Consider the following 144179-nt stretch of genomic DNA (forward strand, 5'->3'; position numbering starts at 1 on the left):
ATTTACCCGGTAAGTCTGCTGCCCTCTATCGTCCCAGAAAGTCTCCCATTGGTTGTGACTGGTCAATACGCCATGGGGCGGAGCTAACTAAGTCTATTGTCAAAGACATGGGCCTACAGAATTTCATAGAATATCTTTAAGCACAAAAAGTTGCTTAGCTTAGCAACTTTTTATGCTTAAATACACTGGAAACCTTTGGTAATTGTAAGTCTTCTCACTTGGTGTATCTCAACATTTTTATGTACAAAATAACAAACCTGTGAAAATTTTAACTGAATTGGTCCTCGAAGTTGCAAGATAAAAATGGAAGAAAAATCACCCTTGTCACAAGAAGTTGTGTACTTTGAGATGCTTGATTTCAAGACCTCAAAATCAAATTTTGAGGTCTCAAAATCAAATTCAAATATTTTAGTGGAAAATTACTTCTTTCTCGGAAACTAGGTTACTTCAGAGGGAGCCAATTCTCGCAATGTTTTATACCATCAACAGCTCTCTATTGATCGTTAACAAGTAAGTTTTTATGCTAACAGTGATAACCAATAGTGTCCTGTGCCTTTAAAGGGAAGGTACACATTTGGTAATTACTCAAAACAAATATTAACTTAAAAAATCAATTGGTAACGAGCCTTGTTGATGGTATAAAATATTGTGAGAAACGGCTCCCTCTAAAGTAGCATAGATTTTGAAATAGAGGTAATTTCTCACTAAAATTAATAATAGACTTCTAGCTAGAAGTTTTTTATTCCTATCTGAAAGCACACAAATTCGTTTGAAAGCACACAATGTCCAACAATGGTGTTTTTTCTTTCATCATTTTCTCCCAACTCCGATGACCAATTGAGTTCAAATTTTCACAGGTTTGTTATTGTATGCATATGTTGAGATACACCAAGTGAGAAGACTGGTCTTTGACAATTACCAATAGTGTGCTTCCCTTTAAGCAGCTCTATTAAATTCGGCCCAGACTGTAAATGGGTTTAATAAAAACCACTCAATCTATAGGATAAAAATATCAACTACTGCTTTTACCTAGAACTTGTGATGAATAGGTTTAAACTTTATTTCTTGCAGGACCGTTACAATATTGTAATTATTCTGAAAAGAAGAGGTTTTATTCAATCACATTTGTACTTGTTTTCATTTGTCACACACCATCAATTGTACAAACTCAGTAATTATCAATATGGTAATTAGTATACACATAATGAATGTTTATGAGTGCAATGGTGCGAATATGTTCATGAGTTGAAAGATGGAATGTTCTATTCAACGAGGCGGAGCCGAGTTGAATGGAACATTCCAGCTTTCAACGAATGAACATATTCGCACCATTGCACGAATGAAAAACATTCATTACTTGTTTTATATAACATCCAAGTAGAACTTTGTCATTTTGATTGAAAGAAACAACTTTCAAAACAAACAATTTCAACTGTAGAAGCCGAATGCTAGTAATTTTACTATGCCTTCTTGCAGTAACACCTGCTGCGTTACCAAAGACACGCGCACGCAGTGATGTTTTTACTCGGCTTTTTCGTTCCATCCGAAAAGTACCATTGCACGCTGGCAGCGTGCCAGCGTGCAATGGTACTTTTCGGATGGAACGAAAAAGCACGGCGAGTGACTCAGCGTGCAATGGTACTTTTATTTGCTATCACGTGACGGACAATCCTCCAATCAAATGGCAAGGATCTGCTTGGGTGTTATATAATAGCTATTAGTAATTATTGTATGGCTTCTGATTGGCACCCCCAAACAAAGATATTGAAGAAATAGAGACGCCGCCAATATAGGGCTAGATAGCTCAGTTGGTAGAGCGTTGGCACGTTAATCCAGAGGTCGTTGGTTCGAATCCCACTCTAGTCAATTCTTTGTTCAGCCCCAAAAATCAACTCAGTAGTTAATTACATGAATTAATTTACATAAATTAAATACTATTCGATTACTATTATAGAAAAATAATGTTGACAGCTCTGCATAATTATTAAATTAATAAAGTTTGCCATGATTTCACCTTTTAAAAAGTAGACAGGACTCTCAACATTTTGCAGTTTTTTACATTTTGAAATCTTACACAAATTATTGAGTGATGAAATTATGTAAAAACGTAAGCAATCAAAACTGTAAGTATCTTTTGAAGATTTAATCTCCACCTTTTAGATGGGTAGAAGACACAACTCTGAAATATATTTTTGCAGTAAAGTGAATAATTGTCTTCAGTATTGAAAGTGAACAAGTTAATTCCACGCAAGAGCACTTTGTAAATCGTTTACATGGTACTGTATAAAAGGAGAAGCTCTCCTAAGTCGTTTGATTCCTATACCAACCCTCCCCAGGTCATCAGAGAGGTGCTGTAGATAGGTGTGCATGAGTGCTCTGCCTCTTTGGTACGGTTTGTTTTGTTAACTGTTCGTTTCCATTGTCCGGCACGTTGAGCATGGCTTGGTGGAGTCGTTTGATTCCTCTACCAACCATCCCCAGGTCATCAGAGAGTTGCTGTAGATAGGTGTGCATGAGTGCTCTGCCTCTTTGGTATAGTTTGTTTTGTTAACTGTTCGTTTCCATTGTCCGGCACGTTGAGCATGGCTTGGTGGAGTCGTTTGATTCCTATACCAACCATCCCCAGGTCATCAGAGAGTTGCTGTAGATAGGTGTGCATGAGTGCTCTGCCTCTTTGGTATAGTTTGTTTTGTTAACTGTTCGTTTCCATTGTCCGGCACGTTGAGCATGGCTTGGTGGAGTCGTTTGATTCCTATACCAACCATCCCCAGGTCATCAGAGAGTTGCTGTAGATAGGTGTGCATGAGTGCTCTGCCTCTTTGGTACGGTTTGTTTTGTTAACTGTTCGTTTCCATTGTCCGGCACGTTGAGCATGGCTTGGTGGAGTCGTTTGATTCCTATACCAACCATCCCCAGGTCATCAGAGAGTTGCTGTAGATAGGTGTGCATGAGTGCTCTGCCTCTTTGGTACGGTTTGTTTTGTTAACTGTTCGTTTCCATTGTCCGGCACGTTGAGCATGGCTTGGTGGAGTCGTTTATTCCTACACCAACCATCCCCAGGTCATCAGAGAGGTGCTGCTGGTAGGTGTGCATGAGTGCTCTGCCTCTTTGGTACGGTTTGTTTTGTTAACTGTTCGTTTCCATTGTCCGGCACGTTGAGCATGGCTTGGTGGAGTCGTTTGATTCCTATACCAACCATCCCCAGGTCATCAGAGAGTTGCTGTAGATAGGTGTGCATGAGTGCTCTGCCTCTTTGGTACGGTTTGTTTTGTTAACTGTTCGTTTCCATTGTCCGGCACGTTGAGCATGGCTTGGTGGAGTCGTTTATTCCTACACCAACCATCCCCAGGTCATCAGAGAGGTGCTGCTGGTAGGTGTGCATGAGTGCTCTGCCTCTTTGGTACGGTTTGTTTTGTTAACTGTTCGTTTCCATTGTCCGGCACGTTGAGCATGGCTTGGTGGAGTCGTTTGATTCCTATACCAACCATCCCCAGGTCATCAGAGAGTTGCTGTAGATAGGTGTGCATGAGTGCTCTGCCTCTTTGGTACGGTTTGTTTTGTTAACTGTTCGTTTCCATTGTCCGGCACGTTGAGCATGGCTTGGTGGAGTCGTTTATTCCTACACCAACCATCCCCAGGTCATCAGAGAGTTGCTGCTGGTAGGTGTGCATGAGTGCTCCTACAAAATGTACATGTACCTCTGCGATACGGTTATGTAGGTTAGGTCTCCTAGACCTGCAGCCGACTTCACGAAACGTTGGATTAATTCTATCTTGAGTTGGGACGAGTAACTCAATACGTCCTGACGTCTATGGTTACAGAACTTAATTGGTCGCAGGTGCTGAGATTTATCCTAAGTTAGGAAGAGTTTGGTGGTGAAGTCGACGACACGAGTGTTGAGAGAGGAGTGGCATGCCTAGAGAGCAAGTTCGAGTGTGCACAATTGTTAACTAAAGGTTGACCATTTGCACTCCAACCCAGGCTGGTCGACCATTGGTTGACTACTGCGGTCGACCATTCGGAACCAGCCTCGAGCCCATGGTTTCCTTCATTGGTCCCAACAGCATGTTCCATTTTAACATGTGTAAAGCACAGAGGGGAACCAGTGACATTATAGCAAAAAGGGCGGAAGGTTGACTGGGCTTCCAAAGTGAGTCGTTCCGGTGAGTGAGTCAGTATGTGGTTGACTAAATGTGCCCACTTGAAAACTTGTTCTTAGTTGCGTGTCCGATCAGTTGTAATCGTTGCTGCGTAGTGTTATTGATGCTGGTGTGACATTGCTTTGTTGATAAAGTTCAGTATTGGTGATGCGTTCCGGGGTATCTGATATTGAGTGCGAAATAGACTAGTTGGTGTCTTTTACAGCTCAGATAGAACAGTATTTTTGACTCCAATGTTGTCTCTCGGCAAGTCCACAAAGATAACATACATCCTAGAAAAAGAAAAAAACAAAAAAAGACAAAGCAATTTATAAAGTGGGTATATTAGGTTGTCATGGTCGAGTGGTTTAGAGCATCAAATTCAAGTTCTGCTGGTTAAGTCATTGGAATGTGGGTAGGGGTTCCCCGTCGTGATACTTGTCCTTGTGCGAAATACTTTGCTACAATTGCTTCCCTTCACCCAGGGTGTCTGCGAGGGTAGAGGTTGATATTGTGTATGAAAAAGCCTTTGGAGTGCTCTGGCAGCCCGGGGCTGTATAGGCCTATACTCTCCAGGGAGCTGAGAAAGATTAAAGGAATGTTATTCATATTTTGTTTTACCCACATACACCGATGTGTGTAAGCACTGTATAAACTCAGTACTTTCCCCAAGTCATGTGAACAAAATTCACAGGGATGTTTCTCGGGTGGGATTTGAACCCACAACTTTTTCAATTGTAGAGCAGTGTCATACTGGTAGCGAGATTTCCGGGTAGCTTAGAAGCAGTTTAAATCCTACATTTTAGCAGCGGGTACTGCAAACGATTTACATTAATAGATGGTAAATTTGCATCAGGGATAAAGAATAATCATTTTTTTTTAACCAATATACACCGATGTATGTAAGCACTGTAACCTTAGCACTTTCCTAAGTTCTGTGAAAACAAATCACAGGCATATTACTCCGGTGAAATTCGTACCCACGACCTTTTTAATTCTCCACTATAAACATCATGATCGTTAAGCCTGGTTCATACTTCATGCGAATGCGAAGCGAATTTGACATGAATTTGACGTCACAACTCTTCTTTCGCAGCGATATTCGCAAGTGAGTTGAGCGGAGTTCAACTGCTGCGAATTTTTCTTTGCGAATTCGTGACATCGACATTCGTTTAACATTCGCAGGAAGTATGAACCGGGCTTTCCTTTCAGGATAAGGGTAAAGAATGGCTATAAATTACCCATATAGATACTAAATTAACAAACCTGTTTTGTGGAACGTTAATTTTCGCCATCAGTTCAGTGAGTGCTTTAGTGTATTTCATATTTTCTTCTTTGCTGATTTTACCGGCGCTGAGGACGTCGATCATCGCGCAGGGTTCTGTGGTTCCCCCAAAGGACATCAGTTGGTCTAGCTGAAGCTGAACTAGAACTTTCTAGAAATAAGAATTACAAAGCAACTATATAATGTATATGTACAAGGACATTAGACCCTTCCCATGAAGTCTGAAATTGCACATAGCGCACTAACAATTTGAATGGCAAAGTTAAGGCTCGGTCCCACTGCAGCGATAACGAGAACGATAACGATAACGACGCAAAGCGAACGCATTCCATTGGTTGAATGAGCGTGTTTGATACCGCGTGGAGCAATTCAACCAATCAATGCGTTCTCTTTGCATCGTGATTGTTATCGTTCTCGTTATCGCTGCAGTGTGACTCGGCCTTTAAGGCAACATCGTGCATTTTTGTATCGGGCTAATGGCTGCGAGACGCAGATGCGATTTGCTGTTGGTTACATGGGTTATTTTGAGGTGTATGTTGTGTGAATTGATCAATCAGTGCCCTGAACTCACACTTAAGCCCGGTTCATACTTCATGCGACGTGAAGTTGACGTCGCAACCCTCCTTTTCGCAGCGATATTCGCAAGTGAGTTGCCCGGAGTTCAACTGCTGCTAACTTTACGTTGCGAATTTGTGACGTCAACATTCGTATCGCATTCACATTCGCAGGAAGTATGAACCGGGCTTTATAGTGGTCTTTGTTCCCAAACCATGGTGTTTGTGCGCACACACACACAACCAACATTCAGATCTACATATATCACCACGGCAAACTGCACACGCTTGTAGTGAATAACCACAGAGGGCGCTTTGCATTTTTGTTTTTCTGGATCCAGATGGCGGTGGGGGAAACATAAAACTTGTCCTATGTTTATTCATTACAACATGTACATGTACATAGATCTAAACGTTGGTTGTGTGTGTGTGCTCACAAACACCATGTTCCTGGACCTGAAACCAAGACTACACCTGCAGGGGGGGATGGATTCAACTGAAAATTTGATTCAGTTTGGTGGATTTGGAAATTATAGATCAAATATCAGGCCTCCTAATGACCAAGGGCACCCACAGCAGTTGCTGTGGTGCCCTTTGCAGGATTCAAATACAAAATTTCCCCATAGCAGTGCCCCTTTCAAAAGAAAACTGCTGTGCCCTTTCTAGAGAGAAGTTCAAGTAGGCCTGATACTTCACAGAGGCAACGAAGGCGGTTGCATCCATGCCCCCTGATAATTGCCTTGGTGCCCTTCAAATGCTATAGTAAAAATTTACAATTTCCTAATAATACGGTGGGCTTTCACGGAGAAAATGGCTCGGTGCCCTTGCCCTTTAAAAAAATGTAGCATACATGCCTGTACAACACAACACTGATAAAACTTACAGACATTGGTTTGTCGATTGTTTCCTGAAACGCAACACCGGCTTGTTTCAGAAAGGCCTCCTGGTCTATAGAATCACCTTTGACATTTGTTGCAATCTTGATGAGCGGCATTTTGATGGTGAGTGCAAGTCTTTAGTTCAACTGTGAAACAAAAGAACATTTTTAAGTTAAACTTTCGCAGTCAGTGCTCATCTTCTAAAGCCAGATTCATAGTTCCTGCGAATGCGGAGCGAATTTTGGCATCTCAACTCTGCTTTTTGCTGCGAGAATAATTTGCAAGAGTTGAGCAAAGAGGATTATGGTTGCGACATCAGTATTCCCTACTCCTTCACAGGATTCCAAGCTTTAACTTACAAAAACCTAAAGTCAAGATGAAATTTGACGAAGAAGTGAAAATTCTTGAAAAATTGCTTAATGTCCTGGGGTGGATTTCACAAAGGTAGTCCTAGGCAATGCTAAGAGATAGGACCAGTCCCAAGTTAGGATGAGTTACTGGTTCTAACTTAGGACCAGTCCTATCTCTTAGCATTGCCTAGGACTAGTCCTAAGTTACTTCTAGAAACTATATGGCTGAGCCTTATAGTTTCTAGAAGTAGTCCTAAGTTAGGACTACCTTTGTGAAATCACGGGAGACGATAGCCGGACGAAACCGAAATAGTTCTAGAAGTATGTGAAATCCACTCCTGTTTCAATTTCCTTAGACCCAGACCCTCCCAGAGAGGTTAGAACTTGGAAGGTTTACATAATTACAGGGTCTGTACAGCACACCAGAAATACAAGAAGACAGGTTCGAACATCACTAAGCCTTGCTAGCCCTACTTCTTCCTATAGGTTCATATAGTTCAATCCGCTAAACCAAATGAACTTCTTTATCATCTTAGTCTTAGTTCCAGCATGGAGGTAGAATTCTCCATGGTTCCAGCAGTATTCTAGCCTCAAAAATGAAATTATAGATCTATAGGCTTCCTTGTACTTTCTTAATAGAATGGTTTGTTACAAAAATTGCCAAAATAAAAGCATGCAGCCACAACCAACAACAATATATGCTACTTGCAACAATTTACCAAAAAGGTAAGTAAAAAAAAAGCAATAAAAAAAAAACCCAGAAGTTTTGTACGATTTTTAAAGGAGTTTGAATGCCTGTAACTGTTTAAAAAAAGTACTCGGATAAGCTGATAAATGTTGACTTGCTGGTCGTTTCGGCAAAGCACTTTGAGTTTTTCAATTCCAGCAAAACCAAAACACAAACAAAACTTGTATTGTTTTGTTATTAAATATAAGAAATTGTATAATATTTGTAATCTGATTCATTCAATTTTAAGATCTGATGATTGATAGCAAAAATTTGTTGGAAAGGTAGTGTGGGGAAAAAGATCATGATCAACATCCTCAGTTTAAAATAAAGCGATACAAACTTTCATTTATTCACATAATTGTGCGAGAAATAAATCACACTTTACCAGTAGAAATCAGAGACACGGAGGAGTTGTCATCAGGGGGGGTCGGTCATTTCACTCAGAGGCCTCTTAGAGCACCAGTAGAGGGCGCACTCCATATCTTTGATAAAAACCAATACATTTTTTTTTCAACCTTGGTCTCAGTTTATTAAATTCACTGAAAGCCCGTGTACAACTTAATGTGTTTGAGCTCCAAAGCTCTGTGTACGAGTTCGACCGGTAAACGCTTTAGCAGTAGGCACGATTTTCTCTCTAAAAAAGTAAGTTTTATTTCTTCGTTTGTTTGCTAAATGTTGATTTATTTGAGAGATAACATGATCGACATTTTGTATTGACTGTTTTTGTACAAAAGAGATGATAATTTAATGTTTGAATTAATCCCAATGAGTCGAAGTTGAAACTTGAACAGACTTCTTCGCAAACATGGTGTGGTTCAGTATTTTAATTTTAGGATTGATTTTTATCCTTTTGCTTTCGGTCAACTGAGAGGTCAACTCGACCTGCTCTCACAGGTTCAGCTTATTCAAAGTTCAACACAGTTCTCGACTCTACAGTTGGTCTAGGTTTAGTCCAAGCTAACTATATTATTATCATCATAGCTAATTTCTTCCAATTTCCCAAACCAAGTCGACTCGCTCGGTTGCGGTCGTTGTAACCCAACTTGTGTTGTGTGGCCAAGCCCATACAACCCAAGGTCCAAGGATAGCTGAATCCTTAGGATTCAGCTATCCTTGGCCACATAATTGGGGCTAGCTGAATCCCAGCTATCCTTGGCCACACAAGTGGGGCAACGGTCGTTGCGTTGGTTCCTTGACCTTGCACAGTTTACGTTAACAGACAGTTATTACCCTCCTCCCGCTATTCTCGCCGTCGGTCGGTCGGAGGGTTACGTTAAGTCATCGTAACTTGGTTTTCATTGTGACTGTGAGAAATGACTCCCTTTGCATTGCTGGACCACATCGACTTTGTACCTTTTCAAGGTACGATGTGACTTTGGACACTTCGTACCTTGGAGTTGGACACTTTGTACCTTCTTACAAGACACTTCGTACTAATTCGGGATTTCTGCATCGTTTATGATAATTTTGTGATTTGTGATCGGATGATTTATGAAATAAAATAAAAGCGAATCAAACCAACTGTTACTATTTTGTTAGGACCAAGAGCCATTTTGACGATTGAAATTGTGTGACTTTAAAATATTTGTAAAAAATATTGGCGGAAGATGTTGTCCTTGGCGGTAATTAATTTATACAAAATATGAATTTCACATTAAATGTGGCATTCACATGTTCAAACAAAAATTATAATTCATTATGTATTATTAATTTTTATCTCAACAATCATCAAACTATTGAGGAATACACATCTTAAAGGGTCTATTTAACTTTTGTAGGACAAAAAACACAATGTCCACAGATTTGCACTAAACTTACACAGTTTGAAGATAATGATAGTAGAAAGCTTCCCTGAAAATATTACGTGCTGAGGTGCTGTAGTTTTTGGGAAATGCGTAAAACAATGTCATGAAAATAATTTTCGTCTCATGAGACGAAAATTATTTTAATCATTTAAAAACGTATTTTCATGACATTGTTTTACTCATTTCTCAAAAACTACAGCACCTCAGTAAGTAAAATTTGAAGGTAAGCTTTCCACTATCATTATCTTCAAACCCTGTAAGTTTAATGTAAATCTATGGACATTTTGAAAAGGTACCCAAATCCTTGAATGAAGGAGCGAAGTGGCGCGGCTGAGGATACAAAGTGACTCAGCTGATGGTTACTTCATACCCCGCCCACGGTACGAAATGACCAATTTGGTTATGGTACGGAGTTTTCCGAAGGTACGAAGTGTCCAGGGTACGAATTGGCAAACATGGCAAAGGTAAAATGTGTCCGACATCTGACTAAACACATGTTAAAAGTCAAAAGCCTAGTTAGTGTGTGTAAATTGTTATTTTTTTAAATTTAAATAAACGATCTTTTGTCTGTCTGCTGGCCCGGACACGATCTGGAGAAAAACTTTTGATTCAATTAACTTATTAATATCTTAAAGTCACCAAGAAGTGGTATATTGTCAAAATAGAGCTTTTGTCACTTAAATATGTGTTTGATGAGTGGAATAGGAATAAACAATTAACTAAGGTTTTAAATAATTAGTTTCCATGTTTTTTACAAATTTGAAAATAAGCCGGACCCGAGAGGGCGCTGTTCGTGACGTCAATCGAGGCGCGATGAATTGCATGCTGTGCCAACACAAGATAGTGACGCTTGGCGCAACCTAAAAACATGCCCTCAAAGTTGAAACAATACCTGATTTTTTTCACGTTTATAGGCAAATGCTCCTTTAGGTTCGCCGCGTCTTTCACGGGTACCTTCTTTGATTTCCCACTAGCTGGAAAACTGTTGGGATGGCGTCATGTTTTAGAAAAGAACTTTTCTCTTCATGTCAAAATGTGTAGTGTATTCCGGATTCTCAAAGCACGACGGATCGAAGTGTTTGCTACAAAGAAAAGACGTCGGGCCGGACAACTTTGCAAACTGACCCCATCTATACAGTGTAGTTGTTTTGCTGCATACACCTGGTCGACATTGCCGGAAAATTGCAAGAAAAAAAACTTTTTCGAAACAAAAAACTCACGACTAGGACTTGAATGTACTTGCACGTACGTGTGTTCGATGTTCGATCGAGGCAAAGTCTTCCTCGATTGACGTCACAAAAGGGGTAGGCGGAGTCACCCCCACACAACCTCAAGTTTATTTTTTTTTAACATATAAAATCGTTAAAAACAATTACTCAAAAAATTATTTTATTGTTCAGAAACATATACTCTACTGTTTGAAATAAAACAAATCTATCTCCAGGTGACTTTAAATTAAAGGCAGATCAAATTACAATCGCTCTGACCGTACGACTAAGCAGAGAATATGTGCTTGCAGGAGCAGGGTATTCTGCGGAAACGTCTCAAACTTCTTGTTTCTGTGTCTAACATGAACGTCTTATATTTTATTGCCTCCAGCAGATTAAACCATGTTGCAGCAAATTTTGAGGCTCGGCCCCCAGGCCCAAAACACCTTAGGCTTGGTACTAAGGAGGAACATTGCAGCATCATCTGTTGCCATGGCATCCACACAGTCGATGACACCAGTACAAAAGCTGTACTTGGACAAGATCAAGGATTATGCAAAGAAGAGCAAGTAAGATTCTGTCGCAGTGAAATTAAATTTACTGTATGTAGATTTTTGATAACATAACAAAAAATAGTTGATGTAAAACCTCTCATATCTCATTTGAGAACTGTACACAATTTTATAATGCAATTACATATAATGCGTTCAAATCACGCCGGGGCACTATGTGGATTGTGCTTTCAGTCCCAACTTGACTGCGTGGGTTTCCCTGGAATAATTCTCAAGAGTTATTTTTCCCACATCTATAACTAACTCTCGTCTTCCCTCGGGTTGTTGGCTTGTGACTAAATAGCTTATCTGGGAGTCCTTGCCTTCACAACCAAAATAAGTGAAATTGGGTGAACTGTACAGTATTAGGAGCCGTGCTCAACCTGGGAGTTTTCCCTAATCATGAGGTGAACAGGAGGAACACTTCGGTATTTACCTAAATAGAATGAGACTATGGAAAGGTTTGCGGTAACACCATGTAATGACTATCTCTTTAATGAGCTGGTGTGGCTCTGAAAAGAACCGTTGGTTTCAACTCGTTGTTCGATCAGTATGCTCTGATCGTCTTCTGGGGAAAGCTGTCTCTAGAAGACGATCAGCTTTCTCCAGAAGACAATCAGAGCATACTGATCGAAACATTGAGTTTTCAGAACCACCCCAACTCATTAGTCACGCATGGATGGTGTTATCGCAAACCTTTCCATATCGTATTGCCACCATGCAAAGTTTCAAATCCTACTTAGACTGAGACTGCAATATCCAATATTCATGTCGTACTTCTTGTCCTTTTTAGGGCCCAAGGTGGTAAGCTCGTTGATGCAGATCCCGTCATCGAGAAGGAGATTGCTGCTGAATCTTCAAGATTGAATAAACTCTACGGGGGCGGAGATCTTGCCCAGTTCCCTACATTTGATTTTAAAGGTAAGAGTCCCAGAAACCACTTTAGAGAGAATTTGGTTCGACGACGGATGGTTCCGCGACGGTTAGTAGTTTTTCAGCCAAACGTGGTCGTTTTCAGCACAACACAGATACATCCCAAGTACTGTCATAGAAATTGAGGGACGACCGTCCTCAAAGCCGATGCATGTGCAGATGATGCCAAAGGTCATCATTACTGTCGCAAAACCATCCGTTGTTGAAAACAAAAACTCCCTTTTATAGGCATGTGGTGTTTCTGATCAGCAGGGGTGTGAGTTCGGGTCCTGGTCGGCACACTTGTGTCCATAAGCAAGACACAAAGCATGACTTCTATGTCTTATATATGGGATGTAAAACCGTTGGTCCCTGTTTGAATATAAAAAAAAATACAACGCATAATTGCTCAAATTAATAAGCTGGAAATCCACACAACCGAAGAATTTGTAGCTATAATTCAGGGCCAGTCACACTGCAGAGATAACAAAACGATAACGATCACGGTTAACAATGCATGCCCTCGATTGGTGGAATAAGCATGCCCATATTCTGCGCGGAGCAATTCAACCAATAAAACGCGTTCTCTTTGCAACGTGATCGTTTTTGTTATCGGTGCAGTGTGACGGGCCCTTTACAATGGGAAAAAAGAAAAAGACATACGTACACAGTTTAAACACTTTAATACTTTTAATTTGAGCAAGCACTGAGACATGTTATTCACAATATACAATTGTTGCACGCTGTGACGGGGTCCATGGCGTTTTGTACACCCGAGGGGGAAAATGGAACCCGAGGCGAAGCCGAGGGTGCCATTTACCCCCGAGGGTGTACAAAACCCATGGACCCCAGTCACAACGTGCAACAATTGTTTTGTTATACCTTTGTATAATTGTTAATCCTCTTCTCAAAGTTCTGTTGTCATCTTCAAACATTATTACGGTGGAGGTGATGTACACCCGGTGTACATCACTTTTCATGTTACCCGGCGCGTCGCGAGCCATGTAACATGCGTTTTTGTTGCGCGTCACATGATTGGTTCTCGACCAATCAAACTTCACAATTTGCACAGAGGTATAACAATCTCATTTGTAATAGGCCTACATGTATGTGCAAAATCTCTTCAATACTTATTTAAAGACACTGGACAACTTTGGTAGTTGTCAAAGACCAGTCTTCTCACTTGGTGTATCTCAACATATGCATAAAATAACAAACCTGTGAAAATTTGAGCTCAATTGGTCATCGAAGTTGCGAGATAATAATGAAAGAAAAAACACCCTTGTCACACAAAAGTGTGTGCTTTCCGATGCTTGACTTCAAGACCTTATATTCTAAATCTGAGGTCTTGAAATCAAATTCGTGGAAAATTACTTCTTTCTCAAAAACTACGTTACCTCAGAGGGAGCCGTTTCTCACAATGTTTACACTATCAACCTCTGCCCATTACTCGTAACCAAGTAAGGTTTTATGCTAATAATTATTTTGAGTAATTACCAATTTAGTGTCCACTGCCTTTAAAGAGATATTTATCTTACTAGCCCAGGGCGAAAATCACTGAAGTAAGGTTTTATGCTAATACATTTTGTGAGTAATATCAACAGTGTCCACTGCCTTTAAAGAGACATTTATCAGACTTATTGTCAACATTTTAACAAAAACACAAGACGTCTGGCACTTTTCAGTCATGAGTTTAGTAGCCCAGGGCGAAAATCACTGGCCTCAGGCCAGCTATCAAGTGTGAATTTGCTGCCCTGAATATTATGCTCTCTTTTTCTTCACTGACAAATTAAGATTATGATTTGTAAAATTTTAATGTGTTCTGTCTAATTCTTTCCTCTTTTCAGAAATTGATTTTGATGCAGTTGAGAAGAAGTAGGATTTGACTAGCCCGGTTTTTCACCATCCGATTGACTCTTGCATATGCTGTGTTCTGACGTCGGGATGGGGAGACAGAGATTTAAATATTTATTAGGAATGAATGAATGATTTCTTTGTGTTGATTTTCATGACACAAAACCAGTTTCTCTCAAAATGAAGACAAATGCAAAGCTATAATATTCAATTATTGACAATGGGAGACTTTCCAACGCTAAGTGGCAGCAGACTTACCGGGTAAATTTCCACTGTTTACGTAATCCTAAACATGTGCGTATTTCTGAGAACAATGGCTTTACCCGGAAGTCTGCTGCCACCTATCGTCCCCAGAAAGTCTCCTATTGACATGAAGTCACAGTTCAGATTCACCCTCAGCAAAATTGTGTTTGACTTCTAAAAAAAAAGTTGAAGAAACACTGCTTTCTGTTGTAATTATGATTCACTATACATTCTAGTCACCAATTTTTTGTTGTCTCTTCAGACTCGGGTTCATGAGTCGGGAACCAGCCACAACATTGCAAACTTAATGTAATTTGGGCTGGTAACTTGTTTTTGATAAAAAGCTATACTATTCTGTGCTTAGCGAGTCTTTGTGCTGACAGGCTTTATGAAATTGGGCCCTGCTTAGTGTTTTGATCATGATGACAAGGCCCTTTGAAGGCAAAGGGATCAAAATATCTTTGTTTCCAAACACACAAAGGGGCTCCCATGTTCTCAAAATTATCATCTTTGTTCAAAACTTTTATATGTTAAAATGTAATTGCACCCCAGAACAAAGATAATCGACAACATAGGGAGATAGCTCTGTTGGTAGAGCACCAGCACATTAATCCGGAGGTCGTTGTTTGAGTCCTAGGTATGTCAATTTTTCTTTGTTCCAACCTCGAATCATAAATTAATTGCACTACAATTCTTTGTTTGTTGACTATACAAAAATGGTTTAGCATCTGACAAACCATTCAAACTGTGCTCATTTTGCATTCATAACAAAAACCATATTAGGTATTATAATTGAAGTGTGTTTCCCATAGTTTTTATCAATAAATAGTCATGTTTTGATGACGTTATGTGAAATTGAACATCTGCGTAGTGTTTTTGTTGGTGTAGAAATGTCATGGTACGATTTATTGTCAGACCTTGAACTTCTCTCTTGAAGGGACACAGCAATTTCCTCAAGTAAGGGGCACTTCTTTAACGAAAATGTACTAAGTTTGTATTGGTACCCTGCAGAGGGCGGCACCACAGCAATTGTTTTGGGTGCTGTGGGTTATTTCGAGGCCTGCATTATTGGTTTTTGGAACTAGTGAAACAACCCAATGGTGAAAAGTTGATCAAATTAATTGATGCAAATAATGTCAACAAAAAGAACGGGAAATGGGCAGCATATTTTGTAGAAATGGAGACAAAGAACAATTAAAAAGCTTTATTGAAGAAAACAATTAAATAGAAAAAAAGTACAAGTAGTAAACCACAGAATAAGTTGAAAGGAATATAACTCATATATTTTATTATTTATCTTTTCCTTGTATTTTAATAATACCGAATGACAATACAATATTAATGAAGGAAGGGGAAAAAAAGGGGGAAAAATAATTGAGGAGGATTCGAACCGCGAACTATTGGATAATCTCACATGAGGATTAACCAGCTGAGCTACTGGTGTTGCGACTGGTTTATGCTGCGTTAAAATTGAATAATATTGTACGAAGAACTTGGGAAGGTAGAAAAATATCCATCCGCCTTCTAAAAAGAAAACAACCTTTAACAAAGATTTTTACTGTCTAATTTAGTTTTAAACAAGTAAATGCAAATTACAAGCCGTAATTCTTCCTTTTTTAATAGAATTTGTTTCACGTTTTGTTTTTTTACAACAAAATAATAGAGGAACTACATTGTGCTAGGCGTATTATTTTTAGTTTATGAAAATTAAAATGGTCGCGGTTTTCGTCCACGCACGTGAGAAGTTTTCCAAGCATGAAGACGAAGGAAAACTTTCCTGTAACTACTTCGTTTAATCCTCCTGGGTATGTGGTCGTAATCCGAAAGATTTTGAGAACATTTGTAGGTGAGTTTGTAGTGAATTTATGTGATAACAAATGATGAAATAGTGTATTTTTCTGTTTGGGTCGCGCGAGTGAATTCCACGAGTCAACTCGCCGTCTTTACAAACTCGTACCCAACCATCTCGTACTTTCAACACCCCCCCCCCCCCCCCCTGCGAGTGTTTTTATTTTTCAATTAAAGTGGCATTCCCTTCGGTTGTTATACAAACAAATATCTTGTTTAATTAAAAAAGAAACTTACCACTTTACAATCGGTGTTTTTTACATTTGAAAGGTGACACTTCAGTTCGATGTCGGTCACTTCGTAACAAGTCACTTCGTACCCCAATTGTCTGACTCTGACAGCAGAAGTAGCCGGCCTTCATTATTTTCTTCATCAATACTGATTATTCACAGTAATTGAAAACGACTTGCAGGAAGATCGGAATAATGTTCCTTACTAACCTTTGTAAAAAAAGGTCTCCAATAATTATTGCTGAGTTAATGTCGTTCACTTTGGCGCAATTTTCTCATGGAGTCATGGGCTCCGTTTTTGCCTTGTCCGACGGAGAATGGCATGCATAGACCTTATGCACATGACGTCATTTCAGTACGGCGCCCCCGCATTGAGGTCAAAAGGAGGTTGTTCATTGGCCAATCTATGTGGGTTTCAATTGTTTCGTCACCGTTTGACCTCAAAGATGGCGGCTGGATGACGTCAATGCATAAGGTCTATTGAAGGCATATTTTACACAGGCTTTTCTCCGTAAATTACTAAGTTTGCCGTTTTAAAAACTTTCCTAAAAAGTGAATGTTTAATTTACTGGTATTGATAACCAGTGCTGATAACAAAAACGGATCCCCAACTTCCGAAGGTCTGTTCAAATTGTTTCCTTCGTCTCAACAACCGTACCCAACTCATTTACGTATGACATGACTTGGGTACGAAGTGACTTGGTTACGAAGTGACTTGGTTACGAAGTGACTTGGGTACGAAGTGACTTGGGTACGAAGTGACGACATTCCTTCAGTTCACAGTTGGGCGTGTATAGGGCCTTACGTTTTTATTAAGATTTAGCTGATTTAGTCTGTCTGTGTGTGGACAAATTTCTGTATTTTCCATAACATGTTCACTCGCGATCGATGTCCTAACAAAAAACAATCAATGTCTCGTATTTTGATTTTAAAAATTGTTTTTTAAATTCATAATTAAAATAAACTTTTCGTAGGGTCCTCAAAAACAGGTTACATAAGTTCAACCTTTGTAAATTAATTTCTTTTACATTCGATGGTAAGTATTGCATTGCTATGGCTATCCATTCCTACGGGTCAATTATTTTGTCCAATGAAACTTCAAATTAAATCATATGTACGTATGTTTATCCAGACTAACTACATCAGTTTGGCGTACATGAGGTGTTTTGATGATTTGTTTTTGTTTTAATGTTGCACAAAGACAACGCAAGTCTGCAGATAGTTAATCCACTTTTTCCCTTCATAGCAGATGAACCCATCATAAGACATAATGGCATCAAGTTCTCATGATGTTCACTCACCATGTGCTACCTACGCTCCTGCAACTGAGTCACCGTCTGTTTCTGAGCAGAACATCAGGATCAACGAGGAACCCATGACACAAGTAAGGTATGGTGTAAGAGATTGCCATCTGCCTTTAAAATATACAGAGTATTACACCTGTTTCTGTAACTAAGTACATGAAAAGTTTAACTTCTGAAACAGTAAGGAGTGACTGGACGCAATGGAAGTCTTAAATTGACTTGCAGTCAATCGGAACGACTCATGAGTGCCTTGATTTCAGGCGTTGATCTTGTCATGAGCCTATACAAGCCAATGTATAGTTTATGTTAAGTTCGCCTGTCTGAAACCAAAATTGATTTGGGTCAACCTGTCGATCCTAGTGTATTTTGATGGGCGCGACTCTAGACATGTGCTTAATGTCTTTTACCCTTTTTCCTTCACAGCAGATGAACCCATCATAATGACATCAAGATCCCAAGATGTTCACTCTCTATGCGCAACCTACGCTCTTGAAACCGAGTCTACCCCCTCTGTTGTCAACACTTCCGAGCAGAACATTAGGAACAACAAGGAACCCATGATCGAGCAAGGTATGTTGAAAGACATTAGGCCTGGGAAGTCGCGACTTTTGAATGGTTAGTCGAGCCGCAACTACCTTGTTTCAACAACTCATTTAATCGTGCCACCAACACTACTACAAAAATAGTCGCGACTATCTGTTTGGTGAACCAACTATTCACGACAAAATAATTTAATAGATGTTAAATTTGCATCGGGGATAAAGAACATAGTTTACTTACAAAAATCGTTAACATTTTGTAGTAGTCGCGACTATTTTTGTAGTAGTTGTGGCAGCCTGATTAAACCGAGCACAGTAGTTGAAAAATGGTAGTCGCGACTCGACTAAGCAATCAATAGTTTTAACTCTTGCACTAGTCGCCCAGGCTTACTGGTCAGCTCGTATGCCATGATATCCTAAGTTGGACCATACCACACGCCCTAGAGGGGTTGTCAATCATGAAGGGTCAGTGTTTTGTTTAGAAGTGGGACTCTGACATCATCTGTCGTTGTGTACAAAATCAGTTTATAAAGCGCGTCAAATATCACCAATGTGGCCATGCAACCATCTTAATCTTTTGTATCATTTTGTTTATTTAATAATAGGTTCAGTCATGGTCTACAGCAGCAGTACCCCTTGATCAGCCTGCTCTCGATGTATGTGTAAAACTCAGCCTGGGGAGATTCATCATTCTTGGATGTCACCATCAGATGAAAGCATCCTCATCAGTTGACGGCGAGGAAAATAACCGAGGTATGTGTTTGTAGTGTTTATCAATTTTCATAGTGTGGTTATAACCTCGTCATTTTAATTACGACCTCTTATAGTAAAAAAAATATGCAAACAAGCGTGCTGAAGGAACTTGGAAAATATAATTTCAACTAATAATTGCTGGAACTTTCATTGGGTCCTAAAAAAAAGAGTCAGCGGCATGGTATTTTGTTCAAAGTACGTTTGATTGAAAGACCTTTGAGTTGACTGCTTTAGAACATAATTTTAGGGTTCAATAAAGAAAAGTGTTGAGTGCAGGATTTGAACCTTCTACCTCCAGATGAATGCCTGTGCTCTACCAACTGAGCTATCTATCTGCCTGGGATTTGCAGTCTCCATTATAATAATAAGGGAATAAAAGGGTAGCGACTCGTTCTTTCACGGTCGTTTAGAACCGGCAGGGTTTTAAACAGTCGTGAAAGAACGAGTCACTATTCTTTTATTCCCATCCATAAATGCCTTTTTGGTTAAAGGGCGTAATAAAGTAAGAAACTCTGAAAAACTTATCCCTTTCCAACGTGCTTGAGCTCTGTATGTACATGTTCATGTCTGACGTCCGTGTGTTGCATTGTTTTGACTGAAACGCCTATTTCTGACAGTTTCCGGCTCCGTTCTTGCGCATGTGCGTATAGTCTTGGTGCAACACGTTCTCGTTTTCCTATCACACAGTGCGGTCAACTAACCGACACGCCCGCATCGCCGTAACAAGAAACGTCTTGCACCAAGACTAGCACGGAGTATCCGCTCACAACCTGTTATAAACACTGGTATATATCAAAGGTTTAAACACCCCCACGTGACGCGCTTTCTACCAACAGGGAAACTGTCTGAGGTATTTATGAATAACAGTTTTGACTCTCCAGATTTGCTACATTAACTCATAACTAACACAATGCGAAACACTAAATGCAAGGATTTAAACATTTTCTATCATTTGTTGTTTTTCAATAATAGGTCAAGTTGTCTAAAGGAGCAGTACCCATCGATCAGCATGTACAGTCAGCACACACTGTCTGTTTAAAACTCAGTCTGGGAAGGATAGGATCTGACACTTCTTGGGTGTCACAGCACCATCAGATCAAGTCATCTTTATCAAACGACAGCAAGAAAGAAAACCAAGGTATGTGAAAAATACTATAAGTTATTATGTGAGATTTTGGCACAAAATTCGAAAAAAATCACTAGGGGTAAGTCTAGCATTTTTGTCAGATTTTGGTAACAAAAACTGAAAAAATCACAAGGGGGTAAGTCCAGCATTTTTGGTAAGTTGTAAGTTAAAAATCATGAGGGGAAAGCAGGCCTGGGGGTAAGTCCAGCTTTTTCGTAAGATTTTGGTCAAGAAATGAAAAGACTTTTGTCAAGAAATGAAAAAGATTTTGTCAACAACTGAAAAATCATATGGGGAAGTCCAGCATTTTGGTAAAACTATTTTAAAAACTGAAAAGATCACAAGGGGTAAGTCCAGCATTTTGGTCAGATTTTGGTTACAAATGTAAACAAATAACAAGGGGTAAGTCCAGCATTTCGGTCATAATTTTGTCAAAAATCGAAAAAAACAATCACAAGTCGAGTCCAAAGTTATGAGTTAAAATTGGAAAAAAATCATAAGGGGTGAATCCACCATTTTGGTAAGATTTTGGTCAAAAACTGGGGAAAACATTACAAGGTGTAAGTCCAGCATTTTTGTAAGATTTTGGTACTTAACTGAAAAAATCACAAGGGGTAAGTTCAGTATTTTCGTAATATTTTTGTCAAGAAATGAAAAGATTATGGTCAAAAGCTAAAATAATTTTGGTAAGATTTTGATCAAAAACTGGGAAAAAATTACAGTGGGTAGTTCCACCATTTGGGTCAGATTTTGGTTAAAAATTGAAAAATTCACAAGGGGTAAGTCCAGTATTTTTGTAAGGTTTTGGTCAAAAACTGATACGAAATTGCAAGGGGTATTCCAGCATTTTGGTTTGTTTCAGGTAAAAAAAACTGAAAAAAACACAAGGGGTAAAAGTTCAGCATTTTGGTCTGTTTTGGGTCAAACCGGAGCATTTTCGTAAGATTTTTTCAAAAACTGGAAAAAAAACACAAGGGGCAAGCAAGTCCAGCATTTTGGTCAGATTTTTGCAACAGTTTGAAAAGTCCAGCAGACCTTGAGGGCTGAATGTTAATGTTCTCTTGATCTTATATTGAGTGACAAGGCATCAAATTCACAAAGCAATATTTAGATGCATGTTTGAGTTGTCAACATCGCAAGAGTTTTTTATGTTGTCACAGTTTGCTTAGCATAAGATTGATACCCATCTTTTAAAACAATCTGGGCTCTTTGGCACATTTATCGACCCCCATCAGATTGGGAAGTAAAGAATGATAGTGTAAGCTTCAAAGTGTAACTTACATACCAAGCTTAGCATTTTTTATCTTTGAGTACGCAAGGCCAAATTCAGTTGTAAAAATCTGTGGGAATTTGTAGGAATTAATTGAAGGTAGACCAAGGCCATGGCTGGCCTCCCTGCAATACCTGACAGTTGACTAGCATTATTTTAACAGTCTTTGCAGCATATAGCTAAATATTTTGTCAATTTCTTTGTTCAATTTGCTACAGATGACTACATACAAACCAGACAGAGAGTGTCGGACCTACTTTAGAGTGACAGCCCAATCCAGACGGAGGGTGTCGACGGACCTTCCTTTAGAGTGACTTCTACACCAACAGGAAACCTTTTTTATCATACTGTACTTTTCTGTAACTTTGTAAATTTTGATGGGATGGATCTCTATGTGTTAGGTCAGAATTTAACTGTTGTACATTTTACATACCTCCCTTGTGGTGATCTACCCATACTTCCCTTGTGGTGATGTACCCATACTTCCCTTGTGGTGATCTACCCATACTTCCCTTGTGGTGATCTACCCATACTTCCCTTGTGGTGATGTACCCATACTTCCCTTGTGGTGATCTACCCATACTTCCCTTGTGGTGATGTACCCATACTTCCCTTGTGGTGATCTACCCATACTTCCCTTGTGGTGATCTACCCATACTTCCCTTGTGGTGATCTACCCATACTTCCCTTGTGGTGATCTACCCATACTTCCCTTGTGGTGATCTACCCATACTTCCCTTGTGGTGATCTACCCATACTTCCCTTGTGGTGATCTACCCATACTTCCCTTGTGGTGATCTACCCATACTTCCCTTGTGGTGATCTACCCATACTTCCCTTGTGGTGATCTACCCATACTTCCCTTGTGGTGATCTACCCATACTTCCCTTGTGGTGATCTACCCATACTTCCCTTGTGTGGTGGATCATCCAAATTGAAACTTTAAAGGCTTAGTTAATGTAATCATTTTTTTCTTTATTAGTGCACAACTCAATCCATTGCTAAAGTATGGAGTTTAAAAACTTGGTTGCCATTTAGTGGAGCCGGATGGGACTTTCCCCAAAGGGGTTTTCGGCCATCTCATACACAGCAAATTGTGGGCATGCGTTTTATGGTTTTGGCGCTTCTCAGCCTCTGAAAATTTAAAACTACAGTACAAAATCTTGCTGTGCCTGTTTTTGTCTTCTTTGTTTTGCAAAAAAATGCAGAGTTGCACGCCAGAAATAGCGAAATTTTTGTGTTTTTAAAAGTGCATATTAATTTTTATTTAGGTTTTAAAAATAAATTATTATTGTTTAGGTTAGAAAACGTTTCAGAAATATGCCAAATATATTGTGTGGTCCATACCTCTTCCTGTGTGGTGATCTACCCATATTTTCACCTGTGGTGAAATCTCCTAACTTTGCTTGTGGTGAAGTGTAAACTTTCACTTGTGGTGATCTACCTATACTTCCCTTGTGGTGATCTACCCATACTTCCCTTGTGGTGATCTACCCATACTTCCCTTGTGGTGATCTACCCATACTTCCCTTGTGGTGATCTACCCATACTTCCCTTGTGGTGATCTACCCATACTTCCCTTGTGGTGATCTACCCATACTTCCCTTGTGGTGATCTCCCTATACTTTCCTTGTGGTGATCTACCCATACTTCCCTTGTGGTGATGTACCCATACTTCCCTTGTGGTGATCTACCCATACTTCCCTTGTGGTGATCTACCCATACTTCCCTTGTGGTGATCTCCCTATACTTCCCTTGTGGTGATCTACCCATACTTCCCTTGTGGTGATCTACCCATACTTCCCTTGTGGTGATCTACCCATACTTCCCTTGTGGTGATCTACCCATACTTCCCTTGTGGTGATCTACCCATACTTCCCTTGTGGTGATGTACCCATACTTCCCTTGTGGTGATCTACCCATACTTCCCTTGTGGTGATCTACCCATACTTCCCTTGTGGTGATCTACCCATACTTCACTTGTGGTGATGTACCCATACTTCCCTTGTGGTGATCTACCCATACTTCCCTTGTGGTGATCTACCCATACTTCCCTTGTGGTGATCTACCCATACTTCCCTTGTGGTGATCTACCCATACTTCCCTTGTGGTGATGTACCCATACTTCCCTTGTGGTGATTTACCCATACTTCCCTTGTGGTGATCTACCCATACTTCCCTTGTGGTGATCTACCCATACTTCCCTTGTGGTGATCTACCCATACTTCCCTTGTGGTGATCTACCCATACTTCCCTTGTGGTGATCTACCCATACTTCCCTTGTGGTGATCTACCCATACTTCCCTTGTGTGGTGGATCATCCAAATTGAAACTTTAAAGGCTTAGTTAATGTAATCATTTTTTTCTTTATTAGTGCACAACTCAATCCATTGCTAAAGTATGGAGTTTAAAAACTTGGTTGCCATTTAGTGGAGCCGGATGGGACTTTCCCCAAAGGGGTTTTCGGCCATCTCATACACAGCAAATTGTGGGCATGCGTTTTATGGTTTTGGCGCTTCTCAGCCTCTGAAAATTTAAAACTACAGTACAAAATCTTGCTGTGCCTGTTTTTGTCTTCTTTGTTTTGCAAAAAAATGCAGAGTTGCACGCCAGAAATAGCGAAATTTTTGTGTTTTTAAAAGTGCATATTAATTTTTATTTAGGTTTTAAAAATAAATTATTATTGTTTAGGTTAGAAAACGTTTCAGAAATATGCCAAATATATTGTGTGGTCCATACCTCTTCCTGTGTGGTGATCTACCCATATTTTCACCTGTGGTGAAATCTCCTTACTTTGCTTGTGGTGAAGTGTAAACTTTCACTTGTGGTGATCTACCTATACTTCCCTTCTGGTGATCTACCCATACTTCCCTTGTGGTGATCTACCCATACTTCCCTTGTGGTGATCTACCCATACTTCCCTTGTGGTGATCTACCCATACTTCCCTTGTGGTGATCTACCCATACTTCCCTTGTGGTGATCTACCCATACTTCCCTTGTGGTGATCTACCCATACTTCCCTTGTGGTGATCTACCCATACTTCCCTTGTGGTGATGTACCCATACTTCCCTTGTGGTGATCTACCCATACTTCCCTTGTGGTGATCTACCCATACTTCCCTTGTGGTGATCTACCCATACTTCCCTTGTGGTGATCTTCCTATACTTCCCTTGTGGTGATCTACCCATACTTCCCTTGTGGTGATCTACCCATACTTCCCTTGTGGTGATCTACCCATACTTCCCTTGTGGTGATCTACCCATACTTCCCTTGTGGTGATCTCCCTATACTTTCCTTGTGGTGATCTACCCATACTTCCCTTGTGTGGTGGATCATCCAAATTGAAACTTTAAAGGCTTAGTTATAGTATTCATTTTTCTTTATGTTTGCACAACTCAATCCATTGCTAAAGTATGGAGTTTACAAACTTGGTTGCCATTTAGTGGAGCCGGATGGGACTTTCCCCAAAGGGGTTTTCGGCCATCTCATACACAGCAAATCGCAGGGCATGCATTTTATAGTTTTGGCTTTTCTCAGCCTCTGAAAACTAAAAAATACAGTACAAAATATTGCTGTGCCTGTTTATGTCATCTTCGTTTTGCAAAAAATCGCAGTTGCATGCCAGAATGAGTGACACTTTTGTGTTTTTAAAAGTGCATATTTATTTAGGTTTTAAAAAGTAATAATTTTTTTTAGGCTAGAAAACGTTTCAGGCAACAGCCAAATATATTGTGTGGTCCATACTTCTTCCTGTGTGGTGAAATGTTCATACTTTCACTTGTGGTTGAATGTCCATACTTTCACTTATGGTGAAACGTTCATACTTTCACTGTGGTGAAATATCCATACTTCCCCCCTGTGTGGTGAACTTTCCACTAGGTAGTTAGTTAGTTAGTTAGTTAGTTCGTTAGTTCGTTAAGAAGATCCATCCCGTAGTTTATATTATTGCTTGGCCCAAAGCTATGATTCAGAATTAAGTGAAGTCTGAACTTGCAAACATTATTTCTTTCTAAAAGACTTGTTTTCTCCCATCTCAATTGATGAAAACAAAATATTCTTGCTACATTCTAGTAAGTTTCAACAACATCTCAAAACAACTTGTCTAAAAAAAAAAATGTCATCTTTGAGCTAAAAAAAAACATTTGTTTGTCAAGAAAATTAACAACATTTTTTGGGGTACATTTATTTATACACAAAATAACCCCTGGCACCCGCAGCAATTGCCATGGTGCTCTGTGCTTTTGCTGTGGTGACTCTTGCAAATTTCAAAATTGCAAATACATAAAATTTCTCCTAGAAGTTCCCCTTACTAGAGGGAAATTAATGTGCACCTTCAAGTACAAAATTCAAGGCCTGAACTTGCCAATATTATCACACAAAAATATTTAAATTTCTAGGAGAAAATTTCCTTGCGGAGCATCAGGTCATTCTGATGGTCCTCTTGGAATCAAAGTTTTATTGTTTTCGTGTTGAATTCAGACCACAATCTAATTCTGATTCATAGTTTGTAAATTATTTTATTTAGTTAATTTAGACACGAGTTGCTCCTACAAAAACAATGAAGCCATTTACAAATTATGAGTTCTTCAAAACGATGACTTTGCTTGCAAGTGAAGCTGTCATTTTTGTTTCAGAAATCGAAAAGGCTTTTGAAGGAAACTAACAACACAAGTAATTTGTTTCACATAAATGTTTGAAATTCGTTTACAGCACTGTTGAAAAAAATGATGACTTTGCTTGCAAGTGAAGCTGTTATTTTCTTAAGAAATCAAAAAGGCTTTTATAGATAATCTATAGAAAAGAACCACTTCTTTGTTCAAATCAATGTTTAAAATTCTCTCACAGAACTACTTAAAAACAAAATCGAGTATCTTTCGGCAATTGTTTTTTCTTTTAAGAATTATTTTTGTTTCCTTTTTCGGCTCTGCATGATGTCATGAATATCTTTCAGAGCTTCTTAGGGCAAAACCACCTGATTTTTTCATCAGTATTTTAAATCCCTTTTTTTTTTTTTCAAAACATTTCATTTTGGCTTTATTGTGTAGGAGCAACTCATTTTGATAATGTTAGGGCCTCATCCAAACCCATTGAAAAACTGGCAGAGTTGTGCAAACACCTGTGCCTGTCGGTGGACCCCCTCGGCTGCCTGGAACAAGTGGTGATCCTGCTGGCCCAGGTGCAATGGGAGGTATGTTCTCTGTTCAGTAAAATTCACCTAGATGCACCACTAGTGTTCTGCTTCACTGGTGTAATGCCTTACAAGATTTGACGAGCTAGAACAAGCATTTTTTGGAACCACTCACATTGTCTGAGCTGGGAGCGAGTCGTTGGTCCCTAAAACGTGTTGATCGATCTCCCAAGACGTCGGGATGAGGGCCCCTTATAATTTAGCCTTTTGTTGGTCACGTCATTCTTTTGTTTTTGAGTAAACAGGTTTGTACTGGGGATCTTTTGAGATCATCAAAGGTGCCTTTAGATGTCTTCGTTTGAGCCAATGGAATCTGGACTCGGTGGATGATGAGGACTTCTACCCAGTTGATGATTTGAGGGCTGGAGAAACATGTTCTGCTTGGTCATGCAATTCACTTCTACAATTTTTCTGTAAGAACAAACCTCATTTTTATTGCCTCTTAATACCAAAGATGACATTGGACTGCTATAATTCACATTTGTTTAGAATTGGTTAGTTTTAGTAGAGGTCAAAGGTTAGGTCAAAGTCAAGGTATTAGGGTCAAGTCATGGTCAAGGGCTTTTTAAGTATCCCGACTAAAACAACACAAAGCAAGATATGTGTTCCAGTTTTCTAGGTTGTAGCTTTACACCTTGTCATTTCAAATGATATCTGAGGATATGATTTTGAAAAGAAAAATTGTAAGACCAAATTTCAGCAGCATTTACAGACTAGAACTGTTTCTTTATTTTGTATTGAAAATAATTCATATGAAAACAAGACTTCAAAAGCCTTGTTTTCTTCCAACAAATGTTTTCCTCAATTGATGAAAACAAAACATTCTTGCAACACCCTAGTTCTTAAACTCAATTGCAAAACACCCATTTCGCTTTGCAAAGTTCAAATAAAACTTTCATGGTGCCCTATGCTTTTGCTGTGGTGCTCTTGGCAAAGTTCAAATAAAACTTTCATGGTGCCCTATGCTTCTGCTGTTGTGCCCTTTGCAAAGTTCAAATAAAACTTTCATGGTGCCCTATGCTTCTGCTGTGGTGCCCTTTGAAAAGTTATAAAAAAACCATTCATGGTGCCCGTTGCAAAGTTCAAATAAAACTTTCATGGTGCCCTATGCTTCTGCTGGGGTGCCCTTTGCAAAGTTCAAACAAAACTTTCATGGTGCCCTATGCTTTTGCTGTGGTACTCTTTGCAAAGTTCAAATAAAACTTTCATGGTGCCCTATGCCTTTGCTGTGGTGCTCTTTGCAAAGTTCAAATAAAACTTTCATGGTGCCCTATGCTTTTGCTGTGGTGCCCTTTCACAAAGTTCAAATAAAACTTTCATGGTGCCCTATGCTTTTGCTGTGGTGCCCTTTGAAAAGTAAAAAAAAAACACATTCATGGTGCCCTTTGCAAAGTTCAAATAAAACTGTCGTGGTGCCCTATGCTTTTGCTGTTGTGCCCTTTGCAAAGTTCAAATAAAACTTTCATGGTGCCCTATGCTTTTGCTGTTGTGCTCTTTGCAAAGTTCAAATAAAACTTTCATTGTGCCCTATGCTTCTGCTGTGGTGCCCTTCGTAAAGTTCAAATAAAACTTTCATGGTGCCCTATGCTTTTGCTGTTGTGCCCTTTGCAAAGTTCAAATAAAACTTTCATTGTGCCCTATGCTTCTGCTGTGGTGCCCTTCGTAAAGTTCAAAAAAACCTTTCATGGTGCCCTATGCTTTTGCTGTGGTGCCCTTGGCAAAGTTCAAATAAAACTTTCATAGTGCCCTATGCTTCTGCTGTGGTGCCCTTCGTAAAGTTCAAATAAAACTTTCATGGTGCCCTATGCTTTTGCTGTGGTGCCCTTTGCAAAGTTCAAATAAAACTTTCATGGTGTCCTTTGCTTTTGCTGTGGTGCCCTTGGCAAAGTTCAAATAAAACTTTCATAGTGCCCTATGCTTCTGCTGTGGTGCCCTTCGTAAAGTTCAAATAAAACTTTCATGGTGCCCTATGCTTTTGCTGTGGTGCCCTTTGCAAAGTTCAAATAAAACTTTCATGGTGTCCTTTGCTTTTGCTGTGGTGCCCTTGGCAAAGTTCAAATAAAACTTTCATAGTGCCCTATGCTTCTGCTGTGGTGCCCTTCGTAAAGTTCAAATAAAACTTTCATGGTGCCCTATGCTTTTGCTGTGGTGCCCTTTGCAAAGTTCAAATAAAACTTTCATGGTGCCCTATGCTTTTGCTGTGGTGCCCTTGGCAAAGTTTTAGATTTTCTTTATTACCACAGTACATTTACTGTGCCCCTCCAAGGCCTGAAAGACCATAAACTCAAAATACATGGACAAGTTTTCCACAATGTTTTTATTTATACTACTCTCTAAACATTACCTTGAGGAATTATTCAACACTTATATTCTCAGTATCAATTGTTCCCGTACCCTGTGGCATCTTAAATTGTTTGCTAAAAACACTTGCATGTAGGCCCCGCCCAACTGGCATAAAATCTCAAAGTGCCCCCAAAACTTTACATTTGTTTCTACTTTCATTCAACAAAAGCCAAAGTGTAAGTGGACCCCAAAATCTCCTCTTGTTGGTCAAAGGTCAAATATCAAAATTCCCCAAAAAGTTCAGAGGTCATTCAAAGGTATCTCAAAGAAGTAGGTAGCTTCATTGTACATATGTATTATGGCAGTAATTATTCGTGAAAGTTCCTTACTTATTAAGTTACTATTTTAACCCAAAACAGGGGTGATACGTTCTAAGGGTTTTGATACAAGACTTTCTTCAAGTTGGTCTTTGAAAAAAATTGAACCATGAGTCTCTCATTGTGATTTTTCAAATTTTTGACCAAAATCAGACCAAAATACTGGACTTGCCCCTTGTGATTTTTTTTAATTTTCAACCAAAATCGGCAACAAAATGCTGGACTTGCCCTTTGTGATTTTTTCCGTTTTTTATCCAAAACGAGACCTAAGTACTTTACTTACCCCTTGTGATTTCTTTCACTTTGTAACCAAAATCGGCACCAAAATAACCTGCTTACCCCTTGTGATTTTTTCACTTTTTAACCAAAGTCAGCACCAAAATACTGGACCCCCTTGTGTTTTTGGGGGTTTTTTTTTCTTCAATTTTCGTCAAAATAAGTACCAAAATGCTGATATAGTCTGTTTTTTTTTCTTCAAAATGCTGGACTTACATCTTGTAGCCAAAATGCTGGACTTACCTCTTGTGATTTTATTTAGCCAAAATACTGGACTTACCCCTTGTGATTTTGTTTAGCCAAAATGCTGGTCTTACCCCTTGTGATTTTTGTTACTTTTTGACAAAAAGCTGGACTTACCCCCCTTGTTACTTTTTTCAGTTTGTAACCAAATTTTCTGGACTTGCTCCTTGTGATTTTGTCCACCTTCATTAGACCAAAATGCTGAACTTACTTACCCCTTGTTGCTTTTTCAGTTTCTGACCAAAATCCTACAAAATTTGCTGGATTACTTAGTACCCCTTGTGATTTTTTCAACCAAAACTCTGAACTTTTTTACCAAAAAACTGGACTTACCCCCTTGTTACTTTTTTCAGTTTTTAACCAAATTTGCTGGACTTACTTAGTACCCCTTGTGATTTTTTCAACCAAAATTCTGAACTTTTTTACCAAAAAACTGGACTTACCCCCTTGTTACTTTTTTCAGTTTTTAACCAAATTTTCTGGACTTACTCCTTGTGGTTTTGACCACCTTCATTAGACCAAAATGCTGAACTTACTTACCCCTTGTTACTTTTTCAGTTTTTGACCAAAATCATACCAAATTTACTGGACTTGCCCCTTGTCATTTTGCTAGTATCTTTAGGGTCAGTCAAGGAAACTGTTTTTCCACTTGTTAGCTCCACACATTTAAGAATCCCACAATTGTTTTTCCTTCCAAAACTTAAGTTAAGTTCGCTCTTTTCGTCTTGATTAATCTTATGTCAAAGTTGAAATGTCTGGTCATATTATGTTCCAATATAGTTCTAGCTTTTTATATCATTAGATCTTATATCAATTCAATGTCATCTTTGGTATTAATTGGCAATTATTAAGTGCAAAAATTGTCACTACCTTTCTAACTAAAACACATTCATTATTGACGTTTTTTGGTGAAACGTCAGGCATTTTCTTCAATATTTTTGATAGCTTGTTTTACACACTTTAAAGTGAACTTTGCTTTGAATCAAAGTCCGCTGAAACAAGTTCTCTTGTAGTCGTTCTGTTTATTGACTACATTTGGACATCCAAATTGCAGCCCCATGAAAAGCAAGGGGGAAATTATGACCATTGTAGAACATGTTTCTCCGACCAGCACGTCATTATCTGGATAGAAGTCGTCATCATCTGTTGAGTTAGGATCCCATTGGAACAAGCGTCGACAACTCTTAGCACCACCAGTGCAGCTTGGTTGCGAAACAACAATCGGTGAAATCTTAGGCCCTTGGGGGCATCACTCATTTAAGCAAGCAACAACTCCCTTCTGCTCAAGACTACTGCGTCAAAAACAGCGCAAAATTGCGTCTAGCTCGTTGGGTCTTGTAAGACAGTACATCGTTGTAGTAGACCACTATGGTTTATCTAAATGAATTCCACTGAACAGAGAACATATCAAGCATTGCACTTGTGGCTAGTAAGTCATCACAAGTTCCAGGTGGCCGAGGGGGTCCACCGACAGGCACAGGTGTTTGCACAACTCTGCCTTTTTTTTTGGCCAAATTTTTTAATAAAAAATTGGACATGACTCTCCTTGTATCTTGTGTTTTATTTGCCTCAACCCTACCCCCCCCCCTTATTTAAATATTGAGGGCCCATCTTATCCTGGTGGAACCCTCCCCCACCCTGTAGGGACCAATGGTAAGTCCCCACAGGGTGGGGGAGGGTTCCACCAGGATAAGATGGACCCTCAGGCTGCCATTTTTACCCACAATACAATTGGGTGTGTATATAAGTCGCTTTTAGCAAGTCATTTTGCGCAAGGAAACTCCCATTAAAAATAATACACACCAAATTTGTTGCATTGTGGGAAAAAATGGCGGCCAAGTAGACGAGTCAAATAATGAGATGTATAGTTCTGAGTTAAAGCAAATCAACTAATGGTTGACTCGCCCGTAAATAGCATCAGCCTTTATTCTTGTACAAATAACACAATCTGATAAATACACAAGGCAAAATTTGATAAGTACGCAGAAGCAAACTTTGATAAGTATGCAAGGCTAAAGCCTTGTAGCATTTTCAAGCAAAATTTGATAGGTACGCAAGGTTAAAGCCTTGTTGCATTTTCAAGCAAAATTTGATAAGTACGCAAAAGCAAAATTTGATACGTATGCAAGGCTAAAGCCTTGTAGCATTTTCAAGCAAAATTTGATAAAAGTACGCAAGGCTATAGTCTTGTAGCTTTTTCATGCAAAAATCTGATAAGTACGCAGAAGCAAAATTTGATAAGTATGCAAGGCTAAAGCCTTGTAGCATTTTCAAGCAAAATTTGATAAGTACGCAAGGCTTGTAGCATTTTCAAGCAAAATTTGATAAGTACGCAGAAGCAAAATTTGATAAGTATGCAAGGCTAAAGCCTTGTAGCATTTTCAAGCAAAATTTGATAAGTACGCAAGGCTATAGTCTTGTAGCATTTTCAAGCAAAATTTGATAAGTATGCAAGGCTAAAGCCTTGTAGCATTTTCAAGCAAAATTTGATAAGTATGCAAGGCTAAAGCCTTGTAGCATTTTCAAGCAAAATTTGATAAGTATGCAAGGCTATAGTCTTGTAGCATTTTCAAGCAAAATTTGATAAGTATGCAAGGCTATAGTCTTGTAGCTTTTTCATGCAAAAATCTGATAAGTACGCAGAAGCAAAATTTGATAAGTATGTCTTGTTGCAAAATTTGATAAGTAAAGCCTTGTAGCATTTTGAAGCAAAATTTGATAAGTATGCAAGGCTAAAGCCTTGTTGCATTTTCAAGCAAAATATGATAAGTATGCAGAAGCCAAATTTGCAAGGCATACTTCAAGCAAAAAAGTACGCAAGGCCTTGTTCATTTTCAAGAAAAGTTTGATAAGTATGCAGAAGCAAAATCTGATGAGCATGCCTTGTAGCATTTTCAAGTAAAAATTGCTAAGTACGCAAGGTTATAGCCTTTTTCAAGCAATGTTTGATAAGTACACAGAAGGACAATTTGAAGTATGCATTTCCAAGCATCACAACTACGGAAGGTTACACAGTTCAGAGTATGAGGAAACTGCATCAGGATTTGTCTGCACTCAGCAAAAGTTTGTCGGAACCTGTAATGATAAGAGACACAACAAAAACTTTAAAGTTAAACTTTGGTAAACAAAATTAAAAATCTAGGGTAAGTCTAGCAATTTTATCAAATTTTGGTTAAAAAATCACAAGGGGGTAATCCAGTATTTAGGTCGGATTTTGATCAAAACCTGACAAAATCACAAGGGGTAAGTCAAGCATTTTGGTCTGATTTTGGTCAAAAATTGAAAAAATCACAAGGGGTAAGTCCTGCATTTTGGTCTGATTTTGTTCAATAATTGAACAAAATCACAAGGGGTAGGTCCAGCATTGGTCAACATTGTTAAAAATCACAAGGGGTAAGTCCAGAATTTTGGTTTGATTTTGGTCAAAAACTGAACAAATCACAAGGGGTAAGTCCAGCATTTTGGTCTGATTTTGTTCAATAATTGAACAAAATCACAAGGGGTAGGTCCAGCATTGGTCAACAATGTTAAAAATCACAAGGGGTAAGTCCAGAATTTTGGTTTGATTTTTGTCAAAAATTGAACAAATCACAAGGGGTAAGTCGAGCATTTTGGTTTGATTTTGATCAAAAACTGGAGAAATCACAAGGGGTAGGCTATGTTCAGCATTTTGGCCATATTTTTGGTCAAAAAATGAAAAAAATTACAAGGGGTAAGTCCAGCAATTAGGTTGGATTTTGATCAAAAACTGATAAAATCACAAGCATTTTGGTCTGATTTTGGTCAAAAATATAAAAAATCACAAGGGGTAAGTCCAGAATTTTTGTCTGATTTCTATCTGATTTTGGTCGAAAATTAAAAAAATCACAAGGGTAAGTCCAGCATTTTGGTCTGATTTTGGTCAAAAACTGGAGAAATCACAAGGGGTTATATTCAGCATTTTGGCCATATTTTTGGTCAAAAAATTAAAAAAATTACAAGGGGTAAGTCCAGCAATTAGGTTGGATTTCAATCAAAAACTGATAAAATCACAAGGGGTAAGTCAAGCAATTTGGTCTGATTTTGTTAAAAAAATAAAAAAATCACAAGGGGTAAGTAGAGAATTTTTGGTCTGATTTTTATCTGATTTTGGTCAAAAATAATAAAATCACAAGGGTAAGTACAGCATTTTGGTCTGATTTTGGACAAAAACTGGAGAAATCACAAGGGGTATGTTCAGCATTTTGGCTATATTTTTGGTCAAAAAATGAAAATAATTACAAGGGGTAAGTCCAGCAATTAGGTAGGATTTTGATCAAAAACTGATAAAAAATCACAAGGGGTAAAGCCAGCTTTGTGGTCTGATTTTGGTCAAAAAATTGAAAAAATCACAAGGGGCAAGTCCAGCATTTTGGCCAAAACTGAAAAAATCACAAGGGGTAAGTCCAGCATTTTAGTCTGATTTTGGTTTAAAACTTTATAAAAAAAAAATAAAAAAATAAAAAAAACAAGCTTGGGTATGTCCAGCATTTCAGTCAGATTAGTGACAAAAATAGAAAAAAATCAACTGGTCACACTGTAGGAGGGTTAGAGAGATGATTAGTCTTCTTTACCAGCAGGCATTTCAGCAAAACGTCCATAGATTTCTCTTAAAGCTTCGGTCCATCTGGATGTAGAGTCAGCCGTCATGGAGACACAAGGGGGGCAAGTCCAACATTTTGATCTGACTTTCGTAAAAAAAAAAATCACTAAGGTTAACATTTTGGTCAAATTTTTGTGAACAATTGAAACAAGCGTTTCGGTAAAAGATCACATTCCAATGGGTAGGTCCAGCATTTTGGTCAGACATAAAAAATCACAAGAGGTAAGTCCAGCATTTTGGTCTGATTTTTGCTAAAAACTGAAAAAAATCACAAAGAGTAAGTCCAGCATTTAGGTCAGATTTTGGTTAAAAATTAACAAAAATCAAAAGGGGGGTATAGTCCAGCATTTTGTTCAAAAAAATGAAAATAATCATGAAGGGTAAGTCCAACATTTTGGTCAGATTAGTGTCCAAAATTGAAAAAAAATCAACTGGTGACACTGTAGGAGGGTTAGAGAGATGATTAGTCTTCCTTACCAGCAGGCATTTCAGCCAAACGTCAGATTTCTCTTAAAGCTTCGGTCCATCTGGATGTAGAGTCAGCCATCATGGAGTCCATTATTTTGATCTGACTTTGGTAACAACAAAAACACAAAGGTCAACATTTCGGTCAAATTTTTATCAAGCATTGAAACGAGCATTCCGGTCAAAATTTGGTCAAAAATTGAAAAGATCACATTCCAATGGGTATGTCTATCATTTTGGTAAATCTGTTAAAAAGTCACAAGGGGTGAGTCCAGCATTTGGTCTGATTTTGGCTAAAAACTTAAACAAACAAGGGGTAGGTCCAGCATTTTGGTCAAATTTCTGTCAACAATATTATTAAAAATCACAAGGGGCAAGTCCAACATTTTGAAAAAACAAAAAAATAAATCACAAAATATGATGGGTATATTGAAAAAAAATCACAAGGGCTAAGTCCAGCATTTATGTCAGATTTTTGTCAAACACTAAAAAAATTACAAGGGGTAGGCCTAAGTCCAGCTTTTTGTCAGATGTTGGTCTAAAATTGAAAATCACAAGGGGTATTAAAAAAAAGTCCAGCATTTTAGTCAGATTCGTTAAAAAAGCTGTTAAAAAAATTTGGTCAGATTTTTTATCTTCAGAAATATCAGTCCCTGCGCCTCCCCCCACATCAACAAACATTTTATTTAATAACAAATAATCTTTAAAAACAAATCTTTGTAAATTTTCAAAAATAAGTAAGTCAATTCAAGTAAATACATCCAACCAACACCCATGACACAGCTACTACGTTACTCTCGTGTCTCAAAATTGTAAAGAAAGAACTGTATACATTTCAGTCTATTCACAATCAACACAATGGAGTCTAGACGGCTTTTCATATGCGTGTCAAACAAGGCATACCATGTACCCATTAGCACACGTGCTTTTTAAACCGGCCGCCACACCGGACAGTGAAGCCTAAGTTTGCTTATTTTTTACTCTTTCAAAAACTCAAATATACCGCAAGAAGTCTTCTTCGGATGCTATAACTATCATTCAACTCACCTCGATCACTGTACAGTTGTTTTGTCGATCAAGTCGGGCTTCAAATCTGGGAAAACTGAAGGGAAAAACTGGAGCCTTCAACCGGCAGCCATTTTAACTTTCTTGGGGGCGTTCCCACAGGTCACGCACAGGTCACGTGGGTAATTTGCATATCGAAAGCTGAACCATAATAATGGTAGGGAAAGCTTTCTCACGAAGGGTGTTGCAAAATAAAGAAATAAACACAAATGTGATGACATAAACATTGGCCTTTCGATCAAAGAAGTATTTTGAATAAGAGTTTTGATAGCACTGAAGGCTTTTGGAATGATAAAGACTTAGCACGCATTTGGAGATGTATCAACCCGAAATGAACACCCCTTATTAAATAATGGAACCAACAACTATCTTCTTATCAGACACAACTATGTATGAATCTCTGTATCAGATGTTAGTAAACAATTTGTAAAAACTCCATAATTAAATCGCCTGTGTTTGTTTAGGTCAAAGAATCGAAAGGGGGATGATATTATGTATATTGCTCTTTGGTTTTGTTTTAGGCCTTTTTATGAGAAGGATAACAAATCAAACAGTCTGATTTTAATCACCTAAAATCTGTTTTAATAAATCTAAATCTATCCCTGCAAAAATCTTTTCAAGTAAAAATTATATTACACAGGGAAAAGATGAGCTAAGTGTTTTAATACTAATTTGCAATGTTTTTGTGGCATCTTATACTCATTCAAATGTTTAGGGGAGGGGAGGGGGGTATTTATAAATCAAAGGAAAAAGAAAGAAATATAAGAAATTTCACTCATTCTATGGTTTTGTTTTGATCAACAACCCATAGCAGGATGTGCATTGATTTATTTTAAGCTTCCACACATAAATGGACAGAGTTCTTAATAGAAGACAATAAAACTTTACAATATCTTGATCCTAGCATTGGCTGCGGCCCGAGTGTCTTGGCCACAGTTGCAATATTTATCTCTTCTTCAATCAAAAATACTTAAACACCATGGCTTTAGTTTGAGGAAGTTTAAGTAGGCCTAGTGCTGCATTAGAAAGGGTTGAAGTTATGCAAACAGAGTTCAACGGGAAAGTTATGTGTAAATCTCTCTTGAGTGGTTCTTTTTTTCTTGAAGACAGTCAAAGCATCTGATTGAAATGTTTAGTAATCATAACCACCAGTTGTTTTCGGGACCAACACTTCTAAAAGATACATTTGCACATTGTGCTACTGCACAACTCATCTTATTATACATTATACTTCCACATGCAAAGTTTCAAATCCTACTTTTGTGTGCGGAGTAATCTGAACTTTACTTCATGAGGGTTGCGAAAACTTGCTAATAAATGCCATTTTCGGTCCAAAACATGCATGTGCAAACCTTAGGGTGCCAGAGTAGAATGGACATCGGGTTGGGCTACCTTTGGACCGAAAATGGCTTCTGAGCAGCCATGTGCTCCCCCCTAATTTCAAAGAGCTGCACAATTTTTTGCTAAGCAGAAATGAGCAGATTACCAGTCACAAACTGTTCATATAACATGGTAGTTTAGATGTTAACCTTTTTCTGGTAAGCATAATTTTGTTATGCTTAGCTCCTTTTTGTGCTTAAGCAGCTCTATGAAAATGGGCCCATGACGCAACTCTCCTAGTACACAGCTCAAAGAGTCATTTTCGTAGCTAGCTGTAGCCCCAATTCGGATACAGCCTAAATGCCCGGTCCCACTGCAGCGATAACGAGAATGATAACGAAAAACGACGCCAAGAGAATGCATTCTGCTGGTTGAATGAGCGTGTGAGTGTTCTGCGTGGAGCCATTCAACCACTAGAACGTGTTCTCTTTGCGTCGTGATCATTATCGTTCTCGTTATCGCTGCAGTGGGACCGGGCCTTAAGTCTGCCACTTACCCTTTACCCAAGTACTCATAAAAAACATGTCATATTCCCTGTGTTCTAGTACTACAACAGAATAGCAATGATACAGAGGAACCAGACTATTTTACTTCCAGCCTAAATCTGAGCTTGTGATTTTGCATTGAGATTAATGGAGGGTGTTCTACATGTATTCACCACACTGCAGCCAAAACTTCAACTACCTTTTTGTATCAACAAAATTACTAAAGATTAACAACAAAATTGTAAACTTAACTAAAGTACTCCTCTTTGAACAACTTTCTTGATTTAACTTAGTGCCTTTTTTAAAGCCTATTAACATAGAATTTGATCATAATATAATAAACTTTATTTACAATAATCAAACCTATATTTGATTACAAAAATCAAGAAAAGATAGTTTTGCTGTCATGTTGGTGTATGATGAAGCAAATCACATTGCTACCTAACACCAACACTTTCTGAGAGCAGAGAAATTTAGCTTAGCTTCCACTTATGTACAATAGATATTGCTTTAGATGGTGTAATCTACAGATTTCTTCTTGGAAGTGCAACTTTCTAAGCAGGGTGCTAAGCAGGGTTAACTTATGGCTCTGCTTACCACAGCATTCTGTCACACTTTCGTTTGAAGAGGTTAGCGCCAACTTTATGTGTTAGCTGTGTAAGCAAATATTGTTCAGTATGGTGAAGTATGAATGCACAATAAAGCGATGGACACCTTTGGTAATTGTCAAAGACCAGTCTTCTCACTTGGTGTATCTCAACATATGCATAAAATAACAAACCTGTGAAAATTTGAGCTCAATCTGTCGCCGAACTTGCAGGTAGTAATGGAAGAAAAAACACCCTTGTCACACGAAGTTGTTTGCTTTCAGATGCCTGATTTCGAGACCTCAAAATCTGATTCTGAGGTCTCGCAATCAAATTAGTGGAAAATTACTTCTTTCTTAAAGAACTACGTTACTTTAAAGGGAGCTGTTCATCACAATGTTTTATACCACCAACAGCTCTCCATTGCCTGTTACCAAGTAAGTGTTTATGTTAACAATTATTTTGAGTAATTACCAATAGTGTCCACTGCCTTTATTAGTAAACAACATTTGCTAACCCTTGGTGTGCTTTTATGCAAAGCATAATTGAGTGTCCTTTAAGCATAATTGTTCCCATTGCTTTTATGTTGTCATGTATTTCTGGTAATCAAACCAAGGATGCCTTATAAGTGTATTGAAGCTTGCAAGCCTTAGGAAACCTGTAACAAGCGTGCTTGCTATGTGAACCAGAAACCCCTACTCTTCAACAATGTCTTGTGTGAATGCGTTTAAGGCAGTGGACACTATTGGTAATTACTCAAAATAATTATTAGCATACAACCTTATTTGGTAACAAGATAATGGGGTGAGGTTGATGGTATAAAAGATTGTGAGAAACGGCTCCCTCTGAAGTAACATAGTTTTCGAGAAAGAGGTATTTTTCCAAGAATTTGATTTCGAGACCTCAAGTTTAGAACTTGAGGTCTCGAAATCAAGCATCTGAAAGCACACAACTTCGTGAGACAAGTTTTTTTCTTTTCTTTCATAGTTATCTAGCAACTCCGACTACCAATCGAGCTCAAATTTTCACAGGTTTGTCATTTTATGCATATGTTGGGATACACCAAGTGAGAAGACTGGTCTTTGACAATTACCGATAGTAACAATGATAATGCTAAGCGTGTTCTGGGCTCTTCTGTGAGCACTACCGTTTCTCGTAATTGAAAAATAGAACGTTTACCTGACTATGATTTTTGAATATTAATATTACTTTTTTTATAGCAAATATAAACAACAATCTTTATATGATCCGTGGTTTGTGTTTCTTAACAACAAGCCATATCAGCTTTAAAGACACTGGACACTATTGGTAATTTCTCAAAATAATTGTTAGTATAAACACTTACTTGGTAACAAGCAATGGAGAGCTGTTGATAGTATAAAACATTGAGTGAAGCGACTCCCTCCGAATAAAGTAGTTTTTGAGAAAGAGGCAATTTCTCACTCAAATATTAAAATACTTCAGACCTGAAGTATGTTTTCAGACATCTGATTGCACACAAAATTGTGTCTAGAGCAACAAGGGTGGTTTCTCTAGCAACTTCGAAGACCAATTGAGTCCAAATTTTAACAGGTCTGTTATGTTGTGCCCATGTTGGGATTCAACACGACCTGAGAATCCTGGGGTGGATTTCACAAAGAGTTAAGACTAGCCTTATCTCAAGTTGGGACGAGTCACTCGTCCTAACTTACACTAGCCATATGTTTTTTATATCTCCTAGCACTAGTCCTAAGTTAGGAATAGTCTTAACTCTTTTTTGGGTGCTTTCCAGTTGCCTAAAAAAAAAACCTTCAGGCCTGAGGTATTTTACTACCTGAGTGAGATGTTACTTCTTTCTCAAAAACTCCGTTACTTCGAGGGAGCCGCTTCTCACATTGTTTTATACTACCAACAGCTCTTCATTGCTTGTTACCAAGTTAATAATTATGCTTACACATATTCTGAGTAATAAGCAATAGTGTCCAGTGCCTGTAAGTTTTGAAAAAAATCAAACAAATTTGTATTTTTTTTTTGTACAAAACTGTCTCCTACTAGATATTATGATTAGTAGATATTGTTTGCAGTACCCGCTGCTAAAACAAAGGATTTGTTATCAGGCAATCGGGCAATTTCGGTAGTCTAGCTGGTAAGACGCTGCCTAGTATTGCAAAGCTTGTGGGTTCGAATCCCTACCGAGAAACTTGTCTTCCATTTTTTTTCACAGAACTCAGGAAAGTACTGAATATTCAGTGCTATTAAACACACATCAGTGTATCTGGGTAAAACCAAAAAGAATAGGATTAATATAGTTTATGAATACTAACTGAGAAAAATCACATTTTTAACATAATCAATAAATTTTTATATAGATATTAAACTATTTTTCCTCTATTGGAAGTAGTTACAATAATAAATTTTTGCGGCAAGCAAAGCAGGAAGTCAAAAAATATAATGGAGAATTTGTTTTACAGTCAGTGTTTAAAAATCACTGTTTAATGAAATATAATTTGAGTGTTTAGGAACAATATCCAAAAGATCTGATTTTGGTAGTTGTCAAAGATGGTGTATTCCATCATATGCATAAAACAACAATTCTATATTGCGGTAACAAGAAAAAAATGAAAGAAAAAACACTCTTGTTGCACAGATTTGTGTGCTTTCAAATGTATAATAAAAGGCTTCGAGCCTGAAGTCTTTTAATGATTGAGTGAGAAAATGACCTCTTCCTCAAATACTACGTTTCTCACAATGTTTTATACTACCAATAGCTCTTCGCTGCTCATTACCAAGTGAGGTAAGAAAGCTAACAAAGATTTCTGAGTAATTATTTATAGAGTCCAGTGCCTGTAAGCCTTTTATAGGTCCTTAGATAACTTATTAACCTGATTTTAACCTGCTGTAGTTATTTCAAGTTCAATCCATTTGCAAAAGCATTCCGCACCAATGCCTAAAATAGAAACTAAGTACCCAGGGCCCAATTTCATACAGCTGCTAAGCATAAACATTTGCATAGCATGACATTTTTGCCTTGATAAAAACATGATTACCAACCAAATATCCACGTGATTTTCAGGGTAGGCAAACAGCAGCTGAATACCAGTAACAAGCAATATGCAACAAATGGACATTTGATTGGCAATCCAATTTTTATCAATGAAGAAATTTCATGCTATGCAAATTTTCGTGCTTACCAGCTCTATGAAATTGGGCCCAGACCTCAGACAAAAGTGTCAAATTTCACTTACATGTGCGTACGCCCAAATTGTAAGTTTACTCGCGACTAACTACACATGTTAGTGCAATTTAGTGGATCGAGGACGCAGTGATCGCGTAGGTGGTGTGGCTACAATCCTGGCCAAAGTACTTGGGCCACCCATTCGCAACGTTACAATAAACATTCCCTGTCCACTTCACCCGGACAAAACAAAAAAAGTTCTCCTTGTCCCACTGCTCAATATTGACTCGAACTCAGAAGACGGCGCAATGAGAGCCAACACTGAAAGGAAGTACAGGGGGCCCAACAAATTAAGGCCGGGATAGACCCTTTGCTTAACTTGAAACGCTACACTGACGCGCATGTTTTTGAGCGTGTGACGTCACATGCATGGGGGTCTATTGTAGTTTGTCCGACAGCCGATATTTTAGGCAAAGTGACGTCATTAGTGCGGGATGCTTCATTACCTTATAATCACACAATACACTGATCTTCTAAACAGCTGGACGTCTTTGGAAAGGGGCAGGGTTGTTTTCACGCTTTAAGACGGTGCGCATTGAACGCGCTCATTCGGCGTTCGATTATCACCTTCTTCATAATCACTGGTGTCAGAGTCTGAGGACGACGAATCGCTGTCGACGTCGCCCGACTCTCTGGCCTGAAGAAGAAAAAAACAGAAAATTAAAAATAAATAAAACAAAGCAACATCACAGAATTGGTAAGAAAAAAACTTGTTTAAGATCACAGATTTACATAAAACTTGTATTGTCTAATGATGATGATAGTGGAAAACATCCCTTGAACTATTTTTGCCTGAAATCTCAATAAGACTAATTTCCCGTTTCATCAGTGAGCGTTTTATTAATTTTTTGTATGAATCGATGTCAAGCAAAACTTCTACAGGTTTGTCAGTTTATGTAAATGGTGGATTACATTAAGTGCTTACACTGCCAGCAACTGTTCTGTTAGCAAAAACCAATTCTGTAATATTCCTTTAAAGACACTGGTAATTGTCAAAGACCAGTATTCTCACTTGGTGTATCCCTATGCAAAAAATAACATACCTGTGAAAATGTGGGCTCTTACGGTCATTGAATTTGCACTACTTTGTGTGCTTTCAGATGCCTAATAAAGGGCTTTGCAGCTGAAGTATTTAATTTTTTGAGCAAGAAACTACCCCTTTCTCAAAAACTAACTTACTTCAGAGGGAGCTGTTTCTCACAATGTTTTATACTATCAACTGCTTTACATTGCTCAATACCAAGTAAGTTTTTATGCAAACAATCATTTTGAGTAATTACCAAAAGTGTCCAGTGCTTTTAAGTCTTTGACCAATACAGTTCATGTTCTCAATTATTTCCTGTTCCTGCTACTTTTGAAGGTGAACCCAGGGTTACAGTAATATAGGACTCCTATATTGATTATATTGATAATTATAGTACGCTTCTTTCCAAAATGATCATCGCAAAAATTATTTTTGGTTCCTGCTACTTTTGATGGTGAACCCAGGGTAACAGTTATATAGGAGTCCTATATTTATTATTATAGTACACTTCATCCTCACCTGTCTACGAGCTCTGCGTCTCAAGTGATGCATCAAGAACATGAGCATGTGACCATCAATGACGTCTGGTTCCCTACCTCTCTCCTCCTCACGCTCCCTGCGATTGCTGTACATAGTCTGAAAGTTGTAAATACAAGTATTTTATTTACCAAACTCTAACGGAAGAAAACAAGGGTAACAAGTTTCTAGCGTTGGTGTTGGGAGGCGTATGCTTCAAGGCACTGGACACTATTGGTAATTGTCAAAGATCAGTCTTCTCACTTGGTGTATTTCAATAAATTTATCAAATAACAAACCGGTGAAAATTTGAGCTCAATTGGTTGTCGAAGTTGAGAGATAACTATGAAAGAAAAATAACCCTTGTCACACGAAGTTGTGTGCTTTCAGAGCTTGTTTTCGAGACCTCAAAATCTAATTCTGAGGTTTTTAAATCAAATTTGTGGAAAATTGCTTCTGCCTAGAAAACTACGTTACTTCAGAGGGAGCCGTTTCTCACAATGTTTTATACTATCAACAGCTCTCCACTGCTTGTTACCAAGATAGTTTGTTTGCTAATAATTATTTTGAGTAATTACCAAAAGTGTCCAGTGCCTTTAAGATCCAATGGCAAGACCATACAACTAAACATCAGTTCACAACCAAAAAAGCTTAGTTCCCAATCATACTAAAGAAGAAGCAGGAGTATTTTGGGCATATAACAATGAGAGATGGGCAAAATCTTTTTGGTCCCAATTGTTTTTTTTAAATGCAACAATTACAATTTTTCAATGATTTCTTTCATCACAACACCCCTCTAGCTAAACACCGGTGAAAACTCCTTATAAGGAAATTGAGGTGCGACCAATAGGAATGAATAAACTGTCTTATAAGCACAGGTGCAAGCTAGCATGTCATGCCCATGTTTCAACACTTTTTACTGGTTTTATATCATCCGTTTTATCACCCCCACGTGATGCCCTCTCGACCAATAAGAATAGATAAACTGTCTTAGGTATTTATGAATGTTCCTTTAAACATAACCTTCTTACCGTCTTCAATCCTTCAAGCTGAGATGGTTCCTGTGCCGTCGGCATCCATATCTTGACGTCATGATCCAAGCCGCTGGTCGCCAACACAGCACTCGTTGGATGCGACTCCAAACAATTGACCACACCCCCAGTGTCGCCCTTCATGTACTGAATGATCTTCTCGCTGCTCTTCTCCCAGAGGAAGACGTTCCCGCAGTCACTACCGCTGACGATGAATTCGCTTCGAGGACCGTAAAAGTTGACTCCTTTCACTAAACAAACAAAAAATTTAACTCCTTTTACTGAACAAAAGATCATCAAGAACCTGTGGTGGATTTCAAAGAGTTATTAAAGACTATATAAATTTGGTTTGCGGTTACACCATGTGTGCATCAACTTGCCACATAGAGCTTGTTAATGGGATTTGAGGCATTGCATGGTGAGCCATCAATTTATATTAGTTTGCGGTAACACCATGTGTGTATCTACTTACCAGGTAGAGTTTGTTCTTTATAGAACTGTCTTGCTATATATTAACTGTCTTGCTATATATGTAACTCGAGTAAGGACGAGTTACTCGCCCCAACTAAGGATGGGTTCAATGCTTCCTAACGTCTACGGTAACAGAAACTTAACTCGTCTTAAGTCCTAAGATTAATCCTCTGTAAGCACCATGGAGCATTGTTTTTTATGGATTAAGGGATATATAAATTGTTACTATTATTATTATTATCCTAGGTTAAGAAGAGTTTGGTGAAATCAATGTCTGAACTGTAATGATCAAGGACTTAGGCTGTGTCCGAAACGGTGACTTCAGCTACAGCTACGGCTAGATCGGGCGTCTGCCAGTGTTGAAGAATAAGCAGACGAACTGATCTAGCTGAAGCTGTAGACGAAGTCACCATTTCAGACACGGCCTTCATGGAGACTACCATCCAATTCCTGCAATGGCTAGAGCAAGCTATGAAATGTTGAGACCAATAATATTAAGAACGCACTACGCGGTGGTGAAGTTTAGAATGAGAAGTCCCCTCGATCCACTAAAACTAAAGTAGTGGTCCAAGCCCTCTCAGATTAAGGGAGACACCGATGAGCAACAGGTAGACGCAAGGTATCGTCACTTCCAAACCTACTTGAAGACGCACCAGCTATGCTTGAAGCTCAGGAGGAGGTAGAACAAGTGTTCATTGATCTTGATATAGAGGATAGTCCCTTCAGCCAGGAAGAGTAGTCTCAAGAGTGGAAAGGCCTGTGGGGAGGATGGTGTTGTCCCAGAAGTCCTAAAGCATGTCCCCATCAACGACATTATGCTTGATTTCATCAACTGTGCATGATGGGAGAGGCACCAGATCAGTGGAGCACAATCAATATCATCCCGGTTCCAACGTCTGGTGACCTCACTTGCATGGACAACTACCGAGGGATAAGACTCACCTCTTTAGTCTCAAAAACCTTTAACCACATGATACTTAACTGGATACGGCCAGTGCTAGACCCGCTCTTAAGGGCAGAGCAGAATGGGTTCCGGCAAGAGAGGTCAACGGTGGGGCACATCATCGCGCTGAGGACAATCGTTGAAGGAGTCAGGCACAAACATCTTCCTGCAATCATCACCTTTATATCACTTCCGTAAGGCATTTGACACGATCCAACTGGACAAGATGATGAACATCCTCATTGCCTACGGGATCCGAAACAGGCTAGTTGAAGTGATCGGGTCAACATATGCAAACACCAGGGCAAAGGTCACTTCACCAGATGGATGGGGTCACCGATTACTTCAACATACGAGCTGGAGTACTTCAGGGTGACACCTTAGCCCCCTTCCTCTTCATCCTTGTCCTTGACCATGCCTTGAGAAAGGCAATTGGCGGTAGAGAAGAAGAGCTGCGTTTCCCCTTAGTTCCCCGCAAGAGCCAACGTGTGCCTTCTGTGACAATCACTGACCTGGATTTTGTGGATGATATCGCATTGGTGTCAAACACGATTGAGCAAGCCCAGGACCTGTTACTGTCAGCTGAACACAAGACCAAGGTGATCGCTTACAACATCAGTGACCCTCCTGTTTACACGAGGAACGGCACACACCTCGGATCCTGGATCAACTCCAGCGAAAAAGACCTAAAGACTGGAAAAGGACAGGCGTGGTCGGTGCTCCACAGCATGAAAAAGGTATGGTAATCAACGCTGAGGGCCCGGCTGAAAAGGTCACTATGGCCGTGTCCGAAACGGCGACTTCGGCTACAGCTACGGCTAGATCGCGCGCGTCTGCCTATTCTTCAACACTGGTAGACGCGCTGATCTAGACGTAGCTGTAGCCGAAGTCGTTGTTTCGGACACAGCCTATCAGTGGCAACAGTGGAGTAAGTGCTGCTATACGGAGCTCAGATCTGAACCCTCACCACCAGAATGGAGAAGTCTCTGGATGGTTGCTACATATGGCTCTAAACGTCCCCTGGCGGGACCATATGAGAAACTTCAACCTGTATGCTGCCTGGCCAAAGGCTACAGAAAAGATCTGCCTAGCTTGCTGGGCACTGCGTCCGGCCACTCGGAGCTTGCCGCTTGCCCAACCATCCTCTGGGAGCCCACACAAGGCAAGGCTTCTCGTGGGAGAAGATGACTCTCCTACCTAGACACACTGAAACGAGACACCAGCTTGGCCAGCACTGAGGAACTACGCTCCTGCATGCTGGATCAGAACATCTGGAGAAAAATCACTGGGCAGGCTCGAGCTTCTAGATGGCGCTCGACTTGATGAGTAGTACTGTCCTGTGACATGACCCATCCATAATACTTCCTAAAAATACGAATGCCATACGAACTTGTCATCACAAATTTGCAACGAATAATGCACATCAGTTGACTTGTGCTCAACTCCTGCAAAAAATTCGCTGCGGAAACAACCATGTGACGTCAACATTTGTATCGCATTCACATTTGCAGAAAGTATGAACCAGGCTTTAGAGGTGAGTAGACTTGTCACAGTCTTTTGATCATTACCTGTTGCATTATTGCGATGTCCTTTGTAGCTGTGGATGAAATCAGCACCATCGCTGTGAGAGCTGTCAAACAGATAGATGTCTTCATCATTGTAGCTTGCAACAATTTCTGCAAAACAAAATAACAATTTCATTATTAATTGGTTTTGGTTTTACCATAGCCTATTAGTCAAGGCGCACGCGGCACACCCAGATGTCAAGCGTGCACGCCCCATGACCCACACACACACATAATGGTGGTGCTGAGGGCAACACACAGAAGGTGCATATATGAATAACTAATTAGATAAACGAGTTGCTGAAGGCACTTCGGGGTTTCGCCGCTTGCGCCGCCGCGTGCGCCTTGATTAAAGGCTAGTTTTACCCTTACCCCGATGTGTGTTAGCACTTTAAAGGCAGTGAACACTATTGGTAATTACTCAAAATAATTTTTATCATAAAACCTCACTTGGTAACGATAATGGGGAGAGGTTGATAGTATAAAACATTGTGAGAAACGGCTCCCTCTGAAGTGACGTAGTTTTCGAGAAAGAAGTAATTCTCCACGAATTTGATTTCGAGACCTCAGATTTAGAATTTGAGGTCTTGAAGTCAAGCATCTGAAAGCACATAACTTCGTGTGACAAGGGTGTTTTTTTTCTTTCATAGTTATCTCGCAACATCGACGACCAATTGAGCTCAAACTTTCACAGGTTTGTTGTTTTGTGCATATGTTGAGATCCACCAAGTGAGAAGACTGGTCTTTGGCAATTACCAATAGTGTCCAGTGTATTTAAACTCAGTACTGTCCCGAGTTCTTACATCGCTGTAAGGGTAACCTATTCTGTAACCCCAATTCTGTGTGGTCCACCCACACAGAGAAAACATAGCGCTCCACAAAGAGAAAAAGCACCCACTCATACATGCGTTGTTTGATTGTTAAATGACTTTCGACCTTTGAACCTTACGTCATTTGTTCTCATGTGGACCATGTACTATTTTTAGACTGTTGTCATCTTGAGATCGCGCTCCATCTACGGCTGTTTGCTGCGTTATAACTCAAAGTACACCATGTCAAACTGCGCGGGCGCGTGCGGGCGGTATGAGTGGTAATAAGCAGGGCGCCTCCGGGCGATATGCGGGCTAAAGGGTTAACATACCAGCAATGTGAATTAATGCTGTGTAGAAAAGAGGTGGGTTTCCAGGGCACTTTTGTAGGTTTTAAAAGACAATGAAAGAGGTATTTGAATGAATGTGATGTGGGAGATTGTTCCAGAGAGTAAGAGCAGTGAAACTATAAATGACTGGTTTCCGTAGTATTGTGTCTTGATTCTTGGAACTTGAAGGAGATGTTGGTGTTGTGAACACAGGGAGCGGGTTGGAGTGTAGTTATGAAGGAGATCTGAGACGTACATGTTAATTCATACCTCAGAGAGTTTCGAGAGTGTGTTCTTTGAAAACTGAAATTCAGTTCCATGCTTCTCCTCAATGAACCAAAGTCGCGACACTCCTGGGGTAACAAGGTCGTTTTCTTGAGGAATTCTCTACCATTTAATCTTAGATCTTGTCGTGTTGTGAACAAAGGGAGCAGATTGGAGTGTAGTCATCAAGGAAATCTGAGATTTGATTCATAATTACCTCAGACAGTTTCGCCATTCCTATTGGTGGAGGAGCGCGTCATGTTGGGGTGTTGAAACGGTTGATAATGACCAGCTGGAGCTGTTTATAACCCTCTTGTTTTTCGGATACGTTTAGCCGACAAACTCGTTCTCAGTGGTGATCGATCTCGCCGTGCCGTTTTGGCCCATGAATATGAGGATGCATACTACTACTACTACGCGCACAAATGCATCAGAAAACTGTCTTAGTCATAAAAATGCAACACACGTACAGAGCTCAAGGACGTCAGAAAATGGATAAGTTTGACACAGTTTCTTACTCTATTACGCCTTTTCACCAAAAAGTAATTTATGAATTGGGATTAAAAGAGTAGTGACACGTTCTTAAACTGTCGTTTAAAACCTTGCAGGGTCGTGGCCAGGTGATAAATCGCGGGGCCACCACAGTATTTTAAACTTGTCGCTACCCTTTTATTCTCTTTACTTTTAGTCAGAAAGGATTAATAAATGATAACATGAGATCTCACCTCTCCCATTGTATGAGTAGACGCAACAAGTAACATTGGCTCGCGTCTCGCTGTTTAGCATATGCTGAGGGCAGAACTTCTTCAACAGACCCTCGCGGTCGTCCGATACCTTTCTTCTGTCATACACCCTGACGAAGTGGTCACGCCCTCCAACACAGAACTCATTCGTGTCTGATGGATTGAGGAAGATCGTGTAAAGAGCAACTTTGCGCTCGTTCTCTTTGACGGTCACCAACCTTGATTTAAAAACAAGAGAGTAAAACAGGTAAAAAATCCATATTCATTTGGTTTGCGGTAACAACATTTTCTACTTGCGAGGTAGAGTTTGTCATTTAGAAAACTGTCTTGCAGTATAAAAATACTACTACAGAGAAGTAGACTTTTCAGGTTTGTCCAGGTTAAATCCAGTTGAATGCTTCTCCTGAATGAACCCAAGTCGCGACACTCCTGGGGTTGCACGTCTTTTTCTTCAGGAACTCTCTACCACTTAATCTAAGATCTTGTCTTTGTCCCACAACATTTAGATCTTTCCCAAAGTTTATTGCAACATACGTCATAGGTTTTCAAGGACTAATTTTGTTGTGTCTGTTTTCTTTCGTTTGGTTTTTGGTTTACTGCCCCTTGAAAATCCAGCAGGGTGGATATGTGGACATTAGAGGACTTTATTATTATTATTTTATTATTTAAAGGGAAGGTATACGTTTGGTAATCACTCTTCAAATTAGTGGCAACAACAACCTTTGGTCAGAAGCCTACAGAAGCTTTCGGTAGGATAAAGTAATTTGAGAAACATTTCACTTCAAATAAATGTGGTTAAGTAAAAAGAATGTTACCAATCACAGAATGTACATGAGACATGCTATCTTGGCTGGTAACCTTCTTCTGGTAAGCATATTTTTATTGTGCTTAGCTACCTATTTTTAAGCAACTCTCTGAAATTGGGCCCAGGGGCCGATTTCACAAAGAGCTAAGATTGATCTTAACTGCAAATCAATCGAAGTTGCTAAGTAAAGTGTGATGTCACAATACAAATCACTATGGTGATACTGTGATTTGTCTTGCAATGATTTGTATTGCTTTGTGAAATAGGCCCCTGGCCTGCTACTTCACTCAATTGCCCCAACCTTTTGCCTTGGTGCCCATTGAAATGTTCCAATGGAAAGTAACAATTAACTAAGAAGAAACCGAGTCTGATCAAACTGATACCTTGAGTAAACAATCAGGCCTCAAAATAACAATACTAATAATAACCGTATTTATAACGTGCCTTTTACCAAAGGATACAAAGCCCCAGGTATTATTACTGCAAGGAGTGGGACAAAGTTTGAGATATAAGACCTAATCCTTAGCACCATGTAATGGTTTACAAGGTGCTGTGGCGCAATATGCTGCCAATCCAGCCAGGAACACCTGGGCAAACCCCCAAGTGCACTGGGTTCTTTTACAAGCGCTTACACAACACAGCTTTACATGCACGTCCCATCCGAAGGACGAAGCAATGGTCAAGTGTCACAGCTGGGGGATTCGAACCCACACTCTGCTGATCAGAAACACCAAAGTTTGAATTCGGTGCTCTTATATAGCAACAAATGCTGTGTTGTCCTGTGCTTTTGCTATGGTGCCCTTTGTAAAGTTGGTCCCCTTACCAGAGCAAAGTTCTAGCCCTGTAACACCCATTTCAGACAGTCGCTCCAGAGTTGCGCCAAACTAAATTCTGAATCAAACACATCTGCAACGCTTAATGTCTGAAACAGTGAGGAGTGACTGGACACGCTAGAAGTCGAAAGATCGACTGTTGCAGTTGTTCGGGACAACTGTGGAGTGCCTTGGTTTTAGATGCCGATCTTGTCATGAGCCAAGCCAATGTAAATGTTATTTTAAGTTTATCTGTTTGAAACAAAAGTTTGTTTCGGTACACCTAGAGTCGCTCATGATCTATTTAGTTTGGCGCGACTCTGAAACAACCGAGTAAAATAGTGTTATATGACTTACTTTGTTGCTTTAGACGTTCTTAGATCAATGGAGTAGACAACTGCGTCCTCTCCACATGACATAAACACAACGGGGGAGTCAGCCCCAACACCAAGCTATAAAATAATACACATATATCAAGTAATAAATCACAAAGGAACTGCCTGGGTAATATAGATGTTGATGTGCATGGTGTACATCTGCCACACATGGCCTACAAGGGTTAGGCACATCCAGCAGATGGAATAGGCAGAGATGAGAATGATCAGGTGGATGTGTGGGGTATCTCTGGCTGACAGGCTGTCAAATGAGGAGCTGAGGAGGAGAGTCAGAGGTGAGGGGATCGACACCGTTTTAAGGAGGCACAGGCTGAGGAGAGTTTAGGATATTTTCCACATAGAGGTGCCCCTTAGCAGAGGGAAATTGCTGCGCCCCTTTAAGAGCGTAGTTTAAGGACCAGGATTGGTCCGACAGTTTACGAAGGTCAGTCGAATGTTCCGCTGGGGGGGGGGGGGAAGAGGGGGATCACACCTTACGTGCCGCGCCTTTATGTTGAACCAGTTTCTTTGTGCAAAGTTCCAGAACAGGATTGGTTTGAGAGTTTATCTTTTTTATAGTGAGTGGAACGTTCAGTTTGAGAGGGGGGGGGGGGAGGGGAGGGGAAGGGGAAGCACACCTTATGAGCCGTGCCTTTATGTTGAACCCGTTTCATCTTTGTGCAAATTGTGAGAACAGGATTGGTCTGCAAGTTTATCTGGGTTGGTGGAATGTTCAGCTTGGGGGGGGGGGGGAAGGGGAACCACACCTTATGTGCCGCTCCTTTATGTTGAACAAGTTTCTTGGTGCCTTTGCAGATTCCAGTGCTGGAGAGTTCGCCGACGCGGACTTGACCGTCCCGAGCGCAGCTCACCAACGTTGTATCTCCGCTGAAAGGCATAAACTTTGCCTGTCAAAATAAAACACAGGAACATATTAAAGGCAGTGGACACTATTGGTAATTACTCAAAATAATTATTCCTTACTTGGTGACAAGTAATGGGGAGAGGTTGACAGTATAAAACATTGTTAGCAACGGCTCCCTCTGAAGTGACATAGTTTTTGAGAAAGAAGTAATTTTCTGCGAATTTGATTTCAAGACCTCAAGTTTAGAATTTGAGGTCTCGAAATCAACCATCTGAACGCACACAACTTCGTGAGACAAGGGTGTTTTTTCTTCCATTATTATCTTGCAAGTTCGATGACCGATTGAGCTCAAATTTTCCCAGGTTTGTTATTTTATGTATATGTTGAGATACACCAACTGTGAAGGCTAGTCTTTGACAATTACCAACAGTGTCCACTGCCTTTAATAATTTATTGAATGGGGGGATTGCGCTCTCTCCAGGACCAGCCTGTTTGAGTGTGCACAACAGTAAAAATGCCACTCCTTTGACACGTAAGGCTCCACTGGTTAGTTGCACTTATGCAAAAAGTTACAAAAATATGTCACTATGTTGCGGCCATACATACAAAAATGTGCACACCAAAAAAGTTTCACCAAACACTTTTTCAATTCACAAAGCAAGTGTAATTAATGGTTCATCAAAACAGCAACCAGGACCTGATCACAAATTGTTTCATGATCTTTTTTTTTATGGCCTTGATGCCCTTTTTTAAAATTTTAAAGTTGGCCTTAGTGCCCTCCCTTGTGGCCTTGGTGCCCTCGAAAATTTTACCAATTCAAGGCCAAAGTGGCTTTGCCCTAAAAATGTCCTGAGGCCTGCATTTTTGTACAGGGATGTTTTCGTATGAATGGTTTATCCTGAAATAAAGTTACAGGCCAGTAACTCTTAGGAATGAAAGACGAAACATCACCAGCACAGTGATAAGACAAATTTGAATGGTGGGCTCTAAATCCAGTTTAGTCCACCAAGGGCAAGCGGTTCAACATTTGTGACCCACTCTGTGAAAATGAGTCACATGTGGCCCAATGCAATATTAAGTTATGGACAGTTTAAGGTGGAAAATGTATTAAAACAAAATTTTCTTTTTAAGATCTTTAGTTGCATGGTTAACCTTTAGAACACTTATTTTTAGGCAATAAAGCTATGAATACAACAATTTTGTGATCATACTTATATGTCTAATTTGTATCCTTTTGCACACAATGGTAGTTTAAAATATCATTTTACTTGTAACTCGTTTTTCACAAACAATGGTGTAGTGGCTAATTTCAAACGGGAGTAACTCAGCAACGCGATACACCCCCAAAGCTTAGACACATTACCAAATTACTGCTGCTGATGTGTTCTTTCCAGCCATGCATATAACTCAATTCCTGAAATTGCCTACATCGGACTCATTTTCACAGAGCGGGTCACAAATTCACATTGAGCTACTTGGCCATCATTGCTGAAGTGCAATCTGGCGGAAATCTGTGCTGGGTAGCACAGTGTATTTTGCTCAGAGTGCAGAGCGAGATTCTGGGCAGGCCCACCCAGCACCTCCCACCGCGGCTACAAATTTAAACCCTTACCTGAAACACATTGCTTCTGTGACCGCTGTTATAGACAAGTGTCGTCTTCTTTTGAGCCCAATCCCACAATGCAATGTGAAGGTCATCGCTTCCCGACGCCAACAGCTTTCCAGACTGGTTGAAATGTAACGTGTTTACGCAACCATCGTGGTGTTTTAGTTCGCAATACTTCTCAAACCGCGACGTCATGTGGACGCTACCGACAGCCTCGTTGCGGAAGCTTGATAGCTCCCGTCGCATACCGAGCTCTCGGGCCCGCAGCATTGGGATCGCCTGCCAGGTGGGTTTAGGTAAGATCTTAGCGAGGAGATCGTCTTCAAGATCGCTAGAGAGTTCAGCAGCTTTGCTCTGCGCTTCCCCGGCCCCCTCATTGCCCTCACGCTCCATGTCGGACTCGGTCTCACTGGTAGAGCTGTGCGACTGTCGCGTGCTGGAGTTCGAGTCGCGACTGTCGTCATCGCTTTCAGAGTCGTCGTCGCTGTCCAAGTCACCCGTCTCAAGATCTCGCAGACGGTACGATCTCTTAGAGCAGTTAGATTTACGCACAGCTCCAATCATGGCTTCATTAACATGTCCGCTTACTTTAAAACGCTTACTTAGTTTCTTTGTTGTTGCATTGTCTGTGGCCATTCCTTCATCTGAATCACCTCCCTCTTCTGATGCTGTTCCATCTTTTGCACTTCCTCCCTCGTCTTGATCCTCAACTCCACTTGCATCTTCAGTTGTCATTCCACCTTTAGCTCCACCTCCCTCTGTTCTACTCGTACCTGCACTCCTAACCATACCTGTTGCCAATCCACCTGAAGAGCTATCTCCCTCTGATAACTTAACGGTGTGGTAGCTATTTCCTGTACAATTTTCTTCCATGTCAGCAAGTCCAATGTCTTTATCGTCACCTTTCTCATGTTGATGTGCTTTATCGTTTGCATAATAATTGTTTGCATCGCAGTGATTGTCACCTTTGTCATCGGTGTCCATGCTATTCAGGACAGCTCTGTCACCTTCTGTTGTCATATCTGTATCTTCATCTGCCATAGTGATTCCTCGTACGCATCATCTGGTAACGACCAACACAACGACTTGGGCCGCAGCCAGCTTATGTTGTCCTGTGATTAAAGGGTTGTATAAGAAAACATACAATTAGTATTAAAGGAAGTATCTTCAATCATGAAGGCTGTACAAGTAAGGAAGAAGAAGAAGGAGGTTGTTGTGGATTTAGAGCTTGAACAACAGAGGGCCCATTGCTGCAGATGGCTGGTTAGTCTTTGCTCAAGACGTCGTCTTTGCTCAGATATATGATTTTCAACGAGTGCAGTACACTCAATCTCCACTATCTATAACCAACGTCTTGGGCCAAGACTAGTTATGGAAGGAGGGATGGTGCACTCACAGAAAGTGAATGTCCAGGGTTCGAAATTAGCGGTCGCCCGGTCGCCAAATGCGAGTGAAAATAGCAGCGGGCGAGTGAAAACCCTTCCCCACTAGCCCGCCGGGCGAGCCAAATATTTATTCCTTTTCACATATAAATGAGGGTTCAGTGGCAAAATCCCACAGAAAACTTTTACTGAAGCTTTTAAACTAGTAAGTTTGACAATTCTAGATACTTGCTAGATTTAATTTTGTCGTGATCGGGACCCGGAATTGCTGTCGTTCGTTTCAGAAAACACGTTCATTCAATTGAAAACACGATGCACAAACCACATGGTGCCGAGTATCCTTACAGTACATGTAAACGGTCGCCCACTGGTACGTCCATGTCCATGCAGTATGCACAGCACATACTGTACACAACACACACACAGTCGTCCAAAGTCCATTCTGACCAACACTCTGCACGCTGTGATTGGCCGTTGATGGCTGTTGATAATTCCATATTCATGATGTTCTTGACTAGACTTCAATGCAGTACACGTTCGCGAATGGAGTAAATAATTGCCGCATGTTGTGCATAATGCCTGCAGACTGTGCACAATGTACAGCCTTGGAGGAATTCCAATAACATGGACAACTTTTGCCAACAGAGGGTGTTGCGAGGCAAAGTTCATTGATTTATTTTTCAATGTGCGTTGTTGACTGATCGTTGATTCATGAAGATTTTGTTGCAAATGGAGTTCAAAACATGTTCAAATCAACCGACCCCCTAACCATGCTGTCATTAGTTGTTGTTGATGGAAAAGGGATAGTTTAAGGTAAAAATTCAGATATAAAATCCTCCAAAAACAGCAATTTTAAGGGCCTCATTTTTGTTTTTATTTTATATTTAATTTTTTTGAATATTTTGTGTATAAATACATGCGGGCTAGTGAAAAACCCTGCGGGCGATCGAGAATTGTGGTCGACTCGCCCGGCGGGCGATTGAAAAAAAAAGTTAAGGGAAACCCCTGATGTCATGATTGACCTGCACAGTGCTCCATACAAACATGGTACAGTCCAAGCAGCTCTCATTTTCTTAAAATGAAACGCAACCTCAGACTTAGTTAGACTTACGGAAAATCTTCTTTTTATAGGACACTTTATTTACAGTTCACTGTGCGTGCCTATTCGTCGATTTCAAATGCGTAGTATTTAGAGGTGTTGCCGTTTTTAATGTTCATTTTGATGGGCAGTCAGGTTAGCTCAGTGATATCCGTCCCTGCCTTTTCACGTCTGGGGAGCCCAGTTTGTTACCCCAGACCAGAACCTTGGCTTAGCATGTGTGTTAGGTTTTTTAGTGACATATGACTTTGTGGCACGACATCATAATAGGCAACCCACTTCTTCTAGTATGTTTACATCTAGTCTGCTTTAATCTGAACCCTTGAGGGCGCTATAATAATAACAGTACATGCAGTGCATGCAGAGGCATAATCCTACACAACCTGACTGGACTGTCAGTGTGTGGGTTTTCCCTAATAAAAAATAATGAGGCCATGGCTATGGTTTTCCTCCCACCCACACAGTACACAAATACCTTTAACTTCTTCATTGTCTTCTCGACAAAAAGTTGTTACCATAAATTCTAAGGATGCTTTGGTTGGTGTGTTCTGTGTTGACGGAAAATAGTAGGACCCATGTAATTGTAAGTGCAGTGCCTGGATGCAGCATTCTTAAAAACTAACAATCCAATTCCAACATTAAACTTTTTGGAGTAGTTTTCTGCCCTCACATTGTCCGGGACGAGCCCCCTAAAGTGCCCAAACATAACTGTGAACATCTGCAAAGAAACTATACGCATCAATAACTTTCAAATCTAACGAAACAAAGTAAAAATACGGCAGATTACTTACGGAAAATTGGACGAAAAGGTCAGGTTGCTACTGCGAGATGACATTCTGTGTTGTTTTGGGGTTTTTCCTTGATTGGTGAGGGCGCCCTCTATTGACTTCAACATTATATTGATGTCAACAGAGGGCGTCATCACAAAAGCCCGTACAAGCGACACTGTCATGTCAAAGTCGTTCAAAGTTTACCAAAGTTTTAGATTTTGTTTTATGAAGGGTGATTTTATGGCCATTGTTTGTCGATATTTATTTCTTACATTCGGTGAAGTGCCGCAACCAAAATACCTATGTTATGTGCTCAAAGAAAACCACCCGACTGTTTGTAGGTTGTGTTGTTTCACTAAGTAAAAAAGTAGAAAGCACTAAAAAAAAGTTCAATATAATAATTTAATAATCATTATACAATACCTACGTTTGTTTTCTGTTGTTTAAACCAACATTCTGTTTATTCTTATTAGCCAGAGAATTCACCTTAAATTTACTTTAAAAGCTGCGATGTCCAACACATTATTTCCATCAAAATTATTGTCATTTTTAAAAATCCAAAGAAAAAAAAAAAACAGTAACAATGATATAAGTATTCATTTCAAACCAACTTACAGATTTATATAAATAATCATCATACAGAATTAAAGATGCTATGTCAAATTTTTGGCCGAAAATTTTGATTTAAAATTCAGTAGGTATTTTGATGGGGTCGAGAAAGTTACAAGCTTTCATTTGAGCCATTGCTCGAAAAAGTCCGCCAATTATTAGTAGCAGTGAAATAAAGTGCTCACAATTAGTTTTTGTCGGGATCCCGACAATAATATCATGTGACCAATTCCTTTGTGTTTTATAAGAAACGTTTTAAATTTTTGTCGTGGTTCCTGACCATTAAGTTAAACTTGTTTTCGTTTGAGCGGGTGATCTCTTTGAAATACCATTCACTCAAAAAAAATCTATTCTTTAATGTTTGGGGCAAAAAAATCTGACGTAGCATCTTGAATACAACGCTAATGTCAATTCAATGAAAGAAAAACGATACTTTCCTTTTTTTGTTATATAGAAAACAAATTCAGCTGCAATGTCTAGAAAACATTGAAATCTGGGCACATTCGTCCAGCGTTATTCTCTGCTTATAAAATAGCAGCTTTATGAAATTTGGCTCAGGGTGTCCGATAGCACTAAGGAAAACAAGTTGGTGTTACCTCAACCCGCATGCGCAAACCTCGCATTTTCAAGATTAAACTCCCACCACGCAAAGTTTCAAATCCTACTTATCTTGCTTGGTTTTATGTCAACAAAGTAGGCCTAGTGCACGATTAATAAAAAATAACGCCTCTTGTTAGACTGCCGTTTATTTCATGATAAGTGTTTGGTAGAAAGTCTGCTGAATTTAATTACGGTAAAAATTACTGGATTTTGTTTTTACAATAAACACAAAACATAACTATTAGCACATGCAGCGTCCAAATTAGACAATTTGTTTGGTAAAACAATGTAACTTCGCTTAAATATTAATAACAACAAAACCATTTGTTCTTTTCAAACGATCTTTTTCTGGCTGATATGTCAACAACTCACAAATATTCTGTAACAGTTTTAGTTGAATAGAGAAATACATTAAAAAATGGCAGACGATGAATCTTTGAAGCACTTTTTCTAATGCTCATTTTTTCGAGTTGCATTGTTTTGCCATGTGACGGCCGCGTTCCACACAATGTAAACAGCTCTCGGCCATTGCTCGTTACCAAGTAAGATTTTGGCAATTGAGTGAATTACCAAAGTGTCCAATGCCTTTAAATTTCAAGTATGCCTAAAATTGAATCCCCGATGATACTGTTGCTCGATAGAAGACTTATAGGTCTGGTGCCTGTGCCATGTCGTCACTATACGGTGGTGGGTTTGCAGTGAAGTTTTTCATAGGTTGCGTCAGGGCTGCAGTCGGCACTTCCTCATAAGCCCGTCGTGGTGTCGTTAGTAATACCCAACGCTGTTCGGAAAACAAATAAATCGAAATAATTATTACTTGGATGTCATCTTTTGTTAAAGGCAGTGGACACTATTGGTAATTTCAAAGATCGGTCTTCTCACTTGGTGTATCTCAACATATGCATAAAATAACAAACCTGTGAAAATTTAAGCTCAATTGGTCGTGGGAGTTGCGAGATTACTATGAAAGAAAAAAACACCCTTGTCATACTAAGTTGTGTGCTTTTAAATGCTTGATTTCGAGACATCAGATTCTAAACTTGAGGTCTCGAAATCAAAATTCGTGGAAAATTACTTCTTTCTCGAAAACTACGTCACTTCAGAGGGAGCCGTTTCTCACAATGTTTTATACTATCAACCTTTCCCCATTACTCGTTACCAGGTGAGGTTTTATGACAATACTTATTTTGAGTAATTACCATAGTGTCCACTGCCTTTAAATCAGCCTAAATATCTAAAATCGTAAGGCCTAACTAGAAGTACTTACTTCTCGTAACGTCCCTTTCGCTGTTGCCATCTGATACACAACAAAGATTGGAATCTGTATCATTGATGAAGCGGCCACACACCAGCCTAGTACCTGACCCCACACAGGGTATTCGTAATCGTTGTACTTCAATGGTTTATAAGTTACCAGACTAAAAATAAACACGCCCTGGAACAAAGAGAAGGAAACAATAAAGAAACTTATGACAGTAATTGAATAATAGAAAAGTAGAGTAGGAAAATATTCCATCATGATAGACCAAAATGTGGCTCTTTACTTCTAATTGGTAAGATTTTCCACTACAAGTTTGCATTGCTCACTTTTTTGGGTAAATAGTAACTTTTCTGGCAATCGTTTTCAAACTGCTGTTTTTTTTAACTAACAATTTTCTGAGAGAACAGTCGGGTACACAAACCCCGTCGAAAAGAGGGGATACCACCCTTGTTGCTAAAAATTTTTTTTTTTTAAACTATAAGTAAATCTAAACCACTTCAAAATCAAAGACATCTTAAAAAAATGAAGTCCAATCATAACTCGATGTCTTACCATAGTGAATACAGGTGTCAGAAATTTCCAGCAGATTTTCAGGTAAGGTCTTGGACGCCACTTCAACATTTCCTCAAAGTTTTGATAGAAACGGTCAGCGCCTGGTTAAAAAAGTCAGCAGAAAACTTTAAAAATTAAATATAATGATTAACAGTTTTAGTACTGAACTTTTTACCCAGATTTATAGCTGAGAGTCAGAATGGGGGACCTTTTGTGGCGCTAGGTGGCAGCAGACTTACAAATGTGTGCAACTTATAATAGTGTAAAAAGGTGTTTTCTTCCATTGTTTTCTTGCAACTTTCGATTACTAATTGGGTCCAATTTAATGTTCACAGATTTTTTATTTTATGCATGTTGGGGAAAAACCAAGTTAGAATAATAATTATTGGTCTTTGACAATGGGAGACTTTGAAACGCTAGGTGGCAGCAGACTTACCAGGTAAATTTATATTGTTTACGTAGTTCAGAGCGTGCACACATTACCGAGAACAATGGATTTTACCTGATAAGTCTGTTGCAACCAGTCTCCCATTACCAAAGGTGTCCAATGCCTTTAACATCTTATTTATTTTAGTTGTTATTTGTTCCTTTGTCTTTCCGTGCACCCGTCTTATGACCTGAAGCAGAATCTAAAGCCGAAGCCATGTTTTCGAAAAGGGCCCCAGTACCCTACTTGTAAACAGTTATAACTTACGTGCGAGTCTGCTGCCACCTAGCGTTCCAAAGTTTCCATTTTTAAAAGAGTTTAGCCTTTACATCTTATATTTGTGTGTAATTAATAAATTGTCCTTTGTCTTACCGTACACCCATCCAATAACTACAGCCTCGAAAAAGGTGACCCACAGGACCGCAAACCAACTTATAGCGTATGTGTCGAACATTTGAAAGACATACATTCCTCCCTGAATGGAAAAAGAATTGAACGACACAAATTCTTAGAAACGTCCACAGAGTTGTTACATTAAAATTTACACGGCTTAAAGATAATGATTGTAGAAAGCTTCCCTTACAATATTACTTGCTGAGGTGCTGTAGTTTCTGAGAAATGAGTGAAGCAATAGTTTAACTTTCGTCTATATCTGAAAAGCGTTATCTAAAACTGGGCGATTTCAAGTGGGAGTTTTCTTTCTGCGTGGAAATTATTCGCTCCGAATTTTCAGCGATATCTCAAAAAACGCTTAACGACCTAGCTTTTGTAATGAAATTTCAAAGGTTGGTTTTATTGTCATAATTATATCTAAATTTGTATAGGCTTAACATAAACGAACGGTACAAAAAGCAAAAGTTGACCTTGCCTTCAAACACTTACACTGCGCGTCATAGGCAGACCAGCTAAGCATGAGAGTATACATAATGCTAAGACAAACAATGAACGACGATTTCCTTTTCGAAAGCGAGGCAAGAAGTCTACAAGCGCTGTTACCATGCCCTCGATGCCCACAAACTGAAATAATAAAAAATACAGTGAGAAGATAAGTTCGCTTATTAACAATATTTACAATTCAACAATTCAAGTCAAAATTTATGCCTCACTCATCTTCTGAAGATGTAACGAACAAAATACTAGTACATAGATACTAAGCAAAATAATAGTTGATGTTTATGTAGCCTGAACAGCTGACGTCACACTTTGGGGCTCGTGAATTACGCCAGTGGCCTCAAGCCTAGGACAGTCCCAGTCCATCTTCACCAAACGAACGCAAGTGCAGCTGCATGCCAAACGTCACATCTGACCAATCAAAACACGGAAAGTTAATACGTCACTGCACGTTTATCCAATGAAATCATTGGGTCTGTAAAACCAATACCTGTCTGTCGGATAAAGACAGGGAACCAGACCATGTCCATTTACCTGACTGTCGATTCCCAGAAGTAACAGCATAATGAAGAATAGAATGGCCCATAGTGGCGATAGGGGCATCTGTGCAACGGCTTCCGGGTATGCCACAAAGGCAAGGCCTGGGCCTAAAGTCAAAAACATCGGACAAATATTTTCAATTATGAGCTACTTTAATCATTGTATTACATGAATCTCAAGCAAACCGGAGTTTGCCTATGTTAAAATGTTGACGTGTTTTTGAGATAGCGCCGAAAATCCCGCGTCCCAGGAAAATCCCAGGAGATTCTGTCCTCGATTTATTGTGAGAATAATCATGTGCTAGAGGAGAAGGATTCAAAAGAGGGCGCTCTCCGAAGAAGTTTGTACACAACTTGCCTTGTGGGGGACATAATCGCATGCCACACCGGAGCGATCATATCAACGAAGGCAGAATTAACCCTATATAAACTCACCCAAAAGAAGTTTACATATGTTTCTACCCGCAATTTTGCTATTATAGTTATTTCTTATTTTATAAAACATCACTTAACTAAGTTTAATACTAGTTATAGTTAACCTAACTTCCTATTATAAACGTTTACCTGATTTGACTACATCCGCCACAGGAATACTTTGTTTTCCAGCCATAAAGCCCAGCACAGCGAATATCACTACGCCAGAGTAAAGACTAGTACCACTATTCACCACTGCAAACATTATACCATCCCTGTAAAATAGATCGTCACAATATAGATCGCTAATTAAGTGCCTTTTTTAAATAGTAGGGGACTTCGGAAGGGTAGGTGGCAGCAGACTTGCCAGGTAAATTTCCATTGTTTGCAAAGGGCCTAATTAGTTTGCAAAAGGCATACTGCATCGCCCATTCATCGGCTCTTTTAAGCAGAAAATACTGCTAATCAAATTGCTTTGCTGAGCAAAAAATGAGTGTAGCACTCGTCATATTAATATACACATATTATTGACTGGCAACGAGGTAACTAGTACTATTACGTCTATTCCAACGAGGGACTTTGAGTGACCAGAAGAGCGACCTATTTCCCGAGGCCGAAGTCCGAGGGAAATAGGCCCCTCTTCTGGTCACTCACAGGCCCGAGGGGAATAGACGTACACTAAATAACGAACTATGCCAGTCAATGTGTTTTATAACACAGCTCGGTCTTAAAATGTCAAATAAGAACAGAAAAGGGAATTTTGTAGTTTGTTCACGGTTCATGTCAAGAGAGAGGGGCGCTGTTACCGCGGGCACTATTTGCAAAGACTAGTGCCCGCTCTGGTACTATTCCCGCAAAACACGCGCGCGCGATCACTAGCCTATTATTAGTTCATCCCACGTGACCGTGTTTAGCCGACCAGAATACAGAAAAAGCAAGTGGTGTGTTATAATGTAAACTAGTATGGATTCTTTGCTGGATAATCTTCTTTTTTGTTGTTGCTAAGTATACTTTTCCTGAGCTTAGCAAGTTGTTGTGCTTACAGGCTTTATAAAATTGGACACAGGTGTGTCCTTTCAGCTGATGTAAGGCGCGTTTTACCTGAAGAAGTTGTGGTTGAGGGTGTTGTAGCTTCCTAAGGCAGCCATGTTGCCAATCCCGAGGGAGTAACTGAACATAATCTGTGATGCTGCATCAAGCCATGTCTGTCGAAGAAATCAAAATCGGTTTAAAATGGATAATAATACAGTTGTTTTGGTCACTACAACAACAAAATACATGAAGGTTGCACAGCTTGTCCAATACATTTGCACTGGAAAAGGTAAACGTAAATATAACTTTTATGGCCAGTTATATTACAAGATAAATCTACACAAAAAGTTAACATCGAACTTACTAAAGAAAAATGAGCGAATAAAATTATGTGGTTTGAACGTAGTAAGGAGGCTTTACAGTTTGACAGCGGGGGGGGGGGGGGGGGTTGTAATGTCACTTTAACTTGACATGACAGTGCGGATGTTTTCACTTCATCCCTAATTAGAGTTTCCTCTTTTCTGCCTTCCACTGCCTAGAGTGATTTCCGTTTTACATAACAGATTCATCATCAAGACATGTTCTAACTGTATCCTGTATAAGTCGTAGTGCCTAGAGAACTTAACGGTACTGGACACTATTGGTATAGTTACCCCAAATAATTGTTAGCGTATATAAAGTAACAATTATTTTAGTTGTTACTTTGTAACGAGCAATTGAGACCTGTTGTCAGTAGTATAAAACTTCGTGAGAAACGGCTCCATCTGAACACACACTCAAAATTAAAAACTTCATACCCGAAGCCTTTTATTGAACATCTTAACTCACACAAAGTTGTGAAACAAGGGTGCTTTTTCTAATTCATCATTTTCTTGCAACTTCGATGTCCAAATTGAGTTCAAATCTTCACAGAGTTGTTATTTGATGCACAATATTCGGATACGCAGCAAGTGAGAATGACGTTTTTTGACGATTACAAAATTAAAAATTATAAAAAATTAACGAGTTCGCCGCTCTGTTGTCTCCTTGTTTTAATTGGGGTGTGTGCATGCACAACAAAATACCATAAGGTTTGTTTTACCTGACCGTCTTGGAGCCTGGTCATGTTGGGTTTAAGATAGTACACCAATCCCTCCGAAGCGTTCTCAAGAGTGACAGCTCTTACTAGCAGAATGGTGATCAACACGTAAGGAAACGTCGCAGTAAAATAAACAACCTGAGGTTTCAGAGGAAAAATATGGGTAGACACACCACTGGTGTTTATTTATAACAAAGGTTTGTTTTTATATAAACGTTATAAATATTGAAACAACACTTACTGGGCTGATGTGCAGACCTTTGTGGAGTCTTTGGTAAAACAATGACAACATAACATTAACATAAATAGGTATATTAGTGTAACAGTAGCTGTCAAGTTTAAATTGATGCAAAAGTAATTATTCGGTTTGTGGTAACAACTTTCTAGCCCAACTACCGGTTAATCTCCAAGGCAGTACTTAAACAGCAAGGAGTCGATTCACGAGCGGTATTTAATTTAAGACAAGCTCTTATCATGTCACAGTGGCCAATTCTTCTTTGAGATAACAAATAAAAAGTAACTGGGGAAAATCACAAGTCTACTTGCCTTCAACTACGTTTAATTTGTTTTCATCTCAAATAATTTCTTCAATAATGTAGCACCTTTCAAAGATTGACTTTAAGCCTTCTTGAGCCAAATAGCACTAAAAATATCCCCCCCCCAAAAAAAAAAATAATAATAATAATAATAATATAAAAAAAAAATATATATATATATATATAATGAATAGGGTAGATGGCCTTAGCTTTCGATCCAATCCGAACCTTCTTCAGAGGCATAAAACAAGTACAAACAAATACATATCCATGTAGGATTTGAGGCATTGCATGGTGAGGTATCAATGTATATTTGGTTTGCGGTAACACCATGTGTGTATCTACTTGCCAGGTAGAGTTGTTCTTAGGGAACTGTCTTGCTTTATTCTACTGCCGTGGAGTAGATAATCGGAGGTTTGGGAGACTTCTCAGTTCTGAAAAGAACTGTCCTGCTTATTAACTATTACCAGGGCGGATGGTATAGAAATTAGACTGGACTACTACTTTTAATAGCTTATAGGATCGTAATTAACTGTACTGCCGCGGAGTCAGTTCTGAAATTGGTCTCTTAGCTCTGATGAGCGCCTCTTGTACAGGGTATCTGTGGAACAGATGCGCCTGATACGTAAGGCCTGACTGTAAGCAATTGCCTTCTTACAGTGACTAGGGTCACAGCTATTGGAGAGAAGGTACTGGTGGGTGTCGGTGGGTTTACTGTAAACATCTGTGACAAGGCCATTAGGAGACTTGGTTATTGTCACATCTAGAAAGTTCACACTGGTGAGAGATTGTTCGGTAGTGAACTTTATGGTGGGGTGAAATGAGTTGATATGGTCAATAAACTCATCCAAGCTGTCTTGGTCACCACACCAGATGGAGAAAATATCATCAATAAATCTCCACCAAACTAGTGGTCGGTTGGGGGCGGAGGACAGGAGTCTGTCCTCCAACTGAGACGTGAATAGGTTAGCACATGAGGGTGCCATTTTGGTACCCATGGCAGTACCCTGTACCTGTAGAAAATGCCTGTCAGAAAATGTGAAATTATTCTTCATTAGAATGTGGCTCATGAGTTCCTTAATATGACTCACTGAGGGGCGGGACTGATTACTAGCATTGAGGGCAGAGACACATGCACTCATGCCTTCATGATAAGGTATTTATATATATATATGGCCTTAGCTTTATATATATATATTAAAAAAAAATAAAAATATATATATATATAAACAAATAAAAACCGACCAAATCCAGCATGAAACTTACCTTTCCAGAGCTTTTGACTCCTTTAAACACACACATATAGACGACAACCCAGGCTAGGATCAGACACAATGACAACTGCCAGTTGAACGAACCCATATCATGCAATCCGTCTGACAAATGTATCTGTAAAATCTTACGTCTGTAAGGAAAAATATACAGCAGTACAAATTAAATTGCTAGTTTTGTTTATTCGCTTTGTCTTTATATTGTGTCGTATTGTTGTCCTTATGTCTTTTTTAATAAAGGGTATCCCCTTTTGATGCTGGTGTTTTTGTTTTGTTATGTATTGTTGTTGTTGTTGTTGTTGTTGTTAATATTGTTGTTGTTGTTGTTGTTTTTGTTGTTGCAGTTGTTTAACTATACTTTGTTTTTCTGTTCTACCTCAGCATTCAAAATATCTTCCAAACAAATATTTTGTTTAAAAGCCGAAATATAATAAGCCGGAAGTACGTAATCTCTCACTTAAGCCGCCCTAAGCCTATTTTGGGCGCCATCTTTAGTGCTACATCTAGTTGGTGTTCTTACTTTTCATGTAATTTTTCAACCAAACAACTTTTAATTAATAGATCAAAACTTACTCCCAAAATTCAACAGCAGAGCTCGTCCTGTTGACATCCTTTAAAACCGAACAATCAAACTGCGTTTCTGTCTCACCATGGGTCAAATTTGTCAGAAGAAAACTTCCAGACGAGTTGGAAACATTCTGCTTGATTTGATCACATCTCCACAAGTCTGTTCCTACCACACCGTACCCAGTAGGGTCTCGACAAAGCTCCGTATTGAAAGGGTTGTTACAGTGAGACCAGGGTAGCACGGCAGTGAAAGACATCACCAAGTAGTAGAGAGCCCAGGCTATGATGACGTTGTAGTAGATGTTAACCATAATCACTAACATCAAACTTGTGATGCCGATGCCTTTAAGAAGAAAAGGAATACGTTTGGAAGTCATTCGTAAAATTGATGTCAATAAAAACATCACTTGGGTACACTCTAAAAACTCCCGGGTCAGAAATGACCCGGATTTGGGTCCCAGGGGGCCACTCCCAATTTCAGGGTCTGTTTGACCCGGAATCCGTGTCAATGTGACCCGGGATCCGTGTCAATGTGACCAGAAATTTGTTTAAAAGCGGGGATTTTTACTCGGATTCCAGGACACATTGACACGGACTCCCGGGTCAACGGACCCAGAAATGGGTCTGGCCAACTGTGACCCAAATCCGGGTCAACTCTGACCCGGGAGTTTTTAGAAGTAGAGGCAGGTCTACGGCAGCTTCCGATTGCCAGTTTGCTTAAAGTATGCGTGGCTTACACTTCCGAGAAGAAGGATGTAATAATGACGTCATAAACATTCTATAATACGTATCTCATTATGTAAATTTCCTTACCCCTGAAAAGTGGAGATATCTTCCAGACGCCGATGCCACCCTGGGCCATAAACTGACCCAACCCCAACTCCAGGAGTAGTAGAGGTACGCCCCCAACGACCAGACATATAAAGTATGGAATGAGGAAGGCACCTGTAAATTACCAAAGGAAACATAAAACATAAACCAAATAATTAACGGAACGCGTTGCCTTGGTCCGGTCGAGTTGGTCTTTGAAAAGCGTTTGTAACCGTTTGTTATAAAATTCATATGGGCAGAAATATGTTGTAAAAGTATAATACAATGATCCACACAAACATGCCTCTAAATTGCACGGTTTGTTTTTTACCTCGTCGACTAACACGGTCGGCCATTTATGGGAGTCAACAAATGGCCGACCGTGGTTCGCACAGTAAAAGGAACACCACGCAATTTCGAGGCAAATTTGTGTGGATCATTGTATTCTACTTTTAAAACATCTTTCCAACCATATGCATTTAATAAAAAACGGTTACAAACGCTTCACTGTAAAAAATATATTAGTCAAAACAACACTAATTAGTCGTATGAGACATGATTTTGACTAACTTACATCAAAATCATGTCTCATATGACTAATTAGCGTTGTTTTGACTAATATGTTTTTACAGTGTTGTTATAGACCAACTCGGGCCGATCCAAGGCAACGTATTTCTTTAAGAGATTATAGGCCTTTTCACATGACCTCCATTTCGAACCGCGTTGAAACCTACCTACTCCGGTTCAGCCTCGCTTCTTTTCGACACGGATCAGAGATAAGCAAAATTCACACTGGTCTCTTTTACGTGAACCGGCTATGAGTGAACAGATAACGGTTTACACTGAAAATGCCATTTGGATCCGGATTGAGATTTCCAACCCAAAAGTCCCTGCCAGGGTTGATTTCAATCCGGCTAGAGCAAGCTACCCATATCGGAGGCTAATTGAAATGTTTACAGTGTGAAACAGGTTGAACAAAAATTCCGGTTCGGAACCGGTTCCGAACATGAGATTTTGGACAGTGTAAAAAGGCCTTATCATTACATGGTGTTACAGCAAACCTTTACAATGGGTGCGTTCGTTTCGCTACCCTAGGTCGACCCCGGTCTGCCCGTTACGTTCAAATAGCTTTGACGGGGCTCACCCGGGTCAGCCCCAAGTGACCTGCTTGTGGAGTGGGTCACTTGGGGGTGACCTGGGGTGCATGACATCACCACGAGAGGGCGAGTGTGGTCGTTCGATAGCTCTTGTCAGGGGCTCACCCGAGTGAGCACTGCGGGGTCGACCCAGGGAAGCTTATCGAACGCACCCTATATTAACCACTACGTTTTCTTTTTCACAAAATGTCAACTGCATAAGCGCTAATTAGGTCAACGCTGATCTAGGTAGCTAGACCAGCATGCACCTCATTCCACGCCAAACTTGCGCGTGCCAGCCGCCGATTTTACCGAAATTTCCCTAACTGATTAATCTTAGGACTAAAGGCCGAGTCAAACTGCAGCGATAACGAAAACGATCACGACGCAACAAGAACGGATTCTATTGGTGGAACTGCTCCACGCAGAATAGCACACTCGAGATGGAATTAATCATAATAGCGTTTTGGACCCAATCTAAAGAACTGCTCTAAAGGCAGTGGACACTATTGGTAATTACTCAAAATAATTATTAGCATAAAACCTTTCTTGGTGTGACGAGTAGTCGGGAGAGGCTGATGGTATAAAACATTGTGAGATCAAACAGCTCCCTCTGAAGTGCCATTGTTTTCGTGAAAGAAGTAAGTTTCCACGAATTTGATTTCGAGACCTCAGATTTAGAACTTGAGGTCTCGAAATCAACCATCTAAACGCACACAACTTCGTGTGACAAGGGTGTTTTCTTCTTTCAATATTATCTCGCAACTTTGATGACCGATTGAGCTCAAACTTTCACAGGTTTTTTATTTTATGCATAAATTGAGATACACCAACTGTGAAGGCTAGTCTTTGACAATTACCAAAAGTGTCCACTGCCTTTAAAGGCACAGGCTGGGCACGTTTTGCAATTACCAAAGAGCATTATTCTTACTTGGTGTATCAAAAATATGTACTAAAATATTTGAATCTGAAAAAGACTTCAGGCCTGAAGCCTTTCCCATAGGCATCTGAAAGCACGCAACCGTAGTGCAGTAATCGTGTTTTTTCCCCTTCATTCATTAAGCTTCTATGACCATTATTGAGTCCAAATTGTCACCGAGTTGTTATTGTATGCATTATTGGGACACACCGAGTGAGAATACTGGTCGTTGACAATGTTACCAAGAGAGACCAGTGTGTACAAATTGGGTTCATTATACTCGGATCACTGCCGCCTCGCCCTGGCACAACCAAGGGGGTACGACCTTGCCTAATACTAGGCATCCCACGGTCTTCTGTTTGCAATGCACTGTGTGTCACCTAAAGCACTGGAAAATAAAGAGTTTAGCTTTGCGAAATTCTAAATAGACAAATAAATCAAACAGTTTCATTGGAAAGCACTTTTCTTTGGATAATTGATTCACAATATTATGGTATTCTTGTGTTAAAAAGTGCAGTCGTCCTTGTAATTATAAATAATCTAGTTATTTAATATTAGTCTAAACCCACGCAATTTTGAGATGAATGGTGTGAAAGGGCATTGCAGCCGATTTCACAAAATCCTATCTCGAGTAAGGACGGGTAACTCAGCTTAACTTAGGATGGGTTCAATTCGTATTACGTAATCGGATACGGAACTGAACTCCAACTTAAGTCCTAAGATTAATCCTAAGCTAGGATGAGTTTTTATAGTGAAATCGACGGCTGGGCACCTTCGGTAAGTCAAGGAAGACCAGTATCTCACTTGTTGTGTCCCAACATGAAACAACAATTCTGTGAAAATTTGGACTCAATTGGACATCGAAATGGCAAGAGAATAATGAAAGAAATGGAACACCCTTAATTTGAGTGCTTTCAGATGCCCATGAAATACCTACTTCTTAAAAACAAAGTTACTTCAGAGGGAGCAGTTTCTCATCACAAAACATCTATCCATTGCTCGTTAATACAAAGTAAGTTTCTATGCTAGCAATTATTTTGAGTATTTACCAAACAAAACCGTAAATCTACTCCGGGGTAGTAGAATGTATAACAAGAAGGTACTAACTTTACCTGGCAATGTAGATACATACATACACGGAGTAACCGAAAACCATAACTATTACATTGATACCTCACCATGCAATGACTCAAATCCCACATTATTAAACAAATACATAAAAACTTTGAAACTTTGCACTTGCCTCCGCCATTCTTAAAACATAGATAAGGAAACCTCCATACATTTCCAAGACCAACCGAGAATCCAATCAGAGCGAGTAAGAAGTCCAACTTGTTACTCCAAGTTTCCCGTTCCCCCCTCGACTCTTTCTTCGCCTCACCAACCACCCCTTCATTAAGGCCCTGCGCTGGTTCGTTACCTCTACACGTGTCAACTTGAGCCATGATCTTGGCAGCCGTCTCGTCAGCTTTAACGCCCGTTTAATTAAAACTTTACCGACCTTCGTTGAACTTAAAATCTAATTAAGTGCGCGCTTTAACGCGTGTGTTGTGGCAGGGGATTCTGCTCCCCCGGCAGATTCTGTGCCCATCCCCCTCCCATAAACGGCGAGTGTGCACAAATGTTTGATAACGCCCTCTATTGAATCAATCTCGTCCAGCCCATGTTAATTTCTCATTGGGTGCGTTCGATTAGCTTCCCTGGGTCGACCCCGGTCTGCCCCTGTTGTAGCTTTGACGCAATTCCAGGGGCTCACCGGGGTCAGCCCCCAGTGTCCTGCTTGTGGATGGGGTAATTTCGGAGTGACCCGAGGTGCATGACGTCACCACGAGAGGGCGAGTGTGATCGTTCAATTAGCTCATGGCAGGGGCTCACCCGAGTGAGTGCAGTCACTTTGAACTTGAAAACTGACATAGTTAAGTGACGACCGTTTCCTGTTTTTCCTTTCTTAAGATGGGCAACACACTATTCGAAATGCCTGTACAAACTTCTATTTAACTTTAGTGAAGTACGAAGTACGTAACTCATAAGTAATTTTGAAATATCGTCGTGGACACACTCATAAAATATGACACTTTTTGGGGTGTTTGGGTAAAATTGCAACCACCACCACCAAAACAGTGCATTCATAAAGTGTCCGTAATACCTGAAAAGGCTTATAATTGTGATCTCAATGCTGTCATTTTACACTTAAAAATTTATTTATTTAAGTGGACGATCGTTTCCTGCCGTGTGAAGAGCCTAATGGAAACTGCACTGCACAAAAAATCTGTTATGAGCTTAAATGCAGTGGACACTATTGGTAATTACTCAAAAAAATTATTAGAATAAAACCTTTCTTGGTAACGAGTAATAGGGAGAGTTTGATGGTAAAAAACATTGTGAGAAAAGGCTCCCTCTGAAGTAAAATAGTTTTTGAGAAAGAGGTAATTTTCCACGAATTTGTTTTCGAGACCTCAGATTTAGAATTTGAGGTCTCGAAATCAAACATCTAAAGGCACACAACTTCGTGTGGCAAGGGTGTTTTTTCTTTCGTTATTATTTCGCAACTTCGACGACCAATTGAGCGCAAATTTCAAAGGTTTGTTATTTTATGCATAATTATGTTGAGATACATTAAGTGAGAAGGTGGTCTTTGACAATTACCAATAGTGTCCAGTGTCTTTAAATGCACTGGACACCTTTGGTAACTGTCAAAGACCTGTATTCTCACTATTGGTGTATCCCAACATATGCATAAAATAACAAATCTGTGTAATTTTGGACTCAATTGGTCATTGCTGTTGCAAGGGAAAAATGGAAGAGAGAAAAACCCATATTTGTTCCACAAACTTGTGTGCTTTTCTGCCTAATAAAATTAGTCAGCCGAGGTCTTAGAATAATTATAACCTCTTTCACAAAAACTACAATACTTCACAGAGAGCCGTTTACAGCTCTCCATTGCTCGTAAGTATGTTGTATGCAAAACAAATAATTAATAACAAACCTGTGAAAATGTGAGCTCAATAGGTCGTCGAAGTTGCGAGATAATAATGAAAGAAAAAACTTCCTTGTCACATGAAGTTGTGTGCTTTTAGATGGTTGATTTCGAGACCTCAAATTAATTCTAAACTTGAGGTCTCGAAATCAAAATCGTGGAAAAATACTTCTTTCTCGAAAACTATGTCACTTCAGAGGGAGCCGTTTCCCACAATGTTTTATACCATCAACCTCTCCCCATTACTCATTACCAAGTAAAGTTTTATGCTAATAATTATTTTGAGTAATAACCAATAGTGTCCACTGCCTTATCATGCAGCAGGTGCATCAATTAATTAAAAATACAACTCATTAACTTTGCGCGGGAGACTGTACAATCCGCCGACAGAGGGCGCGATTCCTTTTTACTTACCTAGTCAGATACCCTAAACCAAATTCAACGCTGAACGTACGGATGAAGTCAAGTTTGATAAATCACGTGCTTCCCTTTCAGAAACGCACGCTGCTTTGAAACAGAATTTCTCAAAAAAATGGACGGAGAGGGTCATTTGCTTCTTCGAGAGAATTTTGCCCGCAATGTGGCTCCATTTTACCTTTTTCTGAAAGTGGAACGGTAGTTATGAAAAGCAAGACATGTCGTTACAAAGTAAATGCAAAAAGTAAGTTTGGAATATATTTTGTGTGGAAACCGTGGCTTGTAAAGTTGTGTGTGATGGCTCCCTTACTTGTGCGTTATTTATAAAAAGGGGGTAGGCGGGGTCGGGACGTGGCCAAGAGGCGGTGGGGGAGGTGGCTGATGATTGCAATAATTATACATGGACTTTGAATATTATACATTCATGCAAATTCAGCTCAATGACTTCGACTCTGATGATGTAAATGACCTGTGACTGATAATTCGTAGTTGACAAAAAAAGTTGAATATTTCTTTAATAAAAAAATAAATAGAAAATAGTAGACTAAGTTTCAAATATTAATTTTTGTAATTTACATTATTATATCGGTCTACTACTACTAGTATTACTCTAGGCCTGTCTGTAGGATTAATGATTGCCTTTTATATCATCCTTTGTAATGAATACATTTTTGGTGGCTCATCCGCTGTTGTTTGCCATGTTTGGTCATGTTATCTGGTTATTATATAATCATGGAGGTAGAAACCTCCACGATATAATTTATAAAAACAAATATATATAGTTAATAAAATCAAAATCTTTTTTAGTTGTGGTAAAAAGAATTAAAAGAAATACCCATAATGCCACCATTGCGCAACCACTTTTTAATTCGATATGAAATATTGGGTGCGTTTGACTAACTTCCCTGGTGTGCTCATCCAAGTGGCGTATTTTATTTTTTCCAAGGATGAACGTGGGCAGATAATTACCCCACGTTCATCCTGGAAAAGTCGCCTATTTCGTTTTCCAGGACGAACGTGTGCAGATGTTTACCCACGCTCCACCTGATAAAAAACCAGACGCATCATCACGTGAGCCTTCCCGTGGTGAACTCAGTGCACCTCGGGCCAGCCCTAAGAGCCCCGCTTGTGGATAGGGTCACTTGGGGCTGAACCAAGGTGCACTGACGTCACGACGAGAAGGCTCACTTGATGATGCATCTGGGGTTTTTCCAGGTGGAGCGTGGGTAAACATCTGCACATGTTCGGACTGAAAAAAAAAAAAATATGCCACTTGGATGAGCACAGGGAAGCTAATCGAACGCACCCATTATAGTATCTAATTTACCTCGATGGATATCCCTTTGTAAAAATGCGTGAAAAAGTGGTGGCGCCATACGGAAAGTTATCCCCATTGACTGTCCGACTTGTCTTTTTTGGAAATGAATGTTTCAGATTTTCAAATCTTTATGAGGCATGGTCTGTGCTTTGCAACCTGCTGTGCTGGTGCCGGGCACTCATGATTTCAAAAACAACCGACACATTTTTTCATTTTTTTTTTAAGTTAAAATTACATTCCTTTCTGGAGGTGGAGCGTGGGTAAACATCTGCACATGTTCGGACTGAAAAAAAAAAAAATATGCCACTTGGATGAGCACAGGGAAGCTAATCGAACGCACCCATTATAGTATCTAATTTACCTCGATGGATATCCCTTTGTAAAAATGCGTGAAAAAGTGGTGGCGCCATACGGAAAGTTATCCCCATTGACTGTCCGACTTGTCTTTTTTGGAAATGAATGTTTCAGATTTTCAAATCTTTATGAGGCATGGTCTGTGCTTTGCAACCTGCTGTGCTGGTGCCGGGCACTCATGATTTCAAAAACAACCGACACATTTTTTCATTTTTTTTTTAAGTTAAAATTACATTCCTTTCTGCCTTTCACAGATTTTCAACAAAATGTAACACTTGTGTAAAGTTTATTAATATTAGTAAAATAAGAAACATGTTTTTTTTTAGTTTTTTTTTAAAAGGGTTATTTTAAACGACCTCAGCTCAAACAATCTGAATGTCTTGTCTGAATGTCTTGATCAAAATGTTTCATTTATGTATTGCGTGTTTGAGCAGTAGAAAAAACAATTGATATTTGACATTTTAAAAAGAATGGCGGCCATCTTGAGAAACCCGGACGCTAAACATGTTTCTTTTTTTACTCGGCCTTATCAGTGAATTTAATTTCTTTGTATCCGCGGTGACCGCATAATTTATATCACTATCATTAGCACAGACCGCATATTTTTGAATGAATGAAAAGTCACTTTTTGTCTTTCTTCTCATTACAGCTGCATTACATTGTGTGGTCTATCAATAATCATTCATACCTGCGACTCGACTCTCGCAAAAATGTTGAAGGTCGTCACAAGGTCATCAGCCAGAAAGGCCTAGGATCACTGGTGAGTGAAACACTGGAGTTTTATCTTAGGAAATGTCCAAATTGTTTAGGTTTATATCTTGATAATTACAGGGATGAGATTCTTCCGACCTTTGTCGGAATTCCGACTTATGAAAAACGGCACCTTAACAATAAATTGCCGTCCAGCAGCAGCTGGCCCTATTTACGGCTTGTGGTCTTCCTGGCATCGCGTATACGTGCAGCAGCAGCTACAGATGTTAAAACTTGTCTCATTCCTCGCTTCGTTTATAGTGGTACGGTTCAATAATGTTTGTGTGTAATGCACTTGCTGCTGCAGCAAAACCCAGAGCTCCCAGGGCCCTTAAGCGGGCCCTTGACCCCCGCCGTAAACGAACTTCGCGCTGGGCGCTCAAGCACACGAAAGATGAAATATTGACATTTCCAATCATTTTCAAAGTGTTTACATACAGAATTGTTCGTACTTTATTGATTGTTTTATTGTCTATACTAGTATAACCACCAAAACATTGTGATTTTTCATTTTTAGTTTTAGAGGTTTCACCATTTATAATTAACTCTGAATGAATAAAAAAAGATGTACAATTAAAATCTGTGAAAAGGGTTCACCACCCACAGGGAAACCTCTGGCCATTTTTAAAATTGGTTTATGAAAAAAAAAAAAAAAAAAAAAGCACAAAAGATGAAATTTATTAGATGATTTATGTCATATGGTTTCTTTTGAAGAATATAACCCCCAAAATATTTAGGTTCACCGTTTTATGTTATTTCAGGAAAGAAACAAAAACAAATCAGTGTAAAGGGTTTGCCACCTGTAGGGGAACCTTTGGTCAATTATGAAATTGTTTGAAAGAAAATTGCACAACTTTGTTTTGAATAAAATGTGGTTTTTATCATTTGGTAAATTTTGAAGAAAAAAAACCCCAAATTCTTTGTTTGTACATTTTAATTTTTTTTCAGAGGTTTTATTCCTATGACATCAGTGATAAAGGTTTGCCAACCGTAGGGAAACCTCTGGCCAATGTTTTAACTGTTTAATTGAAAAATTTACAACTCTATTTTAAAAGGTGATTTTTTATAATTTCGTAATTTTTGAAAAATTACCTCCCGCCCCCCCAAATTATTTGGTTAGAAATAGTTTGTTTTATTTCAGAGGTTTTATATTTAACTCTTAAGACGAGCAAAATTCAGTGATATGGGTTCGCAACCTGTAAGGAAACCCCTGGTCAATTTTTTAACTGTGTTTGATTGAAAATTATAAGTCGACATTTGGTAAACTTTGAAAGATATTGTAAACCCCAAAATATTTTGATATACAAATAGGTTTGTTTTATCTTGGATGTTTTATATTTTACCTTTGAAAACAGAGGAGCAAAAGTAAGGAAATCTCTGGCCGCGTTTTTTTTAATGTTTGAGAAAAATGCAAACGTAATTTGTTGATCAATCGATATCTTTACCTCGGATGGATTCACTGTACTGTGACAGGGTTTTGCTTCTTTCTGTTTTCTCAGCAAGTAGAACCAGTAGACCTATTTTGCTGAAACTTTCACGGTTTTATTTCATCTTTCTATATTTTGTCCATTAATCAGTGACAAAAAACAACAACTTATGGCCCTACCTTTTGGCCGCATAATCACAAATTTGTTTTTTCAATGCTTGGTTATTTTTCATCACTTCTTAATTTCATTTTTGTATCTGGTCTGGTTTCAGATTGACAGGGCATGTGGCAAGTGCGGTCACGATGGACTTCATTTCCACACCAGGCAAACACTATCAGCTGATAAAGGACAAACCGTCTTCTGTTTCTGCCCATCATGCAAGTAAGTTAATCACTACTTAAGCCTGTTTCATACTTGCTGCAAATGCAAAGTGAATTTTGGCGACACAGCCCTGTTTTCTTTGCGATCTACGGTGGACTTTACAAAGAGTTAAGACTAGTCTTATCTCAAGTTAGAACAAGTTACTCGTCTTAACTTAGGACTAGCCTAGAGTTTTTAATATCTCCTGGGACTAGTCCTAAGTTAGGACCAGTCCTAACTCTTTGTGAAATAGACCCCAGGATGGTTAGGGTCAAAGGTTCATTTTTTTATGTAAAAGTAATTTTTATTTATTTTTTTGATTTACAAGCATCAAGAGATTGAGTACTCCTGAAGTGAATCAACATCTTCGGATCGGTCTACTCTGAGAGGAATTCAAGGCAAGAGCTCACTGGAACAAGGAGATGAAATCACCACCGACGACGACGACGACCACCACCTGATGCCAGAGAGATGTCTTACAGATGAGGAGGCCAATTTTTTAACTGTGTTTCTTAATTGAAAAATGCGCCACTTCATATTAGGTGATTTATCATTTGGTAAGTTTTGAAAAACAAGCCCCCAAATATTTGGTTTTATATTTTTAACTCTGAAATGAAAGAGCAAAAATTCAGCGACAAAGAGTTCGCCACCCGTAAGTTAACCTATTAAGTTAACCTATTAACTGGTAAGTTAACCAGTTAACCTATTTTGCTGAAACTTTGACAGTTTTATTTCATCTTTCTATATTTTCTCCATTAATCATTGACCACAAAAAAACAACTTATGGCCTTACCTTTTAGGAGTATTATCACAAATTTGTTTTTTCAATGCTTGGTTATTTTTCATCACTTCTTAATTTCATTTTTGTATCTGGTCTGGTTTCAGATTGACATGGCATGTGCCAAGTGCGGTCACGATGGACTTCATTTCCACACCAGGCAAGCACGATCAGCCGATGAAGGACAAACCGTCTTCTATTTCTGCCTATCATGCAAGTAAGTTAATCACTACTTAAGCCTGGTTCATATTTCCTGCAAATGCAAAGTAAATTTTGGCGACACAGCCCTGTTTTCTTAGCGAATGTTTCAAAGGGGTTGAACACAGTTCAACTGTTGCGAGTTATTCATTGTGAGTTTGTGACAACCAAATTTGCTTCGCATTCGCAAGACGTACATGTATGAACCTGGCTTTAGGCTTGTAGACCCTTTTAGGTTTATCATACAGTTTCCATAGATTGCACAGGGGTTAGTAGGTACCAGTGAGGGCAGATATGGTTCTTGTGATTTATTTAGCTTGGTCACTACATATTTGGCTGCACAGGCAGTTTATTCCCAAGGGAGCTGAGTTGGTTTGATGATCAGGGGTAACATTGTTGAAGAGCCACGAGCGTCACTGAATTACGGATTTCAGTGCTGTAAGAGGATTAGTACAAGCAAAAATTCACTGTTTACATGACATGTGTATACAGCACAATATGGTTACAAGTGCAGCAATCAGCAAAACAGAGAAAAACAAAACATGCAATTGGATCTTGAAGGATCTACGGTGGACTTTACAAAGAGTTAAGACTAGTCTTATCTCAAGTTAGTCCTAACTCTTTGTGAAATCAACCCCAGGATGGTTCGGGTCAAAGGTTCATTTTTTTATGTAAAAGTAATTTTAATTTTGTTATTTTTTTATTTACAGGCATCAAGAGATTGAGTACTCCTGAAGAGAATCAACATCTTCGGATCGGTCTACACTGAGAGGAACTCAAGGCAAGAGCTCACTGGAACAAGGAGATGAAATCACCATCGACAACGACGACCACCACCTGATGCCAGAGAGATGTCTTACTGATGAGGAGGCCGATTTTTTAATTGCCTTTATTAATTGAAAAATGCGCCTCTTCATATTAGGTGATTTATCATTTGGTAAGTTTTGAACAAGCCCCCAAATATTTGGATTTATATTTTTAACTCTGAAAACAGACGAAAACAGAAACAAAAACAAATCGGTGTAAAGGGTTTGCCACCTGTAGGGGAACCTTTGGTCAATTATGAAATTGTTTGAAAGAAAAATGCACAACTTTGTTTTGAATAAATGTGGTTTTTATCATTTGGTAAATTTTGAAGAAAAAAAACCCAAAATTCTTTGTTTGTACATTTTAATTTTTTTTCAGAGGTTTTATTCCTATGACATCAGTGATAAAGGTTTGCCAACCGTAGGGAAACCTCTGGCAAATGTTTTAACTGTTTAATTGAAAAATTTACAGCTCTATTTTAAAAGGTGATTTTTTATAATTTCGTAATTTTTGAAAAATTACCTCCCGCCCCCCCCCAAATTATTTAGATTTATATTTTTAACTCTGAAAACAGAAGAAAACAGAAGAGCAAAAATTCAGTGACAAAGGGTTCGCCACCTGTAAGGTAATCCCTGGCCAATTTTGTAACTGTGTTTGATTGAAACTGCGCCACTTCAAATTAAAAGTTGACATTTGGTAAATTTTGAAAAATAACTAAACCCCCCCAAATATTTTGATATACAAATAGGTTTGTTTTATTTCAGAGTTTTTTCTATTTTACCTGTGAACAGAGGAGCAAAAATCAGTGACAAAGGGTTCGCCACCCGTAAGGAAACCCCTGGCAATTTTTTTTTTTTAATCCCAGGAAAAAGCAAACTTAATTTGTTTATGTATCGAAATCTTTACCTCAGATGGATTCATCGCTACTGTGACAGGGTTTTGCTTCTTTCTGTTTTCTCAGCAAGTAGAACCAGTAGACCTATTTTGCTGAAACTTTCACAGTTTTATTTCATCTTTCTATATTTTCTCCATTAATCATTGACAAAAAAACAAACTTATTGCCCTAATTTGTAGGCGTATTATCACAAATTTGTTTTTTCAATGCTTGGTTATTTTTCATCACTTCTTAATTTCATTTTTGTATCTGGTCTGGTTTCAGATAGACAGGGCATGTGCCAAGTGCGGTCACGATGGACTTCATTTCCACACCAGGCAAGCACGATCAGCTGATAAAGAACAAACCGTCTTCTATTTCTGCCATCATGCAAGTAAGTTAATCACTACTTAAGCCTGGTTAATACATTCTGCAAATGCAACGTGAATTTTGGCGACACAGCCCTATTTTCTTAGCGAATGTTGCGAAGGGGTTGAACACAGTTCAACTGTTGCGAGTTATTCATTGCGAGTTCGTGACAACAAAATTTGCTTCACATTCGCAGGAAGTATGAACCGGCGTAAGACCCTTTTAGGTTTATGATACAGTTTCCATGGTTCTTGTGATTTATTTAGCTTGGTCACTACATATTTGGCTGCACAGGCAGTTTATTCCCAAGGGAGCTGAGTTGGTTTGATGAATGAAATAAATGGCCTAGTGATCAGGGGTAACATTGTTGAAGAGCCATGAGCGTCACTGAATTACGGATTTCAGTGCTATAAGAGAATTTTTACAAGCAGAAACTCATGTTTACATGACATGTGTATACAGCACAATATGGTTACAAATGCAGCAATCGGCAAAACAGAAACAATCAGAACATGCAATTGGATCTTGAATGATCTACGGTGGACTTTACAAAGAGTTAAGACTAGTCTTATCTCAAGTTAGGACAAGTTACTCGTCTAACTTAGGACTAGCCTTAAGTTTTTAATATCTCCTGGGACTAGTCCTAAGTTAGGACCAGTCCTAACTCTTTGTGAAATCAACCCCAGGATGGTTAGGGTCAAAGGTTTTTTTCTTTATGTAAAAGTAATTTTATTTATTTTATCTTTTATTTACTTGCATCAAGAGATTGAGTACTGAAGAGAATCAACATCTTCGGATCGGTCTACACTGAGTGAAACTCAAGGCAAGAGCTCACTGAAACAAGGAGTAGAAATCACCACCGATGACGATGACAACGATGAGGACCTGATGCCAGAGAGATGTCTTACTGATGAGGAGGTGGATTTTTTAATTGCCTTTATTAATTGAAAAATGCGCCACTTCATACTCGGTGATTTATCATTTGGTAAGTTTTGAAGAAGCCCCCAAATGTTTGGATTTATATTTTTACTCTGAAAACAGAAGAGCAAAAATATAGTGACAAAGGGTTCGCCACCCGTAAGGAAACCCCTGGCCAATTTTGTAACTGTGTTTGATTGAAGACTGCGCCACTTCAAACTAAAAGTTGACATTTGGTAAATTTTGAAAAGTAACTGAACCCCCCAAATATTTTGATATACAAATAGCTTCGTTTTATTTCAGAGTTTGTTCTATTTTACCTGTGAAAACAGAGGAGCAAAAATCAATGAACCCCTGGCAATTTTTTGTTTAATGTTAGGAAAAAGCAAACTTAATTTGTTGATGTATCGAAATCTTTACCTCGGATGGATTCATAGCTACTGTGACAAGGTTTGGCTTCTTTCTGTTTTCTCAGCAAGTAGATTCAGTAGACCTATTTTGCTGAAACTTTCACAGTTTTATTTCATCTTTCTATATTTTCTCCATTAATCATTGACAAAAAAACAAGCTTATGGCCCTAATTTTTAGCATATTATCACAAATTTGTTTTTTCAATGCTTGGTTATTTTTCATCACTTCTTAATTTCATTTTTGTATCTGCTCTGGTTTCAGATTGACAGGGCATGTGCCAAGTGCGGTCACAATGGACTTCATTTCCACACCAGGCAAGCACGATCAGCTGATAAAGAACAAACCGTCTTCTATTTCTGCCCATTATGCAAGTAAGTTAATCACTATTAAGCCTGGTTCATACTTTCTGCAAATGCAACGTGAATTTTGGCGACACAGCCCTGTTTTCTTAGTGAATGTTTCAAAGGGGTTGAACACAGTTCAACTGTTGCGAGTTATTCATTGTGAGTTTGTGACAACCAAATTTGCTTCGCATTCGCAGGAAGTATGAACCTGGCTTTAGGCTTGTAGACCCTTTTAGGTTTATCATACAGTTTCCATAGATTGCACAGGGGTTAGTAGGTACCTGTGAGGGCAGAGATGGTTCTTGTGATTTATTTAGCTTGGTCACTACATATTTGGCTGCACAGGCAGTTTATTCCCAAGGGAGCTGAGTTGGTTTGATGAATGAAATAAATGGCCTAGTGATCAGGGGTAACATTGTTGAAGAGCCACGAGCGTCACTGAATTACGGATTTCAGTGCTATAAGAGGATTAGTACAAGCAGAAATTCACTGTTTACATGACATGTGAATACAGCACAATATGGTTACAAATGCAGCAATCAGCAAAACAGAAACAAACAAAACATGCAATTTGATCTTGAAGGATCTACGGTGGACTTTACAAAGAGTTAAGACTAGTCTTATCTCAAGTTAGGACAAGTTACTCGTCTAACTTAGGACTAGCCTTAAGTTTTTAATATCTCCTGGGACTAGTCCTAAGTTAGGACCAGTCCTAACTCTTTGTGAAATCAACCCCAGGATGGTTAGGGTCAAAGGTTTTTTTTATTTTTATGTAAAAGTAATTTTATTTTTTTTATTTTTTATTTACAGGCATCAAGAGATTGAGTACTCCTGAAGAGAATCAACATCTTCGGATCGGTCTACACTGAGAGGAACTCAAAGCAAGAACTCACTGGAACAAGGAGTAGAAATCACCACCGACGACGATGACAACGTCGACCAGCCGACGATGACCTGATGCCAGAGAGATGTCTTACTGATGAGGAGGCCGATTTTTTAATTGCCTTTATTGAATGAAAAATGTGCCACTTCATATTAGGTGATTTATCAAATGGTAAGTTTTGAACAAGCCCCCAAATATTTGGATTTATATTTTGAACTCTGAAAACAAAAGAGCACAAATTCAGTGACAAAGGGTTCGCCACCCGTAGGGAAACCCCTGGCCAATTTTTTAACTGTGTTTGATTGAAAATTGCACCACTTCAAATTGAAAGTTGACATTTGGTAAATTTTGAAAAATAACTAAACCCCCCCCAAATATTTTGATATACAAATAGGTTCGTTTTATTTCAGAGTTTTCTCTGATTTACCTGTGAAAACAGAGGAGCAAAAATCAATGACAAAGGGTTCGCCAGTCGTAAGGAAATCCCTGGAATTTTTTTTTTTAATGCTATAAAAAAGCAATCTTAATTTATAGATGTATCAAAATCTTTACCTCAGATGGATTCATCGCTACTGTGACAGGGTTTTGCTTCTTTCTGTTTTCTCAGCAAGTAGAACCAGTAGACCTATTTTGCTGAAACTTTCACAGTTTTATTTCATCTTTCTATATTTTCTCCATTAATCATTGACAAAAAAACAAACTTATTGCCCTAATTTGTAGGCGTATTATCACAAATTTGTTTTTTCAATGCTTGGTTATTTTTCATCACTTCTTAATTTCATTTTTGTATCTGGTCTGGTTTCAGATAGACAGGGCATGTGCCAAGTGCGGTCACGATGGACTTCATTTCCACACCAGGCAAGCACGATCAGCTGATAAAGAACAAACCGTCTTCTATTTCTGCCATCATGCAAGTAAGTTAATCACTACTTAAGCCTGGTTAATACATTCTGCAAATGCAACGTGAATTTTGGCGACACAGCCCTATTTTCTTAGCGAATGTTGCGAAGGGGTTGAACACAGTTCAACTGTTGCGAGTTATTCATTGCGAGTTCGTGACAACAAAATTTGCTTCGCATTCGCAGGAAGTATGAACCGGCGTAAGACCCTTTTAGGTTTATGATACAGTTTCCATGGTTCTTGTGATTTATTTAGCTTGGTCACTACATATTTGGCTGCACAGGCAGTTTATTCCCAAGGGAGCTGAGTTGGTTTGATGAATGAAATAAATGGCCTAGTGATCAGGGGTAACATTGTTGAAGAGCCACGAGCGTCACTGAATTACGGATTTCAGTGCTATAAGAGGATTAGTACAAGCAGAAATTCAGTGTTTACATGACATGTGTATACAGCACAATATGGTTACAAGTGCAGCAATCAGCAAACAGAAACAAACAAAACATATTGGATCTTGAAGGATCTACGGCGGACTTTACAAAGAGTTAAGACTAGTCTTATCTCCAGTTAGGACAAGTTACTCGTCTAACTTAGGACTAGCCTTAAGTTTTTAATATCTCCTGGGACTAGTCCTAAGTTAGGACCACTCCTAACTCTTTGTGAAATCAACCCCAGGATGGTTCGGGTCAAAGGTTCATGTTTTTATGTAAAAGTAATTTTATTTTTTTCATTTTTTATTTACAGGCATCAAGAGATTGAGTACTCCTGAAGAGAATCAACATCTTCGCATCGGTCTACACTGAGAGGAACTCAAGGCAAGAGCTCACTGGAACAAGGAGTAGAAATCACTACCAACGACGATGACAACGACGACGACCTGATGCCAGAGAGATGCTTACTGATGAGGAGGCCGATTTTTTAATTGCCTTTATTAAATGAAAAATGCGCCACTTCATTTTAGGTGATTTATCATTTGGTAAGTTTTGAACAAGCCCCCAAATATTTGGATTTATATTTTTAACTCTGAAATCAGAAGAAAACAGAAGAGCACAAATTCAGTGACAAAGGGTTCGCCACCCGTAGGGAAACCCCTGGCCAATTTTGTAACTGTGTTTGATTGAAACTGCGCCACTTCAAATTGAAAGTTGACATTTGGTAAATTTTGAAAAATAACTAAACCCCCCCAAATATTTTGATATACAAATAGGTTCGTTTTATTTCAGAGTTTTCTCTGATTTACCTGTGAAAACAGAGGAGCAAAAATCAATGACAAAGGGTTCGCCAGTCGTAAGGAAATCCCTGGAAATTTTTTTTTTAATGCTATAAAAAAGCAATCTTAATTTATAGATGTATCAAAATCTTTACCTCAGATGGATTCATCGCTACTGTGACAGGGTTTTGCTTCTTTCTGTTTTCTCAGCAAGTAGAACCAGTAGACCTATTTTGCTGAAACTTTCACAGTTTTATTTCATCTTTCTATATTTTCTCCATTAATCATTGACAAAAAAACAAACTTATGGCCCTAATTTTTAGGCGTATTATCACAAATTTTGTTTTTTCAATGCTTGGTTATTTTTCATCACTTCTTAATTTTCATTTTTGTATTTGGTCTGGTTTCAGATTGACAGGGCATGTGCCAAGTTCGGTCACGATGGACTTCATTTCCACACCAGGCAAGCACGATCAGCTGATAAAAAATAAACCGTCTTCTATTTCTGCCCATTATGCAAGTAAGTTAATCACTATTAAGCCTGGTTCATACTTTCTGCAAATGCAACGTGAATTTTGGCGACACAGCCCTGTTTTCTTAGTGAATGTTTCAAAGGGGTTGAACACAGTTCAACTGTTGCGAGTTATTCATTGTGAGTTTGTGACAACCAAATTTGCTTCGCATTCGCAGGAAGTATGAACCTGGCTTTAGGCTTGTAGACCCTTTTAGGTTTATCATACAGTTTCCATAGATTGCACACGGGTTAGTAGGTACCTGTGAGGGCAGAGATGGTTCTTGTGATTTATTTAGCTTGGTCACTACATATTTGGCTGCACAGGCAGTTTATTCCCAAGGGAGCTGAGTTGGTTTGATGAATGAAATAAATGGCCTAGTGATCAGGGGTAACATTGTTGAAGAGCCACGAGCGTCACTGAATTACGGATTTCAGTGCTATAAGAGGATGAGTACAAGCAGAAATTCACTGTTTACATGACATGTGAATACAGCACAATATGGTTACAAATGCAGCAATCAGCAAAACAGAAACAAACAAAACATGCAATTTGATCTTGAAGGATCTACGGTGGACTTTACAAAGAGTTAAGACTAGTCTTATCTCAAGTTAGGACAAGTTACTCGTCTAACTTAGGACTAGCCTTATGTTTTTAATATCTCCTGGGACTAGTCCTAAGTTAGGACCAGTCCTAACTCTTTGTGAAATCAACCCCAGGATGGTTAGGGTCAAAGGTTTTTTTTATTTTTATGTAAAAGTAATTTTATTTTTTATATTTTTTATTTACAGGCATCAAGAGATTGAGTACTCCTGAAGAGAATCAACATCTTCGGATCGGTCTACACTGAGAGGAACTCAAAGCAAGAACTCACTGGAACAAGGAGTAGAAATCACCACCGACGACGATGACAACGTCGACCAGCCGACGATGACCTGATGCCAGAGAGATGTCTTACTGATGAGGAGGCCGATTTTTTAATTGCCTTTATTGAATGAAAAATGTGCCACTTCATATTAGATGATTTACCAAATGGTAAGTTTTGAACAAGCCCCCAAATATTTGGATTTATATTTTGAACTCTGAAAACAAAAGAGCACAAATTCAGTGACAAAGGGTTCGCCACCCGTAGGGAAACCCCTGGCCAATTTTTTAACTGTGTTTGATTGAAAATTGCACCACTTCAAATTGAAAGTTGACATTTGGTAAATTTTGAAAAATAACTAAACCCCCCCCAAATATTTTGATATACAAATAGGTTCGTTTTATTTCAGAGTTTTCTCTGATTTACCTGTGAAAACAGAGGAGCAAAAATCAATGACAAAGGGTTCGCCAGTCGTAAGGAAATCCCTGGAATTTTTTTTTTTTTAATGTTATGAAAAAGCAATCTTAATTTATTGATGTATCAAAATCTTTACCTCAGATGGATTCATCGCTACTGTGACAGGGTTTTGCTTCTTTCTGTTTTCTCAGCAAGTAGAACCAGTAGACCTATTTTGCTGAAACTTTCACAGTTTTATTTCATCTTTCTATATTTTCTCCATTAATCATTGACAAAAAAACAAACTTATGGCCCTAATTTTTAGGCGTATTATCACAAATTTGTTTTTTCAATGCTTGGTTATTTTTCATCACTTCTTAATTTCATTTTTGTATCTGGTCTGGTTTCAGATAGACAGGGCATGTGCCAAGTGCGGTCACGATGGACTTCATTTCCACACCAGGCAAGCACGATCAGCTGATAAAGAAATAAACCGTCTTCTATTTCTGCCCATCATGCAAGTAAGTTAATCACTACTTAAGCCTGGTTCATACTTTCTGCAAATGCAACGTGAATTTTGGCGACACAGCCCTATTTTCTTAGCGAATGTTTCAAAGGGGTTGAACACAGTTCAACTGTTGCGAGTTATTCATTGTGAGTTCGTGACAACCAAATTTGCTTCGCATTCGCAGGAAGTATGACCCCGGCTTTAGGCTTGTAGACCCTGAGAATTAAATAAATGGCCTAGTGATCAGGGGTAACATTGTTGAAGAGCCACGAGCGTCACTGAATTACGGATTTCAGTGCTATAAGAGGATTAGTACAAGCAGAAATTCACTGTTTACATGACATGTGTATACAGCACAATATGGTTACAAGTCCAGCAATCAGCAAAACAGAAACAAACAGAACATGCAATTGGATCTTGAAGGATCTACGGTGGATTTTACAAAGAGTTGAAGACTAGTTTTATCTCAAGTTCATGAAGTTAGGACAAGTTACTCGTCTAACTTAAGACTAGCCTCAAGTTTTTAATATCTCCTGGGATTTAGGACCAGTCCTAACTCTTTGTGAAATCGACCCTAGGATGGTTAGGGTCAAAGGTTAATTTTTTTATTTAAAAGTAATTTTTTTTAATCATTTATTTTCTTGATTTCCAGGCATCAAGAGATTGAGTACTCCTGAAGAGAATCAACATCTTCGGATCGGTCTACACTGAGAGGAACTCAAGGCAAGAGCTCACTGGAACAAGGAGATGACATCACCACTGACGACGACGACCACCTGATGCCAGAGAGATGTCTTACTGATGAGGAGGCCGAGCATCCATCCCTCTGTAGTAATCACAGTATGGGTACTTAAATAAGATCAGGATCCTTTATCACTGACAGTGCCATTAGGATTGTCTCAAGAAACAAAATGAGGCTTGACATCCAAATTTAATCTGTTTCCTTTTGTCAAACTTTGAGAGTTTCGATCGGTACACGGGAACCAGACAAAATGGCCGAACTGTGGTAAAGGTGTTTTTAAACTGTTAGTGTTGCTTACATAAGTTAAAAAAATTAATTACAATTTAATTGTTTACCTTCATGAGTTGTTATTGATTGATCCTCCCCTTACCCCTGGGGTGGGTTGATCGATTGAAAGAACGAACAAGAAAATTGAGTGAACACCTTCTTATATAAAAGCCTTCCAGCTCTGGTTAGGATCATGGCATACTTAGTAACTTATGGGTCATGACAAGACTTAAATTCTCTTTTTCCTGAGAGTTGGTCGTTGCACAAATTCTCATCCTCGATACTGTTACTATGACATGCCTGATACATTACGGAGGCAAAATTGCCCCTGGTCATTGCCTTGGTGCCCCTTGAAATGTTCTTGCAATTATTCCATAGAGGTGCCCTTTACCAAGAAAAACCTCCTTGGTGCACTTGCCCTGTTTAAATGACCGAGGTGTCGTTTTCTGCGAAGGGGTTTGTGTCATAGCAAACTAGAAACCTATCAACGTTTTCTCTAGCAGTGGGTTACTGTTGTACCACTACCATGGTGCATGACTTCCATCCCTTTTAGCTAGGGATTGGGTCACAGCAAACTTAATAAAGTTTTACATTAGTGGCTTACTGTTGTACCACTACCATCATACATGCCTTTCATCCCTTTTTGCTAGGGGTTGGGTCACAGCAAACTTAGTAAAGTTTTCCATTAGTGGCTTACTGTTGTACCACTATCCATCATACATGACTTCCATCCCTTTTTGCTAGGGGTTGGGTCACAGCAAACTTAGTAAAGTTTTCCATTAGTGGCTTACTGTTGTACCACTACCATCATACATGACTTTCATCCCTTTTGTGCTAGGGATTGGGTCACAGCAAACTTACTAAAGTTTTACATTAGTGGCTTACTGTTGTACCACTACCATCATACATGACTTTCATCCCTTTTTACTAGGGATTAGGTCACAGCAAACTTAGTAAAGTTGTACATTAGTGGCTTACTGTTGTACCACTACCATCATACATGACTTTCATCCCTTTATGCTAGGGATTGGGTCACAGCAAACTTAGTAAAGTTTTACATTAGTGGCTGACTGTTGTACCACTACCATCATACATGACTTTCATCCCTTTTTGCTAGGGACTGAATTGGGTCACAGCAAACTTAGTAACGTTTTACATTAGTGGCTTACTGTTTTACCACTACCATCATACATGACTTTCATCCCTTTCTGCTAGGGATTGGGTCACAGCAAACTTTGTAAAGTTTTACATTAGTGGCTTACTGTTGTACCACTACCATCATACATGACTTTCATCCCTTTTTGCTAGGGATTGAATTGGGTCACAGCAAACTTAGTAAAGTTTTACATTAGTGGCTTACTGTTGTACCACTACATCATACATGACTTTCATCCCTTTATGCTAGGGGTTGGGTCACAGCAAACTTAGTAAATTTTTCCATTAGTGGCTTACTGTTGTACCACTACCATCATACATGACTTCCATCCCTTTTTGCTAGGGGTTGGGTCACAGCAAACTTAGTAAAGTTTTCCATTAGTGGCTTACTGTTGTACCACTACCATCATACATGACTTTCATCCCTTTATGCTAGGGATTGTGTCACAGCAAACTAAATGTTGAGGTTCATACAACACATGACCTTTGCCCCTTCTTACCTGGGGAAATGACTGGTACTTTATATTAGCCCACCCGCCATGTGACCTCTGACCCTTCCTCTGTGGGGTAAGGTTACTGTAAACCTTTGCGGCTGTATGTCAGAAATGGCCACTGAAATTTTACCACTGCCCCCTTCCCACCTGGGGTATTTGTTGCAAAAACATAATGATAAATCTTGAACCATGTGTTGTGATGGACCCTTCCCATGAAATATGCTAAGCAGACACGCAATTGCATCTGCGTCACGCACCCATTAGCCGTACATAAAACAGCGCGATATTCCCTCATTTTGCCAACCAAAATTTAAGTACGCATGCGCTATGTGCAATTTATATATTTCATGTGAAGGGTCTAGGAAATAGGACATTGTGAAAAGATTTGTCGTTTTTGGTAGTTTGGGTCACAACTGCATAATGTTTGTGTATTTTACTTACAAGTCTTAATACATTTTATCGAGACATTCCCATGAAACGAGTTCACATTACTTTGTACAAAATGCATAAATTTTTCACATTGAATGTTCGACTTTACTTTCCAAAATACAGAATTTTTTATTCTTTTTTTTCTTCTTCAAAACTCTCTTGGCAAATGTTTTTTTTCCTACTACTTTTAAAACTTTGCTCGCTTTAAAAACCTCTTTTCTAGATTTTCCCAGAGTTGGAATATCTTGAATCGGTTTAGGAAAGCAAACATTTCTGTAAAATTTGCTTGTGACTCAAATTGTGGGAGTGCCTCTGGTTCTATATTGATACTTTGATGATTGTGAAGCCAAGTACAACTTGCACTCTTCTTGGGACCAATCTTCATGACATACGAGTACGTCGTCAATTTAACCAAATTTATTCATTTTAGGCATGACGTGTTTGGATAAGTGTGACGCACACCTGTCCAAACTCAAAATGAAATTTATTAAAAAGTACAATATCCTTTACGAAACAGCCACTAACTTCATTTGATTTTTTTAAATTTTCTTCCTTGCATTGCTGTGACAGTAATAATTAACAGTTCTAAATTTCAGAGATAACTTTTTCAACTCAAGGATAGTAAATGTTGTACTTGGCTGTTTTTATAATTTGAAAAATTGTTGTCTTAAATTAATTGGTAACCATTCATTAAATGCTATAGAAAGCACCACTGAACTGTAGAAGCAGCAGAGTTGTGCAAACGTGTGTGCCGGTCGGTGTGGCCTACTACTATCTGGAATGTGTGGCGACCTAATGATCCAAGAGTTAATGGTTGGGTAAGCGTTTTATTAAGTGAAATCTTGTTGATGTGGCGCTGGTAGTCTGTCTTACCGGTGTCCTACCTTACATGATTGACAAACTATTTCAACTTTTCGATCTCCAACAAAAAACAAAAAAATTGAAACCTAAGAAAGAAAGGATTTGGTTGCCTGTTGAAGTCTTTGGGCGCCTGTATCAAAAGTGTCAAGGACTGAGGACCAATGCACTTTTTTCACTTTTTTACCTGATCATTTTGTTATCCTAAGTTGGTACCCGTCTCTCTATACTGTTCCTGTGTAAACGGGTCTACTTTTTGATCAACCTTTTCTACACTGGACATCCTCTTCTGATCTGAGGGAGCCTCTGGACCTGACGGATGACGGAGACTTCTACCCAGATGTTGGTGCGAGGGTCGGAGAAACGAGATTCTGAACATGGCTATTCACATTTCACTCAGGTACTCAGGCTTTTACATTGGTTTCACTTGTGTTAAGAAGTTTTGACTGTATCAAAAGGAGATATCAAAGATGACATTGGGATTGTGTAGGAAGTAAACTTAGTGTAGAAGAAACATCGCTTAGAAGGATGACGTTGTGCATTATGTAATTGTGACCGATTTAATTCTCAGCCACAGTAGGTCGTACTCACACTCCTTTGGAAGTTAGAATAGTGTTAAGATTCAGAGTTAGTTAAAACCCCTGTTGAACTGGTTGACGTTATTCAGTCTATGACGTTAACTATTGGTCTATTTCAGTGACCAATTAACTATGGGTTGTTCATTGTAGGTTTTGAGTGGTCAGCTCTATAATAGATTCTGCAGTAGGTATGTTAACGACAATCAGTTGAGGAAATGATTTACAAATAATGTTGACCAATAGACATTGCTTTTTTAACAAATATGCCACTTTGCATAAATTGTATACATTTTTCATAAACGTAGTAATTACTTAGCTGCAGTAGGTGTTTTTAATCCTTTAGGGTATTATTGATAATTGTGAACAGATTTTACAACTGGTTAACCCTTTTCCAGCTGAACATGGTGGCGACACTCGGGCGGTTTACAAAAACTCACAAAATTTGTAAAGTTCAGCCGCAATGTTAGAATCTTGTTTCTCTGATCAGCACATCATCATCTAGGTTAAATCCTTAGTTATTCAGGCTGTTAAAGGGACAAAGACACTTGGTCATTAGTTATTTTGACAGGTTCTAAAAAGAGTAGGCAAGTTTATGATATTAAACCCGTAGAACTGTTGGGTACAAATGCAAGCTACTAGTTTTTGTCAGTAAAACAATTGTATTTTGTTTTTGTTAAGATCTCTTTGAAACAAAACCAATTTTGTGCGATGTCCATCAATTATTTTAATTCTTTTATGGTAAACATGAGAATGTCTCAACATGTACAACAGCTAAGTGTACAATGGATCAAACTAGGTGTTTAGCGTATTTGGTATAGACTTATTCAGTTAAATAACCTTAGAGCAAAGATAGTAATTTGTCACATGGCTAGGTAGTTATAGGAAAAGGGAGCATACACACTAGTCCAGTTTTAGTGTAGAATTATTAAATAAATAACTTCAAAACTAAATAAGAGGTGTTCCGGGCTGTTGGCCCGAACACCTAGTTAGTTATTTCTCAATTTGCTTGTTAGATTGATTTTGTTATGAATATTATGCCAAGAAGACACAGCAGTAATAGGTATTCTAAATAAGACACCACTTTATTACTTTAGTCATGCACTGTTTGCAGAATCACAGGTGTCTTTCTAGACAGAAAATACACCAAGGTTATCAGTGATTGTATCGTCACTGATAAAACCTTAGTTTTCCGACATCGACGTCAGACTCATTTTTATGCAAGAACATTGCAATTTTCTGATTGGTACGAAATCATAGCATGCAATGGTCGGTTTGCAGATTTACATTAAGTTAATCAGTAGGAGTAGTTGTTGATCCTAGATGTTCAATACTGTATTGGAACTTTATCAGCAATTTGTAGTTCCGTAGGATTTGAAACTTTGTTGTACTTAGGAGTTTAGAATTTGTTTAGAGATAGGTTAGGTTTTTTTAGAGAGTTTTTTTTCTCAGTTTGGTTATCCTCCATAAACCCAATGACATCTACAATATCTCCAGTAATGATACTCAATGCAATGAAGATGCAAATCTTATAATTTTGTACAACCTCACTTTTGACTTTGAAATTTGACTTTGAAATTCGACTTCGTTTGAATGTGTAATCACACACACTGTTAAAATGTTGCGATATTTTAACAAATCCAAAACTTATGACTGATTTGAAAATTTTTTATGAAGAAGTGTAGTACTTCTAATGCAAGTGAAACCAATTCATTCCTGAGTATGCTGTTAAAGGAACGCGTTGTCTTGGATGCGTTTCCTTTAATATCGAAAAGAACATGCGTATTTTAGTTCTGTTTTTTTGTGTTTGTCACAAAAATTCACAAAATTGTTCAAGTTCAGCCGCCATGTTGGAATCTTGTTTCTCTGATCAGCGCATCATCATCTGGGGTGAAGTCTTCGTTATTCTGATGGTACAGGACTCAATCGGTGACGGAGTGGAAGCGTCCTTTCACACTTCAACCAAAATTTAAAAAACTTGAAACTTTACTCCAAGAACTTAGCGACGTGTTTGCCCGAACAGGGGGAGACGTCCGATGGTACACTTGATACAGATTCATCAAACATTTTAACGGGCAACAGAATCCTTTCGACTTATGTTTTGGACTTTAAAAAGAAAATCTTTAGTTTGTTTTTGGCTTCGGACTTTAAAAATACCAAACAATCTTTTAAGTTTGTCAATCATGTAAGGCAGGACTTCGGTAAAACAGACTATCAATGAAACATTAACTTGATTTAACTTAATAAAATGCTTTCTTTCCATTAATACTTAGATCATTAAGTCGCTTCACTTTCTAGATAGTAGTTGGCCACACCGATCGGCACACACGTTTGCGCAACTCTGCTGCTTCTACAGTTCAGTGGTGCTTAAAAAAATCAAAAAAATCCCTTAAAAATTGCCTTTTTTATATAGACTAAGTCAGCCAAAAATATTTCTCGTGCCGTTGTACGGTTCGAAATTAACTGCGTAAAAAGTTTGGCCCTACCCCCCCTATTATTAAAATCTTGATCAACCAAGTGCACCCCCTATAGGGGTGCGGAAGAGACTGTATCCCAAAGTAATGTACACCAACAATGTAATCAACTAGAAATTTGCACATGACACTTATACAAGGCGTCAAATTCAAATAACCATTAGATTATATAGCTAGGTACATCAAAATGGAATTCAGCCCCTTATTAAAGGTATCGTCTTATAGCTTGTTGTGACTTTAAATAACAATAAAATGGAGTCCTATTGTGGACTTAGTCATTTTTTGACCAAAACACTAGCCATTGTTTGTACTTAGTAATTTTTTGAGCAGAAACCCATAGTCAATGTTTGTACTTAGTCTTTTTGTGGACTTTCACATTTTTTGACCAAAACACTTGGTAATTATTGGCTTTCTGTGTCCTTTTGTGGACTTAGTCATTTTTTGACCTTATCACTAGCCATTGTTTGTACTTAGTAATTTTTTGAGCTGAAACTCATAGTCAATGTTTGTACTTAGTCTTTTTGTGGACTTTCACATTTTTTGACCAAAACACTTGCTTGTACTTAGTAATTTTTTGAGCAGAAACCCATAGTCAATGTTTGTACTTAGTCTTTTTTTGGACTTAGTCATTTTTTGACAAAAACACTTAGTAGTTATTGACTTTCTGTGTCCCTTTGTGGACTTAGGCATTTTTTACTTTCCAAGATTGAGATTATAAAGTCACAGAACAAGCTATAAGATGCGGCCTTTATAGAAGATACAACATTGGTAGTTACGCTATTGTGAATTAAGTTAAATGCAAAAATTTAGTGAACATGCATTACCTTAAATTTTGGTAAGCATGCAAGGAAACATTCATCTAAATGTCCACTTGATGTAAAAACTGTATTGAGTTAAACAATAAATAAAGAAATTTGTTTTGAAACGCTGCAATTTGAGATAATGTTTTTTTTGTCCAAATTTGTGCACTCTATATGCAGTATATGAATACCAATGTTGTACCTTCTTTATAAGTAAGAAATGCAACCTGTAAACCATAAAGGAGTCCAATTTAATTTGATTTTTTTTTAAAAAGAAACAAAAAATACGCTTTGATTCTGTAAATATTCTGAGTTCTTGTAAGATGAAGAAGAAGCACAACAAATTATTTTACAAGTTTGCAGACACCAAACAGTTAATTCATGTTTTCATGAGACTAGTTTTTTGTTAGCCATGTGGACTCCTTTTTGAAAAAACAGGTTACATTTCTTCCTTGGTTGATCATTTATATTTCTTAGCTATGATTGTCATTTGCCAGCTGATGTTTCTTCTCGGATAAATGGTTACCTGGTTTTGGGGGTTCAAGTTGAATTTTGAAACTTAAACACATTTTTAATACTTTTAATAAAAACAAGTATGAATTGAAAGCTGTATTTGATTTTACAAATACAATTTTTGAATTGTGGCACTTGGCATTACAAAAAAGGACATTTTGAAATAATGTCAATGAGGTTTTCAAAAAGTAATTACATGTATACATCAACTGGCATATTTCGAACCATCAATTTAAGCAACTATCAAATGAATAGTAAGGAAGCAATAAGAGTGCCAAAGCACCCCCAAAACAAAAATTGTTTTAATTAAAACATTCAGGAAACATAACATACACATAGTCATAATCAAGTTCTTGAGGTTGGGGTGGGTGGGGGTAATGTCTAACAGTGTGGATGCACTAATTGATGTCATTGTTTTCTTTCTTTTCTTTGGAAACCTTTTAAAGTTTGTTCAAATAAAGTCTTGAAAATTCAAACAAACAATCTAGTCTGGTTTGCTTTTTATTTTCTGATGAATCCTGATATTTGGAAAATTTGTGGTTCTATGAAAAGCTTTGATGATCCACTATTCCCATTCTTAGTGTTGATGAACTAATTAAAAAGTAACTTAAGAAAATAATGAACACCAGTCTCCTCACTTGATGTGGTCAATAAATGCATAAATTGTGTGCTTTCAGATGCATGAGAAAGGCTTCATGCCTGAAGCCTTTCTCAGATTCAAATTTTTGGGGGTGAACAAATTACCACTTTCCCTAAAATCACATTCCATGCGTAAAATTGTGTGCTTTCAGATGCATGAGAAAGGCGTATGCCTGAAGCCTTTCTCAGATTCAAATTTGTTGGGGTGAAAAATTAAAAATTAGCACTTTCCCTAAAACTACATTTTACATGGGGTGTTTTCCCAACAATTTTGTTGTTTAACATCAACATGATCAGTGCTCTAAAGTTGTCATGGTAATTACTTGCCTTGGACTACTCAAAATTGATAATCAGAACGATCAGATAAACTGTACTGCTATTAAGTAGAATGCATTCAAAATTATAAAGCTATTTTTTTTCAGAATTACATATTATTCATGAACAGTAACTCCATGTTTGCAAGTACGCAAGTACAGAAATACAGTGTAATCGTTCCTTTTGGTGAACTAGAATCAGATGCAAAACTAAAAAAAAACCTCATTTACAATATTAGGTAATGACCGCAAGGGTAGTTTAGTATCGAATTGACAATGCTTAGACTGTAATTCAGGCATGATGTCTGGCTCTTGAGGAAAAGTATGAACATTTCATTGGGAAGAAGGGCTGACCTAAATGAAAGTTTTTAATAGAAATTTAACTGATTCTTCGGAGGCCCCACAAAAAAAGAAGAAGTCATAAATAATGTGGGTCTTATTTTTTGGAAAAAAAAACAGAATGAGAGAAATATTGGCAAATGTGTTGGTATAAATTATTATGGCCCTACAGCTAGTAATATAAACATACATTTTGGTTGCCTTACAAAATTGGTTGCGGCTTTGTTCATCAGTGACTGCTGTTGTGGCTGGAAAGACTGATAAGATGCAGGGAGAGGCAACATAATGATCAACATACACTTCTGATGAAAGGGAAACATTCAGATTCCACGAACTCTGAAAAAGAACAAAATTATATTTTTAAGTATGGATGTAAATTAGTGTTCATACATGTACATAGTGAGGGGTTATAGAAAGTATAAGGCATTGGGAAATGTTTTACTTCAGGACAGCATGCTCATGGGGCCTTTAAATTGTCTCCACACACGTACAGTACTTCATGTCGTCAAATCTAATTCCCAACACACAAGAAAACGATTTAAAGAAAAATATGTGCGCCCTGTAATGTTTACTCTAAACACTTGCATTGAAGGAATTGGAGAAACAAAAACGTGTAGTGCAAAGCGCTAGAATTTGGCAATGGATTGGAGTTAATTTTAATTTTTGCCCGGTCTGGCCCCAATGCGTGAGAAAATGGTTGCTGTGCGTGTGAGCGTGAGACAGAGCCCAAATGCGTGAGTCTCAAGCCTAAGGCGTGAGACTTCGTAGGTCTGGTGGGGAACATTATGTTTACTATGCATGGCGTGGAACAGTTAAAAATCACTGATAAAAGGCTGTTAAACCAAAAGTTAATAGGAGGCCGGCTAAATCTATTTATACAAACTAACTTTTACCTGATCTTTCCAATGTCCCTACACTAAAATGAAAAAACACACACAACTTTTTCACTTATTTTTTTACAAACATAGTAATATCTCCTTATTTTGAGTAAATTTAACAAGTGGTGTAATACGGACGTTTTTCCAAGCTTCTAACCTTTTTGCAATCCCTTTCCTATACAGGCCTACCATAGAGGAATAACTTATTCCTCCATATGGGCCTACATGTCCTATTAAAGGCAGTGGACACTATTGGTAATTGTCAAAGACCAGCCTTCACAGTTGGTGTGTCTCAACATATGCATAATATAACAAACCTGTGAAAATTTGAGCTCAATCGGTCATCGAAGTTGCGAGATAATAATGAAAGAAAAAACAACCCTTGTCACACGAAGTTGTGTCCGTTTAGATGCTTGATTTCGAGACCTCAACTTCTAAATCTGAGGTCTCGAAATCAAATTCGTGGAAAATTACTTCTTTCTCGAAAACTATGGCACTTCAGAGGGAGCTGTTTCTCACAATGTTTTATACTATCAACCTCTCCCCATTACTCGTTACCAAGTAAGGTTTTATGCTAATAATTATTCTGAGTAAATTACCAATAGTGTCACGTAGCATGTCGGCCTCATGTGTAGACTCGAAACTGCCGCCATGTCGAACGGCAAGGTATATTTTATGTTTGCCTCATTTTTACCGTTTCAGAAACTCATAATGAAACAAAAGGAGTATTCTACGAATGCTATAAAGCAAACTCTACTCACCTCTCTCTTGTAGTTATTGTGTCGACTTAATTACGTGCAAAATGTGGAAAAACATCGGATACAAAATTCTTGAGCCTTCAGCCATTTTGTCTTGCAAAAGGGTGAAAGGTAGAGCGCGAGCACACCACGTGAGTAATTTGCATATCACAAACGTCCCTGGGACAAGCCATAGGGTGCGTTCGTTTAGCTTCCCTGGGTCGACTCCGGTGTGTGGTGGTTTTTTTTCCAGGACGAACGTGGGTAATTATCTGCAAACGTTCGTCCTGGAAAAATAAAACGGCACACACCGGGGTCGACCCGGGGAAGCTAAACGAACGCACCCTATAATGGTAACGGTGATACCAAAGGCAAGAAGTTTTGAGGGAAGTTTAGTATTTTTTTATATGGTATTTTAAAGAGCATCACCCGCTCTAACGAAAAAAAGTTTAACTTTTACTTTTAATGGTCAGGAACCATGACAAAAATTTAAAACGTTTCTTATAAAACACATAAGAATTGGTCATGTGATATATTGTCGGGATCCCGACAAAAACTAATTTTGAGCACTTAATTTCACTGCTACTAATAATTGGCGGACTTTTTCGAGCAATGGCTCAAATGAAAGCTTGTAACTTTCTCGACTCCCATCAAAATACCTATTTAATTTTAAATTAAATTTTCTGGGTCAAATCGGCCAAAAATCTGGCATAGCATCTTTAATAATAAAATTTATATATAAATTATGATTGAAAAGTCAAATTCAAATGCAAACAAACAGACAAGTAACATTTTTAACCCTTTTAGCTTTTCAGGTGAATTCACCCTTCAAATTTAATGAGTGAAAAACCAAATAAATGCAATTGTTATAAACTTAGATTAGAACTAGGATCATGTACTTTTTTATGTCAACACTCAAAGGCAGTAAACACTATTGGTAAGTAGTCAAATTAATTATTAGCATAAAACCTTTCGAGTAATAGGGAGAGGTTGGTAGTACAAAATATTGTGAGAAACGGCTCCCTCTGAAGTGACGTAGTTTTCGAGATATGAGTAAGTTTCCACGAATTTAATTTCGAGACCTCAGGTTTAGAATTTGAGGTCTCGAAATCAAGCATCTGAACGCACACAACTTCGTGTGACAACGGTTTTTTTTAAATTTATTTAATTATTATCTCGCAACTTCGACAACCGATTGAGTTCAAATTTTCACAGGTTTGTTATTTTGTGCATAATTATGTTAAGATACACCACGTGAGAAGACTGGTCTTTGACAATTACCAATAGTGTTCAGTGTCTTTAAGGCTGCTATTGCTCTGTTTTCATTGTGATTTTGACTCAAACTTGTGTAAATGCTGACCAGACTATTTTCATAATTTTGTTAACCCAAGTTTCACCCAAATGCTGGACTAAATAAACCCCTTGTAATTTTGTCAATATTATTTGAACCCCCAAAAATATATTGTGTACAAACATTTGATTAAAATGCTGTCCAGCATTTTAATCAAATATTTGTACATTTCTTTTCCCCTTTAGTAGTAAGATAATTTTTGTTTTGTTGACAAACATTTGATTAAAATTCTGGACTCACCCCTTTAAATATTTTGACACCCCTTGCATTTTTTGACCGAACATTTATTAAAATCCTTCGACAAAAATTGAGTAAAACCATTTGCACTTCTAATACTCTACAAATGATCAATTTCCATGGAAACACTGTAGCAACATATAAATACACAACACTACAAACTCTCAATAAGAAGTTCCATGTAGTTTTGCTTAGAAAAAAACCCTGGATAGGTGTTTAAAAGGGGAAAATTCCCGAATGGAAAGCTCACTGAATATAAAGTTCATACCAGTACCAATCCTCCAGAGAAATATTTCCATCTAAAAGCTCACTGATTCTAAAGTTCATACCAGTACCAATCCTCCAGAGAAATATTTCCATCTAAAAGCTCACTGAATATAAAATTCATACCAGTACCAATCCTCCAGAGAAATATTTCCATCTGAAAGCTCACTGATTCTAAAGTTCATACCAGTACCAATCCTCTAGAGAAATATTTCCATCTGAAAGCTCACTGATTCTAAAGTTCATACCAGTACCAATCCTCCAGAGAAATATTTCCATCTGAAAGCTCACTGATTCTAAAGTTCATACCAGTACCAATCCTCCAGAGAAATATTTCCATCTGAAAACTCACTGATTCTAAAGTTCATACCAGTACTAATCCTCCAGAGAAATATTTCTATCTGAAAGCTCACTGATTCTAAAGTTCATACCGGTACTAATCCTCCAGAGAAATATTTCTATCTGAAAACTCACTGATTCTAAAGTTCATACCAGTACCAATCCTCTAGAGAAATATTTGCATCTGAAAGCTCACTGATTCTAAAGTTCATACCAGTACCAATCCTCCAGAGAAATATTTTCATCTGAAAGCTCACTGATTCTAAAGTTCATACCAGTACCAATCCTCCAGAGATATATTTTCATCTGAAAGCTCACTGATTCTAAAGTTCATACCGGTACTAATCCTCCAGAGAAATATTTCTATCTGAAAACTCACTGATTCTAAAGTTCATACCAGTACCAATCCTCTAGAGAAATATTTGCATCTGAAAGATCACTGATTCTAAAGTTCATACCAGTACCAATCCTCTAGAGAAATATTTCCATCTGAAAGCTCACTGATTCTAAAGTTCATACCAGTACCAATCCTCCAGAGAAATATTTTCATCTGAAAGCTCACTGATTCTAAAGTTCATACCAGTACCAATCTTCCAGAGAAATATTTCCATCTGAAAGCTTACTGATTCTATGGTATTATGGTATTTTAAAGAGCATCACCCGCTCTAACGAAAAAAAGTTTAACTTTTACTTTTAATGGTCAGGAACCATGACAAAAATTTAAAACGTTTCTTATAAAACACATAAGAATTGGTCATGTGATATATTGTCGGGATCCCGACAAAAACTAATTTTGAGCACTTAATTTCACTGCTACTAATAATTGGCGGACTTTTTCGAGCAATGGCTCAAATGAAAGCTTGTAACTTTCTCGACTCCCATCAAAATACCTATTTAATTTTAAATTAAATTTTCTGGGTCAAATCGGCCAAAAATCTGGCATAGCATCTTTAATAATAAAATTTATATATAAATTATGATTGAAAAGTCAAATTCAAATGCAAACAAACAGACAAGTAACATTTTTAACCCTTTTAGCTTTTCAGGTGAATTCACCCTTCAAATTTAATGAGTGAAAAACCCAATAAATGCAATTGGAATAAACTTAGATTAGAACTAGGATCATGTACTTTTTTATGTCAACACTCAAAGGCAGTAAACACTATTGGTAAGTAGTCAAATTAATTATTAGCATAAAACCTTTCGAGTAATAGGGAGAGGTTGGTAGTACAAAATATTCTGAGAAACGGCTCCCTCTGAAGTGACGTAGTTTTCGAGATATGAGTAAGTTTCCACGAATTTAATTTCGAGACCTCAGGTTTAGAATTTGAGGTCTCGAAATCAAGCATCTGAACGCACACAACTTCGTGTGACAACGGTTTTTTTTAAATTTATTTAATTATTATCTCGCAACTTCGACAACCGATTGAGTTCAAATTTTCACAGGTTTGTTATTTTGTGCATAATTATGTTAAGATACACCAAGTGAGAAGACTGGTCTTTGACAATTACCAATAGTGTCCAGTGTATTTAAGGCTGCTATTGCTCTGTTTTCATTGTGATTTTGACTCAAACTTGTGTAAATGCTGACCAGACTATTTTCATAATTTTGTTAACCCAAGTTTCACCCAAATGCTGGACTAAATAAACCCCTTGTAATTTTGTCAATATTGTTTGAACCCCCCAAAAAATATTGTGTACAAACATTTGATTAAAATGCTGTCCAGCATTTTAATCAAATACTATTTGATACCATCTGAAAGCTCACTGATTCTAAAGTTCATACCAGAACCAACCCTTCAGAAAAATATTCTTTTTTTTTTTAAACAGGAAAATTTGCCCGGGGCCCAATTTCATAGACCTGCTTAAGCAAAAATATTTGGTAAAGCAAAAAATTCCTTGCTTAGTAAAACCAGATTACAGGCCAAGACTCCACTCAATTGTTATGCTAAGTAAACAGCAGCTAAATACCAGGCAATAAGCAATGTATATGGAACGAAATTTCGGCCAGTAACTTGTGTAAAATAAGCAAGCTTTTTTCGCGCTTAAGCAAATTTTTTGCTTAAGCAGCTCAATGAAATTGGCCCTGGTCTTTGACTTATTTACCAACATTCTTAAAAGTTTCAAGCACTATTTTCTGCCTGAGCAGCTTCATAAGATTAGGCCGCTCTTCAAACTTCTACCAATCAATTATTAATAAAAATGTATTAAGTGATAATAAGTATGAACAGATCTTTTGAATTAAAGGCAGTGGACACTATTGGTAATTACTCAAAATAAATATTAGCATAAAACCTTTCTTGGTGATGGGGAGAGGTTGATGGTATAAAACATTGTGAGAAACGGCTGCGTCTGAAGTGCCATAGTTTTTGAGAAATAAGTAATTTTCCACGAATTTGATTTTGAGACCTCACATTTAGAACTTGAGGTCTCAAAATCAACCATCTAAACACACACAACTTCGTGTGAAAAGGATTGTTTTTCTTTCATTAGTATCTCGCAAGTTCGATGACCAATTGAGCTCAAATTTTCACAGGTTTGTTATTTTATACATATGTTGAGATACACCAACTGTGAAGGCTAGTCTTTGACAATTACCAATAGTGTCCACTGTCTTTAAGTGATAATAAGTATGAACAGATCATTTGAATTAAAGCCATTGGACACTTACGGTAAACAGTACTGTCCAAAGGCCCACACTTCGTGTATCACAACTTGGGTATAAAATAACAAACCTGTGAAAATTTAGGCTCAATCGGTCATCGGAAGAAAATAACGGAAAAACCCATCGTTGTGTCCGCACGTTTCGCCGTGTCATGACATGTGTTTAAAATAATCCGTAATTCTCGATATCGAGAATTGATATTGTTTTAATGTTTTCTCAAAAAGTAAAGCATTTCATGGAATATTATTTCAAGAGAAGTCTTTCACCATTACCTTCTGTATACCCTGTAAGTTATTTGTAAATCTGTGAACTTTTAATTTTTACTCTGTACCGAAAGTGTCCAATTGCTTTAATATACAGGTACTATTTTACAATCAAACATTTTTACAATTGATTTAAATATACATCCGATCTACATATAATACAAAATGTTCACTATGTTCAACTTTACAAATAAAAATATAATTCTCACAACAAACTAAAAACAACATCATAATAATAAATATTGAAATGTGAGATAATTTGTTTTGATAATCAAGTTATTGATAATCATTAAGAGTTGAGAAGATGAACTGTTTGGTAAATTTTTTGTTTAAAAAATATCCCTTCCTGGGAATTCACAAACTCCCTGAAGACAGTGTAAAAACCAAGAGCAAGTTCAAGTGTGCACCATGGTTTAACAAAGAGAATAAAAGGTAGCGACAAGTTCTTTAAAACTGGCAGGGTCGTGGTCGTGTGATAAAGGCCCTCGCCTTCGGCTCAGGCCTTTATTACACGTCCATGATCCTGCAAGAATTTAAACGGCCGTTTAAGAACGAGTTACTTCTCTTTTATTCCTATTCATAAATGCCTTGGTTAAAAGGCATAATAAAGTAAGAAACTCTGTAAAACTTGTCCGTTTTCCAACGTCCTTGATACGTGGGTTGCATTTTTGTGCCTGAGACAATTTTCAAAAATGCAATCATGCGCATAAATAGTCTTGGTGCAAGACGTTTCTCGTTTTCCTTTCACACACAGCGCAGCTAACTCACCAACAGCTCCGAGAAACATCTCCCCTTGCACCAAGACTAGCATGTAGTATCCAAAAACAAACAATAAACAGAGCTCCAGCTGGTCATTATCAACCGTTTAAACACCCCAGTGTGACGCGCTTTCCACCAATAGGAATGGCGAACCTGTCTGAGGTATTTATGAATAAAGGTTTACTATTTTTACTCGAATCCAGGCTTAGGACTATTGTGGTCGACCATTGGTGGACTATTGTGGTCGACCATTTTGAACCAGCCTCAGGGCCCTGCAGCCGATTTCACGAAACGCTAAGATTAATCCTATCCCGAGTAACTTGTCCTAACTTAGGATTAATCTTAAGGTCTGCATGCTACAGCACAGGGTTGGGACTGGTCCTAAGTCCTCACTAAGTTATCAAGAGTTTGGTGAAATCGACGGCAGGTTTATTCACTGGTCCCAATAGCCTGCTTCATTCTAACATGTGCGAAGCGCAGAGGGCAACCAGTGACACTATAGTGATCACTCGCAAGGCAATACCGTGGTACCGATGGTTGACAAGGCTTCAAAACGAGTCGTTCGAGAGAGTGTGCACTACGCATGTATTTTGCTCGCCAGAAGTCGACTAAAATGTGTGCACTCAACTTAATCCGAGATGGCGATAGCCAATCTCTCTCGTACATTTTAACATTCATAATTTTGAATTGCACAAATCAACAATGGTGATTCAGTAACTAGATGACAATAAATATATTGCTTGTGCTGATCTACCCAGTTTCAAACTGTTTAACGAACTAAACAACGATCTTCCATGCACCTTTTTTTAAATACTGGAGGTGGTAGAGACACCAAGGCCAAGACCAGCAGCCAATTTCACAAAACTTTTGCAGCGTTTAAGGAGCAACTTGCGCCATAAACGTGGACTTGTGCAGGTGCATTTCTAAGGAGTGCACCGGTAACGATGTTCGTCGGTTCGCTGTATTTCTTTTGCTGATCTGCCAGTTTCAAACTGTTAAACGAGCTTAACAACGATCTTCCTCATTTCTTTTTCAAATACTGGAGGTTGCAGAGACACCAAGGCCAAGATCAGGGCAACAAGAATTGTCCTTTTTGACAGAGCTCAGTAAAACACTTCTAAGGAGTGCACCGATAACAATGTTCTTTAGTTCACTGTATTTCTTGTGTGGGTCTGCCAGGTTTCAAAAACAAGCCTACACAGCTCTTCCTCGCTCTTTTTTCAAATACTGGAGGTTGCAGAAACACAGGCAAAGACCAGAGCAACAACAATTGTCCTCAGTAAAACATTTCTAAGGAATGCACCGGTAACGATGTTCTTCGGGTCACTGTATTTCTCGTACTGATCTGCCCAGTTTCAAACTGTTTAACGAGCTTAACGACGAACTTCTTCACCCCTTTTTCAAATACTGGAGGTGTAGGAGAAACCGGCCGACTTGGACCAGGAGAGCTTGTCGCAGAGGCAACCGCCATCGTTGATGCTTTTGGTTCTTGAGTCTGCTCAGCCACTGGTGGTGCCGGAAGGTCAGGTGGTGCCGGAAGGTCAGGTGGTGCCGGAAGGTCAGGTGGTGCCGGAAGGTCAGGCGGTGCTGGAAGGTCAGGTGGTGCTGGAAGGTCAGGTGGTGCTGGAAGGTCAGGTGGTGCTGGAAGGTCAGGTGGTGCCGGAAGGTCAGGTGGTGCCGGAAGGTCAGGTGGTGCCGGAAGGTCAGGTGGTGCCGGAAGGTCAGGTGGTGCCGGAAGGTCAGGTGGTGCCGGAAGGTCAGGTGGTGCTGGAAGGTCAGGTGGTGCCGGAAGGTCAGGTGGTGCCGGAAGGTCAGGTGGTGCCGGAAGGTCAGGTGGTGCCGGAAGGTCAGGTGGTGCCGGAAGGTCAGGTGGCGCCGGAAGGTCAGGTGGTGCTGGAGCGTCGGGAGGGGGTGAAGGTGGAGCCAACTGGGGAGGGGGGAGCTTGGCAACTGTCTGCGCCAGGGAGGACTGGAAGTCCAGTGTGTTCGCCAAGTTGTGAAAGAGATCTGAGCTGATGATGTCAGCTCTATCTGAGATGCCGGTACGATGTCCGATTGCTTGTTGATGACGATCCAGTCGTTGGACGTGCTCACCAGTTGGTCGTGGACTTGGCACAGCTTCAGAAAGATTTCATATCTGAAAAAAAGGGTTTAATGAAAATATTAATAGTAACAATAAAAGGGTTTTATATCGTGCTTTTCAAACTCGAAGGGCTTCCAACATCATTACCCCTGGTCACTGAGCCATTTTCCTCATTCCATAAACCGTCTCAGCTCCCTGAGGAGTATTACAGCCTGTGCAACAAATATTATGCGCAACTAAGCTAAACCAATCACAAGAACCATCTCTGCCCTCAGAGGTACACATTTACTCCTGGGTGGAAAGAAGCAATTAGAGTTTGAAAGTGTCTTACACTTGGGACCTAAAGCCGTGGAAGTGTCGTGGCAGAGCGGTAAGAGCACCAAATTCAAACTCTGGTGTTTCTGATCAGCAGAATGTGGGTTTGAGTCCCAGTCGTGAAGCATGTAAAAGAATAATAATAATAATAATAATAATAATAACCATATTTATAACGCGCATTTTGCCAAAGGATACAAAGCGCCAGGTATTATTACTGCAAGGAGTGGGCCGAATTATGAGATATAAGACCTAATCCTTAAGCACCATGTAATGGTTTACAAGGTGCTATGGCGCAATATGCTGCCAATCCAGCCAGGAACACCGGGGCGAACCCCTTCTCTTTTCGATAAGTGCACTGGGTTCTTTTACATGCGTTTACACAACACATGGGACCAACGGCTTTACGTCCCATCCGAAGGACGAAGCAATGGTTAAGTGTCTTGCTTAAGGACACAAGTGTCACGGCTGGGGATTCGAACCCACACTCTGCTGATCAGAAACACCAGAGTTTGAATTCGGAGCTCTTAACCGCTCGGCCACGACACTTCCACAAAAGAACCCAGTGTACTTATGGAAAAGAGAAGGGGTTCGCCCCCGCGTTCCCGGGTATGGCTGCTGTATGCGTCGTAGCACCTTGTAAATCCTTATAAGGTGCTACATTATTTGGGTCTCGTAATTTATCACTGCAATAACCTATCTTTCTGAAAGTTTGTATAAATGTACTATACGCCTTGAGTACCTTGTTTGGTAGATATGTACGTGCGCTATATAAGACTTTGATATTATTATATAACATTTGAATGCACGTAAAAGAACCAAGTGACATGATATGGTGCTACATAAAGGAATAGGTCTCATACTTCAACATGTAGCTATACATATACATGTACACACATATCTTGTGATTGATTTAGCACCATGTTAAAGGCAGTGGACACTATTGGTAATTAATAGCTCAAAATATCTTTTTGCATAAAACCCGACTTGGTAACGTGTAATGGGGAGAGGTTGATGGTATAAAACATTGTGAGAAACGGCTCCCTCTGAAGGGACGTATTTTTCGAGAAAGAAGTAATTTTCCACGGAATTGATTTCGAGACCTCAGATTTAGAATTTGAGGTCTTGAAATCAAGCATCTGCTTCTTCCATTATTATCGCCCGACCAATTGAGCTCAAACTTTCACAGATTAGGGTATAACCTATCTCTCTGAAAGTTTGTGGACACTCAGCGCCTTAAGTACCGTAATTGGTAAATACGTGCACTATAAGACTTTGATATAATAAAACTTGTAGGAAATACTGACAGCCGTCGCATAGGGATCTCACTGTGATATGCGCTGTATAAGAATAGTTTAATATTATTATTACCTTAGTGCAATGAGATCATTCTTCAAGTTTCGGAGGTCAGCTTTGGAAACCTCGGCCGTGGTGCTACACTCATCGGCAGTCTTCTCGGCCACATACCGCTCAAGAAGCCGACCGATGACTCGCTGTAAACGAGAAAACATCAATTGTAAATAGATTGACGACAATAATAATAATAATAATAATAATAATAATAATAATAATAATAATAATAATAATAATAATAATAATAATAATAATAATAATAATAATAATAATAATAATAATAATAATAATAATAATAATAATAATAATAATAATAATAATAATAATAATAATAATAATAATAATAATAATAATAATAATAATAATAATAATAATAATAATAATAATAATAATAATAATAATAATAATACAAGAAGGCGTATGACGTGGTATCGCACACATGGATAATGGAATGTCTGGATATGGTTGGAGTGGCTGATGCAGTAAAACGTCTTTTAGGTGAGAGCATGAAGACGTAGCGAACAAATCTGACAGCCAACGATGATAATCTGGGCAAGGTATGCATAAGAAGAGGTATTTTCCAAGGTGACTCTCTGTCTTTGTGCTGTTTGTTCTTGCACTGATGCCCCTGTCGATGATTCTAAGGAAGGTGAGTGCAGGTTATGTAATGAAGAAGGACGGATGTAAGATCAACCATCTGCTTTTTATGGATGATTTGAAGTTGTTTGCGAAGAATGAGGCCGAGATCGACTCTTTGGTGCAGACCGTCAGGATTTTCAGTGATGACATTGGGATGCAGTTCGGTCTGGAGAAATGTGCTTCAATGACCATGAAGAGGGGGAAGAGGGTACATTCCGATGGCATTGCTCTGCCAGATGGTGCACAGTTGAGGGCTTTGGGTGAGGAGGAGAGTTATTGGTATCTTGGTGTACTTGAATCGGACCATGTCCTTCACAAGGAATCAAAGGTAAGGCTGAAGGCAGAATACATCAGGCGTGTAAAGAAATGTTTGGAGTCTAAACTAAACGGGGGGAACATGATTAAGGCGATTAACACATGGGCCGTGTCTTTGATGAGGTACAGTGCGGGTATTGTCGAGTGGACTAAGGAAGGTCTAGATGTCACTGACAGGAGGACAAGAAAACTAATGACCATGCATGGCATGCTACACCCGCGGTCAAATGTTAGTAGACTCTATCTTCCGAGGTCAGAGGGCGGAAGGGGGTTGCTTAGCGTGGCGGACAGTGTTAACATCGAACGCAGAAGCTTGCATTGTCATGTCAGGAGGACCGAGGAAAGCTTGTTGAAAGTTGCACAAAGGCACACGAGGGCAGACGAAGTTGGGCCGAAGGAGTACAAGAGGGAAAGGAAGGAGGAAAGACATCAAGATTGGAGGAACAAACCACTTCATGGCCGGTTCTTGAGGTGTACTGAGGAAGTGGCCAGCAGCAAGTCATGGAATTGGTTAAAGAGTGGAGAACTAAAGAAGGAAACAGAGGGCTTGATTACTGCGGCGCAAGACCAGTCTCTAAGGACAAATGTAATGAAGGCAAGGATAGAGAAAGCAAACGTCTCTCCTATGTGTAGAATGTGCAATAAAGCAGAGGAGACTGTATTTCATATTGTTAGCGAATGCAGTAAGATGGCCCAGACGGAGTACAAAGGAAGACATGACAAGCTGGCCAAGGTGATTCACTGGGATCCGTGTAAGAAGTATGGTGTCAAAGTGCTTGCGAAATGGTACGACCATGTTCCGGAGAAAGTTGTAGAGACCGACCAGGTCAAGATCCTATGGGACTTTAACATTCAGACCGATCATGTTATACAACATATGCGTCCGGATGTTGTGCTATTAGATAAGACGAAGAAGATGTGTCATCTCATTGACATAGCTGTGCCAGGTGATATAAGGGTAGCTTCGAAGGAGATGGAAAAGATCGAGAAGTACCAGGACCTGGCAAGGGAACTTCGTAAGATTTGGCAGGTAAAGGTAAAAGTAGTCCCCGTGGTGGTTGGAGCACTTGGCACCATTCCCAAAGCACTGGGGAAACATCTAGATGAAATAGGGACAAATGTGAGGGTAGATTTGTTACAGAAGGCAGCGCTTTTGGGAACAGCGAGGATCCTGAGAAAGACCCTTGAGATCTAAGGCTACGGGACGTAGCCCGACTCGAGGAGTTACCAGCACAAAGGAAAATGAGATCTTTCTTTTGCATACTGTGATAAAATTAAATAATAATAATAATAATAATAATAATAATAATAATAATAAACCGTTTTTATAATGCGCATTACACACGGAGTCCCAATGCGCTGTACAAAGTCAAAATTAGATAGACTTTAACAAGTGAGTTTTGAGAAGGCGTTTGAATAAATCCAGAGTTTGTGCGTCTTTGATGTTAAGGGGGAGTTTGCTCCAAAGACTAAGAGAAGACGTGGAAAATGCACGTTGGTCGTAAACTTAGTTGAGGCCGATGAACAGGCAAGTAGAGATTGTGATTGGGAACGGAGATTTCTTGAAGGCTGGTATTTGTGAATAAGTTCTGACAAATAAGTAGGTGCGTTGCCATGGATACAGGTATATGTCAGAAGGAGGGTTTTGTACACAATCCGCTGTCTAACCGAAAGCCAGTGTAAGTCCGAGAAAATTGGTGACATATGGTCACAGGTTTTGGATCGTGTGACTTATATACCGCTTCACACAACAGTCCCGAAGCGCTTTACAAAAATTAATGAGTAAACAGGTAAGTTTGGATAGTAAAGCTGACAAAGCTGTTGTTGATGATCTGAATGTCGAAGTTGCAGCCACAAAGATGTTAGGTGGACTCAACAGTGATATTGCTAAACTGACAAATAGAATAGACCTGATGCAGAAAGAGCCTGAGGAGATAGCAAAGCGTAAGAAAAATGCTGTTATCAGAGGGTTTAACCTGAGCATGATGTAGCCAATACAAGAAGTGATGATGACCAGATAATTGACTCTGTTCTCAGTACAGATATGAATGATTTGGATGCATGCAACAAATTATTCAAAAGTATAGGGGGAACTGACATTGTACCAAAGGCGGTGCATTGACTAGGAAGAAGAAATTCAGACGGTAAACCCAGACCATTAAAACTCCGTCCTAATTGTTGTTATTTTACCACCTCCTTTTTAGTTTTATTATCATGCTATTATTTTAGTCCAACCCACCCTGAGTTCAATTGTTCATTTTTTTTGTGCTTACTGCTTTTATTTTGACTGTCATTTTTTAAAATTTTTTTATTTGTCTTGCATTTTAAAACAAGCCTTTCTGTCTTCTGTAAATGTTTCATATTGGTTTGCTCCGTATCCTTTGCATTATATTATTATTTTTATTTCACTTAATTCCACTTAATTTCACTTATTTTAAATAATTGAATTGATAATGGGGGTACATCGATTCTATAAATTTGTGTCTATTTTTTTTCTAAATACTTGTATGACATCTCCTTTGTTTCAGACTATGTGAAAAGTTACAGAAGCTTCACCTGGATAAAGCTTGTGGACCGAATGGACAGCAATGCCAACTTGTATGACATCTCCTTTATTTCAGACTACGTGAAAAGTTACAGAAGCTTCACCTGAATAAAGCTTGTGGACCGAATGGACAGCAATGCCAACTTGTATGACATCTCCTTTATTTCAGACTACGTGAAAAGTTACAGAAGCTTCACCTGAATAAAGCTTGAGGACCAGATGGACACCACTGCCAACTTGTATGTATGACATCTCCTTTATTTCAGACTATGTGAAAAGTTACAGAAGCTTCACATAAGTAAAGCTTGAGGACCAGATGGACACCACTGCCAACTTGTATGTATGACATCTCCTTTATTTCAGACTATGTAAAGAGTTACAGAAGCTTCACATAAGTAAAGCTTGAGGACCAGATGGACACCACTGCCAACTTGTATGTATGACATCTCCTTTATTTCAGACTATGTGAAAAGTTACAGAAGCTTCATATAAGTAAAGCTTGAGGACCAGATGGACACCACTGCCAACTTGTATGTATGACATCTCCTTTATTTCAGACTATGTGAAGAGTTACAGAAGCTTCACCTGAATAAAGCTTGTGGACCAGATGGACTTCCGGCGTAGTTCCACAAGATTGAAGGGATGCGAACATTACACCACTCTTCAAGAAAGGCTCAAGACTTAGTCCCAACAACTACAGGCCAGTATCACTCACAAGTCAGGTGGTGAAGATTTTGGAGAAGATTGTGTATGACCAACATATGGAATTCATTGTTGATGATAGTATCTCCTGTGAGCAACAAGGCTTCCAGAAAAATATGCTCCTGTGTGACGCAGCTTCTTTAATGCCTCTGTGACTGGACTGTAGCACACGACAAAAAAAACCTGGTGTTGACGTAATCTACTTTGATTTTCGAAAGGTCTTTGACACAGTGCCCCACAAGCATCTACTGTACAAGCTTCATCATCTTGGTATAAGACGACATGCTTCAGCCTATATTGAAGGTTTCCTGAGCCGCCGTAGACAGAGAGTTGTACTCAGAAATGGAGTCTCCAACTGGAAACCTGTAACAATCAGAGTTCCACAAGGATCCATCCTAGGACCTATCTTGCTCTATGTGAATGACATTCCCGATTATGTATCCACCACCGCAAATATGTTTGCCGACGATACTTAAGTCTACAGTAAAATAAATGACATTACAGATTGTGACACCTTGCAGAATGACTTAAATTCTCTTGCTGAATAGTCCAAATTATGGCTGCTTGAATTTTACGCAGAGAAATGTGTTGTTCTTCGCATCAAGCAATCCCTCGACTACCAATACCATTACTCATTGAATGGAGTCTATCTACAAGAGGTTGAGGAACAGAAAGACTTGGGTATCAAAGCTTGTAACACCATGGCAATCTTCTGTCAAGGCACATCCAAGACATTGTGAAAAAGGCTTGACAGAAGATTGCCATGGTCAGAAGATGCTTCTCCGGATTTGACGAGGAAAAAGTCACCATCTTATATTAAGTCCCTCATCCATCCGGCTCTAGAGTATGCTTCGTCTGCCTGGAGCCCATTAGCCAAAAGTTATGAAATAACTAGAAAAGGTGCAGAAAAGATGCCTACGCCTGTGCAAACGAAGATGTTAAGTTGGAATCTTTGCAAGAGAGGAGGACAAACACAGACCTGATTGAAACCTATAAATGTTAATGGGTTATAAAAGACACCGGCTGACAAGTTTTACTCCCTCCTCCACAAAGAACTAAGAGGATATTCAAAGATTTTTTTCGTCAGAAGTACTAAATCAAAATTGGCAGGCCACTTCTTCTCAAATAGAGTGGTAAGAGTTGGCAACAGTTTGCCAGAGTCACTAATTTCTGCACCAAATGTGGCTACATTCAAGAGACAAATGAGAGTTCTGCCCAACAGCGAAAAAGAACTAACCAACCAAGTATACATGGTATACCAAGTATACGTACAAGTACAAGTAAGTATATAAAAAACGATTGTCGTTATTTTTATTATTAATCGGCACAGCAGAGAACCAACGCACAACTCAACTCACATATGGCCCCGACCGGGAATCGAACCGAGGTCACCTTGGTGAGAGGCGAGCACTTTATGCACAAGCCAACCGTGCCACTCAATACGTGTGTAGATGGTAAATTTGCATCCGGGATAAAGAATATTAGTTTGAGTCCTGTGAAAAAATATCACAGGCATATTACTCGGGTGGGATTCGGCCCCACGACCTTTGCAATTCTAGAGCAGTGTCTTACCAACTAGACTAGCCCGGTAGCTAGAGGCAGTTGGAATCCTATTCTACTCTAGAATGCCGGGGTTGTGGTTTCAATACAGTTTCTATCATTTGGATGATTTGAAATGTTTCATTATCACAAGCATTTGTGAAGAGTAAAAACCAAAATCAAATGATTTACCCCTACCACCACTGCAATTAAAGGCAGTAGACACTATTGGTAATTACTCAAAATAATTAGGAGCATAAAAACCTTGGATGGTAACTAGCAATGGAGAGCTGTTGATAGTATAAAACATTGTGAGAAAAGGCTCCCTCTGAAGTAACAAAGTTTTCAAGAAAGAAGTAATTTTCCAAATTAGATTTTGAGGTCCCGAAATCAAGCAAAGCACACAACTTCGTGTGACAAGGGTGTTTTTTTTTCCATTATTATCTTGCAACTTTGACGACCAATTGTGCTCAAATTTTTACAGGTTTGTTATTTTGTGCCTATATATGTTGAGATACACCATTAAGTGAGAATACTGGTCGTCGACAATTACCAATTAGTGACCAGTGCCTTTTTAAAACTTTAAAACAAACTTACAAATAGTCGTACTCCTTCCGTCCGTAGCCACTTATCATCGTAAATCGGCTTCATCTCCTCAACAGCAACCTCAGCCCAGCGACCCCGCTTCGAGAACAGATCAAAGATTCGCCGGAAGGCACTGGGCGTGGGTAGGAGGTTGAAAGGTGGAGGTACCCGTAGGTCATCCTGGAGGAACGTCATCCACATTGCGTAGCAGGAGAACATCCACTGCTGGTCAGCATTCTCCTGATCGCAAAAAACAAAAAATTAAGTGAGATTTTAAGTTTGCATGGCTTGTCGTGGACATTCTTGCCTTGGTCATTGAGCCAATAAACATTCCATTAATATTTCTCAGCTCCCTGGGGAGTATACAACCTGGGCAACAGTAGTGCTCCAAAGACTTTTTCATACACAAATTCAACCTCTACCATCGCAGGTACCCGTTCTTACCCCTAGGGATGAAGAGAAGCAGTTAAAGGCAGTGGACACTATTGGTAATTACTCAAAATAATTATTAGCATAAAACCTTTCTTGGTGACGAGTAAATGGGAGAGGCTGATGGTAATAAACCTTGTGAGAAACGGCTCCCTCTGAAGTGCCATAGTTTCCGAGAAAGAAGTAATTTTCCACGAATTTGATTTCGAGACCTCAGATTTAGAACTTGAGGTCTCTAAATCAACCATCTAAACGCACACAACTTCGTGTGACAGGGGTGTTTTTTCTTTCATCATTATCTCGCAAGTTCGATGACCGATTGAGCTCAAATTTTCACAGGTTTGTTATTTTATGTTTATGTTGAGATACACCAACTGTGAAGGCTAGTCTTTGACAATTACCAATAGTGTCCACTGCCTTTAAAGTAAAGCATCTTGCCCAAGGACAGAAGTGCCATGACTTGGATTCGAACCCAATGACTTAACCACAAGAGCTAGAATTCGATACTCTCAACCACTCGGCCATGACACCCAACTTGGGTGGTACAATATGGACCACTGGTGCGTAAAGAGCTGGCTTCTCACTAATGTGGAAGTGTCATGGCCGAGCGGTTAAGACGTGGGGTTAAACTAGTCCTTAATCCGAGCACCGCGGGTGTCCAAAAGATCAACATGACTTAGTCCAAAATTGGCTTGCGTTCACACAGTGAGTTTATTCTGGTCAAGCGGACTAAACTAGCCCACGATGTTGATTATTGGGTCATGCATCGGCGACCTTACCATTGCTGGTTCCGGTTTGTTACATTGTCCATGCGTTTACCACAGGGTTTCGATCCCCTATCGTCTCTACGAACCTCATGGTCATCATGTATTCCATCTTTAAAGACGGCAAAATCACTTTATATCCTTGCTTAGCCCCAGCACAAACGCAATTCTATTGTGCCCGCTAAAGTTTCCGTTCCGCACTGCCCTCGATGAACGAAACATTTACACGTTGTTGTTTAAAGCTTCAAATTAATTTCGAGTGTGAACTTTTGTAAGTATATCACAACTTAGTCATTGAGAAGTCGTAGCCTACACACATTCTCATGTTACGTTAAAAATTGTTTTTCAATTCAACATTAGTCTGGTACTCGTATTACTGTTACGTAAAGTTGTTGAGGGCAGGAACCAGATACAACCTAGTTTTCGAACCCAAACTTTGGTCTTAATTGTCGATCCCGTGTGTGTAACTTAGCTGTGATTAGATGCCACTTTCTTCAAAGCAAAACCTGTTCGTTATCATAAAGTAGCGTTTCGTACAGAAGAAGTGAATTTAAAAACTAAATAGTGCTACTAAAAATGAGAACTTGTTTTCGTGCGAGGTCCATTTTAAACATTTTCGGCGAAGGGGAATACCAGGGCCCCAACACTTAATGGTAACATAAAGGGAAGGCAGCGGAGAGACGCAAGGAGATATTATAGTATAGCTCCATGGATTCATGCAGACACCACCCAATACTCGCAGCCGATCCATCCATACACGTGGAATGACGTCACCTTTGTTGCCGCGGTCATTTGGGCTAAAATAGACCGGAAGTAGCAGGTCAGTTGCGTTCCAACGATGGTTTACTGGGCCTCGCAGCGGGGGTTGGTCGTAAAACCTGGGCTAAGTTAGGCTAGTCCACCAATTTTTTTGGTTTAGTTTAGCCCAGCTCAGTGGGTCAAATTAACCCTCGCGGACCAGAATATTGCGTTCCCACGCAGGGTTAGTTTAGCACTTTTGGATTAAGGACTAGTTTAACCCCACGTCTGAACGTACCCATAGAGCACCGAATTCAATCTCTGGTGTTTCTGATCAGCAGAGTGTGGGTTCGAATCCCCAGCCGTGACACTGTATCCTTGAGCAAGACACTTAACCATTGCTTCGTCCTTCGGATGGGACGTAAAGCAGTTGGTCCCATGTGTTGTGTAACGCATGTAAAAGAACCCAGTGCACTTATCGAAAAGAGAAGGGGTTCGACCCGGTCTTCCTGGCTGTGGCTGCTGTATGCGCCGCAGCACCTTGTAAACCATGACAAGGTGCTAAATAATTGGGTCTCAGAGTTCATCACTGCAATAACCTATCTTTCTGAAAGTTTGTATACACTCAGCGCCTTGAGTACCTTGTTTGGTAGATACGTGCGTTATATAAGACTTCGATATTATTAATGTGACCCTGATTCGATTCTCAGCTGAGGTCCTATTTGAGGAGTTATGCATTGGGTCTCTCCTATGCCATATGCCATGTATGCCACAGGGGTTTTTCTCAAGGCCCTCCAGTTTTCTCCCCCTTCATGAAAAATCAAACACATTTCTGGTTGTGCTCCGCTGCCGTGTTCATATATTGGTTGCTGTGGCTAGATGCCAGAGGCACCCTTACATGCCAGCAGCTCAAACACGTTGTAGCCACGCCCTTCACAGTTCAGCTTCTCTGCTGCGTGTAAGGATGACTAGGCCTCCCAAATGATTAATTATAAATATCAATAATGTAAATCACAGTAGTTATTTATTGTACCTCAATTTCGTTGTAAACGTTGCTCCATACAGCAATCAGAGCATTGAGGAGTACAATAATGACCAGGACGTAGAACGAAGCGTAGAGCAGAGAGCCGGACGTTTCTTTGACTACAGCTTCCGGGGGTAGATGTAACTCAGTCATCGGCATCAGACCAAACACTGACCAGTACAGGGTAATCAAAGAATGGAAAATACTGTGGAAAGAAAAAAAAAAACAGTTTTATAAAACACAGTTTGATCCCATGTCCTGTGGGCATCTAAAAGACAGTGGACACTAGCTGCAATTGCTCAAAATAATTGTTAGCATAGAAACTGACTTGGTAACGAGCAATGGAAAGCTGTTGATAGTTAATAACATGTTGTAAAAGAGCAAGGTAATGACACTCTCAAATAATATAAGGCTTCAGGCCTGAAGAGCACAAAGAGCAATGGAGAGGCAAATGCTACGTACATCTCAATTAAAGGAACACGTTTATAATACATGTAACAATAATAATAATAATAAGACTTGTAATGCGCACATATCCACCCTGCTGGGTGTTCAAGGCGCAGTAAAACCCAAAACAAAACAAAAAACAAAACACAACACAAAGAAAAACAGAAACAACAAAATTAGTCATTGAAAACCTGTGACATAAGATAAGTTTTGAGAAGAGACTTGAATTTTGCGGTAGAAACACAAGATCGAAGATTAAGTGGTAGAGAGTTCCAGATGCGTGGCGCGGCTGAAGAAAAAGACCTGTCACCCCATGAGTGTCGAGACTTGGGTTCAATGAGGAGAAGCATGGAACTTGATCGAAGATTCCTTGATGGAGTGTAAACTTGAAGCAGTTCAGAAATATAGTGGGGAGCCTTGCCATTAAGAGCTTTGTGGACAATGAGCATCAGCTTGAAGATGATTCGTTGAGAGATAGGGAGCCAGTGTAGTTGTTTCAGAATGGGGGTGATAGAACAGGATTTTCTAGACAGTGTCACAATGCGGGCAGCAGTATTTTGGAGCCGTTGAAGTCAGGAAATCTGGTTGTTAGGAAGACTGTAGAGAAGAGCATTGCCGTTGTCAAGAAGAGAAGTAACAAATGCGAGAATGACCTTTTCAGTGGCACTTTTGTCCAAGTACTTGCGAATCTTACCTATATTCCTGATGTGATATGATGATAAACGAACAATGTTGTTGATGTGTGGCTGAAGTGTCATCGATGAATAAAAAATAACCCCTAAGTTCCGAGCTTTCAGCGAGGGAGCTATCCGAGCATCACCGATGGAGATGTATGGCACTGAAACCTTAGTTAACTGTTGACGTGACCCAAATAAAAGGAACTCTGTCTTATCATCATTTAACTTCAGGAAGTTTTGTTGTGTCCAACGTCGAATCTCTTGGATGCATTTCTCAAGTCTTGCAATAGATGCATTGGCGTTTTCTTGAGAAGATTTAAACGTGATGTATAGCTGAGTGTCGTCTGCGTACACATGGTAATTCAGATTAAATTTAAGGATGATGTCACGAATCGGTAAAGTGTACAGCGTAAACCACTGCGGGCCGAGTACCGACCCCTGTGGCACAGAGTAGTTCAAAACAACAGGGTCGGATATCGCAGTGCCAATAGTATACATGCTGAGTTCTATTGTGGAGATACGATTTGCACCATGCTAGGGCTGTGTCCTCTATGCCAAGGTGATTCTGGAGCCGAGAGAGAAGGATGTTATGATCAACAGTGTCAAAAGCAGCACTCAAGTCTAGCAGGACTAGTGCTGTAAGGTTACCATTGTCCATAGAAGAAAGAATATCGTTGCTCACACGGACTAGTGCAGCCTCGGTCCCATGGAAAGGCTTGTATGCTGACTGGAACACGTCGGACAGGTTGAAAGTATGAATGTGATCAGAAATACGTGATGACACTACTCGTTCGATGACTTTTCCAAGATATTTTAAGTTTGCAACCGGTCTGTAGTTTTTGAATATCTCCTTGTCCAGGTTTGGTTTCTTGATGAGCGGCCTGATGTAGGAAACTTTGAGGCTATCAGGGAAACAACCGGAACTGAGAGATTCGTTTACAAGCTTAGTGATGTAGGGTACAAATATATCAATGTTTTGCTTTATCATGGATGTTGATACTGGATCCAGCTCACAGGATTTTGAAGGAGATTTCATAATAACCCTTTGAATTTCAGCAACAGTGGCAGGCTCAAACACAGATAGTCTACACTCTGGTTGAAGATGTGGCAATGTCTGCGGCACGTTGTAAGGGACTGATGAAAATGATGAGCGGACGTCTGAAATCTTGGTGACAAAGAATTTCTGGAACTCATTTGCCAAGTCCTGGTCATTGTAGGTGGATGGAAGGACAGGGGTTTTGGGTTTGAGCAACAACTTACCAATTATCTTGAAGAGCTTCTTTTGATCTCCTGAGGATTCTTGTACTTGATATGAATAATGGATGATCTTTGCCTGGTTGATCAAATTCCTAACTACTTTACATTGGTTGCGATATTCTTGTCGTTGTATTGCCAATTTGCCATTTTTCCGCCACTTCCGCTCCAGTTGACAACAGATCTTTCTCGCTGTACGAATATCATCATTGAACCAGGAGACTTCAGTTCGGACCTTGACTGATCTCGTTTTCCAAGGTGCGTATTTATCCAAGATGTCACTGACTGTACTCTCATATTGGCTGACATAGGAATCCAAGCAGTCATGATCAACTTCTAGATTTGCTAAATGAGTGCCTATGTCGCGGAACACTTCGGGAGGTTTCACATGTTTCCATTGTCGGCTCTTTATAGTGACGGTTGGGACTTTGGGCTTGCACAGGCTCAAGTTACACATGACTGCATAATGGTCAGATAATCCAGGTAGAATAACAAAGTTTGAGACAATTGGTGGGGAGATTTCACGAGTTATGACAAGGTCCAGGCAATGACCGAGACGATGAGTCGGCTCCTTGATATGCTGGGTAAGACCAAAAGCTTGAAGTAGATGCTTAAACTGGTTTGCATTGGTGTTGTGGACGTCATCAACATGAATGTTAAAATCACCGGTGATGATGATTTCCGATGGATGAAGCAGATATTCCAAAATCAAATTCTCAAATTCCCTTAGAAAACTTGAGAAAGTCACATGTTGGCCGTTTGAATCCCTTTCAGGTCTGTATACAATGACAAGGCGAACAGATTTAGAGTTTCCGGAAACTTCAGCATGAAGAGATTCAAAAGTTGCGTCATTACTTTTCACAGAGACAGATAAAGTAGATCTGTACAGTATTGGATGTACTGTACGTTGCCTTGGATCGGTCGAGTTGGTCTTTGAAAAGCGTTTGTAACCGTTAGTTATAAAATGCATATGGTTAGAAAGATGTTTTAAAAGTAGAATACAATGATCCACACACATTTGCCTCGAAATTGGGTAGTTTTCCTTTTACTTTGCGAACTAACACGGTCAGCCATTTATGGCAGTCAAAAATTTGACTCCCATAAATGGCCGACCGTGTTTGTCGACGTGGTAAAAAGAAAACCACACAGTTTCGAGTGATACTTGTGTGGATCTATATGTTCTACTTTTAAAATATCTTTCTAATCATATGCATTTTATAACAAATGGTTACAAACGCTTTTCAAAGACCAACTCGACCAATCCAAGGCAATGTGTTCCTTTAAGGACAGGATAAAATGCACAGAAATACGAAAGAAAAGAGTAAGAGACATCATTAGGACAAAAATAAAACAGCTGAGTGGAGATGGGCTGAGCAAACTGCCCAAAGAAATGACAAGAGATGGACAACAAGAATAATGGATTGGCAACCAAAGGACAGGGAAAAGGAAAAGAAGTAGACAGAGAAGAAGATGGAGAGATGACATCAGGGTTTATGCAGGAACAACATGGACCAGAACTGCAAGAAATAGAAATGAACGGTGTTTACTAGCCTTTAGTCAAGGCGCACGTTGCACCCCCCAGATGTCAAGCACGACCCCAGATATCAAGCACCAAAACATGACCAGCGTGAGCAACAAAGTTTTTCGTTTTGTGGCATGATGTTTTTCTTTACTTTTTGCCACAGATTTTGGTGAGAGAAATGTAACGCACAATGCATGAGCGTGATGAGAAGTGGCCAATAAGAAGACACAATCACCATTGTTCACACGTCGCGTGCACGCCCATAACCCACACACAAATATTGGTGCACTGCAAAGTCACATGCCGAGGGCAACACACAGAAAGTGCATATGAACTGATCAGATAAACGAGTTATACCTAAAGGCGCTTCACACCTTCGCCACTCGCGCTGGTCTTTTTTCATGCTTGATATCTGGAGGTGCCGCTGCCGCGTGCACCTTGATTAAAAGCTAGGTATTTACATGAGGAGAGCTATATCTTACACTGGATTAAAGGAACACGTTGCCTTGGATCGCACGATTTGGTCTATGAAAAGCATTTGAAACCGTTTACTATGATGTTTTAAAAGTAGAATATAATGATCCACACAAGTATCAATCAAAATTGCACGGTTTGCATTTTACGTCGCGAACTAACACGGTCGGCCATTTATGCAAGTCAAATGTTTGACTCCCACAAATGGCCGACCGTGTTTGTCGACGAGATAAAAGGAAAAACCACGCAACTTCGAGGCATATTTGTGTAGATCATTGTATTCTTATTTTACAACATCTTTCTAATCATGCATTTTATAACAAACAGTTACAAACACTTTTCAAAGACCAACTCGACCGATCCAAGGTAACGTGTTCCTTTAACACAGGCTAAATGATGATGATGATGAAGCATGTGTTTGGGTGTAACTGCCTGTTATTAAACTTACCTTGAAAAGCTGCCGATTCTGCTTTCATCCACGTAGTGCGAGTACGTCAACGTCAATCCAACAGCAAACGATCCCAGCACGGTCCCAACGACAAAAAAGAAATGGAACGTCCTGATTATCATACTAACGAGGGAGATCTGCAGTGGACCAATCAGATCGCTGATCACGCAATACGGTAACATGCGCAGAACCGTAAATGCAGTCGCCAGGGCAAACATAGCTCGCCCCATGATCTGCGGGTGGTCCCAGGTCTGGTTGAGGAAGTCTTCAGTTTTGTTGTCAAAGTCAGCTGATAATAGGGTCTTATCGATGGTGTTGTATGATGTTCCCCCGCACCCTCCGGCTCGGCGTCGTGCCGTTTAGTTCATATACCTCCGCACATGCTCCTTGATCTGTCCCTTTGTCGTCTGGTTGATTTGCATCTCTGTTTTGTCGATCTCACCGATAACGTAGTCGCCAATTTCAGCATGTTTGACATCTGTGAAATTCCTCTCGACGATGGATGGCTGTAGCTCTGCGGATCTCCTGAAATGAACAGTGCCCTCGGTGGTCGTCATCAAGGCATCTGCTGCAAACGGGATTGTCTGTATGGAGTTTTTAAAAAAGTAATGAGTAAGAGTTATATGAGACCTTGATTTTACAAAGTATACGAGAGCTTGATTTTACAAAGTATATGAGAGCTTGATTTTACAAAGTATACGAGAGCTTGATTTTACAAAGAGGTAAGGCTGGTCTAAGGGAAACTAAAGAATTTTTGAGTTTGGCTACAAAAACTTGTAAGGTAGGTGTGTTTAAGTTGAAATACTTAGGTCATTATACTTAATGGATGAGCAGTTAATCTGCCAGGGGTTTGTGCATGATCCACTGTCATTGAAAAGGGAATAACATGGAGATAACAGGTGTGAGTCGCTAGAGGAAAAGTGATGTTCTGGTCTCTATCTCTAATCACAATTATATAACCACTTCAGGTAAGTATTTTTAAAACTAATCTGTGTCCAACTACAGTTTGATTTTTCAGAAATTTTTGGAGCTTCTTGAGTTATCATTTTCCTGTGAACTACATTGGGTGCGTTCGATTAGCTTCCCTGTGTCGACCACGCAGTGCTCAATCAAGTGAGCCCCTGCCCTGCGCTAAACTAATGATCACTCACCCTCTTGTGGTGATGTCATGCACCTGGGGCCAGCCCCAAGTGACCCATCCCACAAGCAGGGCACTTGGGGCTGAACCAGGAAAGCCCCTGGAATGATGTCCGAGTTAATTGAACGTACCGGGGGCAGACCGGGATAGACCAATGCAAGCCAATTGAACGCACCCATAAAAAACACAGCCGAGTTCACCTATAGATGACAAACTCGGTCCGTACTGGATTATATCGTTGCTACAATCAGGGGTGAGAGTCATTACTAACGAAAAAGTCTGGAACTTGCAGACTTGGATACAAATTCAAAGGTATGTTGAAATGTTGGCATTTCTACTCCCTGGGGTTATAGATTCCAAGGAGCCTTTGGAAACAGTATCCAAAGCACCAGAAAAGTAGACAAATGAGCAGGATTTCTCTATTTGTGGAAAAAAATATTGTCTGATTTTCTTCACCAGGCCGACATAAAAAGATTGAGTTCAGCCAAAAGACTGAAAAATCTCTTTCCTGTACAATCCCGTCCAAAATGCTTCCCCTGGGCCACCCATTCCTAACGTTACATAAAGCCATTCCATGCCCACAATTCCCCCTAACAATAAACATTCTCTCCCCCATCCCCCGTCCCCCCACTCAATGTTTTCTGTCTCAGGGAAATGCACAAAAGCATTATGCTTAAACCTTTTTCCCTGCATGTTGACAAGCACGTTCAAGTCTCTAGTTATTAAAGGCAGTGGACACTTTTGGTAATTACCCAAAATAATTATCAGCACAAAACCTCACTTGGTAACGAGTAATGAGGAGAGGTTGATAGTACAAAACTTTGTCGAGAAAGAAGTAATTTTCCACGAATTTGATTTTGAGACCTCAGGATTAGAACTTGAGGTGTCAAAATCAAGCATAGAAAGCACACAACTTCGTGTGACATGGGTGTTTTTCCTTTCATTATTATCTCGCAACTTCTACGACTGATTAAGCTCAAATTTTCACAAGTTTGTTATTCTATGCATATGTTGAGATACACCAAGTGAGAAGATTTGTCTTTGACATTTACCAATAGTGTCCACTGTCTTTAAACCTTTTTCCCTGCATGTTGACAAGCACATTCTTTTCTATAGTTATTAACTTTGAAATTTCTATACATTGTACGGCTTTTAAATTATGTGGTATCCATCTTTCATTATTATACTCATTGTTATTTGTTTTCAACTCAATGCTTAAAGGTAGTAGACACTATTGGTTATTGTCAGAGACTAACCTTCACAAGTTGGTATATCTCAACATATGCATAAAATAACTAACCTGTGAAAATTTGAGCTCAATCGGTCATTGTAGTTGCGAGATAATAATGAAAGAAAAAAACGCCCTTGTCACACGAAGTTGTGCGTGTTTAGATGGTTGATTTCGAGACCTCAAGTTCTAAATCTGAGGTCTCGAAATCAAATCCAGGGACAATTACTTCTTTCTCGAAAACTATGTCACTTCAGAGGGAGCCGTTTCCCACAATGTTTTATACCATCAACCTCTCCCCATTACTCGTCACCAAGAAAGGTTTTATGCGAAAAAATATTTTGAGTAATTACCAATAGTGTCCACTGCCTTTAAACAATAAATAACGAAATTTGTTTTGAAACGCTGCAATTTGAGATAATGTTTTTTGTGTCCAAATTGTGCACTCTATATGCAGTATATAAATACCAATGTTGTACCTTCTTTATAAGTAAGAAATGCAACCCGTAAACCATAAAGGAAATTGTTATTGTCGACGTGAAAAATAAATGTCCACTGAATTGAATTGAACACAAAAGACCGTGCAATCTGAACCAACATTGACCGCGGGTCTGAGAGAGGCGATCGCGTTGCCTGTATTCAAAAGCCTCCTCAAGACATTTCTGTTTCCCCACCCATCCTAGTTTGTTTGTTTTTCTTTTGTTGTCATAGTCTCATGTAAAGCGCTCTGTTCTCCGTAGAGCGCTATATAAATGCTTCTTCTTCTTCTTCTTCTTCTTCTTCTTCTTATTACTATTATTATTATTATTATTATTATTATTATTGAAAGGGGGCAGAGGGGCCCAACGAGATATAGCCGAGACCTCAGTACTGAATTTGAGACCTCAGTATTGAATTTGAGACCTCAGTATTGAATTCGAGACCTCAGTAGTGAATTTGAGACCTCAGTATTGAATTTGAGACCTCAGTATTGAATTCGAGACCTCAGTATTGAATTCGAGACCTCTGTATTGAATTCGAGACCTCAGTATTGAATTCGAGACCTCAGTGCTGAATTCGAGACCTCAGTACTGAATTCGAGACCTCAGTATTGAATTCGAGACCTCTGTATTGAATTTGAGACCTCAGCTTAGGTCTCCAATTCTGAAAGCATCTGAAAGCACACAACTTGAGCGACAAGAGTGTTTTTTATACCATTATTCTCTATTAACCTCGACGACCAATTGGTTTTTTTTTCTTCATGCATTTGTTTGAGTAACTCCAAGTGAGAAGACTGGACTTTGACAACTACCAAACATGTCCAGTGTCTACGTTCAGTGTCATTAGTCACTACAGGCTTTCCTGTGTACGATCTCCAGATGTTTTGATCCAACGGCAAGTTGCACCAGGTGATAAAGGGAGGACAACCTCTTTAAAAACGTCTCTATAACAAGGGGGCCGATTTCCACAGAACTATTAAGTGATTTGTTTTGTGACGTTGCAGTTTGCTTAACTGAATCCCAGTTTTAAGATAATCCATCTTATCTCTAAGTGAAATCGAGCAGTGGGCCTACGGCTGTAGTGTCTACCACAATTCCTCTGTAAAAAGGTTTTTCACACGCTCTCTCATAAGTCACTGGGCGGGTGTGTCAAATCCTTCGCAGCTGGCACAACATCCCCACTGTCGCATTAAAACAATATTTACACAGGACACATAAAACAGCTCAGAGGCCGTTTTACACGGTCCTGTTAAAGGCACTGGACACCTTTTTGGTAATTGTCAAAGACCAGTCTTCCCACTTGATGTATCTCAGCATTGAAGCACAAAAAAAACTATGGAAATTTTAACTCAATTGGTCGTCGAAGTTGCAAGATAATAATGGCAGAAAAAACACCCTTTTCACAAGAAGTTGTTTGCTTTCAGATGCTTGATTTGGTACCTCAAAATCTAATTCTGAGGTTTTTAAATCAAATTAAAACATTTTATAGTGGAAAATTACTTCTTTTTCAAAAACTACATTACTACGGGATGTTCTTGAGAATGTTTTATACTATCAACAGCTCTCCATTTCTAGTTACAAAGTATGTTTTTATGCTAACAATAATTTTAAGTAATTACCAATAGTGTCTTTAAAGACACCGGACACTATTGGTAATTGTCAAAGACCAGTCTTCTCACTTGGTGTATCTCAACATATGCATAAAATAACAAACCTGTGCAAGTTTGAGCTTGATAGGGTCTTATCGATGGTGTTGTATGATGTTCCCCCGCACCCTCCGGCTCGGCGTCGTGCCGTTTAGTTCATATACCTCCGCACATGCTCCTTGATCTGTCCCTTTGTCGTCTGGTTGATTTGCATCTCTGTTTTGTCGATCTCACCGATAACGTAGTCGCCAATTTCAGCATGTTTGACATCTGTGAAATTCCTCTCGACGATGGATGGCTGTAGCTCTGCGGATCTCCTGAAATGAACAGTGCCCTCGGTGGTCGTCATCAAGGCATCTGCTGCAAACGGGATTGTCTGTATGGAGTTTTTAAAAAAGTAATGAGTAAGAGTTATATGAGACCTTGATTTTACAAAGTATACGAGAGCTTGATTTTACAAAGTATATGAGAGCTTGATTTTACAAAGTATACGAGAGCTTGATTTTACAAAGAGGTAAGGCTGGTCTAAGGGAAACTAAAGAATTTTTGAGTTTGGCTACAAAAACTTGTAAGGTAGGTGTGTTTAAGTTGAAATACTTAGGTCATTATACTTAATGGATGAGCAGTTAATCTGCCAGGGGTTTGTGCATGATCCACTGTCATTGAAAAGGGAATAACATGGAGATAACAGGTGTGAGTCGCTAGAGGAAAAGTGATGTTCTGGTCTCTATCTCTAATCACAATTATATAACCACTTCAGGTAAGTATTTTTAAAACTAATCTGTGTCCAACTACAGTTTGATTTTTCAGAAATTTTTGGAGCTTCTTGAGTTATCATTTTCCTGTGAACTACATTGGGTGCGTTCGATTAGCTTCCCTGTGTCGACCACGCAGTGCTCAATCAAGTGAGCCCCTGCCCTGCGCTAAACTAATGATCACTCACCCTCTTGTGGTGATGTCATGCACCTGGGGCCAGCCCCAAGTGACCCATCCCACAAGCAGGGCACTTGGGGCTGAACCAGGAAAGCCCCTGGAATGATGTCCGAGTTAATTGAACGTACCGGGGGCAGACCGGGATAGACCAATGCAAGCCAATTGAACGCACCCATAAAAAACACAGCCGAGTTCACCTATAGATGACAAACTCGGTCCGTACTGGATTATATCGTTGCTACAATCAGGGGTGAGAGTCATTACTAACGAAAAAGTCTGGAACTTGCAGACTTGGATACAAATTCAAAGGTATGTTGAAATGTTGGCATTTCTACTCCCTGGGGTTATAGATTCCAAGGAGCCTTTGGAAACAGTATCCAAAGCACCAGAAAAGTAGACAAATGAGCAGGATTTCTCTATTTGTGGAAAAAAATATTGTCTGATTTTCTTCACCAGGCCGACATAAAAAAGATTGAGTTCAGCCAAAAGACTGAAAAATCTCTTTCCTGTACAATCCCGTCCAAAATGCTTCCCCTGGGCCACCCATTCCTAACGTTACATAAAGCCATTCCATGCCCACAATTCCCCCTAACAATAAACATTCTCTCCCCCATCCCCCGTCCCCCCACTCAATGTTTTCTGTCTCAGGGAAATGCACAAAAGCATTATGCTTAAACCTTTTTCCCTGCATGTTGACAAGCACGTTCAAGTCTCTAGTTATTAAAGGCAGTGGACACTTTTGGTAATTACCCAAAATAATTATCAGCACAAAACCTCACTTGGTAACGAGTAATGAGGAGAGGTTGATAGTACAAAACTTTGTCGAGAAAGAAGTAATTTTCCACGAATTTGATTTTGAGACCTCAGGATTAGAACTTGAGGTGTCAAAATCAAGCATAGAAAGCACACAACTTCGTGTGACATGGGTGTTTTTCCTTTCATTATTATCTCGCAACTTCTACGACTGATTAAGCTCAAATTTTCACAAGTTTGTTATTCTATGCATATGTTGAGATACACCAAGTGAGAAGATTTGTCTTTGACATTTACCAATAGTGTCCACTGTCTTTAAACCTTTTTCCCTGCATGTTGACAAGCACATTCTTTTCTATAGTTATTAACTTTGAAATTTCTATACATTGTACGGCTTTTAAATTATGTGGTATCCATCTTTCATTATTATACTCATTGTTATTTGTTTTCAACTCAATGCTTAAAGGTAGTAGACACTATTGGTTATTGTCAGAGACTAACCTTCACAAGTTGGTATATCTCAACATATGCATAAAATAACTAACCTGTGAAAATTTGAGCTCAATCGGTCATTGTAGTTGCGAGATAATAATGAAAGAAAAAAACGCCCTTGTCACACGAAGTTGTGCGTGTTTAGATGGTTGATTTCGAGACCTCAAGTTCTAAATCTGAGGTCTCGAAATCAAATCCAGGGACAATTACTTCTTTCTCGAAAACTATGTCACTTCAGAGGGAGCCGTTTCCCACAATGTTTTATACCATCAACCTCTCCCCATTACTCGTCACCAAGAAAGGTTTTATGCGAAAAAATATTTTGAGTAATTACCAATAGTGTCCACTGCCTTTAAACAATAAATAACGAAATTTGTTTTGAAACGCTGCAATTTGAGATAATGTTTTTTGTGTCCAAATTGTGCACTCTATATGCAGTATATAAATACCAATGTTGTACCTTCTTTATAAGTAAGAAATGCAACCCGTAAACCATAAAGGAAATTGTTATTGTCGACGTGAAAAATAAATGTCCACTGAATTGAATTGAACACAAAAGACCGTGCAATCTGAACCAACATTGACCGCGGGTCTGAGAGAGGCGATCGCGTTGCCTGTATTCAAAAGCCTCCTCAAGACATTTCTGTTTCCCCACCCATCCTAGTTTGTTTGTTTTTCTTTTGTTGTCATAGTCTCATGTAAAGCGCTCTGTTCTCCGTAGAGCGCTATATAAATGCTTCTTCTTCTTCTTCTTCTTCTTCTTCTTCTTATTACTATTATTATTATTATTATTATTATTATTATTGAAAGGGGGCAGAGGGGCCCAACGAGATATAGCCGAGACCTCAGTACTGAATTTGAGACCTCAGTATTGAATTTGAGACCTCAGTATTGAATTCGAGACCTCAGTAGTGAATTTGAGACCTCAGTATTGAATTTGAGACCTCAGTATTGAATTCGAGACCTCAGTATTGAATTCGAGACCTCTGTATTGAATTCGAGACCTCAGTATTGAATTCGAGACCTCAGTGCTGAATTCGAGACCTCAGTACTGAATTCGAGACCTCAGTATTGAATTCGAGACCTCTGTATTGAATTTGAGACCTCAGCTTAGGTCTCCAATTCTGAAAGCATCTGAAAGCACACAACTTGAGCGACAAGAGTGTTTTTTATACCATTATTCTCTATTAACCTCGACGACCAATTGGTTTTTTTTCTTCATGCATTTGTTTGAGTAACTCCAAGTGAGAAGACTGGACTTTGACAACTACCAAACATGTCCAGTGTCTACGTTCAGTGTCATTAGTCACTACAGGCTTTCCTGTGTACGATCTCCAGATGTTTTGATCCAATGGCAAGTTGCACCAGGTGATAAAGGGAGGACAACCTCTTTAAAAACGTCTCTATAACAAGGTCGAGATGTCCTGGGGCTGATTTCCACAGAACTATTAAGTGATTTGTTTTGTGACGTTGCAGTTTGCTTAACTGAATCCCAGTTTTAAGATAATCCATCTTATCTCTAAGTGAAATCGAGCAGTGGGCCTACGGCTGTAGTGTCTACCACAATTCCTCTGTAAAAAGGTTTTTCACACGCTCTCTCATAAGTCACTGGGCGGGTGTGTCAAATCCTTCGCAGCTGGCACAACATCCCCACTGTCGCATTAAAACAATATTTACACAGGACACATAAAACAGCTCAGAGGCCGTTTTACACGGTCCTGTTAAAGGCACTGGACACCTTTTTGGTAATTGTCAAAGACCAGTCTTCCCACTTGATGTATCTCAGCATTGAAGCACAAAAAAAACTATGGAAATTTTAACTCAATTGGTCGTCGAAGTTGCAAGATAATAATGGCAGAAAAAACACCCTTTTCACAAGAAGTTGTTTGCTTTCAGATGCTTGATTTGGTACCTCAAAATCTAATTCTGAGGTTTTTAAATCAAATTAAAACATTTTATAGTGGAAAATTACTTCTTTTTCAAAAACTACATTACTACGGGATGTTCTTGAGAATGTTTTATACTATCAACAGCTCTCCATTTCTAGTTACAAAGTATGTTTTTATGCTAACAATAATTTTAAGTAATTACCAATAGTGTCTTTAAAGACACCGGACACTATTGGTAATTGTCAAAGACCAGTCTTCTCACTTGGTGTATCTCAACATATGCATAAAATAACAAACCTGTGCAAGTTTGAGCTTGATTGGTCTTCGGAGTTGCCAGATAACTATGAAAGAAAAAACACCCTTGTCACACGAACTTGTGTGCTTTCAGATGCTTGATTTCGAGACCTCAAATTCTAAACTTGAGGTCTCGAAATCAAATTCATGGAAAATTACTTCTTTCTCGAGAACTATGTCACTTCAGAGGGAGCCGTTTCTCACAATGTTTTATACTATCAACCTCTCTCCATTACTTGTTACCAAGTGAGGTTTTATGCTGATAATTATTGTGACTAATTACCAATAGTGTCCACTACTATTAACCTAGAAACGTATCTTCTGTAAGCCTCCGTTCGGTGTCATACTACAGGCTTTCCTGTGTACGATCTCCAGATGTTTTGATCCATGCCAAGTCGCACCAGGTGATATTAAAAAGGGAGGACATCCTCTTCAAAAACTTCCTTATAATGCAGGTGGAGATGTCCTGGGGCTGATTTTACATAGCACTAAGAGCCATCTTAATAAGTTTTGTTAGTGTTGCCATAGTGATTTGTGAATCCCAGTTAAGATAATAAATCTTAATCTCTTTGTGAAATTGAGCCGAGGACCGACAATTCCACTTAAAAAGGTCTTTCACTGACTCTCATGAGTCACTGGGCGGAAGCATAAGCTCAGAGGCTGTTTTACATCAGGGTCCTGATAAAGGCACTGGACACTATTGGTAATTACTCAAAATAATTATCAGCATAAAACCTCACTTGGTAACAAGTAACGGGGAGAGGTTGATGGTATAAAACATTGTGAGAAACAGCATCCTCTGAAGTGCCATATTTTTCGAGAAAGAAGTAATTTTCCACGAATTTGATTTCGAGACCTCAGATTTAGAACTTGAGGTCCCTAAATCAACCATCTAAACGCACACACAAGGGTGTTTTTTCTTTCATTATTATCTCGCAAGTTCGATGACCGATTGCGCTCAAATTTTCACAGGTTTGTTATTTTATGCATATGTTGAGATACACCAAGTGTGAAGGCAAGTCTTTGACAATTACCAATAGTGTCCACTGCCTTTAAAGGCACTGGACACCTTTGGTAATTACTCAAAATAATAGTTACCAAAACTTGGTAACAAGCAATGGAGAGCTGTTGATAGTACAAAACAAAAAGTATCAAAACCCTTTCAACAAACATGACAAATGACATTTACAGACAAACAGAATAAATGATATTACCTAGAATCCAGAGCAGTGCAGCCACGTTGTAGGGCCGAGTGAAGCTGAGGTTGTGAGCCATTCCGCTATCGTTAACCGCTTCCCAGGTTAGTAAGGTCACGAAGGTCAGATCAGCCGCTAGATACATGATGAACATCATAATGCTGTAGGCAGGGTGAAAAACATACATTGAATTATTAGTACAGTAATCTTCGGCATGCACAAGGGGGATCTGATTGCACTCTGCGTTAATATCTTGGAATGGCCAGACCATGAAATCATTACATTTGCTTTAAAAGGGGTGGCAATATAACTCCTCGGTGGCATGTATGGCTTGTGCTTAAAGCGCTCGCCTCTCACCAAAGTGACTCCGGTTCGATTTCCGGCCAGCCATATGTGAGTTGAGTTGTGCATTGGTTCTCTGCTGTGCCACGAGGGTTTTCCCAGACTATCCGGTTTTCCTCCACCAGGAAAAAAATCAAGTTGATGTGGCTGGCGGACAACGGCTCCAAAATACTGCTGCCCGCATTGTGACACTGTCTAGAAAATCCTAGTGTTCTATCACCCCCATTCTGAAACAACTACACTGGCTCCCTATCTCTCAACGAATCATCTTCAAGCTGATGCTCATTGTCCACAAAGCTCTTAATGGCAAGGCTCCCCACTATATTTCTGAACTGCTTCAAGTTTAAACTCCATCAAGGAATCTTCGATCAAGTTCTATGCTTCTCCTCATTGAACCCAAGTCTCGACACTCAAGGGGTGACAGGTCTTTTTCTTCAGCCGGCCACGCATCTGGAACTCTCTACCACTTAATCTTCGATCTTGTCTGTGTACTGCAAAATTCAAGTCTCTTCTCAAAACTTATCTTATGTCACAAGTTTTCAATTACTAATTTTTTTGTGTCTGTTTTTCTTTGTGTTGTGTTTTGTTTTTGGTTTTACTGCGCCTTGAACAACCAGCAGGGTGGATATGTGCACATTACAAGTCTTATTATTATTATTATAGGCGCCCTTGCATGCCTGCTTCTCGAACACGTTGTAGCCGCATCCTTCGCAATTCAGCTCTTAGCTGCGAGTAAGGATGATTAGCCCTCCCAAATTATTATTATAAATATTACTATTAAACTGTATAAAAGACCCCCAAAAGACTTAATAGATATAATTGATAATACTTACGGAATTCTGACGAAGGTTTTTATTTTCTGTCTGTCGGAGTAAACATGGAGTACAGCGAGGAAGGGGTAGAGAAGAAAGAGTAGAGCAAAGAGAAAAGTTCGGTAGACGGCAGACTTGTCTCTGACGAAGAGAAGTCGTTTGAAGAACTGGCTTATGATGACTTGCTGACAGTTTGGATGAGCGATGAACTGGGCAAGATATTGGAAAACACAAAAAAAATTACGGAACAATGTACAGAATTGGTTTTAGCTAACAAAACAGTTACTGGCAGTGTAAGCTGGCAGTGTACATGTAAGCACTTTATGTGGTCCATACATAAACTGACAAAACTACACATGAGTACACGTATCAAATTGATTGGCCATATGGGTCACGAGAAAACAGTGAAAAAGCGATTACCCTTTTGCTGCTGACAACACCAGAGTTTTGGTTTGATGAACCAGACCAGTCTGCGACAAAGCACTCACATGCATTCGATATAACAATAATAAAAAAAGAGTGGCTTCTTATTTAGCAGGCATATCCATCACTCAGTCCTGCTGAAGGCGCTTTAACATACATTCATAAATACCTAAGACAGTTTATCCATTCTCATTGGTCGAGAGGGCATCACGAGGGGTTGTTTGAACGGATAATATAACACCAGTAAAAAGTGATGAAACATGGGCGTGACACGCGAGCTTGCACCTGTTCTTATAAGACAGTTTCTTCATTCCTATTGGTCGAGAGCAAAGGCTAAACAAGTTGTGCCACATCACGCGATACGCGCACAGCATTCCCTTATAAGGAGTTGTTTACCCGAGGGCGGCTGAGGTCTTTACCATTTCATAGCTGGAGGGGTGTTGTGTTGAAAGAAATCATTTAACAATTATAATTTTTGCATTTATTTTTAAAAAAGTGTTGATGTTTTTGACCGAAAAGGTATTTATGAATGGGAATCAAAGTGTGTTGAATCGGTTTTCAACTAGTTTTGGTCCCAATGGTAGTCCTAACTTAGGACTAGTCCTAGGCAATGCTAAGAGATAGGACTGGTCCTAAGTGAGGACCAGTAACTCATCCTAACTTAGGACTGGTCCCATCTCTTAGCATTGCCTAGGACTAGTCCTAAGTTAGGACTACCTTTGTGAAATCCACCCCTGGTTCTTTATAATTTACCTCAACGATCGTCTCGGTAAAATTATCAAGAACCAGTCCAAGAAAACCTCTTCACCACACATTGATTCCCTTTAATAGTATTTCCAGCAAGGTGGACTACGTTAGAATTACAAGACCTACTCCTTTAACATAGCACCATGTAATGGTTTACAAAATGCAGCGACGCAATATGCTGCCAATCAAGTCAAGAACAACGGGGGCGAACTACTTATCTTTTCAATACTAGTCCACTTGGTTCTTTTATGTGCATTAAACAACACACAGGACCAATGGCTTTTGTCCCATCCAAAGGACAAAGCAATAATGGTTACATAAGTGTCTTGCTCAGGGACACAAGATCGTCGAGGTAAACTACTAGGACTTGAACCCACCCTCTTCTGATCAGAAACCCCAGAGCTTGATGAGGAGACCAGTGCTCTTAAAAGGAAGGTAAACAATTGGTAATTGTCAATTGTCTCGCTTGGTGTATCCCAAAATAAGCATAAAATAACAAATTGGTAGAAAAAATGATGAGAGAAAAAACACCCTTGTTGGACGAATTTGTGTGCTTTCAGAAGGAAATAAAAAAAAGACTTCTGGCTAGAAGTCTTTTTTATGATTTTCGTGAGAAATTGTCTCTTTCTCAAAATCTATGCTACTTCAGAGGGAGTCGTTTTGCACAAAGTTTTAATACTATCAACAACTTTCCAATGCTCGTTACAAAGTCAGTGTTTAAGTTAATATTTGTTTGGAGTAATTACCAAACGTGTACCATCCCTTTAACCGCTAGGCCACGACATGGATGAGCTTGAGTCCAGTGAGCTTGTCCACTCTGCGACAGAGCATTCACATGATCCCGATGTAGACTTTTTTAATGCAACGTCAATTGCAAAGCCCAAGTTTTTTGCCCAACGAGGTTGGGAAAGCCATGCGTGCAAATCAAAAACAGATGGCCACAGTTTGTAGTTCTAAATGATACACAAATAATCCAAAATATGTTTTGAATTTGTTGGAAACAAATCATAATAGAGATACTTCAGCAAACGAATAATGACAGACAATAATAAATTTGTTTTAACACGAGTGTTTTGCTAACAACCGGCTGGCCATTATCAACAGTAGAAAGGGATGTTTACTTCCTTACCTTTTGCAATCCCAGATCGAGGGCGCATGATATCTTAGGTAGAGGTGAATGTGAAGTCTCTTCACTACTCATTGGGTTGTCTTCATCAGGGTGGGACAGGACCGTCATAATCTGCAAACGTAACAAAATCATCACTAAGTATTTACAAATAATATTATTGATAATATTTAAAGGAACACGTTGCCTTGGAGCGGTCGAGTTGGTCTTTGAAAAGTGTTTGTAACCATTTGTTATAAAATGCATATGGTTGGAAAAATATGTATTTGTAAGTAGAATACAATGATCCACACAAATATGCCTGGAAATTGCGTGGTTTTCCTTTTCCCTCGTCGACTAACACGGTCGGCAACTTTTTGGGAGTAAAATTTTTGACTCCCATAAATGGACGACCGTGTTAGTTCACAAAGCAAAAGGAAAACCACGCAATTTCGAGGCATATTTGTGTGGATCATTATATTCTACTTTTAAAACATCTTTCCAGCCATATGCATTTAATAAAAAACAGTTACAAATGCTTTTTATAGGCCAACTCGTCCGATCCAAGGCAACGTGTTCCTTTAAGTTTTTTTATCATATAACAAAAACATGGTGAGGTATCAATATATATTTGGTTTGTGGTAACACCATGTGTATATCTACTTGCCAGGTAGAGTTTGTTCTTAGAGAACTATCTTTCTGTATTTTACTACCGCAGTAGAGTAGATTTATTGGATGTTCGGGAGACTTCTTTGTTCTGCAAAACACTTTCCTGCTTTTTAACTACTACCCAAGTGGAAGGTATAGAAAATTAGCTGGGACTACTTTAGCTTATAGGATTGTAATTAACTGCACTACCGTGGAGTCAGTTCTTGAATGGACCGTTCCGGCTTTCCACTAAGCTCCGCCCACCGCGCACGTGAGCAAGACACGTGTACGAGCACTCCCAATGACATTCTGCACGATTCTGCCGCGCGTGCCAAATATACGCGCACACATGACCAAGTTTGTCCGACCACAATCATTGCTGTGATTGGTCAAATGGGTGAACGCGCACAGTTTGATTGACATGCCGGATCGGTTCATTGGTCTCAACAGTTCGACTTGCTTGCTCTAGTCATCGTCTAAGGACAAACTCTACCTGGTAAGTAGATACAATCATGGTGTTACCGCAAACCAAATATATAAGAATAAATTAATTGAAACATTTTGATTAAATGCACTAGACACTATTGGTAATTACTTGAACCAATTGTTAGCATAAATCTCACTTGGTAGTGTCATGGCCGAGCGGTTAAGGGCACCGGATTCAAGCACTGGTGTTTGATCAGCAGGGTGTGGGTTCGGATCCCGGTCGTGACACTAGCTACATAAAATTGTGGAGGTAGTGCTTTCTGCTCTACCGGCCAGGCTTTGAATTGATGATACCGAAGCCTACATTCGTATGGACTGTGAAAGGGGTAACCCTGTTTCATTCCTAGGAGTAGGTGGCAACGACCTCTGGAAAAAAAAAATGTAGCCCATACCTTGAAATGGCCTTCAGGCCTTGTGTGTCAGGCAACTTGCTTAAAAAAAAGAAGAAAAAAAAGCTGTTGATAGTATAAAACATTGTGAGAAACATCTTTCAAACCATGCAATTTATGACAAACGGTTTCAAACGCTTTTCATAGACCAACTCGACCGATCCAAGGCAATGTGTTCCTTTAAAGAAATGTAGGGCAACTTAAATAAGCACCTACCTCTTCCGTACTTCTTGCCTCGAGATAAACTCCGTAGAGAACCGTTCCATATTCACCTCTAGTTCATTATACAACACTTTGAACTCAATCTCGATATCACCATGTCGTCTTATCTCATCACAGAGCGTAAACGCCCGATCCACTGGGTCGTTGCTCGCTCTGGCTACGTATGCCTTGGTCGCGAGACCTTTGTATATCTCCATCGTGCCGACGGATCGTGGAAACTGTCTGTAGAGGCGGTGTTAACGGCCGCGTCGCGAGCTAATGGGATGCGTGCACCAGCTTCTAGGAGAAGCTGTATGAATTATGAAAATTTAAAAAAGGCCTTAGCAATACGTCAAGTTGTAAGCAAAGGGGGCATTTTGGGCAATATTGGGGGAGGGATGTTAGTTCACCCAAAGAACTTCTTCAAAAACATGAACAAGAATTAATAATAAATGTGGATTCTCATAAAGCGCTCATATCTGTCACTCATGTGACGCTCAAGGGGCTTAAACGTTTGAACTATGAGATCTAATGTACTCTTTTTACATAGCACTATGTAATGGTTTACAAGGTGCTCTGGCGCAATGTCATGTGCTACCAATCAAACCAGGAACACCGCAACAAACCCATTCTCTCTTCGATAAGTGCACTGGGTTCTTTGATGTGCGTTACATAACAGACAAGACCAATGGCTTTACGTCCCATCCGAAGGCATAGCATAGTGGTTAAGTGTCTTGCATTTAGGACACAGGTGTCACGACTGGGACTCAAACCCACACTCTGCTGATCAGAAACACCTGGAGCTTGAGTCTGGTGTCTCAACCGCTAGGCCATGACACGTCTCTCTACTCACATGGCCTTAAGCCCTGCTCATACTTCCTGCGAATGCGACTGTGGTTGCAATACGAATGTTGACGTCACAAACTCGCAATGAAATTCGCACTGAGTTGAGTTGTGCTCAACTCTCTTGCGAATATCACAGCGAAAGAGGAGTTGTGACGTCAAATTCACATCAAATTTGCATCGCATTCACAATTGCAGGAAGTATCAACCGGGCTTTAGCTGGGAATCGAACAAAGAACACAGTGGTGTGAGGCAAGTGCTTTACACACAAGTCCCTCCCCCAGGGGTGAGAGTCATTATTACTGTAACAAGTCTGAAACTTGGATACAAATTCAAAGGTATGTTGAAATGATGCCATTTCTATTGTTTGCTAACCCCTGGGGTTATAGATTCCAAGGAGCTTTTGGAAACAGTATCCAAAGCAATAGAGGGGTAGATCAATAAGCAGGATTTCTTTATTTGTGGATAAAAATATTGCCTGATTTTCTTCACCAGGCCGACATAAAAAGTCTGAATTCAGCCAAAAGTCTGAATAATCTCATCCCTGCTCCCCCCAACCTTCTAGCCGAGTGGAGAAATCTGTCTTACCTTCACCATCTGGAAATTATTTCTTTGAGCAGCGAGAATGATTGGATTGATGTAAGGATGGAAGTCATCATTGGAACAACGGCAGTCAATAATCTGTCGACCCTCTGCATAATCCATCAAACAAATTATCAGATCAATTTTGAAATAATTTGGAGTTAAAGGGTTTGGGTACTTTTGATATGACACAAAACACAAAATGTCCACAGATTTAGGACTAAAGGACGAGTCACACTACAGGGATAATGATAAGGATAACGCAAATTGAACGCATTCTATTGGTTGAATTGCTCCGCGCAGAATAAGTACACGCTCATTCAACCAACATAATGTGTTCTCTTTGCGTCGTGATTGTTATCGCTGCAGTGTGACTCTGCCTACACGATTTAGATACATTAAATAGAGGTAGAAAGCTTCCCTAAAAATAAATATTATTTCTGAGGTTTTCAAGCAATGAGTAGAACAATTTCACACAAAAATAATCTTTTGTTCAAGTGAGACGAAATTGATTTAAGCATGTTCAACAGATTTACTCACCTGAAAACATTGCTACGTGAGTTTCAGGTTTTTTTCTCAAAATCTTGACAACTAATGAAGCTGAAACTTCTAGGGGTAAAAGAATGTACATCTTCATTCATGTCATGGCCAAAAACAAAAGGTATCAAAACCCTTTAAAGGCACTGGACACATTTGGTAACTGTCGAAGACCAGTATTCTCACTTGGTGTATCCAAACATATGCGTCAAATAACAAACCTGTGAAAACTTTTCCTCAATTGGTCATCAAAGTTGCAAGAGAATAACATAAGAAAAAACTCCCTTGTTGCACAACTTTGTGTGCTTTCAGAAGCATAATATTAGGCTTTCCAAGGGTAAAAAGTTCAGAAATCAGACCAGATAACCGACAGAAGTTTGGAAGCGAAAAGAGCAATTTACAAATTTACATACCCTTGACTTGTTAGCAACATTGCACAGAATAATAATAATAATAATAATAATAATAATAAACAAGCATTTCTAGAGCGCCCCACGAAGAACGGAGCGCTTTACAAAGAAGAGGAACAAAGAAAACAGTGAATCACGGAAACAAATGAGTTTTCAATTTCCGCTTGAAAACAGACAAAGACGGCGCTTCACGAAAACTGATCGGAAGATCATTCCAAAGACGAGCCGCAGTAGATGTGAAAGTCATGTCACCAGCTTTCTTGTACGATCTTTGGACAACAAGCCGGGTCCAATCAGTGGAGGAGCGCAGTCTTGGTCTGTGTTCAGCGGAACCAGTGTTCTGGAGTTGAGTCATGGCAGAAAGATAACTAGGGGCAAGGTTGTTGATAGCCTTGTAGACATACAGCATGAGTTTAAAAGCAATTCTTTGTCTGACAGGAAGCCAATGAAGTTCCCTTAGTAAGTCGGTAGAGGGCACGTCCCGTCCACAAGCCATAACTAACCTCGCTGCTTTGTTCTGCAGGCGTTGCAGACAAGTAAGATCGGCCTCGGCGAGTTTGCATAGTCCAGGCGGGATAGGACGAGTCCTCTAACGACATGATGGCAGGCGTCAATGGTGATGAAGCGCCGAATACGCCACAAGTTACGTATGTGGAAGCTGACGGACTTACATATGGTATTAACTTGACTAGTCATGGTGAGAGATTCATCAAAAGTAACACCTAGGTTCTTGATTGATGTAGATCTCCGAATGGATAAAGCGCCCACGCTCAGATGAAGATCAGGAAGAGCAGCAGAGACATTTCTAGTGGCAATTAGAAAGAACTCAGTCTTATCCTGGTTTAAGCGAAGCGTGTTTTGAATCATCCATTCGTTGATCACACCAATACAAGAAGATAACCTTGCAAGGACCTGTTCACAGTCACCATTTGATTTGGGATCAAACTCGGCATAAAGTTGTATGTCATCCGCGTAAGCATGGAATGAGATATTGAAAGCGCGGATGATATTACCAATTGGGGAGGTGTATAAGATAAACCCATGTGGGCCTAAAACAGAACCCTGCGGTAAGGAGTACCGCATGACATGATCAGAGGAGAATTCGCCATCAATGGAGACTTTAGTGACACGATCCTTGAGGTAGGTGGAAAACCAAGATTTAACAGTGCTACCAATACCAAATTTGGATTCTAATCTGGCCAGAAGGATGTCGTGGTCGACGGTATCAAAGGCAGCGGACATGTCAAGAAGGACCATGAGGACAGCCTTATTGTTATCAAGGGAACGCAGCAGATCATTTTTCACCTTCAGAAGGGCTGTCTCCGTACTGTGGTGACGCTTGTACGAAGACTGGAAGGGCTCACCTAGATTGTTGCTGTCCACATGGGCCATTACTTGACGTGACGCTGCCTTCTCGATGACTTTGGACAGGAAAGGAAGGTTGGCAATGGGCCGGTAGTTTTTGAGAGAGTTTTTATCCAAAGAACTCCTCTTAATAACAGGAGTAATGATGGACTCTTTGAGGGCAGAAGGAAAAGTGCCACTGGAAAGAGATGCATTAACTATCTTAGTGATAAGAGGAACCAGGATATCAAGGTACTTTTTGATAAGCCAAGATGGAATAGAGTCAAGGGTACACACTTTGCTGGGGAATTGCCTGATAATCTCCGCAACATCATCGCTTTTGAGTGGTTGAAAATCAGAAAAGGATGACTTAGTAACTGTAACATACTCGTCAAGATTAGCAGATACATTACGTGAACCAACATCATTACGAATCTTATCAACCTTCTCAATGAAAAATGTCAAGAACTTATTGGCAAGCTCAAGCTTAGAAACAGACTCGGGTAAGATCTTGGATGGCTTATTGAGGAGACCGTCAATAGTGCAATACATTTCTTTGGGATTAGCGGAGGCACACTTATCAGAGAAAAACCCGATCTTAGAATCTATGATGAGCCTGCCAACAAGTTCCTTCTGCTGCCTGAAAAGTTCTTCGTCCTCTTGTGACCGACTCTTCTTCCATTTACGTTCCAATCTGCGCCGTTCACGTCTCGCACCATGGATAGTGTCATTGTACCACGGGAGTCTATGCCTGACTGTAGTGGTTTTGGTGATCAAAGGACGTCGTTGAGAGTAGCAGATGTTATGCTGATGAATGACTGAACGAGAACATTTGGATCGGCGCTATCAGGAATGGAGTCAACCTTTTCACTTAGCAGTTCACGGAAACGGTTGTGGTCCATTTTGCCATATTCACGGTAGGTCTTACTGATCTTGAGGTGGTTAGGTTTTTCACAATTAAGAGAGCACTTTATTGGTTGAATTGCTCCGCGCAGAATAAGCACACGCTCATTCAACCAACAGAATGTGTTCTCTTTGCGTCGTGATTGTTATCGCTGCAGTGTGACTCTGCAAGTAATGGTGATCAAGTGATCAAGTAATGGTGATCAAGTGATCCCGCTATTGTGAGGGTAACAGGGTCAACTTCAACATTATAAACAAGGTTGTCACCAGCACCAGATATCACAAGATCAAGGATGTGACCTTTCGTAAGCGTGGGATCCTTAACATGTTGGTTAAAACCAAAGTTCTCAAGAGCAATACAGAACTTACTAGTGTCCCATTTTTCAGGCTTGTCCAAATGCAGATTAAAATCACCAAGTAAGATAGATTTATGTGGTGGGTCACATATCTTATCCAAGAATGTCTCAAACTCTTCTAGAAATTCAGAGGTCTTGAATTTGTTGACCCGTGATGGTGGTGGCCTATATAGAGCAACTTGGATTTGATTTTTTAGGATGACAACACAGTGCTCAAAAGTAACAGAAGTAATGTCAGTTGGTAGGGGGCTAAAGTTCAAGGACTTTTTAGAAAGGATTCCAACGCCTCCACCATAGGTAGTGCTTCCACGAGGGTAGTTGAAAAACTGGTAACCAGGAGGGGTAAATTCACCAATGACTACAGAATCATCCTCAAGTAGCTTGGTTTCAACAATTACCATAATATCCACATCATAAGACAAAACATGATCTAAGAGAGTAACTGTCTTGTTCCGTATGGAGTTTGCATTCCACAGGTGAACAGTTATGTTGTGGAGTGGGGGTGAGCGTGGTATAGGTCTAAGGTTAGAGCAATTACCGGTAAGCAAATTTATTTACCTGGGTACGTGGTATTCTTATGACTGAGCGAGGTTTACTTGTTTGAACAGGTATAGGCCTTCGAATGAGGTCGCAGGAGGAGTCGGAGTATGTGACACAGTTCCAACTTGAAGATCTTCGTCTCATTTTGGATCCAGCACACCGACCTCTATAACGAAAGATGCCCAAGTCTTTCAGGGTGGAATAAGTTTCGCTGGGAATCCTCCATTTGTTAGACACAGGGGCAAGGCGAAGCAACTCAGCCCTACTGTAGTACAAGGTACATGGTGGTGCCTGTGTTGAGGTTGACTGCTGGTGCAGAACAGTTCCATTCATCTTGGGGTTTTGACTGGCCCAAGGTATTGATTCAGTCATTTGCATAAGACTGGAAGGATGATAATCCAAGCTCAATGGAGCATATGTGCACAGGTACAAGTTTAGTAGAAACCACACACAGGACAGAAAAATCATCATGAAAAAATCACTTTTTAGGAGAGTCCAATTCACACAACAACAAGCTCAGTAGAATCCACATGTCTGGCACAGACACTGGTAGGAAATAGAGATGGGTGAGAAACTCAAATGACCCACAAATTCAAAACGGTAGTAGAGAGCTAAGAACAGCGTGGCAGCAGCTCAGTCAGCGCCAATGTTGCTGACAGCTTCCCCGAAGTCGTGCTCCACAGCTCTCAAGAGGGTGCCTTTATTTGGACGTTGTGTTCAAGAAGCGGGTATATAACAGCTGCATAAAAATAAATACTAAGAAATGATTCACAAAAAGGAACGAAAACGCTGTTGAATAGTTACAGTTATAACACACCTATTGCTCGTTCTGTATTCTGGTTGGCTGAAAAAACACGGTCACGTGGGATGAACTAATATAGTCTAGTGCTCGCGCGCGCGTGCTTTGCGGGAAATAGTACCCGAGCGGGCACTAGTCTTTGAAAATAGTGCCCGGTTACAGCGGCCTCTCTTGACTTGAACCGAGAACAGCATGCTACAAAACTTCCTTTCTTTTGTAGATTTCTGTTCTTATTTGACAAGTAAGATCAAGCTGTGTCATAAAACACATATAAATTGACTGGCAATGAGGTAACTAGTGTACGTCTATTCCCCGAGGGACTTTGAATGAC

The 144179-nt window shown here is 39.4% G+C and overlaps 4 protein-coding genes, 2 long non-coding RNA genes and 2 pseudogenes across 8 annotated transcripts; 3 read left to right on the forward strand and 5 right to left on the reverse strand.

The window, feature by feature from the left end:
* Positions 1–4034: 4034 nt before the first annotated feature.
* On the reverse strand, positions 4035–8359 carry LOC117301599 (macrophage migration inhibitory factor-like). The gene is made up of 4 exons (XM_033785625.1): positions 8322–8359; positions 6862–7002; positions 5406–5575; positions 4035–4432 (listed from the first exon to the last, which is right to left on the reverse strand). Exons 2-4 carry the CDS (start codon positions 6970–6972, stop codon positions 4360–4362), a joined length of 354 nt encoding a protein of 117 aa, XP_033641516.1. The 5' UTR covers positions 6973–7002; positions 8322–8359; the 3' UTR covers positions 4035–4359.
* A 135-nt stretch (positions 8360–8494) lies between these two features.
* Positions 8495–15369, forward strand: LOC117301276 (ATP synthase-coupling factor 6, mitochondrial-like). Of its 2 annotated transcripts, none has more exons than XM_033785161.1 (4): positions 8495–8577; positions 11341–11518; positions 12294–12421; positions 14260–15369. In XM_033785161.1, the coding sequence occupies exons 2-4, from the start codon at positions 11352–11354 to the stop codon at positions 14289–14291; spliced, it is 327 nt and encodes a 108-aa protein (XP_033641052.1). In that variant the 5' UTR covers positions 8495–8577; positions 11341–11351; the 3' UTR covers positions 14292–15369. The 2 variants fall into 2 exon arrangements, with proteins under 2 accessions (XP_033641052.1, XP_033641053.1); XM_033785162.1 differs by having other exon boundaries at positions 8499–8577; positions 11344–11518.
* A 2470-nt stretch (positions 15370–17839) lies between these two features.
* LOC117301270 lies at positions 17840–19175 on the forward strand. Of its 2 annotated transcripts, none has more exons than XR_004520275.1 (3): positions 17840–17976; positions 18315–18461; positions 19036–19175. It is a non-coding gene; the product is annotated as an uncharacterized LOC117301270 (long non-coding RNA). The 2 variants fall into 2 exon arrangements; XR_004520276.1 differs by having other exon boundaries at positions 18318–18461.
* Positions 19176–32504: 13329 nt separating this feature from the next.
* On the reverse strand, positions 32505–36170 carry LOC117301254. Its single transcript, XR_004520274.1, has 4 exons — positions 36082–36170; positions 35047–35141; positions 34541–34654; positions 32505–33023 (listed from the first exon to the last, which is right to left on the reverse strand). It is a non-coding gene; the product is annotated as an uncharacterized LOC117301254 (long non-coding RNA).
* A 5507-nt stretch (positions 36171–41677) lies between these two features.
* Positions 41678–57246, reverse strand: LOC117301421 (DDB1- and CUL4-associated factor 8-like). Its single transcript, XM_033785397.1, has 9 exons — positions 57195–57246; positions 53929–55034; positions 52219–52359; positions 51435–51529; positions 49443–49678; positions 47319–47426; positions 44337–44587; positions 43309–43425; positions 41678–42402 (listed from the first exon to the last, which is right to left on the reverse strand). The coding sequence occupies exons 2-9, from the start codon at positions 54961–54963 to the stop codon at positions 42286–42288; spliced, it is 2100 nt and encodes a 699-aa protein (XP_033641288.1). The 5' UTR covers positions 54964–55034; positions 57195–57246; the 3' UTR covers positions 41678–42285.
* Positions 57247–58080: 834 nt separating this feature from the next.
* Positions 58081–71260, reverse strand: LOC117301771 (sodium- and chloride-dependent GABA transporter 1-like). Its single transcript, XM_033785790.1, has 13 exons — positions 71059–71260; positions 67764–67895; positions 66957–67293; positions 66379–66517; positions 64580–64714; positions 63568–63671; positions 62617–62741; positions 62048–62160; positions 61505–61639; positions 60995–61097; positions 60196–60296; positions 59650–59817; positions 58081–59163 (listed from the first exon to the last, which is right to left on the reverse strand). The coding sequence occupies exons 1-13, from the start codon at positions 71258–71260 to the stop codon at positions 59029–59031; spliced, it is 1929 nt and encodes a 642-aa protein (XP_033641681.1). The 3' UTR covers positions 58081–59028.
* A 1507-nt stretch (positions 71261–72767) lies between these two features.
* On the forward strand, positions 72768–79129 carry LOC117301772 (annotated as a pseudogene).
* Positions 79130–105756: 26627 nt separating this feature from the next.
* The window catches only part of LOC117301773, a 41089-nt pseudogene continuing 2666 nt past the window's right edge, over positions 105757–144179 (reverse strand).

This window comes from Asterias rubens, chromosome 17 (assembly GCF_902459465.1).
Source record: "Asterias rubens chromosome 17, eAstRub1.3, whole genome shotgun sequence".
Taxonomy (NCBI): domain Eukaryota; kingdom Metazoa; phylum Echinodermata; class Asteroidea; order Forcipulatida; family Asteriidae; genus Asterias; species Asterias rubens.

Coding starts and splice junctions, on each gene's coding strand:
- LOC117301771 (XM_033785790.1), bottom strand. CDS start 71,260: ATGGCTCAAGTTGACACGTGTAGAGGTAACGAACCAGCGCAGGGCCTT. Junction 62,742..63,567: donor CTCAACCACAACTTCTTCAG/GTAAAACGCGCC, acceptor TCTATTTTACAG/GGATGGTATAATGTTTGCAG. Junction 61,640..62,047: donor TTCTGGGAATCGACAGTCAG/GTAAATGGACAT, acceptor TTATTATTTCAG/TTTGTGGGCATCGAGGGCAT.
- LOC117301421 (XM_033785397.1), bottom strand. CDS start 54,963: ATGGCAGATGAAGATACAGATATGACAACAGAAGGTGACAGAGCTGTC. Junction 51,530..52,218: donor ATAAAGGAGCGGCACATAAG/GTGTGGTTCCCC, acceptor ATTATTTTATAG/CTTGGTGTTGGGGCTGACTC. Junction 44,588..47,318: donor ACATCGCAATAATGCAACAG/GTAATGATCAAA, acceptor TTGTTTGTTTAG/TGAAAGGAGTCAACTTTTAC.
- LOC117301599 (XM_033785625.1), bottom strand. CDS start 6,972: ATGCCGCTCATCAAGATTGCAACAAATGTCAAAGGTGATTCTATAGAC. Junction 5,576..6,861: donor CAATCGACAAACCAATGTCT/GTAAGTTTTATC, acceptor TCTTATTTCTAG/AAAGTTCTAGTTCAGCTTCA. Junction 4,433..5,405: donor ATTAACGTTCCACAAAACAG/GTTTGTTAATTT, acceptor TTCTTTTTCTAG/GATGTATGTTATCTTTGTGG.
- LOC117301276 (XM_033785161.1), top strand. CDS start 11,352: ATGTTGCAGCAAATTTTGAGGCTCGGCCCCCAGGCCCAAAACACCTTA. Junction 11,519..12,293: donor GATTATGCAAAGAAGAGCAA/GTAAGATTCTGT, acceptor TGTCCTTTTTAG/GGCCCAAGGTGGTAAGCTCG. Junction 12,422..14,259: donor CCCTACATTTGATTTTAAAG/GTAAGAGTCCCA, acceptor TCCTCTTTTCAG/AAATTGATTTTGATGCAGTT.